The sequence below is a fragment of the Sminthopsis crassicaudata genome, chromosome 5 (genome assembly GCF_048593235.1).
Source record: "Sminthopsis crassicaudata isolate SCR6 chromosome 5, ASM4859323v1, whole genome shotgun sequence".
Lineage (NCBI taxonomy): Eukaryota > Metazoa > Chordata > Mammalia > Dasyuromorphia > Dasyuridae > Sminthopsis > Sminthopsis crassicaudata.
In genome coordinates, this window is record NC_133621.1 from 107,079,628 (window position 1) to 107,193,595 (window position 113,968).

A 113,968-nucleotide genomic window follows, 5' to 3' on the forward strand; every position below is an offset into this window, starting at 1 on the left:
CTCATCTATAAAATGAGGATAATAATAGCACTTGTCTCCTATAATTGTAATGAGGATCAAATGGAATAAACACTTTAGTGTTTTGTAAAGTGTCAAATACAATATTAATATCTGTGAAGTGTTAAATATAATACAAATGCATTTACATAAGTGAATATATAACTGCTAGCTATATATTAACATGAGTAAAACAGAAAAAGATGAAGGACAAATTATTCTGTTTATAAATACAAATTGGAAATTCAGAGACAGGAGATAAAAATCTATCCTCTGTTGCAGTACATAGAAATAAAATTTCAAATTACAATATGTTAAATAAAATCATTTTAAGCGTAATAAAAATTTTAAGTTCCAATTATTTAGGTGGATAGAAAAAACAATCATATAATCATAGTCCAAGAGAACTGGAGAAGGACAGAAGGTACTGACCAGAAGTTCCAGTTTTAAGCATTCCCTGATCTAGGTTACTTCTAAGGATGTGCTGGAGCTAGCTCATATGGTTCTCCAGAGAGCTGATTGTTAAATTTTCAGCGTGAACATTTATACCACAAAAATTGGAAAATTCTACAAATCTAGACTGAAGTGAAATTAATAAGTATTTAGCACTTTACAAATATCATTTCATTTAATCCTCACAATAATTTTGCAAGTTAGATGCTTTTACAATCCCAATTTTATATTTAAGTAAAATGAGACAAATAGAGGTTATATGACTTGCCCAAAGTCACCCAAATTATGACAGAGGCTGGAGATCTTTCCAGCTCCAAACACAGAGTTACTATACTCCCTACTCAAGAAAGTGATGGAGAAAATATGAAAAGTGCACATTAAACTAAAGTGTTCTCTGCATACATTTTTTCCAGCATATCTGGAACTAGATTATTTGTTGAACATTTGTTACCTTCCTTATCAGAAGCTTGTAGATTTAAGTCTTAGAAATTAACTGGTCTCTCCCAACTATGGCTCACATAGCTCATAAGTGTCTCTGGTGAAATTTTCACCCAGATCTTTCTAACCTTAAATCTAGTACCCTTTCCACAATACCATGATGCCTCTCAGCAGAGCTTCTCTTTCCTAGAAGCCTGATAACAAAATTGGGATCTCAATTACAATTGATCAATGATGGACAGAATCAGCTGCACCCAGAGAAGGAACACTGGGAAATGAGTGTAAACTGTTTGCATTTTTTGTTTTTCTCCCCAGATTATTTTTACCTTCCGAATCCAGTTCTTCCTTTGCACCACCACCAAGAACAAAATTCGGTTCTGCACATATATATTCTACCTAGGATATACTAGAACATAATTAATATGTATGGGAATGCTTGCCATCTAGGGGAGGGGGTGGAGGGAAGGAGGGGAAAAATTCAGAAAAGAAGGGAGTATAAGGGATAATGTTGTAAAAAAAAAATTACCTATAAATATGTACTGCCAAAAAAAATGTTATAATTATAAAATTAATTTAAAAAATGAAAAAATGAAAAAAAAATTTTTTTTAAAATTGGGATCTTCCCTCCCTTCCATACTCTAGAGAACAGCTCTCAGGCTTGGCTCCAAGAAATTCCTAGTTCTGTCCCTAAGGAATGGCATCTAATTGACAGCTTGCCTCCAGGCAACAAAATGCTTTTGCTGAGCTGAGGGCAGCTTGCTGAAGATCTGTCCCCAAAGCAATGATCCCTCCAACCTAGACTAGACAGCCTTGCTCATCCTTTCTCCAATTCCAGCTACTGTGTCCCAGGAACCATGGAATACTCAGCCAACCTTTTACCAGGCTCCCTAATGAAGTTCCCTGTGTCTGTTTGCTAAAGAAAAGTTCCAGTGGGTCCATCCAACACATGGAACTTAAGTACAGAAATTATATTTATCCACCGTTCTGCCAAGGAAATCACATGCCCCATGAGTCACTCCAGATGTGCTCAAAAACAGAGTCTGTCTGTGAAAGCGGAGTCCCCCAATTCCAGGGAGAGCTGGATAAAGAGGTGCTGACTTCTGTCCCACCCAGGAGGGCAGGCAAGCCCTTCCTTCTAAGGAAAGGGGAAGGCGTTTCTCCATTTCTGAGAGGGGAAGGGCAGTAAAAAAGATATATACACACTTCTTAGACGAATTATATGCTGAAACACCCACAGGTATTGGGGTTCTGTGTGGGTTTTAGAGGTGTTTTTCTCTTCTTGAAGTAAAAGATGTGTTGGAAGACCTTAATGCTTCTGCTGCTATATTACAATGCTCAGGCTACCCTGGCCCGCAGATGGAGCAGAGGTGAGTTGCCTTTTATTGTGTATTTTTTTCTCTCCAAATTTTTAAAAGTGGTTATTGGGGAGCAGAAGGGAAAAGGGGACCCCAGAATATTCCAATTTTCTATTCTATTTTCATTTATCTTCACTAGACTACCCTTCTCTAAGCCTGACCTTTTTGTCCCATAGCAACAGGTGGAGAGAGAAATAATACTAATTTTTTTTAAAAGGAGGGGGGAAGGAATGAGGCAGCAGAGAGAGAGCCTGGCACACTAGTCAAAGAATAGACCTGTTTGGTGCCATAGGGCAGAATCTTTCCCTCTCTTCCTTTGCCCCAAGAAAATCTTCCCAGCTCTCTCATTGACACACTGGCTGCTCTAGTTGGGAAGGACCCTTCCTCTCTCCAGCTGTGAGCAGGTGCTGTGCTCTGCATCTCAAGGGACCAGCCAGCCTGCATGTGGAGATGCAGAGGGATAGTGCCTTCATCCTAGCTGGCAGAAGGCAGCTTTGCCCAATTTACTAGCCTAGAGGTGAGAATGACTATTGGCGGGAACTTTGATCATCTCTCTAGCGAGCCAGAGCTGTCACCGTGGGGAGGGATGTGTTTCTAACAAGAAAATCAACAAGCATACTATTTCTCTTTAAGTTTCTGTTTATTTTTTAATTAATTAATCAATTTTTAAAATTAATTTGCTTTTAAATTACGAAGTATTTTGTCTCCCTTCCATTACCTCATCCCCATGGGGGAAAAATATAAAGAAAATGCTTATAGCAAATGGGTTAGCCAGGTGGCCCAGCGGATAGAATGTCGGTACTCGGAATTGGGAAGAATTTAATTCTCAGATATTTACTAGCTATGTGATTGTAGGCAAGTCATTTCTCCAACGTCTCAGTTTCTTCGTTTGTAAAATGGGGATAATCATCATAATCTTGTAATTATCAAATGAAATCACGTGCTATTTCTCTTTGCAAAAAGGAACTTTTTCTGCAATGGGAGGGGATCATCAAGACCTCCCCATTAGGAAAAGAGGGACTCTTCTTTCCCATATTGCTAATTTCCATTCTCCCAGGATTGGACTTCCCAGAAGTTGGGTAGCAGCTAGGGCAGAGGAAATAGCTCCACTTTGCATTCCTATGACCCACAGCCCTCTCAAAGGAAGCCGGGCTGGCAAGATCCCGGAGTTCGTGTTAAATTTGTCATTTTGACCCATAACGCCAACCCCGCAGGCTCCACTTCTAATCAGAACCCTCCTAGGTCAGGAACTGAGCATGTTGCCTAGAAGTGAACTTCTTTGGTAATCCACTGGACGGGATTTGTGGAGAAGGTGCTTAATGCAAGCCCAGATGGTAAGGAAATCAGCACCGTGGTTCGGAGGCTCTCCCAAGCCTGGGAGGGAGGGGAACGGAAGCAGAGAGGGGGGTGTTGGAGGGGGTGCGCAAAGGGCCTGAGAATAAGCCGCTGACAGGCAGCATTTCCCCCGGGTAGGTATTTGTTCCCCCAAAAAAAGGAAAGAAGCCCCCCCCTTTTCCCCCTTCTTAATCGTTTCATTTCTAAACCTGAGATCTTGGAGACTCCTGAGAGACTGAAAGAATGGAGCTCGGCTAGCTCGCAGTGTGGAATTCTGGGTCTCACCTTTCTGACTGCGCTGGTCATTTCTGCTCCCCATCACTCCCACCCCCCACCCCCTCATACACATCCCCACCCCCACCCCCGTCACACACACCCCTCACACACACACACCCCGGCACATTCTGTCCATTCCTAGCTCTACAAGAACTTAAAACGTGTAAACTTTAAACTTTTTTGGCTTTAGTTTCTACTCCTGTCAGGTAGAAAAGAAAACAGGGTAGATCCATGAAAAGCACCTTGTCTCTGGAGTCAGCTACTTGAATGCAAATTCCAACTACTATTTACCTCTCTGAGCTTGTTTCTTCCTCCATAGGAAAGAGGAACTAGATGACCTCTACTGTCTTTCCAACTCTAATTCTATAATTCTGTGAGTGTAAGCTCTTTAAGGACAGTGACAGTGTCTTGAGTATAGTGTGCACTTAATAAAGACTTTTAAATATTGGTTTACATTGATCACATGGACTTTCAGAGAGTGAATTTCTGAGGAGATGCTGACAAGAACCAGGTTTTATTCCTTCCAAGGATACAAACTTTCTTTTACACCAAATTTCACAAGGGAAAACCCTGAATAGGCAAGCCCCCAGTCCCTCATTCTCTGGGCAGATTATTCATAAATACATCAGCCATAGCCCAGTGCTTAGCACAAATGCTTCTTTCATTCATCCAGATAGGGGAGTAAGGAAGGGATGGGAAGGAGTATGACAGCTGCCCCAAATCATACCTTCCCCTCTTCAAAACCAGCTAAATAATCAGAATCTGGAGGCTAAAAACCCTGATCTTGCCTGCACCCTACACACTCCCCCCAGCTGTCTGTGTGGCTGACTCCACAGAGAAACTCTAGTTCACAAAGATACTTTCTGAGTAAAGTAGGTGGCCAGCTTTATCTCCTGATTTCTACCAAAGTTTAGCTCTAAATTATATTCTAGAGAAAGTTATATTTGTTCTTTTTCCTCCCTAACTCAGGAATGAAGGCATAGTGTTTTCTAATTCATTCATTCATTCACTAAACAAATGATCTTTGAGTCCCCATCATGAACAAGATACTGTGTTAGGTGCTGGGTGGAGTCACATAAATGTGGTCAACTCTCTGCCATGGGCAGCAGCATTGGAGAATGGTTGGAGTGTTTGAGTGGAGGTGGGGAGAACTGGAGGTCAAATCCAGCCTGGGTTAGAATCCTATCTCCACCATTTATGATGTATGTCATATCAGGCTTCTGTATGACTTCTCAAGGCTTCAGTTTTCTCATGTAAAAAAAAATTTTTTTTAATGACTATGGATGAGATAATCTCTGAGATCCCTTACCAGGATAAATCTGTGATAAACCCATCTCTTCCCCTAATAGAATAGAGATAAGGACTAAAGTAGTGATTTATTGATATAGGGAAGCACTGGTGAGAAACTTCCTTTAAATGCAAATCAGCATTATATAATCTTAAGAGTTGAAACCTTAGAGCACTGAAAGTTGAAGCCTTAGAGAACTTAACTGAAAGGTTAGGTGACCACTCAGGTCACACAGTCAGTGTGTGTGTGTGTGTGTGTGTGTGTGAAAGGCAGGACTTGAATCCAAATGTCTCTGATATCCAGGATATCTCTACATCCACTAAGCTACATCTCCATGTCAAATTTCTGATAAGGCAATGTATGCTTCTTGATGACAGTGATGGAAGGAAAGAGTGGAGAAAGGAAGAAATTTACAGGTACTTATCAAAGATTGTACTACAATCTAGAGCTAGAGACCATGTATACTCCAAATAACATTTTCTGTATATTCCTTCATATAACCCCTATGTTTTTCATTACAGCTGAATATAAGGATATCTTAGGAGAGAAAGGATTTAAAGAGATAAAGAAGAAAGCGGGAAAAGTCAAAAAGAGAAAAAGGACAGAAGGATCAGGGACCAGGAAGATGTAAAATATATGAAAGGATATGTTCAAAGGATATGTTCGGTCCTGGGCAAGTAATGAATATGTAAACTAGAGCTCTACAGCAAAGAATTTCTGGTCTAATTACTTTGGGATTAAAAAGGATGATTCTATATATTCCCTAGAATGTAGATTGGAGTATCCCTTAATAATGTTTATATAATAATGGTGTTAGAATATCTTTATATAGGGTAAAAGCTGTCAAACTAGAAAGTGCTGGGTGTGTATTGTAAATCTGTGAACATTTCCATGGTAATGAGGGTGGGGCACCATGACAGTAAATCTGGGTGGAGTCATGCTAATGTGGTCGACTCATGACAAATGGAAATTCTGATTTTGGAAAATGGCAGAAAGCAGCCAGTTTCAAAATAGAAACGAACCTGTATTGGGCTGAGAAAAGTCTAATAATAGTTCACATTTCTATGGCATATTAAAAGTTTATATAATATTTTCCTCTACACCACAGCGAAGCAGGTAATAAAAAGATGATTATCCCCATTTTACAGATGAGAAATTGAGGTGGAAAACTTTAAGATATTTTACAGTCATTTGATATTCTCTTTAATCTAAGAGAAACAATTTTTAATTCAGCCCTTAAAATCCACTGGATCACATGCTTAAGAGAGATTATATCTAAGAGACAATTAAAATTACCTTCAGAAAACAGTGGGAATTAGCTTTTAAAGAAAGTACATGGGGGAAGGTGAGACACAAATAAATCAATGTCATTTTTTTATATATATAAAATACCTGGGGCAACTAGTTGGCACAATGGCACCAGCCCTGGAATTGGGAAGACCTGAATTCCAATCCCCACCTCAGACACTTACCACTTACTATGTGACCTTTGGCAAGTCACTTAGCCCTCTCTAAAAAAAAAAAAAAAAAAAAAAAAAAAAAAAAAAAATTACTATCCTTCCAGTTCCTTTCTATTAAAATAACGAAATAACTAAAATCATATGAATTGTTAAAGGACAGTGCTGAGATTTGAACTGATTCTTCTCTCAATATTGTCTTCCTCCAAACCATCACCACTCCAAGGAAAAAAGATAGTCATTCTCCTGAAGCCAGATCTAGCCTAGATGTTAGACAGATGGATGTCTGGCAAGCAAACACCAGTTTCTTTGACCATGTCAAGAATATTTTGGAGTCAAATTTCCAAAGTCTGTCATTTCACAATTGTATACGTTGTAATTCTATTTCTTTTACTTGGTTTCCCTTTCCTTTCTAAATCTCAAAGAATAATGCTCTGAAGAGAAAAAGAGAGGTCCATAAACTTATGTCAGAAAGCTTGGAGGTAACTGAAGTAATTTAAGATCTTGATGTCAGTTTTAATAGCTTGATGGCAACAATATAGACATTACAAAAGGGACCTTCCATGAAGTCTGTAAGCTAGCCCAACAAAGAATGAGCATGACAATGGGAAAGAAGAAACAAATGGAAAACTCCCTCTAAGTCCAGGTGCATCTAAAGATTGACCCCTTTTCCTGCCTGGGGACCCATTCCTTCATATTGTCTTCTGTGAAGGGAGTTAACCTCTCCCTTCCTTCCCCCACCCCCAATTCCATTGATTAATATTCTCTGACAAACAGAGCATTCCAATGCTATGTATCCCTTCCACCCAAGAGGTTTCACAGTTGGCCAGATAACATCCTGAAGCTACCCTTCAGGCCATCTGTGAATTATGGAATTGAACTAGAAAATCATGAGACCTACTGGATGCAGTATTTGAATTGCAAGTAGAGGAAAAAGTTATTTGGGGCTTAGTCCAGACCTAGAAATCCATAGAGTGCCAAGGGTGAAGTTCTAGAAAATCCACACTGTTTTGGAGAAAAGGTGGTGGTAAGACCAAATTCAGGCCTCCAAGAACCTAGAGAATATCTTGGAACTGGAGGAGTCCTACAGAGAAAGCATTGTGGTCTGAGAATAAAGAGAGACAGATTGTACTGATTCTGCCCCTCATTAACTGAGTGAATTTTCATGGAATCAAGGGATTATGGACCAAGGACTAAAAGGTTCTTTTGAGATCATCTAACCCATGGTTTCCTGAATTCCCTAATACATAATGAAAAAGTAGATCCCATGATTGTGAATGGTCCATTTTTGGTCACTTAATAAACATTGATTAATTGCCTTTTTGGTCACTTAATAAACATTGATTAATTGCCTACTATGTGTCAGATACTGTGTTTCTAACTTAGACCTGTAAGTATCTATAAATTATAGTTATAAATAATTATCACTTTATATAATTTCAAAATATAATCTTACATGATCACTTCCATTTCAGCTCTACTCCTAACTTCCTAGTCTTTTACACCTCTACCCCAGCCATCCAGGTGCCTTCTCAAGCTGTAAATTGCTTCTCCCTCTTCAGACTTCTCCTCCATTATATGAGTTTTTGCCTATAATCCCCATTTAAGGAAGTGAGCAAGTCAATCATGCTCATTTCCATTCTTGACTCTCCAAAGTTGTATGCCTTGGACCCACCCAGGTGTACCCCTACCTGTTTTTCAGCTCCCTTCTTTTCTGACCCTCCTACCCTGTATTTCTATGTTTTATTTCATTTGTTTGCTTAGATAGATAAATAATGCCTTAGGTATATAGAGCCTGGGACCTAGCAAATTATTAATAAATAATTTCTCTCTCTAAGCATATCCCAAGTAGTAGGGCATAGTGGCCCACTTTGAAATCTGGAAGACTTAGGTAAAAATCCTACTTTGATATTTATTAGCTGTGTGGCCTTGGACAAGTACTCTATATCATTCAGTGATTCACTGACTTAGGAAACTAAGATCATATACTTTTTGTTTATTTTGGTTTTTGAGATTTGGTTCCATCTTCTCCAAGTGAGAAGTGCCACTCAAGAGCCTAATCCCACTAATGATCAACTCAGGTTCTGATATGGGGTTGGTTTACTCATCCTTAGGCAGCTGGATGGTCCCTTCCCTTCATCATATTGATCCCAGACTTAGACAGCTTAGCCTAGTATAGCTCAGAACTCCCAAATTTAATCAATCCACCAGCCTCAGCCTCCCCAGTACCAGGAATTACAGGAATGTGTTCTCATACCTGGCTAAGGTTGAATGTTAAAAGTTAATTGTTAATTTGTGAAAAGAGTTGCCCCCAAAGATAAAATCATAGATCTCTTCCAAAAGAACTCTGTGCTAGAGCTGCAAAATGAAGTGCTACAAAAGGGAATGTCAAAGGCTATGAAATTGTCACTGTACAAAAACAACTTAACTCTATGGTATTTAGAGTAAAATGGGGTTCTGTAAAATCAATCAGATCAGATCAGATGGCACCCAATGCACCTTCCAGTTTGATGAACCTTTGAACTTGGAAACTATCCTGGTTTTAGAGTAAATCTTAAAGAAGAATTGTTATACCAATTAGAACTGAGCTGAAGTTTAGGATTTCCAAGAGAGTCCCAATAGCATCAATATGCACAATCTGACCTCCCATATCGTCTGAGCACATCCTGAGAAAGATTAAGGCTTTTAGGCAATAATAGAGGGCTTGACTTGGAGAGGAATACGGATTCAAATCCTGCCAGAAAATACTTCACATTCGTGTATTGCTCTGTACACATTATCTCTGAGTTTCCAATCTGCATGGTAAAGAGATTTTCCACACAAAGGGTTACCTAAGCTAATGAGAACACCTCTGTGAGCCTCAGTTTCCTCGTGTGTAACCTTCTCGAACCAGACCCTGTAAAACTTTCCTGTGATAAGCCTCTCTCTTGTTCCCAGCTTGCCTGCAGGATGCTTTCTAGGATTCAGTCCCATAGTGAAGCTTTCTGGTTTAGTAGTAATATCTGTCTGGCAGTTGGATTGAGAAAGAATGAGTCACCTGTGGCCAGGCAAGCTAGCCAGAGGGAACTAGCCACTCCTTTGTGGTCCCCCTGGCTCCCTTCCCAGTACAGAGTCTTCTCTGATCAACCTTTCAGAGGACACAGGCGAGATCATCTCCAATATCCATAGAGTCTTAATAGGTTGTCAGCCTTCAAAATGTCATATGGAATAATTATTAAACAATTCTTAATATAAAAAAACGAAAGCTTTATTTGATTAAGTGGGATCATATGATTGCTGCCATCTATAGGAAGCAAGTTCATTCTCACTTTCTCTTTTCTAACTGTGTTTGGCTCACACAATCTTCCCTCATGGACGTCCTAGGACGACGGTGATGATGGTTTGCAGGCAGACCATTCTTTATCCCCCTCATTTACTCCTCCATTCATTCTGCTCTAGTGCTCTGCAGCACCTCCATTCAGTTAACCACATGTGCAATGTGGAGGGCTCGGGCCTGGGCCAAGGGAAGCTGGCTAGCATCCATTCCTTTCACAAGTGGCCACATGTGTGCTCCCAAAGGACCCCACTGTATTGGGTTCTGCTTCCAGCTTCCCCAGAACAGGGCTGTTTCTAAAGGCCTGGCCCAGAAGCAAAAAGTAAATTACATCAGCAGGACCTGAAATAAGCTCTTTTATAAATGAGAGCCTTTCCCTTCCACACCCACTCTCATTTCCATAAAAAGTTGCTTCGTCTGATTCATGAAAAAATATATTGAATGTAATGCTGTAAATGGCATTCTATATTATTCAGCTGGATTCATTGCTAGACGGCTTTTCTAATACCACTGTTTCTTACTGCTTAATAGAGAAGGCAGTTTTCCCATGCTCTCATCTTAACAAATTGTTCTGGTGTGTTCAGATATATTTTTACTACTCAGGGGTTGAGGATGGGAGAGTGTGGAAGAAGGCTGCTCCCTTTGGAAAATCTATATCAATCAGCCATAGACGAGGGACAAAAGCCAGATTATAACATGAAAAAAAGTTCATCAAGGGTTCCATTCAACGTTTTCCATTTGGGGAGTATTTAGTTTCTGGCTTGAGGTACATAGAGGGTCTGACAGCTCAGAACAGTAAACAAGCATAGTCTTTCCCAGGAGAAATTAAAAGCAGTGTCTTCCAGGCAGAAGGGAATAGTTAAGCATGGTGTGAAGGACATGGTGAACACGTACACTTTGATGAATCAATGAATGAATAGAAGGGAATGGAAACTGAGAAAATGTCTAAGATTAGTACTGTGGGTAAAAAAGGCCTGGATAAGCACAATTTAGTAATGGTGAAGTTTAATAAGAAGACTATTTGACTTCTCCTTAGGTTATTATGTAATTTTAATGTGTGCACTAGTATTATCAAAAGAGAAATTAAAGGTTAATAAAACTAAGTTATAAAATTGATAAAAAGATATTTTTGTAGAAAATAGTTAAATCAATCATGTGGCATATAACTATGTTCTGTACTGCCCTTCCCCTTCCCCAAATATACACCCCCCCCCCACACACAGAAACATTTGTTCCATTTCTGGAATAAATCAAATCAATGCTGCCTTTGTAACTGGAAAAGGTGTGTCAATGTACTCTTCAATGGCTCCATCTACTCAATACCTCAGTGACTTTCCACCCCTTAGCCACCATTCGCCTATATAAGTAGTGTCTCTACTTATTAAAATTTAAGCTGCTTGAGATTTTCCTATTTGCATCTCCAGTGCTTAGCTCAGCACTTGCACAAAGTAGAAGCTTATTAAATGCTTTTTCATCAGATTCATTCATGTATTCATTTTTAAGTGATCTGAGCCTAAGAAAAGTCCAATTACATAGAATATGCATTCACAAAACAGGTGACAAGTGACTCGCAAAGCTTAAGCAAAGTACCTAAGAGAACAACAAATTCTAACACTGCCTTATTTGTATTTAAGCATCAGTCAATAAACATTTATTAAATATTTACTTTGTGTTAACCACTGTGCTAAGTTTTGAGAATACAAATATGAAAAAAGGACAATATCTGCCCTCAAGAAGCTTACAATCAAATAGAGGAAGAAAACATATCAAAGGAAGCTGGAAATCTTGGAAAGAGTTGGGGGAAATAACTCACTAAGGGACATGGTGAAGAATCCAGAAAAGTCTCAAAATAATGCAGCCAGGTAAGAAATAGGGAGAGGTCACTCCTTTAAATGGAGGGTTTGAAGCTTATGTTCCCATCCTTTAATTAGAGGGGCTTGGTATAGTAAGAGTACCAAGGCTGATGGAATCTTGCAATCCTAGGAAGACTTCTGAAATTTTCTTTTTGTTATTGTTTTCCAGTCATGTCCAACTCTTTGTGACCCCATTTGGGGTTTTCTTGGAAGAAATACTAGCATAGTTTTCCACTTCCTTCTCCAGCTCATTTTACAGTTGAGGAAACTGAGGCAAACAGAATTAAGTGTCTTGCCCAGAATCACGCAGCTAGTAAGTATGTAAGCCAGATTTGAAGTCAGGAAAATGTGTTTTTGTGCCATTATCAGATGACTTCCGAAGTCAGAGATTTGGTGCTCTCCCTTCTCTGATCTCTACAGTTGCTTGGGGAGAAAATTTAGGAGTGAATGGGTGTCCTTCACTGAGTAGGATATTCATAAAAATAGAGACTTTAACATTCTGCTTGAGAGTGTTGTGGAGAGTAATTGGAAAATAAAACCCAGAAGGTACTCCACACAAATTTAGAGATAGTAGAAATAAAACTTTAAAGTATGGAATGTTTCAAATGTTTAAGTCTATGATTGATTTAAGAAATCAATAGGACCTACTAAGTGCCTCTCACTCTGTTAAGATAAAGCCATTTTTGTAACAGGGCAAATAGCACAATCTGGCCTGGGGCAAGTGACAAGAAGCCCCAAAGATAGTGAGGGGGTAGAGAAGCAGGTCAGAGCTGAAGAGAAGCCAGCTCTTGTTGTGGGGAGTAAGGAAGGGGCCCACAAATTTGACAGAGGAAAATATACTGTCATCTCATAGCTCCCCATTTGACCTAATCGCTCTTACTTATTAGGTAGTAAGATCTGTTAGTTCTTTTAAGATTTAAAGCGCATGACAACTACACGAGCCTGAACAGCACTCTCAAAATCTGGCACCCCTAGACAAAGCTTTGGTTGACTTGTCTTAGTTCCGGCTCTGTTTGATATTGAAGACATATAAGAGGAAGAAACCTCAAATTTTTCTTTAAAATAACAGTGTAAAAGGTAGTGAATGCATCCTTATCTGCAGAGAGTTGAGAGCCCAGGAGGCAGCTAGAAGGCTTACTGGATAGAGTCCTGGACCTGGAGTCAGCCCGAAGTTCTACTCTGACCTCAAACACTTACCAGCTAGGTGACTCTGGCTAAGCCTTCTAAATTCTGTTTGCCTTAATTCTCTGAAGGAGGAAGTTCAGACCATTCCAGTAGAACTGCCAGGAACACCCAGGGACATCATTATGGTGCTATGGTCCAAGGGGACACAAAGAGTGCAGTAATAGCAACAACAATCAGAATCTAGCATTGGAGCCAGGATGCCAAGCCGGATGTACCAAGGACAAGCAGGTTCAGTGGAAAGAACACCGCTGATGAAGTTGAAGTCAGAGAACCTGACCTAAATCTCTCTGGGATGTCTCTTTCTCTCCTGTCATTGCCATTGTGCTAATCCAGACCTTCTCACCTCATACACAGACTACTGTAAGAGCCTGTTGGTCTACCTGCCACAAATCTCTTCCTGTCAGTCCATTCTCCATTCAGCTGGCTAAATGATCTTCCTAAAGTATAAGTCTCACCATAGTATCTATTCAGTAAACTTCCATGGCTCCCTGTCACCCCCAGAATCAAATTAAAAAAAAAAAAACTTGTGTTTGGCTTTAAAAGCCTTTCATAACCTGACCATTGCCTAGTTTTCTACTCTTCTTACAACCTATCTCTTAGGGTTGAATTAAAATTAAATTAAATTAAATTAAGATTAAATGAGATAATAAAGCTCTTGACACAGCATGTGGCACACAGTTAGTATTTAATAAATACTTGTTTCCTTATATATTTTCCCCTCTTCATCCAGGGCCATTTCCAGTCATCTCGATCTATATCTGGCCACTGGACCCGAACAGTTCTAAAGGGGAAAGTGAGGCAGGTGACCTTGCACAACCCTCCCTCATTTAAATCCAGTTCACTTGCATGTCGTAACATCACCTCCATGATGTCATGGTCTTCTTCAAGAACGAAGGACAAACAATAACATTCCCCCCTCCACTTGCTCTATGAGCAGATGACACTGGTCCCCTTGCTGTTCCTCAAACAAGACACTCATCTCCTATGTCTGTGCATTTTCATTGGCTCTCCTTTAAGTATGGAATGTTCTCCCTCCTTGATTTCCTGGCTTCCTTCAAGTTTCAACCATAATCCCATCTTCTATGAGAAGCCTTTCCCATTCCCCTTAATACTAGTGCCTTTCCCCTAAGATTACTTCCAAATTGCCCTGTCTAGTTCTTGTTTATACAAAGCTGTCGACATGTTGTGACCCCCATTAGACTGGGAGCTCCCAGAAGCCAAGAATTGTTTTTGTGTTTAGCACAGTACCTGGTACATGGTAGACACTTAATACATCTTTGTTGGCCTGACCTACTGAGCATGTTATTTTACCTTCCTAAGTCTCAGTTGCCTCATCCGTAAAATGAGGGAATTGGACTAACTGGTCTCTGAGATCCCTTCTACTTCTAGATGTATTATCTATCCTATGATCTCTAATACTAGTGTTCTTTCTTCTACACCACATTGCCTGGTCGCAGCTCATGAGCAGCTTAGAATTTGATTGGGCAAAAGACTTAGGATTGTGAAATTATGAAAAAGTTTTATACTATTAATCAACAAGCACTTATGAAGCACCTACTATATGTTAGACACTAGAGATAGAAAGACAAAAAACAACAGCAAACCTGAAACAGTCCCTGCCCTCAAGAAACTTACATTCTCTATAACACAATAGGTATCAAAGGACAAGGGAAACATAAATACAGGATGGGTCAATCAAGGAAGGTTTCAAGGAAGAAGAGGGATTTTTATATTTTGAGGAAGATTGAAATTTGGACCTTAACTTAAAGACAGTGAATTTAAACCTCAAAGTACTAAAACATTGAGATGCTGCATACTAAGTCAAAATATTGAAATAGTGAACACCTTACTATCATGACATTAGATAGACAGCCTCTTTCACAATAAAATCCTCCATCTGAAACCTCTGACATTTCCAGGAGAAATATATTGACCCTCCTCCCCTCTTCATGTATTAGGTATTAAAAGTATGCAAATACTGAGGAACAGGGGAATTCTACCCTAAAGCTGACTATGCAGGGGAAGTAATACTTTTCTCTATTATATTTAGAATCGTGGAATAATAGATCTAGAGATGAAAGCTGTCTTAGAGGTGCAATCCTATCCTCTTACAGAGGAGGAAACTAAGTGCCAATGAAACTAATAATTAACATTTATATTGTACTTACTATGTGCCAGATATTACACTAAGCACTTTCCAGTTATTATTTCATTTGAATCTTATAACAACTCTGAGGGCTGTTATTATCCCCATTTTATAAATAAGGAAACTGAAGTAAACAGAGGTAAAGGGATTTGTCCAGGGTCACATAGCTAATAAGCAGCTCAGGTTACCTACCTGCCCCTACCTTCTGTAAGGTCACAAAGGTATTAAGTGACAGAACTTGGACTTGAATCTATGTCCCCTGGCTCCGGGGCAGCTAGGTAGCACCAGAGGGCACAGAACATCTTCCTGAGTTCCAATCCAGCCTCTGACACTTACTAGCTGTGTGATCCTAGGCAAGTCATTTCACCCTATTTGCCTCAGTTTGCCTGTCTGTAAAATGAGCTAGAGAAGGAAATGGCAAACCAGTCTAGTATCTCTGCCAAGAAAAGCCCAAATGGAATCACAAAGAGTTGGACACGACTGAAAACAACTGAACGAACCCTCTGACTCAAATTCAACATTCTTTCCATTGCACAGGGAAATCATACTTCTCTGAGCTTTTTTTATATTGTTCTGAAGAGATTAGGAGTCTATCTGAGAACTTAAAACTATTCTAGATTAGCTCCATCAATATGTACTCCTTGGTGATAGAGCATGGACAAGAGCTGTGGGAAACTAAATGGTTTCTAGAATTAAACCTGAATTTGAGTCAGGAAGCTTTCTCCTGCAATGTTTATAAATCCTTATGGTACCTGGGGCATGATAAAGTGCAGGAAGTCCAGGTCTGGACATCTGAACACTAGCTCTGATCAAAACCAAATACCTAAGCAAATGATTTTAGGGGCCTAGAAAGGGCACTCTACCAGGGTACAAAGATTTTCCCCCCACATTTAAATATAGTCTTAAATGCAAATATACCTAGGAGAGGCAAACATTGAGTTAAATTCATACTAAGGTAAAAATGACTGCTATCCAATTCTTTCCCAAGATGGGTTTACATTGAAGGGAGGGTGCAAGTGCCTCAAAAGTTGCAGGACCGGGATGTGAGAGAGGGGGGAAAGAGAGGTTCCCATGGAGCACAGGGATTTGGAAACAAAGGTTCTAGATTTGAATATCAATTCTGCTACTTCCAATTTACCTGCTATGTGACTTGAAGCACTTGCTCCCCCACTCCCTCAGTTTTCTTCTCTGTAAAAAGAAGATGGAATACAAAATCTCTTAAATCAAAATCTCTGACTCCCATATTATCTTGGAGTGCTAGAATCCCACTTCTATTTGTTACTTAGCAATCATGGTCACTCAACTAATTGCTATGGGACTCCATTTCCTCACCTGTAAACTAGGAGGGTAAGACTAAGAGTGTTAGGGTCCCTTCTAGATTGTAAATCATCAATGACCCTATGAATTTCACCTATGACCAGTTTTTATTCTAATTTCACATCTGGGTCACTAAAAATATAAGTGCTCTTCTTTTGGACATCCACTTCTGCCTCTGGATGTAGGAGGTGCCCTCTTTCTGTAAAGATGATACTGATGAGCCAACATTAATAAGACATCTAAGTGGACATGGAGTCAGGAAGCATTAAGTTCAAATCAAATTTCAGATATTTATTAATCATGTGGCTGTGGGCAAGTCACATAACCACTGTCTGCCTCAATCCTTTATCTATACAATGGGAACAATAACATCACCTACTTTCCAGGATTGTTCTGAAAATAAAATATGATAATATTTATAAAGCTCTTCGCAATCTTTAAAGCCCAATGTAAAGGTAGATATTATTACTATTGAGGTGGGCAGTGAGGAGGTAGATAGGAGGTGCAGTAGGTAAGACATTGAACCTGGAGTCAAAAAGTTCAGATCCAACCTCACTTACTAAAAGTAAGTGTGTGATCTTGGGCAAGTCAATTAACTGTTTGCCTGAGGTTCCTTATCTGTAAAGTGATCTGGAGAAAGAAATGGCAGACCCCTTCAGGATCCCTGCCAAGAAAACCCCAAATGGGGTCTTGAAGAGCAGAACAAAACTGAACAATGACATTATTACTATTTGCTTTGAATTTTTACCCCAAGGTAATACTATAGAATGAGGAAAAAAAACACTAAATATGGAATCAGGAGAGACCAGTTTGAAATATTGCCCCTAATTTATATAACCATGTTCAAGTCATTTAAACCTTAATTTCCTTTTCTGTAAAATGAAGATAACAATCACTGCAAGACTTAGGCTTACCACATCTCATTCCACTCACCTAAACTTGTGCCTAAAGGAATCTCTAACTCTTGGAACAATTATTTTCTGAAAAGTTCATTTAACAATTCACTCTATAATGTCTTACAACTCTTTTATTGTTTTCCTGAAATTGTATTTAAATATTATAGTGTTATTTATTTTACCAGCTTTTAAGCAATATTTGAAGTCAGACTCAAACATTTGCAGAATGCTCACTGACAGTAGGTACAGATGGAGACAATTCTCTCTACTGTAAGAAGAGCTTCAGAGACCTTATGTGAACCTAGCCTGTGGAACACGTGACCTGGAATACCACCACAACTATTACAATTGGTGAGCATTTAGAAAGAGGAGCAATAATCTCTTTAAAAATCCTACACGTGGCTTCATCAACCACCGGAGAAAGAAAAGACATCTGTTTCAGGGAAGAAATAAGACTCTCACCCTAGTATAAGGTTCCATGGTTAAGGGTGTGGATTGGACTCCTCAGGAAGCAGAAGACAACTGAGCTGGGGTTTCCGGGCAGCAGCACATGTCCTGGAACTAGCTCGAGATCACAAATAGACAGCAAGGGCCAGTTTGGGACACTAGCACTCTGTCTTGCTTTTGGGGAGGATCATGCAGCAAATTAGCAGGGATCAGCTGGATGGCCTCAATGCCCAGCAAAAGAAATCTAGCATCTTTCAAATCGGTATCTTCTCAATCAGTTATAGTGCACTTATGTAGGGTTTAAAACTGATTTGGAAATAAGAGAGGATAGAAAAAGAAAATTCAAGTAGACAATCCAGTCCTTCTTCCCATGAGTGATAGGGAAGGAGAGAAAGAAGGCAAAGCTTGCGAAGTAACCAATTGTGAGGCATCTGCGTGTTCTGAAAGCCATATAATATACAGCAATAAGAGGGATGTAATAAATGGCAATAAGAGGCAATTTTTATTAACAATTGTGTTGTGTTGGACAATGCAGGCCATGCTTGAGGCAAGAATCATGAGAGTGCTTCCTCTAAAGCCTGAACACAGACCTTTATGGGAAGATCTTCTAGGACCTTGAAGACACTGCTGGGGAGACCTGAGAATGAAGTCACTCATTTTAACTAATTCTTCTTGCCGAGTTATGTTGACTCTTAGAAGGACTACAAGGGCTATCAAGGCCCTCTAAATTTGACACTGGAAAAAAGCCCCACCTGCTTATCCTAGTTACAGCTTTGGGGAAAATTCAATTCACAAACATTTTTGAGCACCTATGAGATCATAAAGAGTCGGTCATCACTGCAACAATTGAAGAACAGCAACTAATCATATTCCAGGGAGGAAGAGTTAGGAAAACTCAGATACACAGCTCAAAGTATTAGAATTAGAAAGTATTACAAAGGCCATCCTAGGCTAAATCCTCCATTTTACAGAGAAAGAAATTGAGACTCAGGGAGGCAAAGTGACTTGTCCAACATCTCACAGATGATTGGCGTCAGAAATAGGATTCAAATCCAGGTCCCCTGATTCCAGAGGTCTTTCCACAGCCCCACGCTGTTTTTATTATAATACAATACAAAAAGTAAATGAAATTGTACTAGAGAAATATAAATAAAGACTCCAAGAGAGCCAGGGTGCTGTGAGTTGGGACATCTGGGAAGGATTCACAGAGAAAGTAGCATTTTAGGAAGATCTTGAAGAATGGATGGTATTTCTTCTGCCAGAGATGTGAGGGAAGGCATCATAAATTACAAGATTCAAAGTTCAAAGAAAGGCTCACCTGGGACATAGAGAGGGTAATATTCACCCAGTACTCACCTAGAATCATGGGAATTCAAGTTGGAGATTCTCTAGTCCTCCAGGGGTTACTGAGAAAATAAATCAAATTAATAATTTGAGAACACAAAATGTTCGGCAAATCTGGCTCTCAAAGGCAATCCTCATCCCTCAGCATCAGGTGGTACAGTGGACCTAGAGAGCCTGGCCTGGGATCGGGAAAAGCTGAGGTCAAGGTCAGCCTCAGACATTCTCTGTTTGAGTAATCCTGAGCAAATCACTTAATTAATCTTTCTCTGCCTCACTTTTAAATCTATAAAATAGAAATGATAATAATAGCAACTCCCTCCCAAGGGCTCAAATTAAATAACATTTGTAAAGTGCGAACAAAGAAAGAGCTATATAAATGTTAGTTAGTTTTATTATCCTTACACACATTTAGTTAAGATCCTACACCAAGTAGAATCTAAAGTGATTATGGGAAGCGCCCTTTGTCAAATCTTACCAAGTGCCATTTTTTTCCTTTTCCCTCTCTCATTTCTATCTTTCTGACTTTCTTTCTTATCCCTTTCTTTCCTATCCATATCATAATTTTGTTATAGCCTGTTTAATATCATAGTATTTAAGTTGTTTTTTTTTAAACAAAGTCTTTAATTTGAGTTGCCTTATTTCCTCTTCAAATTGAGATTATCCCCATTTTGAAGATAAAGAAACTGAGGCTCACAGATTAAATGATTTTCTTAAGGTCACATAGCAAGGAAGTGTTGAAGGAAATTCGTGTCTTTCCTAAATGTGATTGTAGCTTGCCATCCTTTATCCTTTGTCTGAGGGACACAACTTGCCCTCAGGAATGGCCCGCAGGACAAGAGAAGGGCCTGATTCTGCTGACAGCAAGGGAAACCACAAAAACTGTTTACTTGCCCTCTGACTAAAGGCAATGGAAGCGAGGAAAGCTCATCTTTTCTGGCACAGAGAGCTGATGGTTGGAATTCTGTGTGTAGCCTTCCTTCCCTTGATGCAAAGAATATCTCTTTCTCTGGCCTTCATTCTTGTCCCAACTAGAAGGGCCAAGGAAGAAGCAAAAAGTTAATCCCTAGGAACCCCCAGCCTAGCCCCAGTTCATCACCAAGGAAGGAAAAACGTAGGATCCAGTGGGACAAAGCATGTCAGTGTGTAGAACACTCAAGAAAATTAAAAGCAGCTCAGATAGGATAGAAACTGTCTAGGATTTGGGCTCCAAAGATCTGGAGTCAAATCCTGCCTCTGTTATTTATTAGCTTGAGTGAATCCTTTTTATCCCATCTGGGTCTCAGTTTCCTCATCTATAAAATGAGGGGCTTGGACTAAATAATACCAAAAATCACCACGTGACTAAGAAAAAAAGAATAAACTTTTAAAAATGCATTTATTAAATGTTTACTTTGTACCAACCACTATCTAAGCACTGATATAAACAGAAAAATCAAGATAGTCCCTGTTCTCAAAAAGAATATATTCTAATTAGGTGGAGACAACACAGAATAAAAATAAACTGTGAGGGCAGCTAAAAAGATCCAGAAGTCCTACAGCTTTGGCAGTGGAATGATAAGTAATGAGACACTGAGGGCCATAGTTACCTAGGCAGTTTATATTCTGGGCTCAGGGGACTACAGAGCCTAAGACTGAGCAGGTAGAATATCTGGGAAAACCTGGAATTCTTTCTCATCAGAAGGAAGGTGAGCAGATAAGCTACTTGATAAAAGGAAGAAGGTAAAAAGGGAGGACAATCTTAGATACAAACTCTTCCCAGTGGCTGGATGAACAGCCCAGGGCAGGGGACCCTCTGCCAAATGTAGTCCCTTATCCCTGAGAGGCAGAAGATATACAAGGTGAATCTAGACTCCCTTCGTTCCCTGATCCTTGCCTTCACCTTATAGGCAGAGCCACCTTGCTGAGATTCTCCCTCCATGGGAGCTATTTGTCACACTTGCAATCACAGAAAGCACAGACATAAAAGAAAAAAACCCAAAGCAGCCAAAGAAATGACAGAGCAGTGAATTACTAGTCAGTCACCTGTCTGGGTGCAGCACACCCAATGCACAAAATTTGCACAGAACACTTGCTCAGATGTAGAAGTACCTGCTAAACCTTTACTTGAGAGAGATCTAGTCTTCAGATCCCTTGGTGTTAAGCAGATCCAAGGATCATTCCTGCCTTAAGTTGCTCTTTCCCTGAAGCTCCTGGAATTATCTGTGTTTTTCTGTGTATAATCCACCTCTGTAGTGGATGAACCCCTAGGTTCTTCCCTCCCACCCAAGCCTTAGAGCCAAAATGATGTGAAGAAGCCAGAGGATGGCAGATTTGAAGGAAGTGATCAGTCAAGAAGGAGGCATCAGGCAATGTGCTGAGTGATGAGGATGCAAAGAAGAGCAAAAGCACTTGCTGCTGCATGGGAGAGAGAGAGCACGTAACAAGTGTGTATGCACAGAGCGGATGGAAGATAAAACCAGGGAGAAGGAACTGGCCGTGGAGAGGACTGGGAAAGAACTTGACTGAAGGGGAGATTTAAGCTGAGTCTTACAGACAGTCAGGAAGACAAGATGAAGGGAACGGATGTTCAGATGTCAGGAAGAGCCAGTCCAAGGCATGGAGTGTCCAGGGATGGAGTGTCCTGTGGGAGGAATGGCAGGCGAGAAGGCAGAGTCTGCTGGATTGTAAGATCTCTAGAAATGAGCAATGTGTTAAGAAGATTGGAAAGGGAGGGAGAGATTGAGTTATAAAAGCTAAAATGAAGATTTATTTTATTTTATTTTTTATTATCTGACTTAGAAATAATGAGTATAACTGAAAACAAGAAAGAGTCTAACAGAGCTTGGGCATTCTTCCTCTTTAATTAGATAGAGCTGGGGCAGCTAGGTGGCACAGTGGATGGAGCACCAGCCCTGAATTCAGGAGGACCCGAGTTCAAATCTGGTCTCAGACACTTAACACTTCCTAGCTGTGTGACCCTGGGCAAGTCACTTAACCCCAGCCTCAGAAAAGAAAAATAATAATAATAATTAGATAGAACTGAGAAGCCTAGGTATTACAGAAATCCCCTCTCCCTCACTTGCACAAAAGTCCCTTGATTCTGTCCATTGATCCCAGCATTTTCTCCACCTTACAAAGCCTCCAAATTCTCTTTTTCATTATATAAATGCTGCAATTGAATCAGAAAGCTGCCCGAGGTCCAACAGGCTCCTTTTGTGGCAGAAGAAAATTAAAAAGTACTAACCTCTGGAACTTACAGACTCAAGGCATCTTAGGACTGTAAGGAGACTCACACACAGTCTGCTAAGCATCAGTTGTCACTTAGGAGATGGCTCAATTTGATCAATTTAATTAATCTAATTCAGAAAAGAATTATTCTATATGACAATGTGCATGCAAAAACATTGGTGGGTATGCACAAACACAAATGTGCACACACACACATATATACACACACGGCCCTAGCAATCTGTGGTCACTTTGCTAAATCATTCTTAATTCTGTCTCACCCACGGGACCAACCTACCTCCTCCAGCCTAGCTCCAGCTTTACTTATCTTTCTCTCTTCTCGTCCAACCACTAAGACAGCACCTTCTCATGATTTATTGGTTCTGTTCCATGAAAGAGACAGAGACAGAGATAAAGACACAGAGACAGAGACAGAGAGACAGACACAGGCAGCCACTGAGAGATAGAGACAAAGGGACAGAGAGACAGAGAGAAAGTGAAAGACAGACAGACAGACACCCAGAGAGACAGAGAAAAAGACATACAGAAAAACAGAGACAGAAAGAGACAGAGAGAAAGCAAAACTCAGACAGACACAGAGACCGAAAGAGACAGACAGAAAAATAGAAAAAGAGAAACAGAGACAGAAAGAGAAACAGAGATACAAATCAGATTAAAATGTAATTGGGAATTATTCAACAAAATTAATAAAAATAAACACAGATAATATTACATTTAAAAACTAAGTCAATATGCAACACAGAGGGATCCTTCTGAATGGGTTAATGGCCCTGTTTCTATTTGAAGTTGATGTCATGGATGTAATGGAAAGTGTGTTGTACAAGAAATCTAGCAGACTAGAATTGTGGTCCCAGATCTGCAAGCTTTAGTGGTGTGTACAGTAAATATTTAATAATATTTAAAGGGAAGCACAGATACTTTTAATTTAATCTGCATATTAACATTTCCTCCAGCACTTTCTAAAGTCTAGAAACATAACACAATAAACCAAGCCCTGCTTTGTAGCATTTGCTGATTTCTGAGCTGTAAATGCTCACAATTAAAATTTAGTAATCAGCTCTCTCCAGTACATCCCTGCTTGCTTTGTAACTTTAGGACGAGTTAAGTCATGATTTGATCCCTTTCAGTTTCTTCATCAATGATGAAGACATCAGTGTCTGATCTTCCAGACCTTTCCCAGCTCTAAAAATCTGTGATCTTAATGTTATTCTGAAAAAAAAGCTTTGATTTTCTATGACATCAAATTTGCTTAGTTTATTATAAGGAATGGCTCTCTGGAAGGAGTGGGAAGAAAATACATGGGGGACATAAACAATATAAAAACAAAAGATATTCATAAAAATTTATTTTTAAAAAATTCCCACCTCTACCCAGAAAACAAGGTCTCCCAATCTCTCTGTAATCTCTGAAATCACAATTGGACTCTGATTTCCCAGATTCCTGGTCCAGCATTCAATCCACAGAGCCACCTGGCTGTAGTAGATAAGACTTTAGGGGGAAAATGGCAAAGAGAAGATTGAGTGAATTTGCCTTCTTTTGCCTATAAATCATCTCACTGAATGATTCCCACTGGCAAAGCTCATGCTCAGTGGTCCCACATTATTAGGTTTGGAAGGAAGAAAGAAAAGAATGACTATAAGACCAAAAAGGTGCCCAGTCACATTCAGATGCTAGAAATGACAGGAGATACCTTCTACCTATAAGACCCTCCTGTCCACTTTCCTCAAGTAAATCTCAGAGAAATTTTTTTTAAATAGGATTTTCTAGGCACTGTGCTAGGCTCTAGGAATATAGAGACAAAAGTAAAACAGTCAAACAAGGTAACAAATGTAAAAATCTTAAAATGCTGTACAAATGTCAACTCTGACGGTTACTTAAGGTTACAGATCTACTCGATTATTCTGTGAAAAGGCCAATGTGGAAATTCCTACCTGTCAGTTACACCATTAAAATCCTAAATAAAGAAAGGGTCTTTGGTCTCCAGAGAGCCTCGGGCCAAACACTGTTCTGGAAGGCAGTGTCCTGGAACACCATAGCCTGAAGTTATGAATCCTACTAATGTTCTGAGCAACCAGTCTGCCCGTTGGCATGAGCTCCTAGACAGCCCTGGACTTCAAAATCCCTTTTATTGAAAGCCAGCCCTTGGCTGAAAAAACCTAGTGCTTCTTACTTCCCACCTGGAAAATCTTCAGGAATGGACAGTAAATCAATGGAAGCTGAAAAACTGACTCCTTCCTAGTACAGCTGGTACAGAGTCAGTCCAGATAAATGCTGAGCTAGAAAATGAAGCCCCAGGAAAAACCAAGTGCCAGCTTTGGTCCCAAGGCATCCAAGGCCTGAGAGGTGTTGCCCTGATGGGATGTCGGGCCTGGGTGCTGTGAAACTGTATTTGAAACTGTATTTCACAGTATCGACTCTCTTTGCTTCTAATATTCTAGCAGAGCTCCTCTAGGGAAGAAGTCTAATAATACTAATACTAGCATTTATATAGCACCTGCTAATGTATGATCTCATTTCATCCTCACAACAATCCTGGGAGGTAGATGCTATTTAAGGGGCAGAGGAGAGCATGCTGGGTTATAAATAAAATACCTATATTGTGTTATATATAATAACTAGGTGACTACTATCAAAAGTCTGCCATCCCTCCTTCATATTTTCAGCTTCCAATATTAGTCAATATATTGACTAATATCAAAATAACTTGATTAATGCCCATTTCCCCAAGATCCCTGTTTCTGAAACCCCCTTTTTTTTCACTTTTAGCTGTGCTCTTCCCTTCGGCTCATCGGTCAAAGAGATCATCTTCAGGTCCGGTAAATCCTGTGCTGCAGAACTCCCTAGAGGAAGTGGAGCTGCTCTATGAGGTAGGCCGGGAGCCCCAGTGCCTCACAGGGCACTACCCCTTTTTCAAGAAGTCAGGTTTGGGAGATAACAATGATCTAAGCTCTGGAAACTCTCCCTAATGTGCAAAAGAAAGGAGAACCAAGAGAATTTAAACAATGCAAAGAAAGGCAATATTAAAATATATCAAAATTCAGATCAATGAGATGATCAGTCTTCACTCTTAGGGACTGATAACAAATACGTCTCCCCCATCTTAGCTGAATGGCAGCGGAAAAGTCGTGCATGAGGTCAGACACAATAAATGTGTACATTTGTTTTGCTTAACTGTATTTCTTTGTCATAAGGGAAAGTCCTTTATGGGGAATTGTGCTATTGTTATTGGAAATGTGTTATTAGAAAATATTGTGTTATTAGAAAATAATGCTGCTTTAAAAAGATAAGACATAGTCTTAATAATACTTTTTTAATAAAAATTCTGCCTACTGGCTTAACATTGAACTTGGAACCAAAAAAAAAAAAAAACCCACTCAGATTTCTGTCAAAAGTAAATTTCAGGGAAACTAGTAGATGTGTGGTTAAAGGAAAATTTGGGGGGGATGAGGCAATTAGGGTTACATGGTTTGTGCAAGGTCAGGTGGCTAGTAGTATCTGGGTCAAATTTGAAGTCAGGCTCTCCTGAATACAGGAATGCTCCACCCACTGCACCACCTGGCTGCCCCTGAGAAAAGGAAGTCTAAAGGTAATCTCCCTCCTCCCCAGAGTCTAACATGGAGCTCTTCAGATAGTGTTCAGAAAATGTTTGTTAGTTAATTGACTAAGACTGTCAGTGTTTATTTCTAGGATCAAATTAAGTAATGTATATAAAGCATATTGCAAACCTTAAGTCAGCTATAAATGTCAACTATTGATACTGTCCCTGTTATTAGATAGGAGCACATAGTATAAAGGACAATGAGATGGGAGCTAAGAAATCAGGTTCTAATTCTGCTCCAAACTACCTGTATGACCATGACATGCCAATCATTTTTCACCTTCCTGTTACTCAGTTGCTTTATCTGTAAAGTGCTGGGCTTGGATTAGAATTCAAAATCCCCTCTGCGGCTCAAAGATTCTGAGTTTATAAAAGGGAAAGAGAAGCACAATGATGAGAATGAGGTGAATGCTCAACAGTGAATTCAGCTAGGTCTTTAACAATAGCAGGCTAAAGCATGTTTCCCATATTCTATTTCTCATACCAGTTTCTTCTGGCTGAACTTGAGATCAGCCAAGACCTGAGGATCTCCATCAAAGATGAGGAACTCTCCTCCTTGCGGAAGGCCTCTGATTTCAACATCATCTGCAATGAAGTCATCCCTAAGAGCATCCCAGACATCCGCCGGCTGAGTGCCCACCTCTCGGAGCGGATCGGAGTCCTCAAGAGAGAAGACTTTGAACGGACAGTCCTAACCCTGGCCTACACGGCCTATAGAACAGCCCTGGCCCAAGGGTTCCAGAAAGACATATGGGCCCAGTCTCTCCTTAGCCTCTTCCAAGCCCTGAGACACGACTTGGTGAGGTCTTCTGGTTCCAAGCCCTCTCCATGAGAGACACCTGCAACCCTGAGAGGGGAGAGTGGCAACCCAGAGCTTGTCACACAATAACCCAAAAGGTCTTTATTCTCTTACCCATTACCTTCCTCATGGAAATGGCCAATTGAAGCACATTCTACTGGGAAAGAAAAGTAGTGATCAGAAAAAAAAAAAAAAAATAAGCCTATATTCCTCTATATTCCTTTACTCTAGACTATTTCCAACAAATATCTTTAGGTCAAGATTCTCCAGGCCAGCATTTTTAAAATACCTCCAGGGAGAAAATGGTTTACCATCAGTGACAGGTGGAAGACTCAGACAAGGGTCCCAATTATCCAAGAATAAGTACAGGCACAAGGAGACTGAACAAGTGTTGGGGAGAGGGGTTGGTCCTTCTTCTTTGAAGTTAATTAACTAAAAAACAAGGTTAAAAGTATCTCTTTTTCCAATTTTCATTGGTAGGAAATAGATACTACAACAACAAACAATAATTTAATATATTGATATATTTCTCAACTTCTTCCACAAAAGCCACTAAATATAAGTCTGGACTAGAAAAAAATAAAGTAAATACATCCTAAAGGAGGAATACAAGTGAATTTTCCAGATAACTAAAAGTCACCCTTCATGTGTCAAGTCTTTTATATTTAACCATTTTCTATAGAAATCATCCCAAAATGTATGAAATACTTTCCTGCCTTCTTAAATTGAGAATACGGAAAATAATTTATATTTTTTTTTATCTCTACGGTTCATTAGAGTTCATTATGATCATCAGTTTTTGTACTGTATTCTATAATGTAACAATCCTGTCTGGGGGCTGTGAGGAGTGCAGGGATATTTGCACCTACACTAAATGTTCCCAGACTTTGCTAATTTTGTGTTTGGCTTTTAAATTATTCTGTCTCCTCCCTGACTGTCAGGCTATCAGTTTTCACTTTTTTCCTATTATGTCCTTCCCTTTTTTCTAACTTGCTGTGGGTCAGAAATCACATAACTCACTCTGTCAGAATTGTGTGCTGAGTAAGTCAGTCAATTCTCTGAGTTAAGGACCTCCTTCAAGGACTCTGTAAATAGCTATTTCAGCAGCAAAGAATCCTTTTGGCTTACCTCCAAGTTCATTGCTTGAAGTTGCTCCGAGACTGACCTCAAGATAAGCAGGACATTGAGGCCTTGAATCTGCTTATTTCAAGTGTGACTCTAAAAACTGCGATTTGATAATGATAAAAGTCTGGTCTGGAATTCCATAAATCTTGGGATAAATGAAGCTTTGTATACTCAAGCCTAATAGCTTTTTCAGAGAAATAGTAGTAGGCTGGCAGGAAGAAGGTACTCACTATCAAAAAATGCTACATAACTCTGCTCCAACCTCCACAGCTCTGGCTCAGAAAAGCAATGTTAATAACTTTCTGTCTTTGTCTCTGTCCCTGTCCCTGTGTCTCTGTCTCTTTCTGTCTGTCTGTCTCTGTCTCCCTCCCTTCCTTCCTCCATCCCTCCCTCCCTTCCACCTTCTCTCTCTCTGTCTCTATCTCTGTCTCTCTCTGTCTCTCTCTCTCTCTCTCTCTCTCTGTCTCTCTCTCTCTGTGTCTGTCTCTGTTTCTTTCTCTCTGTCTCTCTCTCTGTGTCTCTCTCTTTGTCTCTGTCTCTGTCTCTGTCTCTCTGTCTCTCTCTGTCTCTCTGTCTGTCTCTCTGTCTATGTGTGTGTCTCTGTCTCTCTCTGTCTCTCTGCCTATCTCTCTCTGTCTCTCTCTGTCTCTCTCTGTCTCTCTGTCTCTCTCTCTGTCTCTCTGTCTCTGTCTCTGTCTCTGTCTCTTTCTGTCTCTCTCTGTGTCTCTCTCTCTCTCTCTCTCTCTCTCTCTCTCTCTCTCTCTCTCTCTCTCTCTCTCTCTCTCTCTCTCTCTCTTCCTCCACGTCTTCCTTTTCTCTGTCTCTAGTTATACACTATTGCTCTTTCTATTTTTCCTAGGGGAAATGGAACATCTCACAAGCTAACATGCTTTCCTTCCCTTTTCTTTTTCAATCTATTTCCCTTTGATTTGGGGAGTGGGTGGGGTGGGGATAGGGATGGCAGGAAGGAGGGAGATATCTCTGTTTATCTCTATCTCTATCTCTCTATCTTTATCTGACTTTATCTAAGTCAACTGTCTGTCTTCCTGGACCTGTCTTCTGAGTCCTTTTTTTCTAATTAATATAATACTATTTTTTCAGTATGTTCTTGGGAGAATGGGAAGCAGTTAATTGCTTCAAAAAACCAAGATGCTCATTTCTCCAGAGATTTGGACTTTCCAGGGAAGCAATTAGGTCTCTGTCCCATAGCCTATAAATTTATACTGTCTGCTCCTTTCCTAAGCAGCAGTAGCCTGAGTATGGAAGAATTCTATCTAATGACTTGGTATCCAAGAAATGTTCTAGGTCTGCTCCCTGGAATATCCAACTCTGGAACTGTGTTTACCTACAAAACAAAGGAACATTCCCAAGAAATATTCTTACTATTATTCTTGGTCAAATCAATCTATTATAGAGGTAGATATATATTTTTATTCCATCCCAATCAGCAAGCATTTATTTATTAATCTCCTAGGTGCCAAACACAGTGCATGCTAGACTCTGAGGACAAAGATTTCTAAATAGCTAATGATTAGTTAGATCTGATTAATTATTTTGATCCCAAATTATGATGCAAATGTATTGATCCAACTACCTATTCATTAACTATTAATGTAAAATAAATAATGTCCTTTCAGAGATTCTAAATTCCATGTAGCAGCCAATGGTTAAAGAAACATAAGGGGAAAAGTAAAAAAAAAAAAAAAAAAAAAAAAAAAGCTTTCCTTGCTAGGTAATCAATTTTTAAGCACTGGATTTGCTTGGATATAAGCTAAACCTTGTTTTTTTTTTTTTTTTTTTTTTTTTTTTTTTAACTCAAAAACTTCTAAAGCCTCCCTTACTTTTACAGGCAAAATCAACATACACACTTTTTCCCTCCTACCAAAAACCAGAATCCAATGAATACAGCAAAGCTAGCTGGCCCATGTAGCCTTTATCTTATTAACTCCTTGCTCTGAACATTATGGTCACAATAAATGGTGTGCTCATTGGCCCGTGCCCATTTGGAATTTTCCACATACAACAATATTTTTGTCTCATTTCTACATAATACTTTTAGATAATTTTATTAGAAAATTCTGAGAGTTAAGACCTTCTAGAAGTCATCCTTATACCATTCTCTAGAAGCACTCAACTAGTTGGTCAATATGTTTTGAGAAATCTATATGGACAGATGCCATAGGAGATACTGAAGACCCACAGTATGTATTCATTAACTTTCACTGCCTAAGAGAATATGGAATTGGGGGTATGTTGTCATGGATAAGCTAATCTAAGGTTAATTTCCTTTTAAAAAACAAAGATTAAAAAATTCTAAAAGACTCTCTAATTTCCCAATCCATTTGGATTTCCTATGTTCTTACAAAATCATACTCTGCAAGTGATTTGCTTCTTCCAAAATCGGATACAGCTCCAAAAGAGAATTCCTGGTCTTGCTGTATCATTCATCTTTCCTTTTTTATTTAATAGATTATCACATATGATGTAATAAAGATGCTGTTTCAGACTGATGAATCTCTCTTGTGTCTTTGTTTTATCAAGTTACTTTACTGAGAAACTTAAAAGTGCTACAAAAAGCTTAATAACACATGCTGACTCAAGCAGCTGCTTTTGGCACATGGCAGCCATCATCCCCAGATATTTGTTATTTTATTACCTACTCTTCTCAACATTGGCAGTCAAAATATGTCACACACTTTATGGCCCCATTTGAGTTTTAACAGCTAGCATAGAGGTAAGGCCAAAATGTCAATCAGTCGATCAACAAACATTTATTAAATGCATAATAGGTGCCCGGAATCATGCTTTGTTCTGAGGATACAAAGAAAGGTGAAAGAGAGACCTTATTCTCAAAGAGCTCATAGTCTAATGGAGGATACAATATGCAAACAATTATGCATAATTAACTATACACTGAGTGCAATGGAAATGGTTGGGCAACAGAGAAAGCCCAGAGTAGGCTTCCTGGATTTGAGCTGGAACTTGAAGGAAGTCAGGAAGTAGAGATAAGCAGGGAAAAAATTCTAGGAATGGGGACAGCCAGTGAAAATTCCTGGAGTAATGAAATGGAATGTTTTGTTTAAGGAAGAGCATGGAATACACTGTCCCTGGATCACAGAATACATAAATGGAGGGGAATAATATATAAAAAGTCTGGGAAGGTAGAACGGGACCAGGATATGAACAACTTTAAAGGCCAAACGGAAGATTTTCTACTTGATCCTAATAGGAGCCCTGGAGTTTACAGAGTAGGGAACTGATATAGTTAGAGCTGTGGTTTAGGAACATCAGGTCAACAGCTGGAGAGAGAAGGAACTGGGGAGACATGGGAAGTAGGGAAGATCAGCCAGCAGGATATTGTACTAGTTCACAATGAAGTCCTCACCAGAGTGATGATGGTGACAGAGGACAGAGAAAGGCATAATAGAGTAGATTTGGGAATTGAAAGAAAGTAAAGAGTTAAAGATCAAAAAAGTTAAAGCTGGGCAATTTGGAGAATGATAGTACCCTCGACAGTAATAAAGAAGTTAAGAAAAGGGGAGATTTAGGAGGAAGATAATTCCATTTTGGACATGTTGAATTTACAGTTTTATAGAACATCCAGTTTGAGATGTTCAATAGACAGACATACAAGGATAAAGATCAGCTAGAATTAAATAAATAATTTGAGAACTATCAGTGCAAAGATGATAATTGAATCCATAAGAGTTGATGAGATCTTCAAGTTAAATAATATAGAAAGAGAATAGGACAGAGCGCCCAAGACAGAGCCCCGTGGGATACCCATGATTAGTGGTATAAGTTGGATCAAAATCCAAAAAAAAAAAAAGACTGGGGAGAGGTCAGAGAGGGAGAGTAACTTCCCCAAAACCTAGAAAACAGAGACTCAGTAAGAGGATGATTGACAAATGTCAAAGGCTGCAGACATGTTAAGATAAATAAGGCTTCGAGAGATTAGTAGCTTTGGAGGCAGAATTTTGGTTAAATGATAAAATTAAAAGTCAGATTGTAGAGAGGCACAAACATAAATATAAAAGAAAATCAACTCAATAAAAAAAAAAATTGAAGTGCCTGCTATGTTTTAGATACTATGCACAAATACTAAGGGAAAAATTTAAATAATCCTGGATCTCAAGGGGCTTGTGTTCTACTGAGATGGGGAAGAAAGGAGACAGATATAACAAGTTATAATTAAGTAAAAACAAAGCAGACACAAAGTCAGAGGGAACACTAACAACTTGGGAAATTAGGTCATCATAATCACAACCAGGACAATAGCATTTATATAGTGCTTGAAAGTTTGCAAAGTTTCTTACAAATATCATTTCATTTATCCCTACAATAACCCTGTGAGATGTTGCTATTATTATTCCCATTTGACAGATGAGAAAAATGAGGTAAACAGAAGTGACCAGAGTCCCATAGCTGGAAGGCATTGAGCCTGCATGTGAGCTGATCCTTGAGGGGAGTTAGGGATTCCAAGAGGCAAAAGTGAGGAGGAGAATTTGAGGGACAAAGTTAAACGATAGCATATTGTGTGGAGGGAATAACTTGACTAGAACATAGTTTGTGAAAGGAGAAAAGATAATGAAAATCAAAATGCATTATTTTTCCTATATAAGTTCAAGGACCCCTTGAAATCTATCCACAAATCCCAGATCTGCTGGTCAAAGTCTTGTAATGAATGGAGGAGAATATCTCAACACTCTTCAAAGAATTCTTTTTTCCTCCTCTTCCTCCCATCTAGACTATCTCTACCCCATCGCTCTCCTTTCTTCAGCAGCTCTTTACCTGGATGCCTGTGGCTCAGAGATAAGGTAAGAATTACCAGTAATATTCTCAGCCTCTTAACAGTTAGTCTCTCAACTGCTGACCACCTGCTCTAGCCAGTGAGCCATAAAATGACTGAAGACATTTGTTTATTACATGTTTCCTCCGTACTAGGTACCATGCTAATTAATGTCTGGGGACAGAAATACAAGCAATCAAGCCTGGACCCACAAGGAGCTTACATTCTAATGAGGAAGATGCTAAGACATCAAGGCAAGGCAGAAATTAGGAGGGAGGACCCAGAATGTCATAGTAGCCTGGATATAGGCAAGATTAGGCAAATGCTCCCTTCTCAAAGCCCAGACTCCTGGGACAGAGCCCAGGATCTGCTGGGAAGAGGAGTAAGGTTCAAAGAGAGAGTCATCGGGGTTTGGAAATGTCTGGGAAGGGACCATGGAATTTAGAACTGGGAGAGAGTTTAATGTTTATCTTGTCCAATCTCCTCATTTTATAAATGAAGCTCTGAAGATGAAGTGATTTACCCAGGCACACAAATAATAAACAGCAGGACCAGGATTTGAACAAAAGTCCACTGATTTGCCAGGGTTTTTATAAAGGGAGATTCCTGCTGAATAACAATCTAGGCTAGATGCGTTAATCCTCTAGCTAACTTGTTTCTACAGGACTTTCTCTGCCATTCCTGGACACCAGCTACCTTTACCTTTTTTCCTGACTATACACAGACACACACACACACACACAGACACACACACACACACACAATCTCTCTCTCTCTCTCTCTCTCTCTCTCTCTTTTTCTCTGTTTATGTCTCTCTCTTCTCTCTCTCTCTTTCTCTGTTTCTCTCTCTCTCTCTTACTTTATCTCATTCTATGTTTCTCTATTTCTCACTCTGTGTGCATGTTTCATTTTCTCTGTCTCTGTCTCTGTCTCTGTTTCTGTATCTCTCTCTCTCTCTCTCTCTCTCTCTCTTTCTCTCTCTCTGTCTCTCTCTTTTTCTCTGTTTCTGTCTCTCTCTCTTCTCTCTCTCTCTTTCTGTTTCTCTCTTTCTCTCTTACTTTATCTCATTCTATGTTTCTCTATTTCTCACTCTGTGTGCATCTTCATTTTCTCTGTCTCTGTCTCTGTTTCTGTATCTCTCTCTCTCTCCCCTTTCAGTTCCCTTTTATGTGTTGTCTTCTCCCATTAGCATGTAAACTCCATGGGACAGAGACTGTCTACTTCTACCTATGTCCCCCATGCTTAATACATAGAAGATTACATGGCACTTACACGTGGTAAGCTCTTAATAAATGCTCGTTGACCGAATGATTTCCAACTTAGTGACAATGTGATCAGCATGAACTGCCTCTTCCCTCCACTGCAGTATGATTCTGTCCATGAGATCTCCAAAGGCTAATCTGCTAAAACCCAATAGAGTCTACCACTCTTCACAAGAAGATTCTGAGTCTCACTAATAAACTCTTTCATCTTGATATAAATCTCTTTTACTTCGAAGTCAGCCCAATTTCTTTGATAGGACCTCAGAAGAGACATGGAGGAGATGGCCAACATCATCTCTGGAACTCATTGACTTGGAGAAAGTTGGAACTTTCTTAGCGTCCCAGAGGACTCTGCATCATTACTCCAAATCTCAGCTTCCAAACTCTTTCCCTGCTCTAGACCATTGGTTTTCCCCCAGGTCCTGGGTCATATATGTCTCACTGTCCCTGAGCTCTTAACACACCTTCCAAAGGACTTTGTTGCCTCTAGCTGGATTGAAAGCCATGGGAAATCTCCCAGGAAAAGTTCTTAGCCCATGCATTCAAACCATAAAAGAGTGTTTGCTTGGAGAAGTGGCATTATGCTGGGGAGGATTGTTATTTCTGCCCTTGGAATGTTACAAAAAGGTATTAAAAATAAGCTTTGCCAGTTGCTGCTATTTTCCAAAGTCAGCAGACTTAGGACCCTGCTGTGACCAATCAGTAGGAGCCTTGGGGGAAAAAAGTTGGGTCATTCTTTGAGACACCCTGATTGGTTTGGGGAGTTGGGGCAGGGCCACGTTCTTCTTCTAGGCTTTCCATAGGTAGATTCAAAGTAAAGGAGGGTCCCCAACAGCTTTTTATCTTGCTCCAGAAAAAGAATGTCTTCAGGGATTTTTCTGGGAGGCCCTGGCTCAAGAAGTAGGGAAAAGGTAAATTAAAAGTATAAAATCCAAATTAAAGGGGAAGAATTTGAATCTAGCATGGTGGCAAGCCTTAGAAGAAAGAAAATCAGCCTGATCTGAAGTCATCATCTTCCTCCAATCAGCTCTGGTCTTTCTTATTTGTTTGGTCGCTTACAGTGGAGGAGAGGATAGATTTCATAGAATCAGAGAGAGCAGAGAGAGCCAAGAGAGAGTGGACTCTGGAAATAGCCACTAAGGGAATTGACCAAGAGAAATCAGTGTATGCAGACTTTCCTTAATCATCATCGTCATAATAGGCTCCCCTGTGATTTTCCTAGAGTCAGTCTTAGAATCAACAAAAATTTTAAAACAACAACAACAATAACAACTCCATGGAAGAAGTCAATTGCTAAAACGCTGGGACCAAGTTATAGGATAGTCCATGCTAATTCACCCAAGCCAAAATAAAGACGGAAATCACTATGTCCCAGTTGGTAATCCTTGGCCAATTCCCTTTTCCTGCTCAGAATACCCTGCTCATCAATCCTACCTAAAGTATTCAAGGGCATAGAGGCCTTAGTCCCATTTCCTGGTCTTTTTTCTAATCAGAGTAAAGGCGGTCACCACTCTACTCGATTGTCTCAAAGTGGGTGCTGCCTAAAAAGGGAGACAAGAAAAATTAAAGCTTGGTGGTGGTGCTATTTGTTTTATGTTTTTAACTGGCCAGGAGGGAGAAAGTCAGGGTTCTTGGTAAGGACAAAGGAAAGCTGAGCAAAAGAAGGGGAGCAGGAAGGTCCACAAGGAGACAAAGAAGAAGAGTGGACAATGGCCTTTCTGAAGGAATTATTTAAAGCAAGGAATTTGCTGCTGGTCATCTTCATACCACTTCTGCTGCTGCCTCTACCAATTCTACATCCCAACAGCGTAAGTACCTCATTTGTTTTCCCTCTCCAATATCTACATGATCTACCACTGCATGGTGAATGGGAGGGGGGGGGGGATTTTCTATCAGGTGAAGGAAGGGTAGAGTCCCTTGGATGCTTTTGTAGCAAGTAAATAAGAGTCAGTATTTGGACTCTTGACCATTCTTTTTAAAAAATGACTAGTTTGCATTTAAAGGAGAATGCTAAAGAATTCACCAACTTGAAAGGGCCATTCTTACCATCATGGTCCTCTTGGTCTGTCTTTGTTACCAACAGTGAGGTCACAGAAGAAAAGAGATGGTTTGAGGTGAGAAGACAGAAAAAGCCATTCACTTCTATAAGACAGCATCTTCAGGGACAGGAAATGGGGACCCTTTATGAGTTGTGGAAATGGGATACTCACCCATAAAATGAGGGATATGAGCTAAAAAGAACTCTGAAAGCTCTTCCCGGAATACTTCCTATAACTAATGATAAATTTGTATTTGTTGGAAATTACCACATGGTTGCCAGGTTAAGAACCACTGATCTAGGCCTTGTAATGAATGATGCTGATAGAGTAAAATGCTATGGAACAGGTCAATTTGTTATCCACAAAAGAGTACCAGATTAGAGGTCAGGGGTCCTGGATTCAAATTCCACCCAGCAACACTATCCAGGTAACCTTCAGCAAGTTATTTCATCTATCTATGCTTTCAATGTCCTGATTTTAAAAATAAGGCTGGAATAAATTACTTCAAAGCTCTCCTTCAGATCTGAATTTTATGATCCTGTACCTTGGTGTGACAGAAGATGTCAAGATTTAGCTTTCAGAGACCAGACTCGGTTCCAGTAAAGTTTCTTTCTTTCTTTCTTTTTTAATGTAATAAATTTTTATTGGTAAATAGTAACACCAGAATTAGAAATGTCAGTAGAAAAATAAAATTTTAGTCGTTTTTTTCTTATATCAAGATTTGATCTTCTTGACTGTAGCAGCTGGTGAAATCATTTTAATACAAAAGGGTAAACTGATTTGAGTTCCAAGCAGCATACACAGTGTGAATGTGGACAGTTAATGGCACCAGTGCTTTTACATTCAATGAAACTGCTCCTTGGTACGTGTTTTTTAAATTAGGCTTTATAATATAAACCACAGCAATTAGGAAATAAGATTAGTTCAGTAAAGTTTCTTGGGCCAGAAAGCCAAAATTTCACTGGAATCTTTATTCTGGAGGACACTGCCCAACAAAAATGAAATGTGGCTTTTTGCCTTGATCTTAGGCACATGATTCATCTGCTTATTTTTGTTCTTTGTGGATTTCCCCTCTGTGCTCTCAGAAGCAGAGAAACAAAATACTAACTAATGACACATTCAAAAACAAAGAAGATCCCTAAACTCCTAAAGCATGACCTTTACTTTCAGCAGGGTTCATGGAAACAGATCAGTCGGAGTCCTCTTCGCAGACTGTTTTGGCTCCCCACGTTGAATTCCTCTCAGACTTACCACTTGCCTCTTCTCCACCCCCCACCCCCCCACCCCCGCCACTTTTCTCCTTCCCTCTTCAAACACTGTCCTTAGTCCCATAGTCCTCTGTAAGCTGTGACTCCATAAATTTCCATCAAACTGGTCCAACTCTTTGAGATACTGGATAAGAGAGGATGGAAAAAAACCCAGAACATCACTTTTCCCTTTGCTATAATAACTTGGTCATTAAGATTAAGGCAAGAAAAAAAAAAAAAAAGCTAAATAGAGATCAGGATGGTTTCTCTTGGAAACAAACTGGCTTAAATCTTTCAATGAATGCCCTAGAGAGGCAGAGAGAAGCTGATTAAGGTTTGGCTGAGATTGGCCAGCCAAGGATTGCTGCTGTTTCCTACCTCCGCCCTCCCCATGTCCCCTTGCTGCCACCTGGCTTTCTATTTTAATAATAACTCCCACTTAAGCTCTTTAAAGCTGAAAAAATGCTTTCCTCACAACAACCTTGTGAAGTAGATAGATAGTGCAAATATCACTAACTCTGTTTGCCAGTGAGGACACAAATTGTAAGAGACAAAACGATTTGCCAAGCATGTGCCTGCACAGCTAGGGTCTGGGGTAGCACTTGCACCCCAGGGCTCCGTCCCCAGATGCTTCTCTTCAATCCAAATGCATTTGGGGAAAAAAGGAAAAAAAAATGGTGGCAACAGAAGGACGGCATGGGAACCTGTCAAAATGAAATTAGTTGCTCAGTTGTGACCAACTTTTCTTAACACCATTTGGGCAAAGATACTGGAGTGGTCTGTCATTCCCTTCTCCAGCTCATTTTATAGATAAGAAATATAAAGATAAACAGGATTAAATGAATTTCCCAGAATCTCACAGCTAGGAAGTGTCTGAGAACGGATTTGAACTCAGGGAGTTGGGTCTTCCTGACTCTACCCCCAGCACTCCATCCATTGTGCCCTTTGCCAAAAATGAATGTGTGTCTCACAACTGAACAAATGAAATTAATGGGGTCTTTTAATAATCTCCCCAAATTCATATGGAGGAGGTCACTAGCAATTTCTATGAAGAAAATCATTATTTCTGTTCAAGGAAGCAGCCATCGTGGAAGAAGGGATGTTGTTCTGGACCCAGTTCTGCCCCTTAGTAATTGTGAGATCTCAAGCAACTCATTTAACTTTTCCATTTTTTAATTTCCTCAACTGTAAAGCAAAAATAATAATACTTTCACTGTTTACCTCAAAGAATTATAGTAAGGATCAGCTGAATATAAAGGCCATTGTAAACTGTAAAGGGCTCCACAAATGTCAGTTATTAATATTATTAGCCAAAAGAACTCTAGACCTCTTCATTCTTTTGCTTCAATGTGTGATGTCTAATTTTTCTATGACCTATAGTGAGCTGAGAAAGAATTCTTCCAGAAGCAAAATATGATATGTGACAGATGGGGTGGGAGTAGGCAGAGCTGTAAGTCACAATTTTGTTGCCCAGAACATAATGCAAAGAAAAAAAAAACACACTCTCAAATTTACTATGCAATTTATAATTTAAAAATAATAGAAGTAATTCAGTTAAATAGGAGTGGGAATTAGTTAACAATAGTGGCTCACAAATGGGTGTTATTAACAATGCTCAGGGTCTGGTAATTTCGGTTTCAGTTAACTGTTCTGGGGAAGAGGGGAGACAGAGAGGGACAAAAAGGAAAGGGAGAGACAGACAGACAAGTGAGAGAGAGAAACAGACAGAAAGAGGGAGAAAGAGTAGGAGGGACAGAGAGAGAGGAACAGAGAAACAGAGAGGAGAGGGAGAGACCAAAACAGAAAGAGACAAAGAGACAGACAGGCAGGCAGGAGAGGGAAAGATAGAGACAGAAAAACAGAAAGAGAGAGAGAGAGAAGGAAAGGCAGAGAAAGAGGAACAGAGAGACAGACAGAGACAGAAAGGAGAGGGCGAGACAGACAAAAACGGACAGACAGGAGAGGGAAAGACAGATAGGCAGAAAGAGACAGACAGAGGCAGAAACGGGGAAAGGGAGAAGAAGGTATAGAAAGAGACAGACAGACATATATAAAAAGAGACAGAGAGAAGGAGAGAAAGAAGAAGGGACAGAAAGAGAGACAGAGAGGAGAGGGAGAAACAAAAACAGAGAAGGTGAGGGGAAAGGAGATACAGAGAGGAGAGGGAGAGAGAGAAACAGAAACAGAGAAAGGGTTCAAGAGGGGGAGAGAGAAGGAGAGGGAGAGGAGAGGAGAAGAGAGGAGAGGAGAGGAGAGGAGACGAGAGGAGAGGAGAGGAGAGGAGAGACTAGAGGCATCCTTTAAATAACAAAGCCCTGAGGTAAAAAAATGAGTTACTCAACCCTTATTAATGGTTCTGAAGGTGGGAGATCATATGCACACTAAAGGCAAGAAGGCAGAAAGGCTTTGTCTTTGGGCATTTCTGTTCAAAGCTGGGAAAGAAAAAGAAAAAACAATGGCAGAAGAGATAGGGAGAGGGAAATCAGAGGAGAGATGAAATGGGAGAAGAGGATGATGGAACACACCTGGGGAATCTCTGTTTTGATTCTTTTCAGATTAATTCCAAATTTGGGTTCTTGGTCCTCTCCTTCCCATAACCAAACTTGTCCCCTCTTTTATTTTCTTGGCTTTTTAAAAATCATTCATGTTTTTTAAGTTACATTAATTAGTTTTGAGAAATGTTCTTTAGAGCCTTAATTCTTCCTTCAACCTGGACTGCATCTCAGGAAAGTAAAGATAGCATTTGGATTAATGCTTAGTCCTTAAAATCCCCAACTGGATTTCATTGCTTGATCTGCTTTAGTTCTCAGGGCACTGACATTGCTCCTGAATCCAACCACAGTGGTCTTAAGGATGGCACTTAAGCTGTTCCCAAAGACCTTCACTTTATCTCTGACTCACAAGTACATAAGAACTAGAAACCCAAAATCTAATTGTATATGGAAAAAGGGGAGAGGAAGTACAACTGATTTAATTCAGCTTAAGAGTTGTTATTGTTGTTAATCATTACATTGTGACTCACTCGATGGCAATAACCAACTGGTGTTTTCTTAGCAAAGATACTGGAGTGGTTTGCCATTTCCTTCTCCAGCTTATTTTACAGATGAGGAAACTGAGGCAAACAGGGCTAAGTGACTTACGCAGGGTCATACAGCTAGTAAGAATCTGAGGGTGGATTTGAACTCAAGCCCTCCTGTCTCCAAGATCATTGCTCTATCCACCATCACCTCAATGCTCCTATTTAGCTTATGTAACCTCCCAAAATAAATATATTAACTGAGTTTTATGAAGCTAAACTCAATTTAACCTAATACAAATATCAGAAAAGTCCCTTTTATTTTGCAAAAATAAAAAAGAGCTGTTTTGCTAATATGAAATTTCAGACTTTTTGTAAAATTTGCATCTTACTCCTTTAGAATGATGGAATGGAAGAAGTCCCATACTTAGAATGAAAAGACCCAGGAGAGAGTCTCATTTCTGTTACTTACTTTCTGTGTAACTTTGAGCAAACCACTTACCTTCTCACACTTGTTAAATAAACATTTACTCAGCACCTATTATGCACTAAGCTTTGGGGAGACAAAAAGAGGCAAATGATATATTAGTGGGGATAAATAACTTTTTTTAAATGAAATCTTGGATTTCATTGTCATAGGAAACTCCTATTTCCCTTACCCATGTTTCTGAGTACTGACTATGCCCCTGAGTGGGGCTCTGAGGAAGGGAAATAACTTATCCAAAGTCATACAGACAGTATGAACCCAAATCATCTTGATTCTGAGGCTGTTTCATTATCCACCGTGATATTCCCCTGACTCTCCAAAGAATTATTATGAAATTCAAATAAGGGAATGGAATATTAAAGAGTAAATTGTTTTATAGATATCTTCACATTGCTATTTCAATTTGATGGTTATACACATGTATGTATATCTAATATACATGTACTAAACTTATAAGTTTCTTAGGGTATACATACCAATCATAATAATCAATCAAAAAGCATTTATTAAGCACTTACTGTATAGTAGGCCCTGTGCTAGGCACTAGTGCTTAGTACATAGCAAGTGCTTAAAATGGGAGCAGCTGAGTGAAGCAGTGGATAGAGTGCCAGAGCTGGAGTCAGGAAGGCTCATCTCCCTGAGTTCAAATCTGGCCTCATACACTTACTAACCATGTGACCTTGGGCATTTAAGCCTGTGTACCTTAATTTCCTCAACTATAAAATAAGTTAGAGAAAGAAATGGCGAACCACTCCAACCCCAAAGAAAAACCGAGAAAACCCCAAATGGGATCAAGAAGAGTCAAACATAACTCAACCACCAAAAAAGGTTTTCTTTGGTACAGAGGATATGTGGAGATTAAATTTTGTTGGATTTTATTTCATATTTTGCTCTCAAGAAAGAGAAAAAGGCTAAACAGAATGTTTCTTCAGGGTCCTTGAGGCAACAAAGAGTATTTCTATTAGCAACCATCTTACTGGAATGATATTGTTTTCCAGGCAGAATCATAGAATTTGAGAGTTGAAAAGGACCTCAGTGACCACTCTAGTCTAATCTGTACACAAAAGGAATCCCTACTGTAACACACCCAACAAGCAGCAGCCTGTGTTTGAACACCCCTGGGCAGAAGGCCTCACCATTTCTGAGGCAGCCTACTCCTTTTGTGTACAGCTGTAATGGAGAGGAAGTTTTTACTGGCATTGAGATTAAATTTGCCCCATTATGGTATATGAAGGTTATGGAATATTATTGCTCTGTAAGAAATGACCAACAGGAGGAATACAGAGAGGCTTGGAGAGACTTACATCAACTGATGCTGAGTGAAATGAGCAGAACCAGAAGATCGCTGTACACTTCAACAACAATACTGTATGAGGATGTATTCTGATGGAAGTGGATATCTTCAGCATAGAGAAGGCTAATCCAATTCCAATTGATCAATGATGGACAGAATCAGCTACACCTAGAAAAGGAACACTGGGAAATGAGTGTAAACTGTTAGCATTTTTTGTTTTTCTCCCCAGGTTATTTTTACCTTCCAAGTCCAATTCTTCCTTTGCAACAACAACAAAAAAAAAAATCGGTTCTGCACATGTATATTGTACCTAGGATATACTATAAGATATTTAATATGTATGGGACTGCCTGCCATCTAGGGGAGAGGGTGGAGGGAAGGAGGGGAAAAATTTGGAACAGAAGGGAGTACAAGGGATAATGTTGTAAAAAAATTACCTATGCATATGTACTGTCAAAAAATGTTATAATTATAAAAGTAATTTTTAAAAAAGAGAGAAAGAGATTAAATTTGCCCCTTTATAACTTCAGTCCATTTGTTTCTGAGTGGCCCAACAAAACAAGTCCAGCTGATCTTCCACATGACACTCGTGGATTTCATTCATTCAGATGGCGTTCACATGTATGGTACACTGGCAAGACTTTTGATTTGGGAGCCAAAGAACTGGTGTCCAAACCCCAGTTTTGCCATTGGTGTAGCCTTAGCCTATTTGGCTTTGGATTTTTTTATCTTAAAAATAAGGGGACATAGCTGTATGACTCTGGGCAAGTCACTTAACCCCAGGCTCAGGAAAAAATAAAAATAAATAAAAATAAAAATAAGGGGACTAAAGCTATATCAAATTATTTGCTGTCTTAAGGAGTGGAGAGGAGAGAGAAGGGATAGAAAATTTTGTTTTAAAAATGGATGTTAAAAATTGGAATTGGGAAAAGTAAAATACAATTTAAAAAAAAAGAAAAAAGGGGGGACTGAACTGCATAATTTCTAGGACCCCTTTCAGCTCTAACTCTATGATGCCATGAATTTCCTGACTTATGATAAACCTTCCTTTTTCCTGAGCTGGTTTAGCTAAGCCTCTCAACAGTTTCAGGAGAAAGGCTGCCCTGGTTTTATTTGACAAGGCACATAAAGTGTGAATGAGTGAAGAAAAACTCAGGCCCTCCAACTCTTGAAATGTGCATACCACACAAAAACCGTATCTGATGAATTTTGACACAACTGACTCATTTTTTCAATTTGAAATATATTTTTAAAACTCAGTTCAAACAAATAACTAGTAGAGACTGACCAAATATACATAAAAATGGCATATTTGTGTAAGTAGCCTCACATTCCTTCCATATTCATAACGTCAGCCAGTCTCTCTTTGGCCCCCCAGGTTTCTGGCCCCCTTAATTTCTCAGCCCACTTACCTCTGGGAATCTTTACAGGTGCTTTTCTGCCTCAGCCCCCAGAATTCCTGTATGTATCCCTTTATGGCACCACCCTACTCCTGGATCTCAGAATAATGGCATCTCAGAGTAAGAAGGGACTTCAGAAACCACATATGCCTGAACTAGAATCTTCTTCATCACCCATAAGAGGTCATTCATCCTTTGCTCGAAGACTTCCTGTGAAAAGAACCTATTCTCCTTCAGCACAACTCTTGGTGTTAGGAAATAATTCCTAATGTCAAAAATAAATTTGCCTCCAAACTATTTCTATCTGTTATTCTTAGTTCTGCCCTCTGAGACCAAGCAGATCTGCTAGTAGCCCTCAAGATGCCATCTTAGTAGAGGGCATAAAGGGGTAAAGCCAGTTTTCATAACCTACAAAGACAAATTTAACACATAACATTACAGGTAGAATATCTGCTGGAAGCAGGAACAAGCATGGTCCTCTCCCACCAAAGTGTGGATCAAGGGAAAACTCCCCTGATAGAAAGATGTCCCCATCTTTGCAACAATGAGGTGATTCAGGCCAGTTCCAATGGTCTTGTGATGAAGAGAGCCATCTGCACCCAGAGAGAGAACTTCAGGAACTGAGTGTGGATCATAGCATAACATTCTCACTTTTCTTGTTGTTGTTTGCTTGCATTTTGTTTTTTCTCATTTTTCTTTCCTTTTTAATCTGACTTTTCTTGTGCTGCAAAATATTGTATAAATATGTGTACCTAAATTGGATTTAACATATATTTTTACCATGTTTAAGATAGATTGGATTACCTGCCATCTAGGGAAGAGGGTGGGGAAAAGGGGGAAATTGGAACAGAAGGTTTCTCAAGGGTTAAAGTTTAAAAATTATCCATATATATGTTCTGAAAATAAAAGCTTTAATTTAAAAAAATGCCCACTATTCACTACCAAGTCCGAGTCTTCTGCTGACTGTTTCTTTGACAGTTTTCTAGATTGGATCCCCAAACCAGCTTTTAAAGCCAATGGCCCCATGTACCCACCCACTGCCTCAGCCTGCCCAACCTATGGCTCTTGGTTTCTAGAGAAGAGTTTTGAACAGAATAGAGAGTGGTATTTGCTGCAACTAATCCCTTTATTTCCTCTCCTGCAGGAGGCTGCATGTGCCTACGTCCTGATCGTGACAGCTGTGTACTGGGTGTCAGAAGCAGTCCCCCTCGGAGCTGCAGCCCTCGTGCCTGCCTTCCTCTATCCTCTTTTGGGAGTCCTTCGATCCAGTGAGGTTAGACCACAATGTGCCCGCCACAGGTCCCATTGCGCCCTGATTAAATATTCCAGGTATAGGGAGAGGTCCACAGTAACTCACAAGTAAAACATACCCACTACACTTGAGTGAGCAATCGCTTTACATTCTGGAGGAAAAGAATCTTTATTCAAGCATTAATTAAGCATCTATTGCATACAGAGAATGAGTGAACAGAAGGGCCCTAGAGGACTTTACAATCCAGTAACCTTTTCACATAACCATCCCTTACACTGGGGGTATTAGGCCCTTCTTTTCTTTAATGATCTCAATGCACCCAGATCCAATGACTACTTTATTTTGTATTCCTTCAGCATGAGTATATTTTATCCATAGTATATGGCTTTGTGCTTAATGATGTGCTGCTACTGATTTTTCAAAATCCTTTTTCATGTTTGTCTCACCCCCGTTACAATGTAACCATCTCAGATACATGCCCTTTTCTTCCCATTTCTCTAAATTACTAAAAACACAAGAATTTATCACTTCATTTAAACAAAGTTTCCAAAATGCTCATAATAATCTTGCAAATGACTCTACCTATATATCCCTGTTCTTCCCCATCCAGGTCACTAGATGGATTATTCTTAGACTCCTTCAGCCTCAAATCACTGGCTTCTCCTTACTCAGTATCCTTAAACTGTCACCCTTTTCTCTCTTTGAGACATTTTGTTCCTTCTTTGATACAAATTGTCCAAAATGAGTAAATTTAAACACATATGTGTGTATATACATATATATAAAATGTCAACCTAAACCTATAGAAAAGAAAATGGAGTTAGTTCACAAAAGCAAAGGGAATGAGAGTTTTCATTCAAAAATCCTAGAATCACATAGAATTTCAATCCAATCCTTAACTGATCAAAATTCTACTCTGTGGAATCAGTGACAAAAGATCATTTGGCTTTTTGTCTGAAGTCTTCCAGTGATACCCATTTCAATACCTCTCACTTCACTTTTTGGTTGTTGTAATTGTTAAAAAGTCTTTGCTTATATGAAGCATTGAAAATCTGAAACTTTTTAGCTTCAATCCTTTCTAATTCTGCTCTTGGGGGCAAAGCAGAACAAGTCAGTTCTTATGCTTTCACATGGCAATACTTAACATATTTGGAGATACCCATCATTCTCCCAAAAAAAGAACTTTTCCAGTTTCATAGATCTATGCTTATGAGATATGATCTCCAAGCTCTCCATCATCCTAGTTTACAAATACCCTGGCACCTTTAACCTTTCCTAGATTTAAAACTTCACAAGGGGAAGAGTGAATGTCTCCTAAAGCAATAGTGTCAAATTCAAAAAGAAACAGGCTCCTAGCCAATATATAAGAATCCCTGAAGGTCACATAGTAACTGAAAATTTTTTCTGCTTTATTGAAGTTTTATGTATTTGGTTAAATATGAACCAGTTATATTTTAATCTAATTCTGGCTTCACTCAAGAGAGATTAAGCCATATTTGACAGTTCTTTTCTAAAGGGCCTAAGAAAAAATTTGCTACTGGATTTCATTTTCCCATTCCAGTTTTTAAATTAAAAACTGCTAACTTAGAGGTGAAATGTTTAAGTAAACCAACATTTAATTAAGTAGGATAAATTTTTTATCTCATAGTAAACAGGACAGAGGCCAGACACATGTCCGAGGCTTAGAGTAGAGATGCAGCATAGGGCTCTGAGGAAGTGGAAAAAGCAGCTAGGTCAGGTTCTGAATGCTTCAAGGGAGTTGCTTGGCAACAGTCCAACAAAGGACCAATGATCATGAACAGTCAGGAAGGTCAAGTCAAGAAGAGATGCAGGCAGAACCTGTGGAGGTATTATTGTACAGCAAGGTGAAAAGCTAGAATTGCTGCTATTCGAAGGTAAAAGAGGAAAGCCATGTGGATGAAATATAAAGGCTTTTTCTCTCCTTAGCAATGCTAAAATGCCCATCTCACTGGCAAGGATGGAGCGGAAAGAGGCAGGAATTGTAAACTATCCAGCACCAATTTCCCAGTAACTTATAGATTGGTTAATTTGACTTCCATTTTGTTGGTTAATGGACAATGCCAGTGAGACCAAGGGAAGGGATTTAGCCATTGTATAAATAAACGTGTTAACTTTTCACATGGTGAAAGTTCCAGTCATGAACTCTATCTTCTTAATGCTCAATGTATGACTTTGATCATAAAAAGAACCAGGTTATTCCCAACAGAAAACCTCTGCTCCAGTCAAACCAGCCCTCATGCTGTCTCCGTAATGGACTTTGTATTTTACCAACTCAATTCAACTCAACAAACATTTATCACATTGTTAGGCACTGGGGTTACCAAGACAAAAGGAAAACTGCTTCTACTTATCTTCTACGTTCCCACTGCTCTACTGGCCACCAACACCCACATTCAGAATGCCTTCTCCCAAAGCCTATCAAAATCTGCATCCTCCAAGACCTGATTCCAACAGTCTCCTTGGCAAAAAGCACCCTGTTCATCCTAACTAAGAATGATTTCTCCTTCTGAAATCATCTATAGCTCTTCTGCCTATATTGTGCTATGTATTATTAATATTTGTGTATATGCCCTTATCTTCCCTGTCTGATGATAAGGGCATGAAATGCAAGAACCTTTTTTTATAGCTTTTTAATCCACTTGGAACCAATTTATTACTTATTTCTCAATGTATTGTTCCATTTCAATCTGAGAAAACAACATAAAGTAAATAGATCATAGATAGAATGTGTGTGTAACAAGATGGAATTATAATAATTATCATAACAAATGTAAATAGTTTATATAAAAGCTACCTAAAGGTTTTAACTGTTGACTAAATGGGCTTGCATTCTGACGTATCAACCAAAAAACTCATTCTTAGAGCACATTACAGGAAGTCTAGTGTCCAAAAGAGCATAGAGAGAAACATCACAGCATGGCAGATCAAAGGTTAGCCTGACAGCAGAGCTTCTTAACCTGGGATCCACAGATTCCAAAGGAGACTATGGATGACTTTCAGGGGGGGTTATAAATTTGGGTGGGAAAATTAACTTCTTTATTTTCACTAACATAACTAAAATGTATCATTTCCTTCCATTTTTTTTTTACTTTGAAAAGGGGTCCACAGGTTTCATTAAATTGCCTAAAGTAGTGGGGGGAAAAGGCCTGATTTCCAATTCCAACTCTAACACAAATTGATTATATGATCTTGGCAAGTAACAATTTCTCTGTGCCCCCAGCAATACTCTTAAGACTCTTAAGTTGCTGCACAGTTAGTTGCCTTTTGGATCTCTTTGAACAAGTAAAAAAAATAAATAAATCTGGATAATAAAAGCATCCAGAACAAGGGAGACAATAGTTCCATTGTTTTCTACACATATTAGACCTAACGTAATATGTTCCTTTTCAGATGCCATAGTTTTATAAAAAGATATTCATTACCTAGAGCAGGACCAAAGGAAATCAAGGAGAATGTGTAAGGATTCTCCTAATGATGTTGCATGGGGATTGGTTCCATCAAGGGAATTCTAAGCAAGGAAAAAAAATTCTTAAAGATGTTTTTGGACAAAATATAACACTTATTCCTAATAAAAATATTAAAGAGTTTAGATATAAATGGAGTTTTCTTTAAAATATAAGTAGTATCTACCTAGAGTCATCAGCCAGCATTTTATGTAATGGTAATAAACTAGAAGCATTCCCAATATATCAGGGGTGAAACAAGGATGCCCATAGTCACCACTATTATTCAATATTATACTAGAAATATTTGTTTTAGCAACAACAGAAAGAAAAGACGTTGAAGGAATTCGAGTAGGTAAGGAGAAAAAAAATATCACTCTTTGAAGATGATATGGTGGTATATCTACAGAATCCTAGAGAATCAATTAAAAAGCTATTGGAAACAATTATCAACTTTAGCAAAGTTGCAGGATATAAAATAAACCCAAAAAATCATTGGCATTTTTATGTTACCAACAAAGCCCAGCAGCAAGAGATAGGAAGAGGAATATCTTTTAAAAATGTGGGTAGTATAAGATATTTGGAAGTCTACCTGCCAAGACAAAGCCAGGAATGATAAAACACAACTATAAAATACTTGTCACACAAATAAAGTTAGAGCTAAACAACTGGAAAAAAGATCAGTTGAATATGGGTAGGCTAAGCTAATACCACAAAAATGACAAAAGATGGTTTGGGGAAAGGGATGGAAAACAGAGGACATAATTGCTGACCTCAGATTTGGAATACAGATAAGATTTATTCTATGTAGTTGCAAAAGGTCAGAATAAAGCCAGTGACATGAAGTTTATAAGAGTATATATACATTTTGACTGAACTTTTTGGCAATCAGAAGTATGTCAAAAAAAGTTCCTCTATGACATAAGAAGTTGTGTCAGTTAACCACTGAGGTCCCTTCCATTTTTAAAGGCTCTATTATTTTATCATTTCAAGTATCCATACAGATATACATATGCACATCAGTAAATATATGTATATGTGTATATATACATATATAAAAACAAATATGTGTAGATGGGTGTGATCTCTTCAATATGAGAATTCTTTCCAAAGAAGTAGATTGCATTCATTCCTGCCCTTTCTACATGACTCCAAGCCACGTTCTCTCACAAATTGGTGACTTGTTTCTCATTTTCTTTTAACATCACAAAGATTTTGGTGGAGCCCAGATACTATCCATCAGTTCTCCTTTGTTCTTGTCATATGGTCAGCCCACCTCTTCCACCCATACATTTCCTTCCACCCATACATATCCCATATTCATCTATATTTCTCCTTCATAATTCTATATTTATTGTGGTCTGTTCCTACTCACAATATGTCTTTCATTGTCTTCTCATTTTCAATTCATCAGAATCTATTGGAGTTCCATGTGTCCATAGTCACATTTATCCCCAATTTATATTTATTATTATTATATTTATAATATATAATATAATATGTAAATAGCATAAATATTTAATATTTATACTTGATTTAATATAATAATAATAGTTATGATAGAATGGTACTTATTTTGTGCTAGATAATGTGCAAAGGTACCTTACAATTATCATTTAATTTGATCATCTCTGCAGCCCTAGGAGATAGAAGCTATTATAATATTAATTTTACAGATTAAGAAACCAAGGCAAAGAGAAGTTAAATGGCTTGCTCACAACTAATAAGTGTCTGAGACCAGAATAATATGATCCATTATTATATTGTCATACATAGCACTAGGCTGAGTCTGCTCTCTCATTTTCTGTATCCTTCAGCATTGGACCATCAGCTATAAATTCTCATTGTGGCCACTAAGTAAAAAATCTTTCTGGGTTATTGCTTTTTTTAATCTGTCACAGGATCAGAAACTAGATGATTGAGCCTGTCACAAAGAGTGACTTAATTAGGAGAAAGTTGTCCATGAATGATAACCTAATGGCCTCTACCACGGAGTAAAGTTCTGGGCTTTAATGCTCGAGCTTTGACAGTTATTTTTGGTACTGAGAAGTGTCAGGAATGACCTCTTCTAAGCATCTCAGAGCTCCCAAGCTGGTATTCCTCCACTCATTGCACTATCTTCAGGGCCCTTTTCCTGCAGTCCTGAAGGCCACCTTCAGTTAGTGATAAATACTCTTGTTAAAGCAAGAGAGAACTATCAAAAACTTGATGTGAGATAATGAAACTGCCCAAACATCAAGGCTCTCTGAATTCTGCTCACATCCACCTTCCTTTTCTGACCACTTATCGTAATTTAGAATTTTCATCCTCATATAACCCTGAGCTTTTTGGGGAACCAGTTTCTACTCTGGCCACTAGCCTCAACTTTCTGTATACTCAGACCTTGTTCTCACTTTCTCTATACTCAAATAAATACAACTGCTGTTAGCGATCTAACACTTAGAGACAGTCTTTGGTCCAGTGTGACAAAATAACTTAGACCCCAATCAGGAGGAAAGATAGACTCTGGGAAAACAATATGGTTACAGTTAATAATGAAGCCCTTAAGAAACTCCCCCGCAAAGATTTTAAAGGGTGTCAGATGAAGCAATGATCAATAAATCATAGGGACTTAACCTATGACTTTATTAATACAGGGAAATCCTGAGTGAAGAAGCTCCCTCGGTACCAGAGGACTGGCATAAGTAGTAAGTGTTAAGAGTCTGAGCTGCATTTGAATTCAGGTCCTCCTAACTTCAGTACAGGTGCTCTATCCACCGTGCCATCTAGCTGACCCCCAGATGCTGCATTTTTAAAGAGTTGTCTAAAGCTACAAGAAGTGAACAATATACCCTTCAATCTGAGGTTGAGTCCCCCTCGTGGGCAAGGAGTATATATATATATATATACATATATATATATATATATATATATATATATATATATATCCTATGGAAAGCCACATGTAGCTCCTATCCCATACTCAATACCAAATCCTGTCCTCCCAGCCCTCTCTGCTCTGGCTTTTGTTCTGCTGCAGCAGTTCAATGGGCACTCAAAAGTATAGGTATTTATTAATCAACAACTGTATTCTTCAGAAAGGAGTCAAATCACAGTATCCACTTTTATGTGTTTATTTATCCCAATACCCACATGATCATTCCTGGATAGAGAGGATTCAAATCCAGAGAATTTAGAACCTAGAGGAATCAAACCAAGAAACAGAAATGGTCCTCCAGCACCTACACCAGGGGAAACAGAGAAACACAGGAGCTGCAGAATCTGACAGTGCAGTGCTTCCCATTCTTACAAGGATTCAGTCCAAAACTTGAAGGATGCATTTGTTCAAATAACTACCAACTTCCCAACCCCAAAAATCTCATAATTCATTGTTGTCTCTACAAATGGCCCAAATTTAGAAAGAGTACACATACCCACTGAACCCTCATCAGCAGTCGGGGGGACTAGACTATTAGCTTAGGAGCCCATGTCAATAAAAAGGACCCACAATGGGATTTCAGACATAGAGGGCTACACTGTTGGATTCCATCTTACATCCATACTGCAGGAAGTCTAAGCACCTGTGTGCTTGGTAAAACTGGCCTCCTCTCTGGTAAATATTCCATCCTGAGCATGCTAGGAAAATCCTCTCCTTCTTTGTGGAATGCAAGTCCAGTTCCCATGACATCATTAACTTCTCAAATGAAAACAAATCCTCATCATCACAATCAACACAGAGATTTGATGATAGGATCATAAATCTAGGATGGGAAGAAATCTTAGAATCCAATTCATTAAGATAAGGAAACTGAGGCCTGGGGAGGTAAAGTGATTTGCCCACATTCACAAAGGTATAAAGCAAGTAAAGGAAAGATAAATAGCCCAGCTTAGTTGGTGCTGTGGATAGTGACTGGCTCTGACATCAGGAGGAGCTGAATTCAAACCTAGCTCTGACATTTGACCTTGAGCAAGCACTTAACTCTGCCTCAGGTTCCTAATCTGCAAAATGAGCTGGAGAAGGAAATGCAAAATCACTCCAGTGTCTGCCAAGAAAACCCCAAATGGGGTCATAGAAATCAGACTCTACTGAAATGATTCAATCTCCTATCCCCCCAAAAAAAGTAATAGAATATTAACATTGGTCCTTACTTAAAGTCCTGATGCTGTGCTCTTTGCATTGCATCATGTACCTTCCCATGGGTGGATAGGATAGCACCAACATATTCCCAATTCAATTCGATTACTAGATATTAATAGCTGGCACTTATACAATGCTTTAAGATGTTTAGATTACATATATTATCTCATTTGATCTCATTGAAACCACGTGAGATAAGCACTGTTATTATGCTCATTTTACAGATAAGGAAATTGATTCTGAGAAAGGTCAAATGATCAATCTAGGGTCATACAGCTAAATAAGGAATTCGAGTAGGCAAGGAGAAAAAAAATATCACTCTTTGAAGATGATATGATGGTATATCTACAGAATCCTAGAGAATCAATTAAAAAGCTACTGGAAACAATTATCAACTTTAGCAAAGTTCCAGGATATAAAATAAACCCAAAAAATCATTGGCATTTTTATGTTACCAGCAAAGCCCAGCAGCAAGAGATAGGAAGAGGAATATCTTTAAAAAATGTGGGTAGTATAAGATATTTGGGAGTCTAACTGCCAAGACAAAGCCAGGAATGATAAAACACAACTATAAAATACTTGTCACACAAATAAAGTTAGATCTAAACAACTAGAAAAAAGATCAATTGAATATGGGTAGGCTAAGCTAATACCATAAAAATGACAAAAGATGGTTTGGGGAAACCAAACAAAGGACATAATTTCTGACCTGAGCAGGATTTGAACTTCAATCATCCTAAGTCACAAGCCCAGCACTTTGTCCACTTTACTGTACATATTTACTAAATATTTAGGTATTTATTAAATACTTACAACAACTACACAAAAGCATGCTAAAGTTAGAATAGGATAGCAGTTGAAAAAAACTGAAGTGCTAGGAAGAAAGTTGAGGAGGAAATGATCCCACTGGGACAAGAAGGAGGAAGAGGAGGAGGAGGAAGATATAAATTGAATCAAGACTTGAAAAAGGGAGTCTTTCTAACAACTATATGTGTAAAAGGCAATAGTATAAACAAAGACTTGGAAATAAAACAAAACCAGGATAAGAACTGGAAACTATATGCAAGCAGAATGGTGAACAAGCTAACCAAAAGGTGAGAGCAAGATAACAGGGAGCCAGCCTTGAATGTCAGGATCAGGTATACTTTATATCAGGATCAGGTTTACACTTTAATAAGCAATGGGGAACAATGGGTAGTTTTTTTAGTGGAGAAATGGTATGATCAAAACAGTGCATTACAAAGTTTACTCGGGGAGATTAAGTGGGGAAAAAAAATCTAAAAGAGATGAAAGAACTGGAAAGGAACTAGGATAGTGGAGAAGAAGAACTGGACATGAGAGCTATTGTGAAGACCAACCTAGAAGAATTTCAGAACTCACTGAACGTCTGGAGTGAGGAAAAAGAAAGCATACAAGCTGATGATTGCACATGAGCTCAGTTCCTTCAAGAAGTTCAGATCGGGGTTCCTAATCACCAAGAAACCATTCCCCTGGATAGCCTCGCACCAACCAGGCATGGGACTGGCCCCAGATCACAATAGTCAGATCATTTCAAAATCTAGTGATCCTCTGTGGAAACCCTGACCAGGCATGCTGCCTAATCTTCGCCATCAGGCATCCCCCCCCACCGAATTAGTCAGCCCATCTGCTGACTCTCATAATCCTAGAACCACCAGACAAAACCTTGGGATGAAAAAAAATCTCAAAACCTGGACTAGGATTTAGGATGTTTAGTAAGAGTCCAAGCTCTGCCCCTAACAAGCAATGTGGCCATAAACAAGTCAGCCTCTCTCTAGTTCTGTTTCCTCATCTATAATAAAATAAGTGAATTAGAAGACTTCTATGGTCCCTGTGATCTATGATCAGAATTATTCCAACCCTTCCAGAGTTGAAAAAGCAATTGATTCAAAATGCCTTAAAAGGCATTTTGAGGATATATTGGAGAAAAAAGCAGTCTAAGATATCCTCTTCATTCTCCCTCCCCATAAGCCCTATGTATGTCAAGTCTCTCTCAGTAGTCTTCCCAGCCTACTTTTGGGACTATCACTGAAATAATTTAGAGATTTCATCCACTTCTCAATAATAATAATAACATTAGCATTTATTATTATTTATATGTAATTATTTTAATTTAATGTATTATTTAATAATACTTTATTAATAAGCTTTGTGCGGTGCTTTAGGGTTTGCAAAGTGATTGCCATATATTTTCATTTGACCATCACAACAACTCTGTGACATAGGTATTAGCATTATTGTCATACCCATTTTACAGATGGAAAAACTGAGGTTCACAGAAGTTACAGGACTTGCTCAGAGTCAGCTAACAAACTGTATCTGAAGCACGGCTTGAACTTGTCCCTGACTACAAGTTCTGTGCTCTGCCCAACATTTCATCTAGCTGCCTATCCATCTTTTTTCTTTATTAACAGAAACACTCGCATTGGTCATTTCTCTGCCTAAATTTAAAGTATATGGTAGACTTAATTATCCAAATTCCTCCTTACACTTGTACGTGTTTGGGAGTGGGAAAAGAGGATGGTTATATTAATAAAAAGGGCCATGCACAGAGAGAGAGATTTGGCAACCTCCAGCCATTTTGCCTTTTTATGCCAATACCTATGGCCGCAGTGGAATAGAAAACCGTGGAACTGAGATTTCAGCCCTAAAACCAATTATTTGTGGGTCTGAAATAGACTAGTTTAGGGTCCATGTCTTATATAAAGGGTAATTATTCTCCCAGTATCAATCTCCAGTTGTAATTTCCTCTCTGATACTTAGAGAACATCTACCACTCAAAGTCTTAAAGAATTATGTTACATTATAAATTATATAATCATAGTATTTTAATGCTAGAATGGACTTTAAGCATCATCTAATCCAATCCTTTCATTTTTCAAATAAGGAAACATCTCTAGAGAGATTGTGACTTGCCCAAGATCAGACAGCTAGTCAGTGGGAAAAGGAAGTATAAAAGCCACATCTCCTAGCTCCCAGGACAGTATTATATTCACAATCCCTTACTGTAATATTATTAAATATTCTGTAATGCTTTATTGGAAGTTTTTTTTGTATATATGATTTAATATGTATCATAATGATCTTTTTTATTTTTTATTAAAGCTTTTTATTTACAAAACATATGCATGGGTAAATTTTCCAATATTGACACTGGCAGGTAGTCCAATACATGTTAAATATATCATAATAATCTTAAATGTGATTTTATTGCATCAAATTTTCTGCCAAAGTGCAGTTCCATTTTTTTGTGATTGAAATCAGTGGAAAAGAATTAATTAAACTTAAATTAGTTTTAGAATAAATTCTGCTAGAATGTATGTTAAGTGAAGGAAATCTTTTCTGCACATAACTAGTAGCAGCTGCTTGGAACTACCTACTGTACATGAATGTTGTGTGGTCGTTGGTATGAATGGAGTTGGGTGGGGCAGTCTGGTATGATTTCTTGGAGGAGGAGGGTTTCTAGCTAAAATTTGAAACAAGGGAGAGAGAAAAACTGGCAGAAATGGCTCTCATGGGAAATGATGATGCTGAGCAGAATCCTGTACAGGAAGTAGACAGTCTGAGATTGGGATAAATGAAGGCTTTTGTTCCATTTGATAAAAAGACCATGACTAGGCCCTCACGTCTTATAGTAACTATAACTGGGATCCTCAGTCAATTACTGTGTAGGATGGAGAAGCACTTCAGAAAGAATACAGAATCATAGAATTTTAGTCAGGTAGACCTTGGCTGTCGTTTAATCCCTGAAAAATCCTATCTATTATGTCTTTATCAATAGACAATTGGTTTATCCACCTTCTCTTTAAATACTTTGAGTGAATCTGATTATCACCTAATCAGTCCACAGAAGGATAGCCTATTCTCTAGAAAGTTTTTCCTTTCATCTTCTTTTGTTTTACATTAAGCAAAAATTTAATCTTTCATAACTTCCATCCACTGATTCTAAACCTGCTTTCTGAAGAAACAAAAGCCCCTTTTCTATGTGTTGGCTTATTAAGATATTGGGGGCATTTAGGCAGCCCAGTGCATAGATGGCTGGACCTACAGTCAGAAAGACTCATCTTCCTGAGTTCATATCTAGTCTCAGACACTTCCTAGCAATGTGACTCTGGGCAAGTCACTTAATTCTGTTAGGTTCAGTTTTCTCATCTGTAAAATGAGCTGGAGAAGGAGATGGCAAACCATTCCAGTATCTTTGCCACCAAAAACCAAAGAAGGGTCATAAAGAATCAAACACAATGAAAATGACTGAACAACAATTAAGAATTGGAGGATGGTTGTCATATTATACTATAATCTTCTCTAAGACTCTAAGAGCTCTGAGATTCTCAATTGAAATCCTGGTTTTGTCATTTAGAAGCTGTATGATCCTAATCAAATCCCTTCATTTCTCTAAATCTCTGATCCTTATCTATAAAACAAGGAGATGGGACTACTTCAACTGATCAACAAGCATTTATTAAGTACCTACCGACTAGCTGCTGGGGATGCAGAGCCAAAAAATGCCCTCAAAAAATTTGCTTTCTATCAGAATGACCCCTAAGATCCACCTCCCCCCCCCAAAAAAAAAAAGGGTTCTGTGGTGTAGTATATAGAGCACAGAATTTGGAATCAGGAATTCCCAGCTTGGAATCCTACCTTGGACATTACTATCTGTAGGAGCAGAGGCAAGTCCCTTAAGCTCAATGGCCTCCACTATCCCTTCCAAGGTTCTGTAATTCTACAATACTATGATATAATTTTTAACTCTAAGTCCCTATCATTTTGTGTTTCTTCAGGCTAAACAGCACAGGATATTACAGACATATCCTGTTTTACTGTGCCTTGCTTCATTACACTTCACAGATATTGGATCTTCTACAAATTGAAAATTTGTGGCAATCCTGTATGGAGCAAGTCTATCAGGTGCCATTTTCCCACCAGCATATGTTCACATTGTGCCTCTATGTCACATTTTGGTAATTCTTACAATATTTTAAATTTTTTTCATTATTATTGGTATTTATTATTATTAATTATTTTGAGTATTCATCATTATTATTCATTTTTTCATCATTATGATATGGTGACTTGTCATCAATGATCTTTTATGTTACCATTATAATCGCTTTGGGGTGTCACAATGAACTAATGAGTTTTGTGTGTCCTGATTGCCCTACTGACCTGCCTTTCTTTTCTGGCTCCTTTCTTCTTGGGCCTCCCTATTCCCTGAGACACAACAATATTGAAATTAGACCAATGAATAATCTTACAATGCCTGATAAGTATTCGAGTGAAAGGAAGAGTCCCGTGTCTCTCACTTTAAACCAAAAGCTAGAAATAATTACGCTCAGTGAAGAAGACATGTCAAAAGCTAGGTCTCTTCTACCAGTTAGCCAAGTTGTGAATGCAAAGGAAATGTTCCTGAAGGAAATTAATAATACAATTTTTAGAAATAAAGTGGCTTTTGTGACAGACGTGGCTCTTTTCAACAATGAGGTGATTCAGGCCAATTTTAAAAGGCTTGTGATACAGAAAGCCAATATTATCCAGAGAGAGAACTGTGGGGATGTGGATTTTCACCTTTTTTGTTGTTTGCTTGATTTTTTTTTCTTTCTCATTTTTTCTCCTTTTTGATTTGATTCTTCTTGTACAACATGACAGATGTGGAGGTGTGTCTGGAGGAGTTGCATATATTTAGCCTATGCTGGATTGCTTTCTATCTGGGGGAGGGAAATAGAAGGAGAAAAATTTGGAACACAAGGTTTTGCAGGGGCAAATGTTGAAAGCTACCTTTGTATGTATTTTGAAATAAAAAACTATTATTAAAAATTTAAAAGAAGAAATAAAGTGTTTTTTAAAATTAAGCTATACACATTGTATGGACAGTTAGGTGGTATAGTGATAAGAGTGCCTAGCCTGGAGTCAGAAAGACTTCTCTCCCTAAATTCAAATCTAGCCTCAGATACTTACTGGGTGTGATCCTAGGCAAGTCATTTAACCCTGTTTGTCTCAGTCTCCTCTGTAGTAGCATTGATTCTTCATTCTTGAAGGGCACTATGACATCAGGGGGCTACAAGTGAATAGGATTCAAGTGAGTGAGGGCTGGGCAAGGTCACCTGCTGTTAAATGAGGTGGAGAAGGAAATGGCAAGCCACTCCAGCATCTTTGCCAAGAAAAGGCTAGAAGGATTCAGACATGACTGAAAAAAAAAGGATTCAACAAGCACTATTCTTTATTTAATAGACTACAGTACAGTGTAAAGATAACTTTTACATGCACTGGGAAACCAGAAAATAAATCATGTGACTCGCTTTATTATGATAATCACTTTATTGTGCTAATTTGAAAGCAAACTTGCAATAACTCCAAGTTATGCCTTTTCTTCCAACTCTCTCATGACCCTAATCTAATCACTTTCTTCTTGACACAGTAGTCTTATTTTTAATATTCTTAAAGAGTAGCACCCAAAACTAGATACAATACTTCTCATATAGTCTTACCAGTGAAACATATAGGGGAAATATTATTTTCCAAAGTGGACAGCTTGGTTCTATTAACACTGCCTGATTGCTTCTATTTAGAAGATAAATTTTTTAGCTAATTCAAACAAAGCCACCAGATTTTTTTCCCCCCATGTACTTCAGTCAAGTTATATCTCCTTAGCCTATATTTTATTTTTTATTGAATTTTTTTTATTTTCAAAGCATATGCAAGGATAATTTTTCAACATTGACCCTTGTAAAACCTTTCCCCCTACCCCTCCTCTAGATGGCAAGTAATCCAATATATGTTAAGCATTAGCCTATATTTTATAATTGATTTTTTAAATTAAATATTGGACCTATTTTTTTTACATAGTTTTTATTTACAAGATCTATGCATGGGTAATTTTACAGCATTGACAACTGCCAAACCTTTTGTTCCAACTTCTCCCCTCCTTCCCCCTATCTCCTCCCCCAGATGGCAGGTTGACCAATACATGTTACATATGTTAAAGTATAAATTAAATACAATATGTGTATATGTTGGACCTATTTATTAAAATTTACTTATTATTAAAATAGTGAGCAATGATTCCTATTGAATTTCCTCATTTTAACTGTCCTTCCAGCCTGATGAGATTATTTTGGATCTTAACTGTCATTCATTCTATTAGATATCCTTCCCATACAAAACTATAATACTCATTTCCTCATATCTAGTCTTACTCACTGAATGGGCATTGCCTTAGACAAACTGAGACTCGGGAAAGAGTTTAGCTTTAAAAAGTTTAGCTTAAAAAAGTCAGTGCACCCAGAGCCATCTCCAGTCATCCTGATCTATATCTTATCACTGGCTCCAGCAGAGAAAGTGAGACTGGTGACTTTGAATAGTCCTCCCCCACTTAAATCCAATTCACTTGCAAGTCATGGCGTCACTTTCTGGATATCCTAGTCCTCTTGGAAAATGAAAGACAAAAAACCTGTGAATGGAAGCAGCTGCCCCACTGGAACAACTGGCCAATTCCAGCTAAGCAATATGCTTCCCTCCTTCCTTCCTTTCCTTCTTTCCTCCTTCTCCATTACTTCCTTCCCTCCTCTCCTTCTATCCACCCAGGGTATCATACCATTATCTGTAGGTGCTTTGCCCAAAAGAATGTAAATTTTGATCTCTGAAACCTTGCAGGGTAATCTGGGTTTGACAGTCTAAATTTCTTTTTTAAGAACCATGCCTTAAACCCAAATCCCTCTGTCTCTCTCATTCATTGGCCAGCAATAGATCTCATCCTAAACCTCATTTGGTCACTGTTGGGCCGATGGCTCAAAGTGAGTATAAATAGCAATTGGTTCTGTTTGGGTCAGAAACTCTGAGGGTCTTCCCCTCCCAGATTTTTTTTTTGGCTAGGTAAAATAAAGTCAAGCTCTCCCACTGCACCCGAGGCCATCTACAGTCATTCTGATTTATTGCTTTCCTTTGGACTCAGCTCCAAACAGTTGACTTTGCACAGCCCTCCCTCACTTAAATCCAAGTCACTTGCAAGTCATGGCATCCCCTTGCTGATGTCCTGGTCCTCTTCAAAAATGGGAGTATGAGACCAGTGCTTTCTTTGTCTCCTGGGGCATTCACAATGTTGAAAAAATGAGGATACTAGTGATCTGATATTTACATGCAAGCAAGCGGGTTGTTCCCTTTAATGGAACAAGTTCCTTGAAGACAAGGACTTTCATTTTTTACTTTGTCTCCTCATAAACTGACAATAGTTCATGCTTACTGAATGCCATTTTTAATTTTTATTTTTATTTAATTTATTTATTTTCTGAGACAATTGGGGTTAAATGACTTGCCCAGGGTCAACACAGCTAGGAAGTGTTAAGTCCGAGGCCAGATTTGAACTCAGGTCATCCTGACGTCAGGGTCAGTGCTCTATCCACTGGCTGCCTCTCAGAACTTCATTTTTGAAGAGGACCAATGACATCATGAGTGATGTCTTGATGTGCACTTGAGTTGGATTTAAGTGAGGCAGAGCTATGCAAAGGCATCTGCTTCATTCTTTCTTCCTAAATCATTGAAGTCCAATGGCAGGACAAAAGTCAAGGTATTTGTCCCATATCTACTACATTACGGATAATAACTGACATTTGTTTAGCACTTTAAAGTTTGCAAAGTGTTTTACTTAACATTAATTTGGGCCTCACAACAACACTCTCATGAAGTAGGGAATCCAGGTATCATTTATCAACATTTTACATAAAGGAAAACTGAGGTTCACCAAAGTGGTTATTTATAAGAAGTAAGTGTCAGAGATGAGATTTGAACCCAGAACATCCTAAACCTAAATCCTATGTTCTATCCATTATCCCAGGCTCAAAACTGTAGTGCCAAGGGATTCCAAGGACTAGAGTTCAGTTCTAGTTCTCTCTTCTCTACATTGCCACCAGATGGTGGTAGGGTCAATAGTATGGCCACTGATTTGGAAATTGTGGCTCAGTTCTGAAATGCAAAATCTCCAGGAATGGGAAGACTGGGACCTTGGGATCAAAATTATGGCTGTGGCAATGAATGAGAAGGCAGGAGCTGAAGAAATGCTCTATTGGAGGCTTATGTCAGAGCCACTGCCCTCAGCTCTTTGTCTGGGATGCCCAAGTAAATTCAGTTGCTATTGAGACTGCTGAGTGTTTCTAAATCCCAGAAGCCATAGCCTCACATATTACCTCTAATACCTGCACTGGACTTTCTGAAGGGCTGTCAAGAGCCAGAATCAACATTTAGTGATGGGAAGTACCAGGAGAGTGATATACTAGTCACCTTCAAAATATATAATTACTCTATAGATTCTGAAGTGATTGAAAAAGTACTTCAAGTACCACGAGAGAGAGGCATGGTCCAATCAGTTGAGTGTGAGGGGAAAAAAAAAAAAAAAAGGATTATATATGGTTCAGTCTTTTATGAGCTAGAGATAATACTACTGAACTACCTGCCAGGAGTATGGAAAAGTACTATGCAAATAAGACTAGTTATTAGAAAGGAATCATTCAAAGTCAGAATAGTCTTTCTGACTTCTTATCTGGGGCTTTTTCCATTCTAAATTGTGAGATGAGTCCTGGATGACTTTTAGATGGTTGCTTAGGCTATTTCTAAAGCCATTTCAATGGCATTTTCATTCCCCTTCAGGAGACCAGCACTTTTATGCTTGGAACAGGCATCAAGTCAGGGAGGATGGATTCCCCAAAACATTAATGAGTTTCTGCAGATACGAGATATCATATCCTTAGTAGGAAAAATGATAATTATTTCCTTTAGATACTAAGGAGAAAATGAATTTTCCTGTGAGGACTGCGTTATCAAGAGAGGTTTATCCTTTGATTAAACAGGCATTTAATTAAGTGCCACATGCTAGGTGAGACATTACCTGCCCTCCTGAATTTGTATTTCCTCTTTTAGCTACCAGTTTGGGGCTAGTCCAAGTTGTACCTGGGGAAGTCCTTTCTAACCCTGAGCTTCTATGTGAATTTTACAAAATGGGTGAATCAAACACAGGCCATACAAACATGTTGGGTTTTGTTTTTACCATTTTGTCAAGTGCTCCATGCCTTCCCTTTCCAATTTCAATCATTTCCCAGGAAGTTAATAATCATTTTCATTCATTCATTCAATGACCATTACATATTTGCTTTGTGCTGAGAAATACCAAAAAAAATATGGTCCCTGTATTCAGAGATCTTACAGTCTAATGGATAAATAACATGCACATGAATGAAAATTAAATAATGATATGCAACATCATAAGATAGCACATAATACAAGTCATCTTTATTCCTTCTTCACTCTTACAATGTAATTCTGGTTGATTCCATCCCTTTGGAATCTCTCCTTTGTATTATACTAGCAATCTCATGATCTCCCATTTAAGCCCTGATCTTTTCTCACCTGGATTACTGTCTCTACCTTTCTGATTGATCAATATCAATCAACATGCATTTAATTAACCACCTACTATGTACCAGTAACTGTGCTGGATGCTAGTGATGTAAATGTAAAAATGAGACATTCCCTGCTCTCCAGGGATTTTTTTCTAAAAAGATACAAAAGATGTCCTTAGTAACTTATGATTAGGAAAGATACATTCTCAACACAGATAAATACATGTGGGAGATGCACAAAACTAAATATACAATGAGAGAGAAGATATTAACAACTAGGGAACCAGCAAAGGCCTTTTGAAAGTGGTATCCAATTAGAAGTTTTGAAGAGAAAGAGGGAAAGTTTTCCAGATATGGGGAATACCCTGTACAAAGTTATAGAGTAAAAAGAGGAAATATCATAAGAGAAAATCAGAAATAGCAATTGACCAGTTTAGTTGAGAATGGAGAGAGTATAATCATTCTGGAATTATAGATTGGAGTATGATTGGGTTGTCATGACACTTCTTTATTATTAATATCCTTTGACTATTCATATCCTTTGATTAGGGGATGGCTTTTATTTATCAATTAGGAATGGCTCTCATTTTTATAAATTTGATTCAGTTGTGTGTGTGTGTATGTATATATATATATATTTGAGAAATTAAACCTTTAACAATGAAATTTGCTATAAACATTTCTTCCCAGTTTTCTGGGAATTTTAATTGTTTAAAAGCTTTTTTTCATTTCATGTATTCAAAATTATCCTTTTTGTAACCTATGATGCTCTCTATCTCTTATTTGGTCATAATTTTCTCTCCATCTATAAATATAAAAGGTACATTTTTTCACATTCTTCTAATTTACTTAAACCATCACTCTTTATGTCTATATCATTTATTCAACTTGACTTAGTCAAATGTTAATCTATGCTTTGTTTCTGCCAAACTGTTTTCTAGTCATCCCAGCAATTTTTATCAAATGTTGACTTCTTGTTCCAAAATCTTGAATCTTTGGGTTTATCAAATTTTATGGTCATTTACTACTGTATAGTGTATCTTTAATCTATTTTATTTATCCATCACTATTTCTCAGTCAGTACCATATTGTTTTAATGATTATTACTTTGTAATATAGTTTGAAATCTGCAACTATTAAGCTACCTTCCTTAACATTTTATTTTTCACTGATTATCTTGTTAATCTTGGGTCATGAAACTTCTCTATTTAAAATCCACTATTGCTTAAAGAAAAATTATCAACACTTAATCATATTCAAAGCCTTCCATGATGTCTCTAATCCACCTTTATGTCATCTTCGCCATGTATTCTATGTTCCTAAGACTGAATTCTTATCATTCTATCTTTATTACTGTCCTTTGCTCATGACATCTCGAAGGACTGGCACATTCCATTCCACATTCTGCCATCTCAGGCTATTAAATTCCTTACCCTGTTCAAAGGCCCCAATTTGTCTATTTCTTTCCCCACACCCCAAATCTCTCCTGACTTTCTCATAGTTCTTTGCTCCCCTAGACCTACATTTAACTCACTCTCCCTTGTATCATAATTACGTCTGTAATTGTCTTCTCTCCACTCCGTACTTCCCCTACCCCCTGGTTCCACCAATAAATTATAAGTTTCTTGAGAAAAGAATTCATGTTGTAGTTCTCTCAGTAGTCACAGAGTCAGGTAGACCTGAACTCAACCAGCCTCCAACACCTTCTAGCTGTGTGACTCTGGACAAGTTATTGTTTTGTTTGCCTCAGCTTCCTCTTCTGTAAAAATGGAGATCATAATAATATCTACCTCTCAGGATTGTTTGTAAAAATATAATGAGATAATACTTTTATATCTTTTTATTTACAAAACATATGCATGGGTAATTTTTCAACATTGACCCTTGCAAAACCTTTTGTTCCCATTTTTCCCCTCCTTCTCTCCATGCCCTCCTCTAGATGGCAGGTAGTCCAATACATGTTAAATATGTTTTAAAATATGTTAAATACAATATATGTATACATATTTATACCGTTATCTTGCTGCATGAGAAAGACTAGATCTAGAAAGAAGGTTAAAAAAATCTTAGAAGAAAAAAAAATGCAAGCAAACAATAACAGAAAGAGTGGAAATGCTATGTTGTGATCCACACTCATTTCCCATAGTTCTCTCTCTGAATGTAGCTGATTCTCTTCATTACTGAATAATTCAAACTGGTTTAGATCATGAGATAACTTTTCTAAAGTGCTTTACAAACTTTAAAGCACTATATAAATGTTATTCTCGTGCAGCTGGGTGGTATAGCGGATAGAGCACTGGTCTTGGAGTCAGGAAGAATCATCTTTCAGAGATCAAATCTGACCTCAGACACTTACTAGCTGTATAACTCTGGGCAAGTCCCTTAACCTTGTTTGCTTTGGTTTCCTCATGTGTAAAATGAACTGAAGAAGGAAATAGCAAAACGTTCCAGTAGCTTTACCAAGAAACCCAAATGGGATCATGACTGAAAAATGACTCAACAGTGACAATTCTTATTCTTATTATTTCCAGGCTCTAGCTCAGTACCTTACACATAAACTCTACTTGACATTTTCATAAATTAATAAGTATACTCCCTCCATCAGTGCTGATCACAACTCCCCCAGGCCTTTTCATCCTGTGTGATTCTCTTTCATTTGTGTCCATATTGTCCTGTATGAAAGATGTGAATTTAGAACTGGAAGGGATCCCTCCCCAGCACTCAGTCAAATCAAGTCCATAAATATTGATTGGAAAGTTAGACAAACACCCCCAGAAACCCCCTTTCCTTCTAGATGACTAGATTCTGTTCTTGCCTCTCCAAGGTGGCTGCGGAATACTTTAAGAACACCACCCTGCTGCTGGTGGGAGTCATCTGTGTGGCAGCAGCAGTGGAGAAATGGAACCTGCACAAACGGATTGCCCTGCGAATGGTCATGATGGCAGGAGCCAAGCCTGGCATGTAAGTACACCCCTGGGCTACTGGTCTTCATGCCTCCTACACATCAGTGTTATTGATGCTAATGTCTCTCCTCTGTAGGGAGACTGCTCAGGACATGCACTGATGTGCCCTGAACCATCCACACTCCTACCCTGTCCCTGATGTGACCAGTAATATACACCTTCAAGATGACAATTAACCAACCATTAGGGTGACCATAACACTGACAATTTTATTTGCATGAAAAAAAATTTAGATACCTACAGATTGAATTCGAAGAGCCAGGTTGGTACAGTTCACAAGAGCTGATGATTAAATTTTCAGAAGGGACATCTTTCCCTCAGAAATGAGCAAATATTATAAATCAAGGATTTATTTTTTCTTTTCATTATTTCTAGATTAAGAAAGTAATGGAGAAAATGTTAATAATGCATGAATAATGATGATGTAAAAACAATAATAACAATGTTTAGAATGTATAAAAATGTTAATATTTTCCATTCTTAAGCTCAAATTTTGTGTTCCTAATTCTCTTTGGAGGCTACATTGAGTACATAAAGCCAGCAATTCACTATCTTCTCACTCAAGTATCATTTTTTTTTTTTCTATTCTGCCATTTCTAAAGTCATAAGGACTGTTTTCTTATTTACAAATGAGATTAACATATGAATGATGCCTGAAAGGACATTTCATACTGTCCCATGTTAGGTCGGCCAGATAACCAGAACTGCTCCTTCCATTGTGCAGAGTTGATCTTGATTGCTTAATTGTTTCTCTTTTTTGCAGAATGAGAACAATAAGATAATACTTTCATGGCATGTGGAGATTATTAATTGGGTCACACTGGAAAGAATTTTGAATTCTTTTGAATCCTTTTTGAGGATAAGCCACAAGAAAATGTTCATCCCAGACTAGATTGTCCTTGACCCATTATTTGCCTGTTTCTGGATCATCCTCACTCCCCATTTCCCTACTTCTCTCATCATTTATCATGAGCTGATGGGGTATTAAAAATCATTCAGACATCAGCCTGTTCAAAACACCTTTAGAGCATTAGCCTACCCAAGTAATAATTCAGAAATTAAATATGCTATGCACTCTGTTACATCAAATTGCATTTTATTTCTTGTCCATCAAATAATGAGGCTGTTTTCATATATGTGTCACAGAAATATATACTAATATAGCCATAATCCTATATGATATGTCAAAAAGTCAAATAGATGATTTTTTAAAAGTATATATACCCTTCTTCTTTACCATTAACAAGTATAGCCAAGAATAGTACTATAGAGAAAAGAAACAGGAAGCATCTGACTTTAAGTGAGTTCATTGCCTCAATGAGAAAACCGTAAACTGTATACTGAGTTCTCTACTTGGCCAATGAAAGACCTTAGACATTTTCCTTTTATATTTGAGGATTTCAGAACACTTGAGTTCAAATTCAGCCTCACACACAAGCTGTGTGATGCTGAGCAAATTACTTAACTTCAGTTTCCTTCAGTCTTTTCATCTGTAAAATGGGAATAATAATAGCACCTATCTCCCAGAGTTATTGTGAGGATCAAATGGCATAACTGAAAAGCACTTAGCACACTGTTTGGTACACAGTAAGCACAACATAAATGTTAGCTATTATTATTTCAATATTACTTCAATTATTTCAATTTCAAAAGTAATATTGTTTTAGTATTATTATTTTTAAAGTATTTCAACTTATAATTGTCAAGAATAGAATTATTATTTCAATTTCCATTATTTCACTGAGCTCCCTCATGAGAATGTTGTCTGAGATTTTTTTAAATTATTGTTTACATGCATTCACACACACGAGCATTATGTGGCTAATGTCTGGAGTGAAGAATGGTTAACAAATATTGTACTTCTGTCTATGTAAGTAAAGTCTCCTGCCTTGAGTAAAATCACTAGCTCTTGAAATTGTGCTTGCTCATTCTCTGCTATGAAATGCTAGTCTAAAGTTAAGCCTAATAGAAATCCACCATTATTTTCCAGATTAGGACCATCCAATGCAAATCTACTGAGAAGTCTATAGGACTTTTTTTTTTTTTTTTTTTTTTTCCCAAAGTGCATTAGTCCTCGTTCAGGTCAGCTTCTCATTTCTTTCCAGGCTGCTGCTGTGCTTCATGTGTTGCACCACCCTCCTGTCCATGTGGCTCTCCAACACTTCCACCACGGCCATGGTGATGCCGATCGTGGAGGCTGTGCTGCAAGAGTTGGTCAGTGCCGAAGAAGAGCAGGTCATGGCGGCCCCTGGCAACTCCAGCAGTGAAGAAACTGAGCCAATCAGTACAGTTTGCTTGAGTTTTCCTAAACCTTTAGCACTCTCCTCTTCCCCACACAGGCTCTTAGTACATTCTTCTCCCCCAGACATCTCCCTGCTCCTATGATTTACAAATGTACTCATACGGCCTGAGCATTTTCCTCATGAGACTGGCCAACACCATCCCTGCTTTTTCCTCCTATGACTGCCACTACCAACTTCTCCTCCTCCTCCTCCAAATGTTGTGGACTATGTCCAAAGTCCTACCTGAAGTCCATCTATGTATACTGTCCCTCTGGGCTTTTAGAGCAAAAAGGCAAGCATTGCTATCTACCAAAGCACTCTGGGAGTTAGGAAGGATGATGATGAATGTTATTGGAGGCTTGAGATGCCTTTTTGCCCAAACTCAGAACCCTTAAAGAACCAATTACTTTATCTGTTACCTGAAACTCCAATATTTTCTTCTTTCTCCCTCCTCTTTCTCCTCTGTAGGTCTTGGTGAAAAAAATGGACCTCCTTCTCTGGAGCTCATTTTTGTCAATGAAGAGTAAGTATACCCCTTCTCCAACAGAAAGAGGGGCAAAGTTTCTCATTATATGTCCCTTGTGCACTTATATTCTGTTTTCCATTATACTCTTTGTGTTACTTATCATTATCAAGAAGCAGCAAGACATAATAAATAAAACACTTATGTTGAAATAAGAAATAACTAGGTGATTCAAGCCTCACTTCTGAATATTTTGGCTGTATGAGCCTGAGCAAGTCACTTAACTTCTTAGAATTAGAGTCCATTCTCTGACTGGGTGAAACAGCAAATTATAGAAACAATTAATAATTTCACCCAAGATAATGACAATGATGAGACATCATACCAAAATTTGTGGGATTCAGCTAAAGCAGCAATAAGGGGAAATTTTATATCTTTAGAGGCTTATTTGAATAAAATAGAGAAAGAGAAGATTAATAAATTGGGTCTGCAACTTAAAAAGCTAGAAAAAGAACAAATTTAAAAACCCCAACCAAAAACTAAACTTGAAATTCTAAAATTAAAAGGAGAAATCAATAATATTGAAAGTAAAAAAACTATTGAATTAATAAATAAAACCAAGAGTTAGTTTTATAAAAAAGCCAATAAAATAGATAAACATTTAGTAAATCTGATCAGAAAAAGGAAAGAGGAAAATCAAACTGTTAGTCTTACAAATGAAAAGGGGGATCTTTCCACCAATGAAGAGGAAATTAGAGAAATAATAAGGAGTTACTTTGCCCAACTTTATGCCAATAAATTTGATAACTTAAGTGAAATGGATGACTACCTCCAAAAATATAGGCTTCCTAGATTAACAGAGGAGGAAGAAAACTGCTTAAATAGTCCCATTTCAGAAAAAGAAATAGAACAAGCTATTAATCAACTCCCCAGGAAAAAATCCCCAGGACTAGATGGATTTATATGTGAATTCTACCAAACATTTAAAGAACAATTAGCCCCAATGTTATAAAAACTATTTTAAAAAATAGGGGATGAAGGAGTCCTACCAAACTCCTTTTATGACACAGACATGGTACTGATACCTAAACCAGATAGGTTAAAAATGGAGAAATAAAACTATAGACCAATCTCCTTAATGAATATTGATGCTAAAATCTTAAATAAGATATTGGCAAAAAGACTTCAGAAAATCATCCCCAGGATAATACACTATAATCAAGTAGGATTTATACCAGGAATGCAGGGCTAGTTTAATATTAGGAAAACTATTAGTATAATTGACCATATTAATAATCAAATTACTAAAAACCATATGATCATCTCAAGAGATGCAGAAAAAGCATTTGATAAAATACAAAATCCATTCCTACTAAAAACACTTGAGAATATAGGAATAAATGGACTATTCCTTAAAATAGTCAGGAGCATATATTTAAGACCGTCAGTAAGCATAATATGTAATGGAGATAAACTGGAACCTTTCCCAGTAAGATCAGGAGTGAAACAAGGTTGTCCACTATCACCATTACTCTTCAATATTGTATTAGAAATGCTAGCCTCGGCAATAAGAGTTGAGAAAGAGATTAAAGAGTAGGTAATGAGGAAATCAAACTGTCACTCTTTGCAGATGATATGATGGTATACTTAGAGAACCCCAAAGACTATGCTAAAAAGCTATTAGAAATAATTCAGAACTTTAGCAAAGTTGCAGGATACAAAATAAATCCACATAAATCCTCAGCATTTTTATATATCACCAACAAAATGCAATAGCAAGAGATACAAAGAGAAATTTCATTCAAAACAAATGTCAAGAGTATGAAATATTTGGGAATCCATCTACCAAAGGAAAGTCAGGAGTTATATGAGCAAAATTACAAAACACTTGCCACAAAAATAAAGTCAGATTTAAATAATTGGAAAGACATTCAGTGCTCTTGGATAGGCCGAGCAAATATAATAAAGATGACAATATTCCCCAAACTAATCTATTTATTTAGTGCTATACCAATCAGACTCCCAAGAAACTATTTTAATGACCTAGAAAAAATAACAACAAAATTCATATGGAAGAATAAAAGATCAAGAATTTCAAGGGAATTAATGAAAAAAAAAAGTCAGATGAAGGTGGTCTAGTTGTACATGATCTAAAGCTATATTATAAAGCAGCAGTCACCAAAACCATTTGGTATTGGCTAAGAAATAGACTAGTTGATCAGTGGAACAGATTAGGTACACAGGACAAAATAGGGTACAACTATAGCAATTTAGTGTTTGACAAACCCAAAGATACCAACATTAGGGATAAGAATTCATTATTTGAAAAAAAATGTTGGGAAAACTGGAAATTAGTATGGCAGAAATTAGATATGGACCCACATTTAACACCATATAACAAGATAAGATCAAAATGGGTCCATGATTTAGGCATAAAAAATGAGATCATAAATAGATTAGAGGAACAGAGGATAGTCTACCTCTCAGACCTGTGTCGGAAGAAGGAATTTATGACCAAAGGATAAGTAGAGATCATTATTGATCACAAAACAGAAGATTTTGATTACATCAAATTAAAAAGCTTTTGTACAAACAAAACTAATGCAAACAAGATTAGAAGGGAAGTAACAAATTGGGAAAATATTTTTACAGTTAAAGGTTCTGATAAAGGCCTCATTACCAAAATATATAGAGAACTGACCCTAATTTATACAAAATCAAACCATTCTCCAATTGATAAATAGCCAAAGGATATGAACAAACAATTTTCAGATGATGAAATTGAAACTATATCCACTCATATGAAAGAGTGTTTCAAATCTCTGCTGATCAGAGAAATGCAAATTAAGACAACTCTGAGATATCATTACACACCTGTCAGATTGGCTAAGATGACAGGAACAAATAATGATGAATGTTGAAGGGGATGTGGGAAAAATGGGACACTAATGCATTGTTGGTGGAGTTGTGAAAGAATCCAACCATTCTGGAGAGCAATTTGGAACTATGCCCAAAAAGTTATCAAACTGTGCATACCCTTTGATCCAGCAGTGCTACTACTGGGCTTATATCCCCAAAAAATACTAAAGATGAGAAAGGGACCTGTATGTGCCAAAATGTTTGTAGCAGCTCTTTTCATAGTGGCTAGAAACTGGAAAATGAATGGATGTCTATCAATTGGAGAATGGTTGAGTAAATTATGGTATATGAATGTTATGGAATATTATTGCTCTGTAAGAAATGAACAGCAGGATGAATACAGAGAGGCTTGGAGAGACTTACATCAACTGATGCTGAGTGAAATGAGCAGAACCAGAAGATCGCTGCACACTTCAACAACAATATTGTATGAAGATGTATTCTGATGGAAGTGGATATCTTCAACGTAAAGAAGATCCTCACTTCCAGCTGATCACTGATGGAGAGAAACAACTATACCCAGAGAAGGAACACTGGGGATTGAATGTAAACTAGTAGCACTACTTGTCTTTCTACGCAGGTTACTTATACCTTCGGAATCAAATTCTTAACGTGCAACAAGAAAATTGGATTTACACACATATATTGTACCTAGGTTATACTGTAATACATTTAATATGTATATGATTGCCTGTTATCTAGGGGAGGGAGTAGAGGGAGGGAGGGGAAAATTTGGAAAAATTAATACAAGGGATAATGTTATAAAAAATTACTCATGCATATATACTGTCAAAAATTTATAATTATAAAATTAATAAAAAAAATTATAGTCCATTCTCTTCAACTATAAGTTGCAGAGAAGGGGTTCACTAGCATTAATAGAGGCAGTTCCCATGACATGGATCCAATTCCCAGATATATTATCCCTCATACTAGGTGCAAACTCCTTGAAAAGTGATGAATGTGTAGTCATTTCTAAACACAATGCCTTTTACTTAGTAGGTAACTTAAGAAACATTTATTTTTTCAATTAAAAAAATACATATTGAGTGTCAGAAATGAATAGAACTTAGATTTACCAATTCCCATATAGTCCTGTCAACATCTTCCCTCATTTCTTGTGCCTTTTGCTTTCTTCCAGCTCATCAACTCCAGATTTCCCTTCTCTGATGCAGGGCAAGGTACTGCTTTTTCTTCTTTCTGTGCTCTGGAATCACTCATCAGACCAGTGCGATAAATCAGGGAGGTAGCAATGCCCAGGCTCCCTTGCCCCCAAGATCATCACCTTCTTCTGTCTAATGTAGGCAAAAAAAAAAAAAAAAAAAAAAAAAAAAAAAAACACACACACACACACTCAAAAATAGAGGGGTAGGGGAAAGCATTCAACTCTTGACAAGTCAGTGACTGGTGTTACCTTCTACTACAGGGTCAATCCTGAGTGACTCCCTCAGAAATCTCATAGGAGAGCTGGGTGGCACAGTGGATAGACTGTGGAGCCTGGAATCTGGAAGATTCATTTTCCTAAATTCTAATTTGTCTTCAGATACTGGATAGCTAGCTGTGTAATCCTGGGTACCTATTTGCCTCAGTTCTCTCATCTGTAAAATGAGCTTGAGAAGAAAATGGCAAACCATTTCCACCAAGAAAAGCTCAAGTGGGATTCAACAAAGAGTCAGATACAACTGACAGACATTTCATTTTTCACATTTTCTCCTTAACATAGGAGAGCCCATATTTATAAGATACATTGAGATATATATTTTATATAATTATGTAATAATAATACATAATATATATTATATATGAGACCTGTAATATATATAAAACATATATATATAATAATATAAATATAGTTAATTTTAAAGAAAAATTATTCCTATTCCAAAATTGATTCTCCATTTAAATAGCATTAATAGTCCTAAAATAGTTTTTATTGTCCTTTAAATAGCAAGCTTTTCTATATTTAAAATGATTCAATTTTTAAAAATTCAATATTTACAGAATTTTAAAGGTTATTTGTTTATATGCAATATATATACCCACATATGTATATGTATGTGTATATATATATACACATATACATACATATATATTATAAGTTTGAAGCAATTTAAAGGTTTTGTATCATGAATAATTTGAGAATCTAGTCTATAGATTACTTAGAATCATGTTTTTAAATGCATCGAGTAAAATATACATGTTTACAAAGAAAATCAATTATATCAATTATATCCAAAGACAGTTATTGATATATTATTAAAGCATGCTCACAAATCCCAGGTTAAAGAACTCTGGGTTTAAAAGATGTTCTTCATTTTAAAAAAGACCAAAAAAAAAGTTCCTTTAGAAAAAATAAAATTCCAAAAAAATATTATCAGCAACACTCATCTTTTATCAGACTTCTAACTTGGTGTTTGATCTTGAGGGGGTTTTGGAAAATAGTATTATTATTATTGCAGTAATCATAATACATTTATATAAGGTTTTAAAGTTTACACAGTGTTTTCTTAGCATAATGGAGGCAGAACTGATGAGAGATGGGCTATCCCAGTCAAATGGTCATTTTCCTTGGCTTTTAGCTCACTGACCCCACAAATCAAGCACCACCTTCCACACCCACCCCAGGTGTCAGGGATACTTTGCCCTACTTGTCCTCCTCCTGGCAGGCTCACTGCTCTTGTTCCTACAGAACCTGAATGGCGTACCCATGATCACCAACTCTATCCAGTCTGTGAAACCTCAGAGCAAGAGACAGTGCTCACCTCAGGTAAGGAAAGCTGTTTCTTATATTAAGCATGGCTTCGGGGCATGCTGTCTCCCACAAAAGCCACCAACCCTGCAGTCCTCAGATCAGGTCTTGCATAGCTTAGTGCTGTGGTGTCTGAGCCCTCTTTGTCCATGGCTCACCCTCATGTACCACAGGAAAAAAAGTAAGCCCTTCCTCACCCACATAGGAACTTTGAAGAGTCTAGCTTAGGTACTTGCCAGGTGAGACAAGCACTGGGTGCAAGCAGGTGGTCTGTTCCTCTACAATCTGACCCAACTATAGGCCCGGGCCAGGAGGGAAGGGAACCGCAGAGAAAGGAAAAGGTGAATGAGATTCCCACCTTGTGGTCTGGGTCAGGCTGCAGACTAAGGATTAGGAGTCACCAACAGAGATAAGCAATGCCTATGGGAGATACTGGCAGACAAACAACAGACCAAAGAAGAGAGGAAACAGAAAAGGAAAAAAAAAATAGAATGAGAGGAGAAGAGAGGAAAAAAAGAAGGAAGAAAAAGATACATAGAGAGGAGAGCGTGTCATGACCCAGGCAAATTCAGTGGCAATAAAAACCATAAATCAGTGATGTGAAATTCAAATAGAAAGCAGTATTTAACCACACATTAGGAAGGATCCCTCAGAGAGCATATTGACTTAGAAAACTCCATCTCACCATTATCTCTGTTCTATTGTATGTTTATTTTGTCAGCTATTTCTCAATTACATTTTAATCTGATTCACACAAACACACACACACACACACACACACATACACACACAGAGAGAGAAGAGAGTGTTGCTGGGGTATGTTTGACACTTCTATCAGAAGTTATCTAGACCAACTCAAGAACCTTCCTCCCTTCCATCCAGGCCAAGAAGACCCATTCTGATTGGAAAGCAGACTCCTTCTGTACTTCAAAAATGATCCATTAGTATTCATCCAGCCAAGATTTTTTCTGACTTGAATTAAAAAATTGGATTTGATCTTCTCATAACTGCCCTCCATCCACATGTAGTGACGGCCTTCCAACCATATGTAGAAGGATGATCAGACTCATTTTGATTGACTCTATAGGAGAGAGCAGTGGATGAAAGTTGTAAAAAGTAGATTTCAGTTTATCAGAAGGAAAGATTTCCTAAATAGTTAGAGTAGTCTGAAAATAGTTTGAAGTAATGCATTTCCTATCACCAAAAGCTTCCCAACAGAGGATGGATCATAATAATACAAAAGTTATTTAGCTGAAAATGGGCTTGCTACTTTCTTAAAAAAAAAAAAAAAAAGAAAGAAAGAAAAGAAAAGAAAAAAAGAAAGAAAGAAAGAGAGAAAGAAAGAGAGAAAAAGAAAGATGTTTAACTGTCCCAACAACCCTCTGAAATAGGTAATATTATCATTCCCATTTTACATATTGAGACTTAGGTTAAGAAAGTCTAAATTACCTTGCCTAAAATCACAAACTATCATTGTCTTCCTCAAGTACAGGTTGCACTCCACAGCCTTCCAGATGTGAGTTCTGGGATTCTGTGACTACAACTCCTTGAGTTCAGGGACTGCTTCATTTCTCTTTGTGCCCCTCATTTCTAGTAGAGCGCTTGCAGAGTTTAGTAACCACTGCTGGTGGTGGTTGTGATTGGTGGTACTGGTGATGATGGGGGTGATAGGGATGCTCACAGTAAGAGTGGGGATGAAGGTGAAGGCCACTCTCCTTCCTGGAGTGGGACCCTGAACATCCCATGCTCCCGATGCTCTCCATCGGGCAGCCAGAGCTGGGATGGAGGGTTACAGTACGTTTCCTTTGGCAGGAACGGCTATTAGTCCTGCCCCCTAGGAATCTGGAGCTGAGCAGCAAGTACAGGTCCCAGCATGATCACATGGTCTGCAAGTGCCTCTCCCTGAGCATTTCCTACGCCGCCACCATTGGGGGCCTGACCACCATAATCGGCACATCCACCAGCCTCATCTTCCTAGAACACTTCAACAAGTAAGTCACGGAATGGTATCCCGGGCAGAGCTTGGCCAGGAGAATAATGCCGACTTGGGTCCCAAAGGCACGGATTGGGGTCTGCAGCCTGCAGCCTCGTGGTCACCAAATACCGTGTCAGTGCCTAAACAGTTTTTCCATAAAATAAAAAAAATACTTGATAGTGAAACCTGGCTTCCCAGTGGCTAAGCAAAAGGGAGATCTCGGCCACCAGATAACCCAACTGCAAAAAACCGCTGAGAACAGAAACAGTCCTAATGAAACTCTGAAATAGATAAAGTTTTCTTTGGACGACAGCTGACCTTGGAGTCTGGAAAGTTGCACTTAAAACAGCTTCTGACTTAAGTACAGCTGGCCAGTGAGGTGACCCTGAACAAGTCACTTTACACTCCAGCAGTTCTTTAAGAGGACATTGAAAAAGTGCATTCCCTATAGGAGAAGCTTATATTGGGGAGGTATGGCAGGGTTCTTCCTGGTGAAAGAGAATGGCTTTTCTTTCTGCTCTTGGGTTTTAGTGAATCATTTTGCATGACTCCTTACCCAACTAAAGGGATGCTGTTTACTCTGGAATGTCCCATCTTTTTTCAAACAGGTTTTAGCTTCTGTGCAATATCATGTAGTACTATTCATGTGTTTTCAGTCAACTGTGTATTTTTGTCACAATAAATAATTACTTTTTCAAAAGAAAAAGAAGAGGAAAGATCAATTTGCTTTGGTCAATTGAATATCCTTAATTGAAAATATTTGTACCAATGAAATTGAGGGTGGGGAGGAAAAAGAGAGAGAGAGAGAGAGAGAGAGAGAGAGAGAGAGAGAGAGAGAGAGAGAGAGAGAGAGAGAGAGAGAGAGGACCTTTTTTGCTTACCTCTTAGTTCCTGACAAAGCCCTTAAGAGTTAAGGTTTTTGGCTAAATAGCTTCTAGATATGGACAATGTCAGTCTATACTTATAAGCATCATCCCACCCACATTTGCCTTCCAGAGCTTGTTAACCCCAAAGTGCCATCCCCTCAGCCTTGCTGGTCACTGACCCAACTCTTTCTTTTCCAGCCAGTACCCAAGTGCTAAGGTGGTGAACTTTGGGACCTGGTTCCTTTTTAGCTTTCCCATCTCCCTCATCATGCTGGTTGTGAGCTGGTTTTGGATGCACTGGCTGTTCTTGGGATGCAAGTGAGTAAAACTAATTCAGAAGCTCTGTTGATTCCTCTCAAGTACAAAAGATTGTCATGATTCCTCTATGCTAAGTACTGAGGAGAAAATGGCAACAGTCCTAGCAAAGTGCTGCTGGGAAAACTCACTTTCCTCAAGGAAGGGGCTTCTGATATCTTTTGTTTAAAGTTGTTTTTGTATTAAGCCTAAAAAGAGTACTTTGAATCGGGAGCCAAGTATTTTCTATTCTAGTCTTAGCTATTTTAATGATTAAAAGCCATATCAAATATCTAGTCAATCAATCAATAAACATCCATTAAGGTGGTTCTGTGGGGGCAGCTAAGTGGTATAAAGGATAAAGTATCAGCTCTGGAGTCAGGAGGTTTGGAGTTCAAATTCAGACTCAGACACTTTATTAGCTGTGTGACCCTGAATAATTCACTTAACCCTGACTGCCTCTCTAAAAAAAGAAAAAAAAAAAAAAAAAAAAAAGAAAAAAGAAAAAAAACACATTATATGTTAGATTCTGTGCTAAGCACTAAGGATATAAAGAAAGATTAAAAAAAAAAAACAGTTTCAACTCTCCAGGAGATGGGGAAGACAGACAATATGCAAATAACTGTGTTCAAACAAATTATATACATAATAAATTGGAAATAATCAACAGAGGGAAGGCCCTACTAGAACTAAGAAGAATCAGGAAAGGCTTCTTAGAAAAGGTGGGATTTTTCAGGAGTAAGAGGGTGGGTTCCACTGTATTCTACTGTGATTGGGAATTGACAGGAAACTAGGGAGGAAGGATTGATGAGGAAGAGAATGAGCAGAATAGAGTAATGATAAAGAATGAAGAAGGACCACAAGCCATTTAGGGATTGGTTGAAGGAATTGGAGCTATTTGATCCAAAAAGAGAAGACTCAGAAAGGACATAATAAATGTACTAAAATGGCTTCCATTGGAAGAGAAATTGGATGTCTGACTCCAAGCTTAGGCTTACGTTTTGGGGAAATGAAGTGTATGGCCAGTCTTATAGACTAGTAAATGGTAGAATTGGTAATTGAACCTGGGACTAGTATTTTTTTCACTACTTTAAGTAGTGGAAAAATGAAAGTTGCAAAGAGGTAAATATAGACTTGATATAAGGAAAGTGAACCCTCACTAGAACACTGAGATAAATTACTGGATAGAGTACCAGACCTAGAATCAAGAAAAAGTGAGTTCAATTATGGTCTCAGACAGTTACTAGCTGTGTGAACCTGGACAAGTCATTTAATCCTGTCTGCATGTTTCAGCATCTATAAAATGAGCTGAAGGAGGAAATAGAAAACTACTCCAAAATTTTTGCCAAACAACCCCAAAAGGGGTTACAAAGAGCAGACATGACTGGAAACAATTAAATAACAATGAACCCTCACAATTTAAACTCATTTAGTGGAAGCCATATTCAAATTAATTGTGTGAACTAGATTTTTTTTTTTTAAAGAAATACAAGTTTGGGCAGGTAGGTGACACAGTAGATAGGGCACTGGCCCTGGAGTAGGAGGACCTGAGTTAAAATTTGGCTCAGACACTTGACACATAGTAACTGTGTGACTCTGAGCAAGTCACTTAATCCCAATTGCCTTGCAAAAGAAACAAAGTGAGAAAGAAAGAAAGAAAGAAAGAAAGAAAGAAAGAAAGAAAGAAAGAAAGAAAGAAAGAAAGAAAGAAAGAAAGAAAGAAAGAAAGAAAGAAAGAAAGAAAGAAAGAAAGAAAGAAAGAAAGAAAGAAAGAAAGAAAGAGAAAAAGGAAGGAAGGAAGGAAGAAAGAGAAAAAGGAAGGAAGGAAGGAAGGAAGGAAGGAAGGAAGGAAGGAAGGAAGGAAGGAAGGAAGGAAGGAAGGAAGGAAGGAAGGAAGGAAGGAAGGAAGGAAGGAAGGAAGGAAGGAAGGAAGGAAGGAAGGAAGGAAGGAAGGAAGGAAGGAAGGAAGGAAGGAAAGAAAAGTGGCTCTAAATCCTATCTCATTTAATGAATACATAAGTCTTATAAAGCAGTAGTCACCAAAACCCTGTGGTACTGGCTAATTAGAATGGTAGAATAGGTTAGATGCACAATCAATGACAATAGTAATCTAATATTTGATAAAGCTCCAAAATCTAGCTTCTGGAATGAGGAATACATAAGCTATTTATAATTAACTGCTTCCATTTGAATAATAATAACAATAGCATTTATTTAGTGATTTAAAGTTTACAAAGTTATTTCATTTAATCCTCTTAACAGCCCAGTGAGATAGATACTATCATTATCTCCATTTCACAGATAAGGATACTGTGGCATAAAGGTTTAAACAATTTGCCACAAGTCACAGGGCTAGTTAAAGTCTGAGGTTGGACACTGTGTTCTCCTTATGTTCCCCTGGAGTATTATTTAATTTGTGTGGCAAACTGTTCCTTCATAAACTACAAAAATAAGCTTTAGCCCAGGCCAATTTTCATAAATTCTGCAACATTAAAGTCTAGAATTACACAGAGCACTGAATTTGGTATGGCTCATGACTTAAATTCTGCTTCAGGCACTTAGTTATTGTGTGACCATAAGCAAATCTACCCCGCCTTCTGGGTTTCAATTGCTTCGTGTATGAAATGAGGATTTTCTACTTTCTGGGCTGCTGTAATGGAAGTATTTGTGGGACTCCTTAAAGTGTTTTATTCATGTGAGGTTATACTACTAGGTCTGAAAAAAAGGAAAAGAATCTATATGTACAAAAATATTTATAACAGCTCTTTTTATGGCAGCAAAGAATTGGAAATTAAGGAATACCCATCAATTGGGGAGTGCCTGAATAAATTGGAGCATATAATTATGATGGAATACTATTTGTGCTATAAGAAATAATGAACATGATGCTTTCAGAAAAATCTGGAAAGACTTATATGAACTGATGCAAAGTCAACTAAGCAGAATCAGGAGAACATTATACACAGTAACAGCAATATTGTACAATGGCCAACTGTGAATGGCTTAGCTAGTCTTAGCAATATAAGAATTCAAATCTCTTCCAAAGGACTTAGGCTGAAAAATGCTATCCACTTTCAGAGAAAGAACTGATGAAGTCTAAATGTAGATTAAAACATGCCTTTTCAGTTTTCTTTATTATTATTGTTTTCCTGCACAGCATGACTAATATGAAAATGTTTCATGACTTCTCATGTATAATTTATATCAAAATGCCTGCCTTCTCAAGGAATGGGGAGGGAAGGGAAGGAGAAAATTTGAAACTCAAAATTTTAAAAATATATATAAAAATTTTTGTTTGCATATGGAGAAAAAGTAAAACAAAAATTAAATGTAAGCAAACCTTTAAATGTGAACCCTTAAATTTATTTGAATCAGAATTTTATAGTCATTGGGGCATTGGCAAATACAAGAAAAAGAAAATTGGGTGATTGACAATGACTAAATAACAAAAATGTTCACATTTCCATGTTATTTGATAGCTTAGGGAAAAAAAGATGTTCCTTAATTCCCACACTATGAGGCAGGTGGTGAGAAAATTATTAGTCTTAGGTTTGTAAGATGAAGAAATTAAGTTTTGGGGAAATGAAATGTATGGCCAGTCTTACAGACTAGTAAATGGTAGAATTGGTCATTGAACCTAGGACCAATATTTTTTTCCACTATTTCAAGTTACCTATAACATCACAAGGTACATCTCTCTCTTCCCTTTCTCAGTTTTAAAGAGACCTGCTCCCTGAGTAAAAAGAAGAAGACAAAAAGAGAAGAGTTGTCAGAAAGGAGGATTCAAGCAGAATATGAGAAACTGGGAGACATTAGGTAAAGATCAACCTTCTCTCCTTCAAGAAATAATACATAACGGTAACACAAAAGAAGCCTGTTTTTGGTGTTTGTTTTTTGAGGCAATGACTTACCAAGGTTGACACGGCTAGTAAGTGTCTTAGACTGAATTTGAACTCAAATCCTCCTGACTCCAGCACTGGTGCTGTATCCACTGTGTCACTTAGCTGCCCTTTTGCTGTTCAGCCCTTTTAATCACATCCCATTCTCCATGACTCCATCTGGGTTTTTTTTTTCCAATTAGGGTTTTCTTAACAGGATCACAAAGCTAGTAAATGTGCGAGGTCAAATTTGAATTCAGGTTTTCAGGCTTGGAACTCCATCCACTGTGCACCCAGCTGCCGGAGGCTTATTCTAGAGTCTCCAAGACCAAGGGTTTTTCATTACTATAAACCCAAGCATTCAAGAGACACTATTGACCCAGAGTTCAGATGACCTTACTATCATTATCCCAAAAATATTTCTCAATTCCTATAGCAGGTGAAAAGTGAGGGGAGGAATGAGAAGACAACCACCCTTCTGTAACACAAGGTATACCCTCAAAGGCTCCATCTCCAATTATCCCTTTCAGTTTTTACAGACTTGCACAGAACCATTACTTGTGGACAATGGGATGGCTCAGCAGGGTACAGTTAAAAAAAAAAAAAAAAAAGACACTAGATTTAAAGTCATGGGGCTCAGTCATGGTGTCTCTGCCACCCAACACCCAAGTGATATTGGGTAAGTTATTAACACAATACTAGACTAGATAGCCAGAAGTTTCTGTTTATAAATGTATGTGTTTACTTTTATAGGCACAGAAGGGCTTTTGTTTTGTATCTAGTAGCTAAGGAAATATTTAATGCAGTCTTGCAAAAAGGTTCTAAGTATGTACCCACCCAATGCTGTCTTTACCAACTCTTCCCACATGACTAAAACCATACTTAAGGATGGCCTTTATGCAGTTGAGGAACAGACATGGCTTGAAGTGATCAAATGGGAAGAACGATGGATTGTAAATCTTAGGAAGTGGGTTCAAATCCCCCTTCTCCCCCCCCCCCCCCCCCCCCCCGCCACATTTACTAGCTGTGTGACTTTGGGCCAATCCCTCACTGCTCAGAGCTTCTCTTTCCTCTGCTGCTGTGCCAGTTTGGAATGAGGAACTAGAGGACTGAGGATCAGTCAGTGGGCATTTCCTTTTAGCTACCCCGAAATGGTGACTGGATTCTTCTTCATCCTGATGACTCTGCTGTGGTTTACCCGGGAGCCTGGTTTTGTCCCTGGCTGGGATTCATTCTTTGAGAAGTAAGTATTAGAACCTCCCTCCTTGTGAAGAAGTATCCCTCATTCCTCACAATGCAATCTCACATTCCCTTTCTTCTTTATGGAAGAAACAGCCAGAGACATCTTTTTCCTTCTCCCTTCTTCCCCTTCCCACTTTCCCTGCCCCATGGCCCAGCAGAACCAGCCTAGAGCTAGTTTCTCAGAAATCTCAAAGGAAGAGAATCATACAGTCTCCTTCTATCCTATAACTAATCTTACTGTTATGTGACAGGAAAAATAGGGAAAGGAAAACTTTCTCCCTTCTCCCCATCCTTCACCCCTACCAAAAAAAGGAGAATTCTGGAGAAGGGATGAGAAATTGCATCTCTTTTCCTTTCCCAAGGAGAAGGATGGGGCTAATGGGTGTGAAATCCTGCCTAATACTATTAGAAGAAGCCTCTTCCATCAAGAAGTGGTTGATGTTTGACTGAATGCCTTTTTTTCTCTTCTTAATCTTGGTTACAAGGAATGGGTAAAAAAAGGGAAAGTCAGGGTAGGAGAGACATGTGAAATGGATGTGAAATAAAAAACAAAAAGTATCAATGAAAAGATAATTTTTATTAACTTTTATCTTTATTCTGAATTTTAAAAACCAAATAGGATGGGCATTTTCATGGACATCACAGAACAGAACAAGAGAGAAAAGACTTTATTTAAAGTACAACTTGCTTTAATTCCAAATTGCTTTATTCCAAGCCATATCTTTCACAGCAGTCTGCTTGTCTAGCTTTCTTGCCCATTTTCCTCCTGTTCTTCTTTCTCCTTTAAAAAAAAAAAATGCCTTAGGGACCCTCTTTCTTTCTCTTCTTTTTCTTAAGATAATTTTTTTTTTCCACAAAGAAAACAATTTTTCTCTAACATAAAGCCTTCTGGGGCAATTTGCCAATTTCCTCTTATTCTGGCCCTTTGGGAAGCCATATATAGAAGATACAATGCATTATTTCTATTTTGTAGGTAGGCTGGGTATGTAGTACATTTCCATGTTTTAGTTTTCATGCCACCAAAATATTTCCAATCAAATGATACTCGGAATTTTGCTCAGTGAATTTATGATTCTACCTTGTTAGGGGTTTGGGTTTTTTGCAGACAATCAGGGTTAAATGACTTGCCTAGGGTCACACAGGTAGTAAATGTCCGAGACTGGGTTTGAATTCAGGTCCTCCTGACTCCAAGGCCAGTGTACTGTCCACTGCACCATCCAGTTATGCCTTATTTTGTCATTTTAAAAATGAATGTCCCAATTTTTTTTTAATTCAATAAACCAGTCAATGAAATTAAATGAGGTACCCCTAAGAACCAAGGACAATCATTATTATGCACAGATGAATTGATCTTTGACAGAAATCAATATTCTGAAATAGAAACATCACAGAATTTGATAAAGAAAAATGGAAGTACAGGTTTTACCTATCCTACTTCTCAGAATGTGTGACCTTGAGTGCAAATCACATAACTTCTTTCTTTGAGTCTCATTTCCTCATCTGTACAATAGGGATCATAACAGTATGCCCCAAAAGTTTTAGTGCAGTTTTAAGTCATTAAAGTTTAAATTAAAATGTTAATGAGATTAAAATTAAAAATGAATTAAATTAAAAATTTTATTAAAAATTTACTAGCTCAGAACTACACTAAGACTTTTGGAACACCTCCTCTTGCAGTACCTCCACTATAAGACAATTGGGAAGAACAAATAAAATGTCTTCATGATGAAGGCTAATGTTATCATTACTGTTCTACAAGATTGATGTTAGCACACAGTAAGGCTTCAGTTTGACATTCATGCTCCAGTTTGAGGAAGCAGATCTCTAATCCCCAGTCAGTTTTTATTCCTTTTTTACCATAAATTATTGGCTCACACTGATGAAAAGAAACAAAAAAACAAAACAAAACAAAAAACATGCCTTCTGACTCCCTCACTTTCTGATTTCACAACTGCTGAAAAGTTATGTTCTGCCTTCAAGATGGGTAGTACTTCACATTTTTGATACCATATTACCATTGCTATTCAGACCATCTAGTAGCTATTTCCAGGAAGAAATTGGATTAAATATAGCCAAGAAGTGATTGTGGAGATGTGAAAGGAGAAGGAACCTCCTGTCTTCCAACGCCATTCATTCTTTCTGGGCCATAACTCTGCCAGTCAGGAAGTTTTTCCTTGTATCAAGTAGAAATTCATCTCTTGACAACTCCCACTCATTGCTCCTATTCTGTGTTCTAACGCTTAGAAGAACTTATCTAGTTCCTTCTTCTTCAGGACAATCTTTCCAACACTTTAACACAATTATTGAGTTTCTCTCCCAATCCAAAAATTTCCCTTTTCCAGGCTAACCAAGAGCTAAAGGTAAGCCTCCCAGCTAAACTTCATACAGCATGATCATACTAGAACTGGACTCCAAAGTTCTAAAATTAACTACAAACTTGACCACTTAATTGGCATATAATCAGGCAAGCTAGTTAACCTTTTATGGTCTTAAGTTTTTTCTCTTGTAAAATAGAAGAAATAAAAGATCATTTCCTTAAAATTTAAAAAATAAATCAAAGAGATTAGGTTGATTCAGCCAATCTCTGGAGTTCTCAATAGAAGCATAATATCCAGAGGATCTCAGAGATACCCTGAAATTTCTGGTTACCACACCTTTAGTCTCTCCTATGGCATCTTTGACATTCATACTTGTTTCTTCGTTAGGAAAGGCTACCGTACGGATGCTACTGTCTCTGTCTTCCTTGGTTTCCTCCTCTTCCTAATCCCAGCTAAGAAACCCTGTTTTGGAAAAAAAGATAAAGGTAAGAGGGAAACTGTGATGGGGAACACTAAAGACTGATTATGGTTTAAGAACACCTGATTGAAAAGTTGTCAAAGATTAACAGAAGCAGAAGAATAACAATAATGTTAAATGACTATACTATATAGCAATGTAAAATGAAAGGCAGTTAAAATAATACAAATTGTAAGGATCATTCCTGATCCCAGAAAATAAGAGTTAAAAATAGTTTACCCTCCTCTCAGAAGAATAGGGAACTATGGGTATATTATATGAGCCTGCTGTCAGATGTGGTTATTTTGTATGTTGGTCTGTTTTATCTTTTTTCCTGTGTTTCAAGGGAGGATTCAACAAGGAGGAAGGTGTATCAAGACATGGGATATAAAAATAAATGTGATCAATAAAACTTTTTAAAAGTTTTTAAAGAAGGGCAGCTGGATGGCATAGTGGATAGAGCACCAGCCTTGAAGTCAGGAGGACCTGAGTTCAAATCTGGCCTCAGACACTTAACACTTCCTAGCTGTGTGACTGGGCAAGTCACTTAATCCCAATGTCTCAAAAAAAAGAAAAAAAATTCTTTAAAGGGAGCTTCAACATCAGAGTAATCATACTGATTAGTGATCTATTCAAATATTCCTTATTTCTTCTAATGAGGTGCCATGGTTTTGATATGGGATCTGGGTCTTCATGAAACTTTAGATTCAGGAGAAAGCAAAGAAGATTCAATGGAAATGGAACCCATCATTACATGGAAGGACTTTCAGAAGACCATGCCCTGGGAGATTGTCATTCTGGTGGGAGGAGGTTATGCTCTAGCATCTGGAAGCAAGGTAACATTTTTTTCTGGGTTTGATTTGTTGAATGTTGTTATAGAAGCTTTGTTTAATTGGTTCTCTCAGTGCTCAGAGGGAATATCTAAGGGGTGATTTCTCAGAATTGAGAGAAACAGAGAGAGAATAAAATGTCTATTCCACAATCAATCAAATAGTATTTATTAAAGCTCCTACTACATGCTAAGTATTAGGCCTGCAAAAAGAAATGAAGGAATTCACAATCTAATGGGGGAGACAACAAGTAAACAAATATATGCAAATAAGATAAATTCAAGATGAAAAGAAAATCAGTAAGAAAGGAAGGGCAAAATTAAAAATTAAAAAGGGTTAGAACAGGCTTCCTCTTTTAAAAAGGGGGGAAAAGGAGGATTTTAGTTGGGACTTAAAGGAAGCTAGGAAAGGAATGAGGGACCGTAAGAGAAAATGCCCAGAGATGAAAGATGGAGTGTCTTGTTCATTGAACAAGGAGGCCAGTGTCAGGGATGAAAGAATACATGAAAGGGAATAGAATATAAGATTAGAAAGGTAGGAGGCAGCTGAAGAGCTCTGAATGTCAAACAGAGCATCCTGTATTTAATCCTAGAGACAACAGGGAGCCACTGGAGTTACTGAATTCGAAGTTGACATGTTCAGATCTTCATTTTAGGAAACGGAGGAGGCCAAATGGAAAAGGGATTGGAGTAGAAAGAAACTTGAGGCAGGCAGATTCATATGAGGTAATAAGGACCTGCACCAGAGCAGTGACATTATCAGAAGAGAGAAGGAGACATATTTAAGAGATGGCAAAGGTGAAATCGGTAGGCCTTGGAAACAAATTGGATATAGGGGGAGAGGGATGAGAGATAATGAAGAACTGAGAAAGACACCTACATTTTGAACCAGAGGGACTGAAAGGCTAATATGTAGCTATGGTGGAGCAGAAGAGTAGGTCATGAGAAGCAAGATGAGTAACCCAGTGGTTAAAGGGAGAGTTATTATGTACAGCTGAAATCCCCTAGTGTGAAGGCAAGAGTTGGGAAGGACAGAAAAATTTAAGCCATGAACCAAACCCATTGAGGAGAGAAGAGCTACTTGAAGGTCGGTAGAAAACAGCTACAAGATTTTGATTAGCTTGTTGGGATAGCAGTAATCAAGAATTCTGCACACATGGCCAGCTACCTGAGATCTAAGGATGAAAACACAATTGTATGCACTTTGTCTTAAAGGTATCAAGAATTTAAGACAACTTACCCTTTTACAACTAAAGAAGGCAGTACTTTTAGGTGGACATATCACATTATTGGGTTCATGCTAAGCTTGTAAGCAACTTAAAATTATAATAACATCAAACAACTCACATTTATATATCATTTTAAGGTTTAGCAGCTAGGTGGTGCAGTGGATAAAGGACCAGACCTTTAGTCTAGTAGGACTGAGTTCCAATCTAGGCTGAGATACTTCTTAGTTGTATGACCCTGGGCAAGTCATCTAATCCTGTTCACCTCCGTTTCCTCATCTATCAAATGAAAAATCCATAAAATCTTCCAAAAAAAAAAAATAATCTGTTAAAAAAATTAGCACCTCTTAGGGATGCTGTGAGGATCAAAAGTGACACCACTTGAAAAACACCTAGCTGAGACTTAAGTACTTAATAAATGCTGTTTTCTTCCTTCTTTCAAAGCCTTTTCTGAATAACAAGTCCAAGACATAAGTTACTTTCTTATGAAATGTTTATTAATGCAATTATTTCTAATGCTCTGCTTGTATAATTGATTTAAAAAATATTTTTAAATCTTATATTCAGTACTTACCACTATTAAATGTTACCTATTTTTCTTGGGAGCCATTGTTTTCTGTCTGTTGAAATCTTTTTGATGTTTGAGTATTAAAACATTTGAATGGAATCATAACTCTAGAGCTGGAGGCCACTTGACTCCATACTTTCCTTTAACTGATAAGGAAACTGAGGTGAGGAGGTAAGGGGTGCCTGTGGTTAGCTTAGGTAGGGAAGGGCAATCAGTGTTCAAATTCAGGTCTCCTGACTTCAAATTTATCACCCTCTTTACTTTAAACAGGAGCTACATTACACTAATGGTCTGAAGGATCAGATTTAAAGGGCCAAGTTCATAGGCCTTCCGCCCTTATAAATGTAATTATGAAACATGGGTAGCTTGTGATTATGGCTCCAGTTAGAGAAATAATAATGGTTTCGAGGTTGGGATTCTACTTCTGTCCTAGGAAGGTCACCCTCAAGATCCAGTGCTGAACTAATAATGATAGCTAACATTTATGTAGCAACTAATGTTCGTTGGCCAACCACTGTGCTGAGCACTTCACAAATATCATCTCATTTGATCCTCATGAAAACCCTGGGAGGTACTGTTATTATCCCCATTTTGCAGTTGAGGAAACTGAGGCAAACAGAGGTTAAGTGACATGCTCAGTGTCACGCATCTAGTAAGTATCTGAGGCCAGAATGGAATTCATATTTTCTTGACTCCTGACCTGCCACTCTATCATCTGTTCCAGTTAACTGCCCCATATCCTGAGTAAAAGGACCCCAAAAATGCAAATCATAGGACCAATTACAAGTATCTTATGAGAAATAAGATTACAGCATCCTTCTTTTTAAACTTTTTTCTTTTTTTTTAGTAATATTTTTATTTTCCAAAATACATGCAAAGATAGTTTTCATCATTCATCCTTGCAAAACCTTGTGTTTCAAATTTTTCTCCCTCCCTCCATTACTTACAGCAAATAATCCAATATAGGTTAAACATGTGCAATTCTTCTAAATATATTTTCATATTTATCATGCTGCACAAGAAAAATCAAATCAAAAGGGGAAAAATGAGAAAAAACAAAAAAACAAAAAACAAGCAAGCAAACAACAACAAAGGTGAAAATACTATGTTGTGATCTGCATTCAGTCCCCACAGTCCTCTCTGTAGGTGCAGATGACTTTCTCCATTACAAGTCTATAGGAATTGGCCTGAACCACTTCATTATTGAAGAGAGCCACGTCCATCAGAATTGGGTGGTGCAGTGGATAGAGCACTAACCCTGAAGTCAGGAGGAACTGAGTTCAAATCTGGTCTCAGATACTTAAACTTCCTAGCTGTGTGACCCTGGGCAAGTCACTTAACCCCAATTGCTTCAGCAAAAAAAAAAGAAAAAAGAATTGATCATCATATAATCTTGCTGCCATATACAATCATCCTGCCCATCGTTTTTTGTTTGTTTGTTTGTTTTGTTTTGTTTATTATAGCTTTTTTATTTACAAGATATATACATGGGTAATTTTTCAGCATTGACAAATGCAAAACCTTTTGTTCCAACTTTTTCCCTCCTTCCCTTCACCCTTCCCCCAGACAGCAGGTTGACTAATACATGTTAAATATGTTAAAGTATAAGTTAAATACAATATATGTATACTTGTCCATACAGTTATTTTGCTGTACAAAAAGAATCGACTTTGAAATAATGTACAATTAGCCTGTGAAGGAAATCCAAAATGCAGGCGGACAAAAATAGAGGGATTGGAAATTCCATGCAGTGGTTCATAGTCATCTCCCAGAGTTCTTTCACTGGGTGTAGCTGGTTCAGTTCATTACTGCTCCATTGGAACTGATTTGTTTCATCTCACTGTTGAAGAGGGCCACGTTCATCAGAATTGATATCGTATAATCTTGTTGTTAATCTTCTGGTCCTGCTCTTTTCACTCAGCATCAGTTGATGTAAGTCTCTCCAGGCCTTTCTGAAATCATCTGCTGGTCATTTCTTACAGAACAATAATATTCCATAATATTCATATACCACAATTTACTCAGCCATTCTCCAATTGATGGGCATCCACTCAGTTTCCACTTTCTCTGCCCATCATTTCTTACAGAAATTATTCCACAACATTCATATATCAGCACTTATTCAGCCATTTTCCAAGTGATGGGCATTCATAGAGCAGTCTTTTAACAAAATAAGAGAATATACTTAGAAACAGGCAGCAGTCATACCAATTGCATGCTTCCCTCTATATTTCCCTCCAGTTTTCTAGAAAATGACCCAAGATTTCATCAGAAGTTTTAGTCATTTTTTCTGGAAGACTCCTGGGAAGGTAACTCAGGGGATCACAGAAACAGAGACCCTCAGAGGTGGGATGGAACCACATCTGAACAACAATCCCCTTTAGCTCATCCAGAACAACTCACATAACAATTTCTAGTAAGGGGGAACATGCTAAAACCTGAGGGGTGAGTAGAAAGTCAATTTCATTTTTGCATAACACTCAAGGTTAGAAGTTCTACCCTTTTCTAACTTCTATTTGTCACTGCTAATTTTGTCTGAATGATTTTTTTCTGTCTTCCATGGGACAGCCCATCAGATACTAAAGACAGATGTCATGTCCATTCTGAGTCTTCCCTTGCTTCCACGAAGTCATGTATGGCACCGTCTTGAAAACTTCCATTACCATACAGAACTATCTCCTCTGGACAATCTCCAGCTTATCTATTTCCTTCCTAAAATATGACACTCAGAATTAAACATAATACTCTAGATGTGATCTGACCAGATCAGATCTCACAGGCCCATAAACACCTTGGTCCTGGGCATCACACCAGAAACTGCTTTAGCTTTTTCACCTCAAACCACATTTCCTTATTGACAGTATCATTTTCCCACATAAAGTAATCATAAGAAAGAATTTCTCAGTCACAAGAAAGATTTAAAAATAAAAGCTAACATCTGTATATCACTTAAAAGTTGGGAAAACATTATATCAGTTATCTCAGTTGGTCCTCACCACATCCCTAGGAGTGGATGCTATCCCTGATTTACAGATGAGCAAACTTAGGTTGAGAGAAGCTAAATGACTTTGCCCAGGATCACACAGTTAATTCTCTAAGACGGGATTCGAACTTGGTTCTATCCTGACTCCAAATCTAGGACTCTTACCCACTGCACCACTTACCTGTGTGTCTGGAATGGAATTCTTCTGCCATGAAAGATGATGGAATAAGAATAAAGGAGTCAGGACCAGATCTACAAAGGGATAAAAGTGGTCTGTCTGGCCTGGAAATGCCTTACAAGAAGATTGCTGGCCCAGCATTTCCATCTCATTCTTTCCTTGTCGCCCTCCCTTCTCTCAGTCCTCCGGGCTGTCCACATGGATTGGGCACCAGATGTTATCCCTGAGTAGCCTTCCACCATGGGCAGTCACCCTGCTGGCGTGCATCTTGGTGTCCGTGGTCACTGAGTTTGTTAGCAACCCTGCCACCATCACCATCTTCCTGCCGATCCTCTGCAGCTTGGTGAGTAGAAGCAGAAGGCATTCTCGCTTTCCTAGCCAAACTGCCCAAAATAGCACCAGTTTGGAGGCCAAGATCAATGGAAAAAGTGTGGGAATCTATTCTCTTCCATCAGTAACTTTTTTACAGCCTTCTGCCTCATTTCACGAATCATGAGACCTGGTGAAAAGGATGCAAAAAAAAAAAATTCCATACTCTTTTTTTCCTTTCCCTTTCTTTGCTCTGACCACTCCAGCCATTTCTTATCCTTTTTATTCTCAGTCTCCTGTTTCTCCCTTTCCCTTGGGCCATATTTGGGTTGGTATTGGTGAAGCTAAGCTAGGAGAGTCAAAATTCCATAATTGTCCATTACCTTCACTTTCAAGAAAAATTCCATTTTAGAGCTGCATCATGAGCATACTCACCCACATGACAGGAGGATGTCATTGGTCAGAAAGACACTGCGAAAGACAGTGTAGACTGCAATCCATTCCTATTGGGGTAAAGACCTCAGAATCTACATCCTATTGTGGATGGTTCAATAGCATCAGCACACAATGTCTAATTAGAAAAGATGGTTTTGTGGGCATTAATCTCACATCATGGTAGTGTTCTCCAAGGAGCAGCAGTTACACCATCATTTAGAGCTTACTACACTTTCCCAAGTAATACTGCCCTTTTTAATAAAAAAAAAAAAAAAAAAAAAAAAAAAAATTAACTTTCTCATCTTCAAACCAGACATCAGAATCAGAAGACCTTGGCTAGATTTCCAGTTTGGTCTTTGCTAGTTATGTGGTCTTGGCCATTTCATCCTTCTAATTTCAGTTCTCTTATCTCTAATGCTCTCAACTTAACACAAGCTCAACTCCCAACTTCCCCACCATAAGCTCTCCTCCTCATCTCTTATCTTTCAGAATTTCTTCATGCAGCCTTCCTGGTTCCTTAACTATTAGTGTTCCTTCTTTTCCCCCTCCTCCCCCCAAAAATAGTTAGCATACTGATACGGGAGTCAGATGACCAGGATTCCAGTCTGGCTTTGGAGACTTGCAGTGTGTCTCTGGGCAAATCCCCTAACTTCTGTGTACCTCAGACAAGCGGCTGGAGGGCTAGGTGGATGGATGCTAGAATTGGAGTCAAGAACCCCTGAGTTTGAAGCCTGCCTCAATTAATTAGATGTGTGATGCTGGAAAGGTACTTAACCTCTCTCAGGCTCAGAATCCTCATCTGTAAAATGAGAATAAAAATGAGATAAAGAAGTAAAGTACTCAGCAAATCTTAAAGTACTATTTAAATGGTAGTTATTTTGCATAGTCATTTTGTAGAGGGAATTTCTCCCCTAAGTTATCTCTGGACCTGATGAAAACACACATACTTTATGTAATGGCATCATGCAGTGCTACCACATATATAGCAGCATTGTACCAGGCACTTAGGAGAGAGACAAAATTAAACTAGTCTTTACCTTCAAATAGCTTACCATTCTGCTGGGGGAGAGAGGCATACATAGAGAGCAAAAGGCAAAGTAGGGATGGAATAGAGATCAGTAAAAAGTGCCAGGTCCAGACTCACGTTCCCAAGTTCAAATCTGACCTCAGACACGTCCTAACTGTGACTCTGAGCAAACCCTGTTTGCCTCAGTTTCATTTTACGGAGCTGGAAATGGCAAACCACTTCAGCATTTTTGCCAAGAAAACCACAGGTGGAAAGCGTCAGATACCATAACCTAGAAGTTAATATGTATTTGATTAAGTTGAATCTACCACTTGTTCTTGTGAGGATGAAACAAGACAAAGAATATGAAAGCTTCCTAAATTAAAAAAAAAAAAAAAATACTATACAAATGTGTAAGCCTGCATGGTATAGTGAGCTTTCCTAGAAACTAGGAAGACAAGCCCATCTCTGATATTAGTGTGACCCTTGGGAAGTCACTCTGGATTCTTTGGGTAACTCCTTAGTTAACTCCTCCTTAAGGTTGCAATTTGCAAAGAAGGTAATAATCTACTTTGGTAGAGTGAATTTCCTTATTAGGGAGGTCCCTAATTCAGTAAATGCATAGGACCAGTCTCTGTTCCTATAGTTTGTTTTCCCTATACATATTCAGTGATAGGGACCCCCAGTAGTAATTCTTCTCTCACTCACTGCCTGGTACATGGTATTCTCAAACTGACTACCTGCTTTTTCAGAATTCTACTTTAGTATCCAAGCAAGGGCCCTTATTGCCCTAGAACCTGAATAGCAGGCTTTATGCTAAGCACAGCAAAGGATTAGAATGATTAATAATCTCCCAGTTCAGGCAAGAGTACAGTCTGCCGAGTCATGTTTGAAAAAATTTCCTAGCATACACTTTTCCCTCAGTTTTTCCAAGTAAGTGCCAGACTAGATTTGTTTTGTACACACTGTATGCTTGGCAACTCCCCTGGGTGGGGTAATGATCAGGCCTACTGTACTAATCTCTCCATCTGAACATGCTGCTCCCATCACATCTCCCAAACTCTCTCCACATATGGTTCTGCTCAGGGCCACAGCATAAATGGTATGGCTAAGGGTTGATGAGAAGGTACACTTAGAAAAACAAGTCTCCTGCTGCTCCTTCCTCCTGGGCTCATCTCCAGCAGAAAGTAGATATTGGCCACCTCCACTGACAGAGTCCAAGGTCAAGCTGCTTTGTTCACCCTCTCCTATTCTAAACTCCTGAGAAATCTCCCTTCCTTTCTCACCCTTCCATAATTACCTGGCCAAACTAGAACCTACAGCAGAGGAACAAGAACTTTTGGGAGCAGCGATAAGATACAGAGTTGGATTATACAACTCCTTGCCTATCACTCCCTTCTCCCTTTATTCCCTCCCAGTGGGAAGTAACTGTAATATATTGGTTTATTCTGTACAGGTGAAAGCTGGCTTAGGTGTCAACGTCATTGGATTAGTGGTAGTCATGGTGGCTATCAACACTTGGGGAATTAACCTCTTCCATTTGGATACCTTTCCAGTCTGGGCTAAGGTCAGTAACACCACCCATCAGGCCTAGCACCTACGGACAGACTCAGCACACCAGTGAGTGCAGGGAGGAGTCCAAACAGCAAGCTAAGGAGACCTGCGTGAGCAACAACCCTGGAGCCAAACAACCTGAAGCTCTCCTCTCTGTGAAGGCCAGTCACAAGTGAGACAGAAGCAAAAATTCAGCAAGTGGAAGGACAGACATTATGATTCTCTATTGAGAATTTCTGTCTCTCTTACAGCGGTCACTAAGAAAGGACTTCTGAATTTTTCTCATTCCTTTCTATTCATTGGCTTTAGATATGTTTCTTAAAACAGAGATGTGGTTTTATGTAGGAACCTTCTAGAAAAAAGGAATTTCTCACTTTTCAAAGCCTGTACATCTAAGGAAAAAGGCTGTAAGGAAAAGGGCTAAAGTCTTTCAAGTGCAAACCCTGCCCTGAGCTTTAAAAGCAGCCTCTTGGTGCATCCCAGATGCTGAGCTCTTACAGCACATGTAGCATTACATGTCTCCTTGGATAGGGGAAGGAGTTAGGGAGTCAAATTACCAGGTAGACAAGCACTGAAGGTAAAACAATGCTGACCAAATCAGGTCCCTCTCCCAGATCCTAAAAGACAACTTTAGACTCATTCTAAATGTTTGATTGTCCTAACTCCGGCCAAGCAGAACCTCCCCACTTCTGGATCATCTTTGTTATCTATAGCGTCTCTGAAGAAATAGCACTAAGGAAAAAAAAGAATGCTTTCCTTTTCAGATAGGCCTATACAACATTCTTTCTCAATGGAAGCTCTCAGAATTAATAAGATTTAGAGCTGGGAAGGGTTTAGTCTGGCGTTCTTATTTTACAGGTAAGGAAATCAAAAACTGAGGCCCACAGAAAGAAACTCTCCTAAAGTAACATAAGCAAAAGTGGTAGAATTTGAAACTAGGGCTTCTGAGTCTAAATCCAGCATTTCCACTATGACAAAATGGAGAAGAGAAAAAAGACTAAAGAGCAAGGAGTTTGGCACCCCCCTCTCTCTGTTGCCTCTAGCTTCATTACCACAAATATCTTCTCAATGATTAGAGGGGAAAACATTTTTTAGTACTATTTTATCAGGACAAAAACTATACATAAGCTAGTAAAGCTTCTAAATGCATTGTTTTACTCTATTTAACCCCACCTAGAGCTAGAAGGGACCACAGGAAACTTATGAAGAAAAAGTTTGTCATTTCCCTTAATTGTAGGTAGATGCTAGAAGGTATAAACTAGGACTTCTTAAACTTTTTCCACTTGTGACCTTTTCACCCAAGAAATCTTATATATCTGTATATAAAATAGGTATAAAAATCAAACCTTACTGATATTAAATCATAATTTCACAATCCCCACATTCAATTACACGACTTCATATGGGGTCACTGTTTAAGCAGCCTTGGAATAGACTGAGGAATTATTCATCCCTAGCAGACTAGAAGGACTTATGGGGCAAAAATGATCTTATTTTCCCCAGTACTTTAGCACATTACCCTGTGCTCAGAAAGCATCCAGTAAATGTTTGTAGCTAACGAATACAAGCTTTTCTTCATTTCAATGAGAACTAGCCTACATCTTTCATAGCGTTCTATATGACTAAATGAATGTTCATTATTTCAATAGTTCACCAAGCATCATATATTTCTGATCACTGATGTCAGCTATTTATGTCTTTGAAATAATCCCTTGTAGTCATCTGAACCTATTTTAATTAGCTTTAAGTTCCTTGTTAGCATGTTTGACCCCTCCCATATGAACACAAATAAAATCAATTCTTTAGCTTCTCTGGGTTGTAAAGATTATTTTTCTAATCTTAACATTAGCACTCCATATTGTTCATATTTCTATAGGGGTTTAAAGATTTAGAAAAGATCATCTGAATTGGGGGTAGCGGGAGGGGGCAGGAAATACAAATATATATGAAAACTAGAATCCAGGCCTGTGGGAACAGAAAAGTTTTTTCCTGAAGCCATTAACATCAATCATGGCTCCTAGTTCTGCCACACAAATTTACCTATTCCATTATTCCAATGTTGAGATCTAGCTTCACATCATGGGGTGTTTTACATCAAACCATCCTCTCTCTCAACTTCATTTTATGACTAATAAAATGGAGGTTCAGTGGCAAGACAATGTGCAAAGTCACAGTGAAAAGAGTGGCGGAGCCAAGACCATCAATCCCAAGGTCTCCTGACTCTTAGTTCCACAGCTTTCTGCCATGACATTTCTTCAGTTCTTAAATATTCTTCCACAGGACTGAAGGTATACAATATTTGACAATTGAGTACAGTTGTGTTTCTCAGATTCAGAGATGTCTGTCACTTGAATTATGTAAGTCTCAATGTATTCCCTTCCTCAAGTCCAGATTCCAAGAAATAAGGGAGAAAACCAGTTCATGTCAATCAAGGACCAAAATGCTACATTGTTGTCCAGAGTAGTGGTATCAAACTCAAAGAGGAATGGATGCCTTTGGGCCACATGTTAACTTAGAAATTAACATAACCTATGTTGTACTGTATTTTTGTTAGACATTTCCCATTCCCAATCATTTAATCTGGTTCCAGCCAGGGAGTCATTACTTCCTCCCATAAAGATGATGGACTCAAAAATTCAGAATTACACACATTTTTATAGGTGGGTCAAAATTATAATTTTTTTTGGTGGACTATGCATATTCTTATGATTTTATTTTTGTTTTTTAAATTACTATTCAAGAGGAATATCAAAAAATGCTTGACAAAAATGAATTTTGAAAAAAATAACCTGGAAATGCTAAATAATCTTTGGCAATTATTAACAAAAGACAAACAATGATTTTAAATTGTACTTTTATTCAATTGATGCTGTTTTTTTCTTAATGGAAAAATGGATCAGAATCTTCCACTGAAATCTATGATAAATAAATCATGCCTCAGTTAATTCATATAATTTATCAGTCTTGGAATTGTTAATATACTGGAGGAAGCAATAATTTTTAAAAAGTGCTATGTACAAATTACAGTACAAGAAACATAAGAGAAAGTTAATTTCCTCCAGTATAGTATGTAATGTTCCTTTAGTCTAAGCTAATCAGAGCACACTGAACAAGGGTAAATCACAAGGGAAATATAACCATTGGAATACTATCCAAAGGGTAAGGTCTAACTTAGTGGAAATGAAAACACTACGTGCTATAAATATTTGTACATACTCTGTGTACATATTTTAAAATACTTATATACAGATGTCTTCTATTTTACCTACAAATGGAAATTGAAGGGGAATAAATTAGGTGGAAAAAAAATGAAGTGGGATAGCAAAATTGTTCTTTTTGCTCAAACAACAGGGAGCTGAAGTTCACAGCAGAATAAAACACCAAATCAGAACTGGCTAAAAACATTAGTAATTTCAGCCAATGAAATGAACCCTCCTTTTTTTGGCAGAACATTTAAGTTTTTCTGTTACTTTATAATATAAAAGTACAGTGAGTACAGCAATGTTTCCCAAATTACTTAACAGGATGCACATTCTACATATAGTTTAGAAAAGTACACTATGTCCATATTACCTTACGTTATCCTCACAAGAGCCCTATGTATGATAGGTGTATTAGTATTACCCCCTTTTGCAGATGATGGATCTAGGATTCAAAGTCTTGCCAAAGCACCTAACTAAAGAGGTAGAAGCAAGATTCAAATCCTCATTTTTGGCTACTAAAAGGCGGTAAAGCTAAGGAGAGACAGAAAGCTTAAAATCAGGAAGATGATAATTACAGTCTCACCTCTGATATATAATGGCTGAGGGAGTAAAATGCTAATTTCTCACTGCCCCAGGCAACACTCTAAGCAAACTAAGTTATAAACCAAGTGATATATATATACATTTGTAGATATACCTATAATGGCCAGGGTGCCAGGCCTGGAGTCTGGAGGATTCCTTTTCCTGAATTCAAATCCCAGTCTTAGATACTTACTAGCTGTGTGACCCTGGGCAAGTCATTTAAACATGTCTGCTTTGGTTTCCTCATCTGTAAAATGAACTGGAGAAGGAAACAGCAAACCATTCCAGTATCTCTGCCAAGAAAATCCCAAAATGAGTCACAGGAGCGTCAGACATGACTGAAAGGACTAAAGAACAAATGAAATCTGTAAGGCTGGTCCCAAATTCGCCCAGCTGGTCAAAACACATCTCCTTCCTGCCTTGTCCCTTTTTCCAGTCCTTTCTCTAGTCTAGTAATGACTAATTTTATTGTGAGATTTAGAAATAAGCAATTTTGATGGAACAAAATAGCAGAGATTTTAGAATTGGAAGAGAGCTTAGAAATCCTCTCCTTTTATACTTCATTTTAAAGAGAAAGAAACAAGGTTAAAAAGATATTTGCCAAGGTCACAAAGGCACTAAAAGGTAAACAGTTGTAACCCTGTTCTCCAGAGATCAAGTCCCAGACCAGGCTCCTTACTTACTATAGGGCAACAGGCAATGGGAACATCATTTGGACAAGATTGTGTTTTCCCAAGGGGATGATATTTGGAAGTCTATTACTTTGGATATTTATGGTCTCATGGGTTTTTTAAATGTCTTACTTTATAATCACAAAATACACTGCTGTGCTAAGTGTATAAAAGCATGAAAAACTAGTTCTATTTGTAGGTTCTGCTACATGATCTGAGTATGTCATTCTGTCATTACCATGAATGTGGTTGCTAAAAAAAAAAAATTTTTTTAATAAAAGCCCCATTAGTCTCACTAAAGCAGAACTCCTAACAAAAATATTTAATTTTGGCTTTCTATAAATATAATACTTTTAAATTAGTTTGTGGATTGGTAGTTTATCTGCCCAGCAGCAAGGGTCATGAAAGAGAACTAAATGAACATAACGATAGAATGCTCCTTGAAATATGACTGAATTTGTAAAACAAAAGTTGTATTTAGATTAAGTCAATTTTTTCACAAAGAATATATCTTTGAAATAATTAAAATAAATATAAAAATATGATGCAAGAAATATTTTCTTTATATACAACCTTTCACTTATGCACAATTACAGAAAGTTAAATGAGAATGATCACATTTAAGACGCAATAGAGGACAAAATAAGTACATTAATCATAGAAAAAAACATTCCAAAGAGACTAATCTCAAGAGCAAGTTTAACATCCCATTTCTTTTTCCCCCCAAAGCATATATTGTTGGACAACTAAGAGGTCTGATTAAAAAAAAAAAAAAAAAAAACACTTGCTCATTATTTAACTGGTTATACAAACAATTATAAAAGTGCTGTGCTATGACAAAATAAATGGAACTCACCAAAAATTAGTTGCTCTATAATGGTTTTAATTGATTTGGAACAATATTATTTAACACTAAATGCTTATAAAGCATCCAGTGTAGTAGACAAAGAATTAGCATTACTACCATCTGTTCAGCCATATAAAAAGCAACTTAAAAAATTACTAAAAATTCACAATTTAAAGGTAACAAGGGAGACCACTAATTAAAACTAGCATTTCCTAGTCAAGCACCATGATGCAAGTATCAGAATCTCCCACACAGGTATAGTGATCAGAAGAGTCCAGGAGAAGTAACAAAGGGTACTTTTGGTGTTATGGGTGTATTTTAGCTCAAAGGCATCTCAGTGTATCTCATTTTGAAGAAAGTCATCCAGTCCTGGAGGAGAGCATAGGAGTGCCGAATAGGAAAGCATCCAGACGACATTACTACATGTTGGCATTAAGAGCTAGGAGGTTTCTTCTTGGCATCTAAATCTTTTTTAATCTCTTCAAGCTTTTTGGCCAAATTTGGAATCTTTGAAAAGAAAAAAATAGATTTTAACTTTGCATCTGACCAATAGCTTCTTCCCTCTCCCTTTCCTAACTGTCAGTAAAGGTAATTTTCATAAATATATGAGAGAAATTTCACAAGTTTATGTTTCTTTCCAAAAGAGTTCTCAAAAGTACGGCTTTTTGGACTAACAAGTACTATTAATACTGCTATTTTGAGTGCTAAAAGTGCAAGAATTTATTAAGATAAAAGAAAAGGCTTCCTAGAAAACACTTTTAATTTTCCACTACACCATACATTACAAATACTCTCTGAATGTATGAAATCCATAACTAGGAAATTTTATCATCCCATTGAGTTTGCTACTGCAAATGCTCTTTGGTATACTAAAAATCTGAGTCTTGAAGACTAACATCATTTTATCTATCATTCTTTAAAGCAAAAACATTCTTCTATTCTCTGAAAATCTTTTCAGAGGTTCATTTCCACCTTCATCCTGAGTTTCAGATATCCTGAATTTCTATCCTTTTATCAATGATTCATTTTGTTATTCTGGGAAAATAAACTTCCTTGCCCATCAGTAAAAGCTTAATAGCATTTCCTAACAAGGATGATGATTATGATAGCTAACATTTTTATGATTTAAGGTTTACAAAACCACACCTCACACACACACAAAACACAGATTTCCTCTGAATTTCTATCAACAATTCTTTAAGGCAGAGATTGTTAAACTCTCCATTTGACAAAGACTGTTACTTTCCCAGAGCTGGTAAATCTTTAAGTCCCAAATTTGAGCTCCCCAATTCAGTACTCTATCTGTAAAACAATCTTACTTCCTTAGACAGTTCTGAAGAAATCTAAAAAAAACTGCAGAAACTATACTTCAAAAATTAAGTCTTTAAAATTATTGGTAAATTCTGTTACTATAATCAATTTCTCTCTACAAATGGAAATGATAGGAAACAAAAATTATCTGCTAAAGGTCTTTTTATGCCCTTTGTATTTGAAAAAGTGTCCCAATTAAATGAGAAAGTATTAGCTTAGGGCTAAGAAATTACAGCATAAAATCATTGGGAGATTGTTCTCAATTACTAACAAGTTGCCCTCTTCTGGTGACTTGGGGCAGAAATAGCATTATGAGTCTTAAGTGTGATGAAAAAATATCTATTAAATGCTGGACTTACTCCAAGATTTAACCCTCATGCATCATCCTTTAAATATTTAAAGGGAAACTGCTCCTTATTTTTACTGGGATTCAGTTCTGGCAAGAAAAATACCCACAATTAAGGTCAATCACTATAAAACACTTCAACAGAAACAAAAAGGTCTTGGATGATAGTCACTTACGTCATAGTTCTGCGCCAGATACATCCCGACCACATTGCCAAGAGTAAATCCTAGCTGAAGGGAAAAAAAATGGAATAGAAGTTACATATGTGAAAAGGGAAAGGATGGTAACAAGTATATATACACAGCACACACTAAGTGACAGGCACCGCATTAATCACTTTAAAACTATCTCATTTGATTTGAAGTTGATATAAATTGATGTTCTTTTTTTGAAGAACAAATTTGGCAATACACAATGGCGTTACAAAACTGATAATCAATTGATCCAATGATCCTAGCAGTAGGTATATATCCCAGATATTTTTTATAAAAAGAGAAGGAACTCTAACTACACAAATGCCTGATGCTTTGTTTTTTGTTTTTGTAAAGTCACTATTTGACTTTCCTCATCTGTAAAATAAGCTGGAAGAAATGACAAACACTCCAATCAATATCTGCTAAGAAAACCTGTCATGAAAAGACAGATATGACTAAACAACAATAAATACTTGTATTTTTACGTAATTCAAACTTTGGAACAGTAAACTGAGAGGGAAAAAAAGACTGGATACAAACAACAATGAGATGATTCAGGCCACTTCCAAAGATCTTGTGATGGTAAAAAGCATCTACATCCAGAGAGGAAGTGTAGGAACTGAGGGTAGATTACAACATAGCATTTCATTCTTTTTTATTATAGTTTGCATGAATTTTATTTTCTTTAAGAGGTCTCTCTTTTCACTTCCTATACTGTTCAAATTATTTTAGACACACTGAAATATGGGGTTGAAAATAAAGTTAGTTTAAAAATTTTTGCTATTTTACTTGTTAAAATTTAAAATAACTTTTACAAATTATTACATAGTAATATGTCACCTTCTCAGAACCTCATTTTCATCTTTTGAAAAATTAGAAGTCTGGATTAAATCTCTGCAGTCCCTTTCTAGACTTAAGATTCTATGTTCTTCCTATGTCTCAAATTACAATTTTGCAATTTTCCTGGGAATTAGAGCAAATAGAATCATATTTACTATAGTAAATATGTAAAAATTATTCCAAACCCTAGTTTTTAGATACATCTTAACATTTTGGCACAGGCTATGTCTCAAAAATATGGTATTAACTTAATTAAAGTTAATTCACTTTAACTTAGAATGTACTAAGATAATTATTATATTTTTTAGGTCAGTTTGTCAGTCCAAAGGGATAGAGTATGACCATTAGAATACTGAATTTCAAAATTAAAAGGGACCTAAGAGATCTGGGCCAATCTCCTCCATTCTAATTGCTATGTAAAGGAAAGAACTTTGACCATTTTTCTCACATAGGCTTTCAAAAAACCAAAATTTTTATACATGTCATTTCATCAATGATGTTATTCCCTATGACTGCATAAATTGCAATCCATTCTAAAGGTTCCACCTCCTTTTCCAGGCCTATGTTTTTGATGACTTTTTAATGCATTATTTTCTACTGTATGTAATAGATTTTAACCTACCATGCATTTCTTTTTGTTCTTTAGGTGTTCTTGTAGACATAAAAGGTTGTCAGAAGGATATTGGAATTTAAAAGATAGGTTTGCAAAAAGGATACATTGGAATATTGGGTATACAAGATGTTCAAGCACAGTCATCCACCTCTTTTAATTCATTTTCACCCAACTCTCACCTATGGCTCCAAAAAGCTCTGATAAGTACAATGCCAACACCCTGAGTAAAAACTGTCTCAGAAAACAGGCTAAACTAATTTGAGGGTAACCAACAGGCCTCAAATCCAATGAGATGGGGAGATGTCTACTCCAAGCATGTGAAAACCTCCCCTAGTAGAGTGGGCAAATGAGAACAATTTGTTCCAATGATCATGAAGGTAGCTGAAGCAGGCATTATGGAATGCTTAGAACTGAAGACACCAAAGTAATCCATTGAATCCTGGGCTATTACCAGTAGTCCTGACTTTTTACCTAGCCACTGAATTTCAATGACTCAAAGAGGGAAGCTGCTGATTTTGTGTAATTCTGCCTTCCTTAAATACAATGCCTCCAGAAATCAAGACATCACCCAGTGATGTCACTGGTCCTCTTCAAAACATTGGGAAATACAGAAAATGTAAGAACAAAACATATCAAACAATTTTATATTTTAAAAAATTTGGTCTCAGAAAAAAATGACAAAATATATCTCTTTTTATTAGAAAGGTAAAGAATGTTGCATGCATAGTCATATGCAATTATATATATTTGCATATATATGTACACACACACACACACACACACACACAAATAAATAAATGTACTGAAAGATTAACAAATTATTCACCTTACTGCAATATCAGTCTGGACAAGAAGAATCCTATCACCTTTTTCCCCTCCTGGGGAGAGTTTAAGAGAAACTCTTAAATGATTCTGGATTTCAATTAGAAGGCTCTGCAATATTTTAGGACTTGAAAGCAATCAACACAATGCTATTTACAAACAGGAGAATCAAGAAAATCTGAACACATGGAATTCCTACAGCAGGGTTTCTCAAACTACAGCCTGTGGAGACCCGCCAGGTTATGGCAAATAGGTTGAGGGGTGGAGACAGAGTGTGAGGTTTTGTTTTTACTATAGTCCAGCCCTCCAACAGTCTGAGGGACAGTGAACTGGCCCCTATTTAAAAAGTTTGAGGACCACTGCCCTACACCATTCCCACTTCTTTCTGGTTCAAACCCCTATATCTAACATCTTCCAGGACAAAATTAAAAAACCTTGGCAAGTATATGTTTTCCTGTTCTGTTTCATTTTAACAATCGTCACTGTTGCACTTTTCAAGGACTCTTCTATAGTCTCAACATAAGCATGAAAAACACACTTGTTAGAGAACAATTTTCAAAACAAATCTCTACCCATTTGAATGCCTCATAAATAAACACAGGATTGTGCACCTCCTGATCAACAGCTCCCATTGCCAAGATGTGGTATGCCACAGACCACTGTCTTCAAAATCCTGCCTCTCCTCCTTTCATCATGGGCAGATCATTCTCATAAAGCTACCGTAGGGATAGAAAAGCAGGCACAATGTTCTCAATCATTTTTTTTCTACAATTAATGTTATTGTTTCCCAAGCACTTGGCATTCTCTACTTTTTCAGATTTACTGAGTTAAACTACCTCACCCTTTGCTTTAACAAGTCAGTGATCAGTCTATATTCAACCAATTCAGGATCAGATATATAGAACCTGCTGTTTTCTGTCTCAAGACATAGTATCATTTTTCACTGCTTAATTTAATTGATGCTTGTCATTTCCAGTACCTCCCCCCCTTTTTTTTTTCCCAGAAGGAAGTATTCATGACAGGCCAGTACAGTAGCTCTTCACTGAAGTTAAAGTCTTCGTCCTTTTCCTTTGTTCCTTGAGAAACATTTTTGCTGATCCCCTTATACCTATCTTTTCAATTAAGTCAGAGTATTAAGACTCTTCTGCCAACTTCTTTATTTGCCTCTCCAAAAACAGCTTGTGAGCCATTTTTCCATTTAGCTACGACTTCCTTTTATCTCCTAGTTTTATTTAAAGCAAGAATATCCAAAATGATATAATTCTATTAATCTAGTGGTGATGTATAATCAATGGTCACTAGACATGGACCTCACTTTAGAGAAATAACTGAACCCATTATTACTGACTGCCTAGACCCTGTACAATTCTTAGTATTCTTTGTCCCTGCTTTTTATTGGGAAGGAGAGGAGAGGAGGGAATCATTCTGCCATTATCACTGCATATGCAAGAGAGGCCAAACTGGAATTAGGATTATTTTTTATTTTTCTTTTGTTTCTTAGGTTGCCAAAACTAAATAATTGGGGAACTAAAAGCCAGTCTAAGTACCAAAACTGAAAAATAAAATTCAGTTCAGTTTTCTAATGTACTTTACACCCCAGAAATATTACCAAGACCAAATTTTGATGTGGGAAAGGTTAGAAAAACTTTTCAAACACCAGGTGTCCATTTACTCAGGAATAAGTATTTCCAGGTTGCTTACAGTTATTTAGACAGATATGTTTTTTGTCATATAAAACCTTTCAATCTGGGAGAAGTATGGCTTCAATGTGTATACAATTGTCTCTATTATTACTCAGGAGGCTCATCTCCAATTGTCCTCATCTCTTCTGGTCACTGATAACTATATGGCTCTAGTTGAACAAATAAGGTCGGTGACCTTGCACAGCCCTCCCTCTCTTAAATCCAATTCACTTTCATGTCAAGGCATCTTCCCTCCCTGATGTCATGGTTCTTTTCTAGAACAAAGGATAAACAACAACAATGTAGTCAAAGAGTGTCCTACTGGGCCTACTTTCAACTCTCCCAACTAGTAGGGTCAGGATCTTCCAGTAGCTTTTGAAAAGCTTTGCCTACTTTATCTTCAAGTCAGCTGCCAGAACACATACTTCCCCACCCTAAAATTTCAAAATTCTCTAGGGGAAAGAAATTGGGATGTACACTAGACCTTTCCCTTGTTGGCTCAGATTACCAGCACCTCCTCCAGGTAAGCAAAATTTGAGAAATTAATCATCCCCTAAAAAAGCTAGAAAAATGGGGAGGCACTGAAAGATTTTAAGCAGAAAATGCTATACAGAATATGTTGTTTAATCTGGTGGCTGCTCTATAGTCAGATAACCTTGCCTAACTTTCCTGAGAAAACAGCAGCTATTAATGAGCTTCCTTATTTCCCAACTTCAATCAACTCTTGGCTCAATTTCATCCCCCAATTCCTGCCCATTCTACCAACACATTTCTAGTCACTTGCTCCTTACCTCCACTCCCACAAGCACATGATAGTTTAAATCCTATTTAATTATAATATTCTAACTGATCTCCCAGTTTCTAATCTCTTTCCATCCACATCATTCTCCACACAATAGCCACAATAACATTAATTAAAGAAGGCTGGTAGCTAGATGGTATAATGGTGAAAGCTAGATTTGTAGTTTCGTGTTAACTCTTGTCTCAGAGACTTTCCGGCTCTAACTTGACCACTCACCCTCAGTTTTCTCATCTGCAAAACTGTTACAATAATAGCACCTACCTTTTTAAAATAGTACTTACAGAAGAAGTAAAATAGGCACCAGGAATGATAAATATGAAACAGATTTGGGAGAGCAATAGATTGTTAAATAAGAATATCATATAAAAATAGTATAATCTGGATTCAGATGAGACAAAAAGAAATGTCATAGGCAGTCATCATAGGTTACAAAGCAGTGATGTTTATTTTGTGAACACACAAGTTAGCAAGGAAAAAATTTTAACAACTAACAAGGGGAAAGAGAAGTTCCTAGTGGAATTCACAATTCCACATATCAGAAAGACACCATATCAAAAGGAATCCAACATAAGCTGGGAATACACCATTGACTAAATCCATAGAAGAGTTTAGCAGACTAATCCCAAAGGAGTTAGGAAGGGAAGGGGGATTCACTATTGAGTAAAAGAGCTATAACAAGGAGAAAGACACCAGGCAGCAGGCCACCAGGGATGAATGGCTAAGCCTAAAAAAGGGACTTAATAAAGAGCTACACAAGGGTAGAAATGTTATAGGGGAAATATGATCTGAGGGGAGGGGGGTGTAACACAACTTAGCTTTCTGATTGGATATAGAAAGGTGGGAGTTTCTAAAGACCTTCCAATAGGATGGGATTGTAATAGAAAGTACACTAGAACAAAAAGACTACTTAAAAATAAAAGACTTTCTGAAGGCTGAACAGATTTCAAATTAGTTCTTTTTCCATCTTACCTATAATTTTAATCTTATCAGTGTTTCAGGCTTTCTCAGGCTTATCTGGCTACTCAGAACTACCAACAGGTTTAAAAATAAGGTATTAAGCTCTACTCTGGCTAAGCAATAATCTGATCCCTTCCCAAATGCTAGTGTTCTCTCTTCCAGAGGACCTTTGTATTTAGCTAGGTTTTATGTATTTTAATTCACTTATTTGGTATATATATTTATGTAAATATATTTCTCTTCCCTGTGAGAATGCATGCTCCTAGCCAGTAGATGGCTTCATTGCAACAAACACTTAAAACTTGATTTTACATTCATAAGGTTATGATTTACATTTATTATAAATATATTACAAATAATTTACACTTATGATTTACATTCATCAAGTTAAATTGGTGCCATTTACAAAATATTAAATCCAAAAACTGTGTACACTCTCTGATCCAGCAGTGCCACTGTATCCCAGGGAAATCATAAAGAAGGGAAAAGGGCCCCACATGTGCAAAAATGTTTGTAGCAGCCCTTTCTGTGGTGGCAAAAAATTGGAAAAGGAGTGGCTGCTCATAAATTGGGGAATGACTGAATTAAGTCATGGTATATGAAAATAATGGAATATTATTAGTGTTCTATAAAAAATAAGCTGATTTTAGAAAGGCATGTAAAGATTTACAAGAACTGATGCCGAGTTAAAAACAGAACCAAGATATATTGTTCTCCATAACAGCAAGATTGTGCAGTGATCAACTACCAAAAATTCTACTGTTCTTCTCAGTAGTTCAGTGGTCCAGGGCAAAGCCAATAAATTTCGAATGGAAAATACCATTTGCATCCAGAGGGAGAATTATAGACACTAAATATAAAATCAACCCATGGTATGTTCACTTTTTTTTTTCTTTTTCTTCTGGACTTTTTTTTTTCCTCATGGTTTTCCCCTTTTGCTGATTTTTCTCTCCCAGTACGATTCATAAAGAAATGTATTATTAAAAAAAAAAAAAAAAGAATGTACATGTATAACCAAAAAAATATTAAAATATATTAAAGGCTAAAAAATCTGGGATCAGAAGAAGGTAAATTAAGGCTGCTGTCTACTGATATCGTTGTGTCAAACTTGGTTTTATGGTAAGGTTCAGTGGAAGAAATTATGTCAGAAAATGAACAAGACATAAAAACAAAATGGCAGGGGCAGCTGGGTGGGGCAGTGGAGAGAGCACCGGCCCTGAAGTCAGGAGGACCTGAAGTCAGGAGTTTATCTGGACTCGGACAGTTAACACTCATTTCCTCGCTATGCAATCCTGGGCAAGCCACTTAACCTCAACTGCCTCAGAAAAAGAAAAAAAAAGGCATAAACTTATTTTCAAAATAAAAAAAGAATCCAGAATTACAAATCATAAACTAAACATTTTAATTAATGATTTGACGTAGAAATTTATGGACAAGTTAACTTCAAGAAACTTGCATCGTCCTTTGACTAAGCATACTCCTTGAAAAGGGAGACATCAATAAAGTTCGATAGTTTAAAAAAAAAAAGGTTTGTGACGACTACTTCAGTTCTTCATGGCACTCCCAAGGAGTACTTTGGAGAAAGTTATGTACACCAGTAAGAACTTCCAGCTGTTCACAACCCAATCAGTCATCTTCAAAATCTGGAAGCCATAAAATCCTTTGCAAACACACTAATACCTACGAGCCTCGATTCTTTCCCCTCATTATTGCCACTATTTATTTCCAGTTTTCATGTTCTGTCATAAAAACAATTAGCTTGGCTACAAGTTGGGATAACTTAGGGAAAATAAGCATTCCCTTCCTCTCCTCCTTTCCCCCTCCCCCAAAAAAGCATCAGGAATACGCGGCAGGCCTTAACTCACAGGATTTTATAGGCCAGAAAAACACTAGGGCGGGCTCCGAAACCACTCTAAGCTCTCCGGCCCTCCGGGTGAAGCTCCGGGGCGGGACCAGTCGGCTGGCAGCCTCGGGGTGTTTAGGAACGGGAGGAACGGTTACACACGCACAAACTAGGCGGACACAAAAGGCACAAGCCGTCTTTCAAAGCCGAGGATTCCTAAGGGGGACAAGGACTCAGGAAGGACCGGTAAAGCCCGGAGAGCCAGGGTCCCAGAACGTGCACTTCAGAGGCCACAGGCCCCGAGAGCCAGTTAGGGACCGCGGCGGGGATCGGAAGGCTCGCCGCCGGCCCCGCCCCCCTTGGCTCCGCCCCGCGGGGGGACTACGGTTCCTACCGACCCAGTCTCCTCTCATTATGCCCACTCCACTTGCCCACCTCATCTCCCACGCTGGAGTAGAAGCAGAAAAGGCAGCGCGAGGCCAACACTCACCAAAAACTGAATCATGGTGACGGAGCTAGAGGCGACGGCGGCGACGGCAGCAGTTGAAGTAAGAGACCGAACCAATAAGCTCTGAACCTCCCTTTGAGAGAGGGGTTAGCGGAAGTGAGGAGATAGGGAAAAGAGCAAAGGAGTTTGCTTCCGGGTCACGAGTACACACACGTGTTTTATATTTTCTAGTCCGGCCCTTCCCCTCCCGCCTAGAGTTTTGAACCGGAAAGGCTCCGCCTCTAGGTAGGGAAGGGTCGAGTTTGCAAACTCAGTTGGATTAACCACCCGAATAAGGCTGTGATTTGCGCCCACTGCCGGCTCAGAGTCACGGTGTCTCTGGAGTATGTGGTGCGGTTTTCAGCTCTTACTCTGTACAAAAAGCATAGAATCACAGATTAAAAACGAAAAGGATGGCTAGGAGGGCCCAAAAAGGAACTCTCCACGATGGGAGGGCTGCGGAAGGAGGGGCCCAGTAACGGGAGGGAAAGTGGCTCTGCTCAACTGAGAGGCCTCCACGAGAAGTTTTTAATTTAAATACAACGAAACGTCATATTAAAATGTAAGAATGATTCTTAGCTTCCTTGACAAGCAAAAGGGAGGCAGTTTGCCGACCTCGGAATTCTAGTCCCTTCCCCTCATTTCGTAGATAAACAATTTTCAGGCGCAGAGAGGTGGGAGGCGCCTAGCATCCAAAAGTATCTAGTCCGGCCTCGGGATCTGGGTGTTCTAAGTCAGTAACTCCGCCTCTGCCTTCCAAGAACAAAACAATGCTCCAGTCCGGTCGCATCTCCCCGCCAACAGTCTCTCCCCCTACGAGCACTCGATCTCCAGGGAGCATTTTTCAAAGGGCTCAGAAGGAGGATCCCACGGGACTGCGAAGAATGAAATCACCAATACCTAAAGGAAAACAATTCCCAAGAGGAGGAAAAATACCTGGAAAAAGGAACCGACGTGAGTGCACAGAGAACTGAACAATTAACTTTGTTTCTATAAAGTAACGCGGCACAGAGGAGGGAGAGCTAGGTTTCCGAATCAAAGGTCCGGGTTTAAATAACACCTCTTACATCTGTAGATGCTACGTCCTCTCCACGCCCCAAGTAACTCTCTAAGACTTCAAGCGGTAAAACTGATCAGTAAGGGTCAATCGAAGGAGGTGCTATGTGAGCTCTTGGCACAGAGTAGGCACAGGGTAAATGCTCATTCTCTTCCTTCTCCTGCCAAGGGAAGTGGCAGAAAGCACTTCCTTAGGAAAAGTTCCTTGCACAATGAGATCACAAGCCCAGAGCCCCTTCAAAAAGAGCAAGGGAAGTAGCAGCCCGGGACAATGAGAATAGCGTCAGTATTTTAAAACTGAGAATGGCCAAGAAAGTCAACACAAAAAGCCGGGAGGGTGAGAGTTGAGGATCACAGAAGTGATTAGACTGCTCCTCAGATGGATGAGAAATAACACAGCCATGACCCAGTTGCTCAACCATTATTCTGCTTATTTTCTTTCCCAATGAGATTAATATCTGAACTGGAAAATACAGGGGAAATTGGCTAACACTTGATACCCAATTAAACATATATATATATATATATATATATATATATATATATATACACATATATATATATATACACTATGTAATATATATTTATATAATATATATAATATTACACATTATATATACAATATATAATGTGTAATATATAGATCACACAATTCCCCTCAATAAATTGAAGGCTCCTACTCCTAGCCTAGACCAACTGAATGAAGAAGCATTTATAACTACTGATAATAGCAGACTCTTCCATGGAAGAGGGAAATGAAAGTCTAGCCCTTCAAGAACTAAACATTCTAACAGGAAGAACAAGAAAGTACTTACACTAGTGGAGCACCTTCTATAAAGGGCAGCTCAAGAGTCTTTAACTTATAAAGATCTCAAAGCAACTTGTTAATTGCAGCAATTTAAGTTTAGCTATATGGGATATCTCACACTAAACAAAAACAAAAAAAAAAAAAAAAAAAAACAGGGACTGAGAAGTTTGCTGGAATTTTTTATTGGTTTTTTTTTTAATTGGTTAAATTTTCACGAAATTATTCAATTGTGACACTGAAATTTTCAAGGGTTTACACTTCATAAATCTATGAAGTCCACTTGAACAAAAGACCTACTTGAAAACAAAAGGTTCACTTAAAGCTGAAATGATAAATGGTCTTTTAACTTTCTGTAATACGGGGGTTTTACAATCCTATCAGTGCTTCAGGCTTCCTCTGCTTATGTCCACCTTGATTTATGTCATGCCTTGATTGGAAAAGAAAATGGGGGGGGGGGGGAAACACAGCAAGATGAGACAACAGTCATTCTCTTTTTCTGAAGTACTGATCAATCACAGAGACTAAGTATCAGTCTTAAGTTAAATTCTGGAGACCCTAAGTATAATCAGTGAAGAGAAAATAGCAGTTAATAATGGAAACTAGCCACTATATACTATAAGTAGATATAGTCCTACAAGCAGAGAATTGTCATTAAAGAGAACTATTAAGTTAAACTAGGTCACCAGTATTACAAACTTGATAATATCTTAAATTCCACTCAAGTCTAAAATTCTATGACTTTCTTGTTGGTTGTACATGATGTAATGTCTCCTAGGGCTTCTGAAATCATGATTCAATAGAAATAATTGCTGATCTACCCAAGTGAGCAACATCACCATCTAGTGGTAATTTACTAAAACTGCAATTTCCTGTCAAATTCTGAAAGGATATTAGAATTAGACACTTTTAGATCAAGAGGATTTTGGACATTATCTAACTAATCCTTTCTAACTGAGCCAGAGAGATGATAGTATGTCTAGAGCTATTTTCTGCAAAATAAAATGCTAATCTGATTAATGAATCTTTAAAACTACTGCCAACTGTCAATAAATCAATAATCAGGATAAAGCATATCAATTATAACAAGTCAATATACTTCAAAAGTTTGAGTGCTCCTGAAGATAATTCCAACCCTCAAAAGAAGAAGTATCAAAACATACACATATGCACACTCATAGGAGACTCCAGCAAATCCAGATTAAAACATAATTGGGAAATTAAAAAAATAAAATATAAAAACATTACATTTTAAAACTAAGCTGTTATGTGGCCCCCAGGGATCCTTCTCTATCTGTAGTAGTTCTCATTACAATTTGAATTTGGCAAATTGGTATATATGTTTTCCAGAGGCTCCTCCCTACATTTATTAAATTCTCCTTTGAATTATTCACTCCATTTGAATTAAACTTTTTAAAAGCACATTCTGTTTCTTATTCATTTGAGAGGCATTTCTTAAGTTTGTTGTCAGACACTGTGCTGGGTGCTGGGAACACAAATGCCAAAAAATCATGGGCACAAATGACAACACATGGACATACATCTGTATACATGTATGTACTTACAAATACATATATGCACATGTATGTGTGTAGTGATGAAAGGTAATTTCTTTGGGAGGGAGGGGTTTGTGTTAACTTGATCTAGATTAGTATTCCTGTAAAACAGACACATAATCTAAGCTTTGAAGTAAGTCACAGAAGACTGAAGGCAGACATGCATGATGCAGTACGATTTAGTACAAAGCCAAAGAGGAAAGAGATAATGTTATGTACAGGGAACAGCAAATTAGTCAGTCTGCACGGAAGGCAGAATTCATGAAGCCGAAGTCATGTGCACTCAGCCTAAAAGGATCAGCAGGAGTTGTAGAATGAAGCTTCAAAGAACAAGCTAAGGGAGGCAGGTAAGAGAGACATGGGCACTGGATTTAAAGTATGAGATCCAGAATTTAAGCCTTTAATTTAAACCTACCTCTGCCACTTGTAGGACTTCAGAAAAATCACTTAGATATAATTTTCAGACAAATTAAAATAATTTCTAGTTAAAATAATTTCTAGTTAAAAGATGCTCTAAATCACTATTAATCAGAGAAATGCAAATGAAGACAACTCTGAGCTACCACTGCACATCTCTCAGATCAACTAAAACGACAGGAAAAGGGTATGTGGGAAAATAGGGACACACAGGGATAGATTGTTGGTTCTGGTTGCATTCTGGAACTATGGCCCAAGGACTATCAAGAATACAAACTTTGATCCAGCAGTGTCTCTACTAGAACTGGAAATTGAGTGGATGCCCAACATATACTGGATTACTTGCTATCTAGAAGAGGAGGTTAAGGGGGAGGTAGGAAAAAATTTGGAACACAAGGTTTTACAAGGGTAATTACAAGGGAATATTGAAAACTCCATATGTTTTTAAAATAAAAAGCTATTATTAAAAAAAAAACTACACAGGTATTTGGAAAAATAATATTAAAATAATTTATTTTTTAAAAAAAATCACTAGCTTCTAAAATTCCTTCTGATTCTTGTTTCTATCTTATCCCAGGCTGAGGTTCTTTACTTGGGATTCATGAACTTGATAACTGTAATTCAATAAAATTGGGTTCCTTTGTAATCCCATGGTTTTTGGTTTATGTATCTAAAAATGTTATTCTTATATTATTATATTATTATATTATTATTATATTATTATTATATTATTATTATATTATTATATTATATTATATCTTATATTATTATATTATTATAAAAATGAATAAGATTCATCAGATTGCCAAAAGGGTCAATG

The 113,968-nt window shown here is 38.0% G+C and overlaps 3 protein-coding genes across 3 annotated transcripts; 2 read left to right on the forward strand and 1 right to left on the reverse strand.

The window, feature by feature from the left end:
* Nucleotides 1-2,021: 2,021 nt before the first annotated feature.
* FAM180A (family with sequence similarity 180 member A) lies at nt 2,022-28,744 on the forward strand. Its single transcript, XM_074266597.1, has 3 exons — nt 2,022-2,255; nt 25,095-25,195; nt 26,414-28,744. Exons 1-3 carry the CDS (start codon nt 2,180-2,182, stop codon nt 26,756-26,758), a joined length of 522 nt encoding a protein of 173 aa, XP_074122698.1. The 5' UTR covers nt 2,022-2,179; the 3' UTR covers nt 26,759-28,744.
* A 5,979-nt stretch (nt 28,745-34,723) lies between these two features.
* Nucleotides 34,724-99,924, forward strand: SLC13A4 (solute carrier family 13 member 4). Its single transcript, XM_074267836.1, has 15 exons — nt 34,724-35,709; nt 44,529-44,657; nt 65,445-65,581; nt 67,689-67,867; nt 68,334-68,388; nt 72,389-72,428; nt 73,937-74,014; nt 75,809-75,987; nt 77,036-77,155; nt 80,846-80,947; nt 82,151-82,252; nt 84,957-85,054; nt 85,732-85,862; nt 90,992-91,153; nt 93,979-99,924. Exons 1-15 carry the CDS (start codon nt 35,611-35,613, stop codon nt 94,018-94,020), a joined length of 1,653 nt encoding a protein of 550 aa, XP_074123937.1. The 5' UTR covers nt 34,724-35,610; the 3' UTR covers nt 94,021-99,924.
* Nucleotides 99,111-110,025, reverse strand: STMP1 (short transmembrane mitochondrial protein 1). Its single transcript, XM_074267837.1, has 3 exons — nt 109,318-110,025; nt 101,251-101,304; nt 99,111-99,924 (listed from the first exon to the last, which is right to left on the reverse strand). The coding sequence occupies exons 1-3, from the start codon at nt 109,330-109,332 to the stop codon at nt 99,850-99,852; spliced, it is 144 nt and encodes a 47-aa protein (XP_074123938.1). The 5' UTR covers nt 109,333-110,025; the 3' UTR covers nt 99,111-99,849.
* Between the last annotated feature and the right edge of the window lie 3,943 nt (nt 110,026-113,968).

What these genes read in the sequence shown, in the direction of transcription:
- SLC13A4 (XM_074267836.1), top strand. Translation starts at nt 35,611, where the DNA reads ATGGCCTTTCTGAAGGAATTATTTAAAGCAAGGAATTTGCTGCTGGTC. An exon ending in TGGCTGTTCTTGGGATGCAA is followed by an intron (nt 77,156 to 80,845) that starts GTGAGTAAAACT and finishes TCCCTTTCTCAG; the next exon opens with TTTTAAAGAGACCTGCTCCC. An exon ending in TGGGATTCATTCTTTGAGAA is followed by an intron (nt 82,253 to 84,956) that starts GTAAGTATTAGA and finishes TTTCTTCGTTAG; the next exon opens with GAAAGGCTACCGTACGGATG.
- STMP1 (XM_074267837.1), bottom strand. An exon ending in ATCTGGCGCAGAACTATGAC is followed by an intron (nt 99,925 to 101,250) that starts GTAAGTGACTAT and finishes TTCTTTTCAAAG; the next exon opens with ATTCCAAATTTGGCCAAAAA.
- FAM180A (XM_074266597.1), top strand. Translation starts at nt 2,180, where the DNA reads ATGTGTTGGAAGACCTTAATGCTTCTGCTGCTATATTACAATGCTCAG. An exon ending in GGCCCGCAGATGGAGCAGAG is followed by an intron (nt 2,256 to 25,094) that starts GTGAGTTGCCTT and finishes TTTCACTTTTAG; the next exon opens with CTGTGCTCTTCCCTTCGGCT. An exon ending in AAGTGGAGCTGCTCTATGAG is followed by an intron (nt 25,196 to 26,413) that starts GTAGGCCGGGAG and finishes TTCTCATACCAG; the next exon opens with TTTCTTCTGGCTGAACTTGA.